Source organism: Taudactylus pleione, unplaced genomic scaffold, assembly GCF_031769625.1.
Source record: "Taudactylus pleione unplaced genomic scaffold, aTauple2 ptg000726l, whole genome shotgun sequence".
In the NCBI taxonomy this organism is placed as follows: domain Eukaryota; kingdom Metazoa; phylum Chordata; class Amphibia; order Anura; family Myobatrachidae; genus Taudactylus; species Taudactylus pleione.
The window spans coordinates 4673403-4817581 of NW_028285128.1; the positions used below are offsets into that span (position 1 = coordinate 4673403).

At 42.8% G+C, this 144179-nt stretch overlaps 2 protein-coding genes across 6 annotated transcripts in view; one reads left to right on the top strand and one right to left on the bottom strand.

The window, feature by feature from the left end:
- Positions 1–7909, top strand: part of PFKFB4 (6-phosphofructo-2-kinase/fructose-2,6-biphosphatase 4) — a 107567-nt gene extending 99658 nt beyond the window's left edge. For 3 of the 4 annotated variants that reach the window (XM_088456923.1, XM_088456919.1, XM_088456921.1), the window contains exons 11-14: positions 1042–1171; positions 2207–2269; positions 3862–3926; positions 5345–7909. In XM_088456923.1, the coding sequence (XP_088313049.1) occupies positions 1042–1171; positions 2207–2269; positions 3862–3926; positions 5345–5404 (318 nt within the window). In that variant the 3' untranslated portion in view covers positions 5405–7909. Of the gene's footprint in view, positions 1–976; positions 1172–2206; positions 2270–3861; positions 3927–5344 lie in introns of those variants that run through there. The other variant, XM_088456922.1, reaches the window with a different exon arrangement.
- Positions 7910–19957: 12048 nt separating this feature from the next.
- On the bottom strand, positions 19958–109212 carry PRKCD (protein kinase C delta). 2 transcript variants are annotated; one of them, XM_088456916.1, is made up of 18 exons: positions 109000–109212; positions 47997–48117; positions 45838–46037; positions 45701–45761; positions 42575–42734; positions 42354–42385; positions 41302–41387; positions 40377–40506; positions 30538–30638; positions 29653–29749; positions 29427–29560; positions 29173–29346; positions 28682–28773; positions 26004–26066; positions 23879–24017; positions 22075–22263; positions 21736–21864; positions 19958–20520 (listed from the first exon to the last, which is right to left on the bottom strand). In XM_088456916.1, exons 2-18 carry the CDS (start codon positions 48109–48111, stop codon positions 20362–20364), a joined length of 2061 nt encoding a protein of 686 aa, XP_088313042.1. In that variant the 5' UTR covers positions 48112–48117; positions 109000–109212; the 3' UTR covers positions 19958–20361. The 2 variants fall into 2 exon arrangements, with proteins under 2 accessions (XP_088313042.1, XP_088313043.1); XM_088456917.1 differs by having other exon boundaries at positions 29427–29557; positions 109000–109211.
- Between the last annotated feature and the right edge of the window lie 34967 nt (positions 109213–144179).

Below are 144179 nucleotides of genomic sequence, written 5' to 3' on the forward strand. Positions count from 1 at the left end.
TTTTCTTGTTTGTTATCTATATACAGCATGCCAGGATGCATTAGCACACAAGAACAGCTGTGTGCTGTTTATCACTGCAATTACCTCCCTTCACCGACCTGCCTAATAGCCGTAACAAGACGGTTTCTTATTTTAAGGGGAATTGCCAGCTGTTAATTACAAGCATTTACACCATTGACCTCACTATAATATACCAGACTAACTTTAAAACAGAAAAGTCCACATAACAATACTAATATACTTCTGGAGTCTGGGAAATCTGATTGCAGCGGCTGATGTTCCACAGATGGACATATAATTGCTGTTAGACTATCAGTCCACCCTTCTTAGGGTGGATACACACCCGAACGATTTTACATCCAATTTCCCTTGAGGCCAGAACAAACGATATTGAGCGTACACACTGTCCTATATCGCATACGACCAAACGATATATTGTATCGTTTGATCGTATACGATTTATCGCTGCTCCCATACACACAACGATCACTGGCAACATATGACGTCAAAAGTGGCCAAATCGGACCGACATATCGTCTTGTCGTCCGGTTGGCTATACACACTATACGATTGGCACCAAATTGCATGCGATATCTTCCGGTTGGCCGTGCAGCACGGCCGACCAGAAAATGACTCATAGAGCCCACGGGAGCGCGCAATAGTGCCTACACACTAGCAGTTATGCACAGTTTGTCGTGCCAATATTGGCCAAGTGTGTAGCCGGCCTAAGTAATGTCCTGGAATAGTACACAATTTACATCTTAAATGTAGTTGCAGGTGACTAAGTAGATTCATTGCTCCCTCTAGATAATGATCCAGTGTTGTGTCAGCATGTGTAACAAATCGCTATTTGTTTTATTTCGGCTGTTTCCACAGATGTTACCTGGTGGGGATGGGGAACAATTTTGTGTTGGCTGTTCTCAGTTTGCTGTACAAAAACATCTATTGTGTAGAATTAACCATTTCACTTTCATAGATGGGGATTATCCCACCATGGACTCTTCTGCTCTGTGCATCAGCAATCACCTTATCTATTTGCAGTCCTATGAAGATCTGGTGCAGCGTCTTGAACCAGTCATCATGGAGCTGGAACGTCAGGAGAATGTGCTGGTTATATGCCATCAAGCCGTCATGCGCTGCCTATTGGCTTATTTCTTGGATAAGACTGCAGGTAAGGGCAGAGTACAGAAAAAATTGTGAAAGCCACAAATGTTAGGCGCTGGCTAGGGCCAGTCCCTGTGTGTTCGTAACATATTATCAATAAACCAGCATAATAAAATGCACACGCATAAAGTGAAAATACTGCCACATACCCTGGGTAGTCTCCCAGGAAGGATATCAAAAGAAACAAACTTAAAAACAATTTTAAGAAGATGCGGCAAATGCAATGTAAATTAACTGGAAAAGTATAACCAAAAAATATATCAGTTAATAGATAAATAAATAAACAAATACTGTGTGAGTGACCTATGCAAATATATAAAAAGCAAGTTTAATACGCATAATCCAAATGTTATAACAAACACGATTATACGGTTATGTACATAGTATTCAAAAGAAATACTGTAAAATGGGTATTTTAAAACACCACAGATGAGGACCCATCCATCTATTGCAAAAGTGTTGTACATAGTCAGTGGGGGCTTCAAATATAATTACTGGGTGCCTGCTCAGTCCTATAGGGTGCAATGATAGAAATCCAGCAGGGTTGGAATAACCTGCAGCTTGTGCAGTCCCTTGGCTGTAGAATGCTCCCAAATGGTAGGGTTCCGGCAAGGCGTTGCTTGTTTATGGAACGAAGTCTCAATTCCAAGATGGTAGGTAATAAAAGGTCCAAATAAAGGGCAAATGTCTGGTAATTAATAACATTTGGATTCTGCATATTAAACTTGCTTTTTATATATTTACATAGGTCGCTCACACAGTATTTGTTTATTTCTTTGCTTATTTATCTATTCATTTATATATTTTTTTGGTTTTACTTTTCCAGCTAATTTACATCGCATTGCATGCGCCGCATTTTCTTAAAATTGTTTTTAAGTTGGTTTCTTTTGAAGGGCAGAGTACATGCACAGAAGGCTGTCTCCATCCACGCATCTGTGGATGCACAGGTGTTGACTTGAGAATTGGCTTTGAGTGGCTAACATGTCTGTCAGTGTAAAGAATGCATAAAGAATTCTGTCCTTTTGTCTTGTTCGTTTTACAGAACGGTTGCCTTACCTCAAGTGCCCCCTGCATACTGTATTGAAGCTCACTCCTGTAGCTTATGGTAAGACATTTGTATCTTGTTATAGAACTATTATAAATCTGGGTACGACTTCTACATTTTGTACTGTGCATAACTACAACTGCTTCCACACGCTGACCTGTGGCCCTGATTCAGAGCCGGACGCTCCGACAGACCGCTCGCCCTGAATCAGGGCCGGTCTTTTTTATTTTTAGAACTGCCTCCTGGCCGCTCACATAGCTGTGGGTGAGCACCCACAGCTATAGTGAGCGGCCAGGAAGATGGTTGCGATGGTCAAGACCATCTCGACCATCGGGCTTGCGACGAGACCCTTGTGATAGGGTCTCGTTGCCGCAAGCCCCAGACAGATTTCGGCTCTAACAGAGCCGAAATCTCTCCCACTGACATCACTTGTGATGTCAGTAGGGCCGCCCCCAAACGGAGGCGTTCACATGGGAATGCCTCCGTTTGGGCAGCCACTCCCCCGGCCCACCCACCAAAGGGGGCGCGCTGTCACTCAACATCGACAGCACGCCCCCTTTGGTACGAGACCCAGAGCGACGGATTGCCCATCGCTATCCGGATCACGCGCACGACTGAGCCAGCTCCGCCGTGCGCATGCGCACTGGCCCACCATCGACCCGGCTGCGAGCACACAGCGCTTGCAACCGGGTCTGAATCAGGCCCTGTGCCTCAGTGATCTGACCGATTTCTTGTGTACTGATGGGTTTTAACATTCTTGTGAATTTGTTGGCTTAGCTCATAAAACAGACACTTCCATGTATGTGATGCGTCTGGGCTGACATCATACCTGGGTGGGAATTTAAATCTGCCCACCAAGTTGAGATGGTCCATGTTGCTGGTCCCTGCATCAAGTGTACAGGCGGTCGGCGGGTCATCCATACACACCTGCAGAGGCATCAGCTGTGCTTCATGGCCGACCTGATATGTCTGAATGTCGTCGTTCAGACATATCGGGTGTACACGCGTGCCAATGGCGATCACGATATCTATCGCTTGTCGATAGAACAAACGATATATCGCCAAGTGGGTACCCAGCCCTACTCAAACCAATGGGTGAGCGTTAAAATAACTAGAAATGGCAATCTAGTAAAACATCTCAACTGTCCATCTTGTGCTTGTTGTGGATGTTTCCCAGAAGCCTTGATCTTCCAGTCTTTTCAGTTTCTTTCATAGCTCTTAAGAGATCTCTGTCACCTCTACTCTTGTAATGGCCGTTGACATTGACCTTTCTTTTGGCGTGAGGTCTTGTGACTTTGTACTTTGAAGTTTACCTGTAGCCTTCACTTAGTGATGCAATGCAGTAGTGGGATTGAACTTTTGCAATTGGTTAGTGGGTGTACTGGCTACATAGTGGATGACTTTCCTGGTGAATTGTTAGGCTGTTTTCTATAAAAACATGGGACCAGCCCAGATAATACTGTCTTTTAGATGACAGGTCCACCTGAAGTAAAGACACGAGCAAAGGAACCTGAATATGCTGAACTATTTAATTGAAAATATCTTTCAAGAGCGTGGGCAATATAAATGCCTATACCATTACCGATTTTTAAGTTGATCTACCAGTTTATAAAGCTATGAATAGACAGTTTGGCCTCTTCTCTCTTGCCCAGGTTGTAAAGTGGAAGCTATCGGCCTGAATGTGGAAGCTGTGAATACACACAGGAATAAACCAGAGGTAAGCATCCTAATGTGGACTGACAATGAGGGTAGTGGGAATCTAATACGTTGGCTTTAATCCATAGCTTGCTACTGTAAGGAACTGCTGGCCAAGTATTTACATGAAATAGACCGTATGTATTTTTTGTTTACATGGGATTGCTGTAGGGAAATAGATTTCAGTTTACAGCAGAGCATATTAAGTTGTCATTGATGGTGGCAGCAACACTTAGTCCATCACAACACCAGGCTATAAGGGAATAAAACAATCACTAGCCAGTCATTTTTGGTGATGAGCAGCCTTAATGTGTTGGAGAGGACAGACACTATTGGGCTTTAATGCAGAACCGTTTTCCATGACAAATGACACTTGTGTCTGTGTTCCTGGTGCACAGCCTGCCTTCGTGTGAGCCAGTCAGTCCCATGTTCTGTACAAGTCACATGAGCCGGCCCCCCCCCCTCATTATGCTATGGTTCTTTTTACCTCCCTTTATTTTAAGTTTGTTGTGATAAGTTCATACCAATCCGTTTGAAATCCTGCTACATTATTGTCTGGTTCTGCTCCATAGAACGTAGATATATCCCGGCCATCTGAGGCTGCCCTGATTACTGTGCCCGACCATCGTGGACCTACTAATATTGGTGCCTCTACTTTTTATTTATTTTCTGACTATGCTGTCGCAACCAATTGCCTGCTACCCAATTGATCTCAATCTTTGGCTAATGTTTATAATTGCTTTATTATTCTTAAAAAAAAAAAAAAACATTTACTTTAATTTTTACATTTCTATGGTGTATATGTATATAATGAGCAAATTGCAATGACATCAGAATTTGATTTGGGGCATGATTGAAGTCCTCATTAATTGAAGCATCGAAAAGGCAACTTCTGGCTGTCCAAAAAAATAAAAATAAGCTATTATCTGTAGACCGATGTGTATGCGAGCTTCCTTAACTCATTTACCAATGTTATGCAAATCATGTAATATTGTAATTGTCTACTGAATCTGTGAGAGAATTCTTTTTGTCAACTTTTTACCAATATTCATAAATATGCAATCTTTCCCTTGCAAGGAAGGCATAGGATATATTAGTATGGGAGTCTATGGAAGTTTTGTCATTTATCCTGGTAAGCTTACTGCCCTTTTCTTCATAAGTGACAAACTTACTAAAGTATGAGACCTGGATCTGATAGCTGATTTCTCATGAACGCTTATGTACAACCAGTAAATATGGCTGAATTCTGTGAGGAACTTGACAGGGGCCCTTTATCTCAGACTCTGTAATACACAGCAGTAACACTGCTGTACATTGTTGCTAGACTAATTGTATAGACCGATCAAGGCGTGTTGTCTTTTTAAAAAAAAAATTCTTCAAATTCTTTTATTTATGGAATATATCAGTTTGTTAATTTTAATATTTTCACCCCCTATTTAGAATGTTGATGTGGACCGCTCCAGTGAAGACGCTTTGCAGACTGTACCAAACCACTTTTAGCCATGGGTGTGACTTATCTTTTATTCCTCTGTTACACTGAAGGACCCTCTGGCAGCTGATGGAGATAGGAAAATCAGCAGCTATAATCATGACCAACACTCTGATCAGTGCGACAGCAGAAGCCGTTTAGTTCTTAGTCTTTGGTGTAAGAATGTTTGTCACAAATACTGTACAAGATGTGATCTTTATTTTTACCTTTTACCACTCCTGTATTTTTATATTAGGAATACCTTTGCAGGTGACCGTATATATTGGGCTTGACTTTTACAGAAAAAATGTCCACCCCCCCCCCCCCAATAAATGTACAGTCATTGCATGGCTTCCATTTTATTAGATGTAGTGTAAATATAGAGCGAAGTTCCAGCTGTGATCTGTATGCTGTGTGTGCCTTGGAACACTCCAGTGTGGAAAACAGCTTCTCATTGTACAGTGATAATGTGCTCCACCAGGGGGCAGGCCTCTCTAGAGTGCTGCATAAATCTACCTCCTCTACAGATCAGATGTGTAAAGTAGACTTCTAAATATATATATTAGGTTCCCTTATGTTACACGATTCTGGGATATAACTTAAAGCATTTGGCACTAGTACTATTGAAAGAAGTTGCACTGCCAGGAGAGATATATCCTTGTGTTGTGTGATTGTCTGCAATATCCTGGGGTTTGACTGTAAAACGAATATCCCTCGGACCTTTTGGCACAACGTAAAAAGAAAAGTAAAACTGTGAACCTACAGAGATAAGGAAATCTCCTACTGTATAACCAGCTCTTCCTGAGCTATAGTATGAACGTTAGCCTGCTTCACAGCAATACTGTAGATTTACAAGAAGCTTCAGGATCACCTGGTGCAGAATTTAAAGTCCATTATTTAGTATTTAAATGTCAACCTAATGACTACATACCTAGCATTAAACCATAGTACATACCTGCACAATAAGTTATTTCAGCCCCTTCCTGTCAGAGGGTTCTGCACCTGCCCTCTGTCATATAGCTGTGCACAATATTAATATTGAACATGTGCCCACAGGAAGCCACCAATTTAGTTCCGTCCACCTACTTCTCTACTCATGAAAAGGAATGGCTTTAATCTGAATAAGGATTGGCGTATGTAAATTCCTCCTGGAGTTTTAATTTTTTTTGTATACATACTGTACATGTAAAGTTAAATAGCTTAACACTTCAGCTGCTGGGTACTGAGGTTAGTGAGCAATGTGCAATATGTACAGGACAGTTTCTCTGCAGTGAATTAACACTTGTCCTTGTTTAATCGAAGACAGGATTTTTTATTTTTTTTTTCTTAATGTTTGATAACTTGTCTGGTTCATTTGCATGAAATTCACCAAAAACACAGGGTCTTTTATTCTCTCTCTCTCTCTTCGTAAAAATGTCTAAAACAGTCTAGTACAAAATCATTTATGAAGGACTGTCTATACAGCAGGGTTAAAATATATTTGCACACATGCATTAACTGTTCATTCACATCTTTTGAAGCTTTTCATTCAGTTTTAAATATTGGTATGTGTGTGTTTTATGAAGAGGAGACTCTTGTGTATTATCTGTATGCTCATTGCAGGTTGTTAATAGTTTTTGCTTTTTTGTAATACTGTAAGCTAATTTCCCCCATGTATGTCCTCCCCCTTCCTCATTTACTATATTACAATCTGGCTAGACACTGTATTTCAGCATGTGTTGTACAAAGCATTTTGATATGAGTGGATATTAATGAATTCCCATTAATCTCTAAAGCCATTTGGCATTTTAACATTTTGGTTTTATAAGTTGCATAATGTAACATTTTTATTTAATTGCATCAATCTTCTGTACACAACGGAGGCTGCCATTTTGTGCTCTGAAACAGTATTCATTTTGTGCCTTTTTAGGAGTAGATTTAGTAAATCTTTTTTTTTTTTTTTAATTTGGAGGTATTTTTCAGTGTAGCCAATCAGATCCTTTATTATGTACCTAGTACATTCTAGAAGTTGGCTAGCATCTGATTGGATGCAATGAGAATCATATTCTTTTATTTCTTTGTAGAAGCTTTAGTGAATCAACCCCCTAGTGCAGGCCTTGCTAACATGTAGCTCTCCAGCTGTTGTGAAACTACAAGTCCCAGCATATCCTCTCTAATCAGCTGGTAAGGAATGCTGGGACTTGTAGTTTCACAACAGCTGAAGTGCCACAGGTTAGCCAGGTCTGCTTTAGTGTCACAAGCTGAATTGATAGGCCAACTATTGTCTCCATCCACAAAATGGCTACCTACACTGTCTTGAAGATGGATACACTTTTTTAAAGCATTGCTTTTTACTCTGCAGCATTACTATAAATGTGATGTTACTTTATCACTATGTCCCCTGTGTCCTTATGGGGTTTCAAGTAAATCTCCTTTTAGTTATGACAAAAAGAAGAAATTCTGGGAATGTAATATTGTTTAATGCACAAATTGCTTTCTGTATGTGTAATTACAATGCTGCTTGAATGAAATTGTTAAATACAAGCAATCATTCTTTATCTTCGGCTCCTCTGTCATTTCTGCAATATGTCTGAGTTATTCGTAAAAATGGGATTTGTGAAGGTGATTATTGATGATGTGTTACAAGTAAGGGGTTGGGCACAAAACAAAGACCAATGTTTAAATGTTTCAAAGGGGGGGTGTGTGTAGAACACAGGTTCTCAAACTCAGTCCTCAGGACCCCAAACAGTGCATGGTTTTCCAGGTCTCCTCACAGAATCACAAGTGAAATAATTATCTCCACCTGTGGATCTTATTAATCTCTGATACATTTTAAAGACTACACCTGTGCTCCTGCTGGGTGACCTGGAAAATGTGAACCGTGTGGGGCCCTGAGAACAGTTTGAGAACCTCTGGTCTAGAATAACAGCATTGCTGAGGCTGTGATGAATTTGCTTATATTATTGGTAGTCCCTCATCTACTCTACAGGGTATATTACATTACACGTGAGCTGCTGACGTTGCGTGTTTATTTGTCATGCTAGGCTGAATCGGCTTGCACTTCCATAAACTGTGAGCAGAATTAGCCTTTCCGTGATCTGCTGCGAACCCACAGTACAGCAAGCCCCAGAGAATTATATTGGGCTGCAATATAAGTACAGCCATGGCCAAAAGTTTTGAGAATGACACAAGTATTGGTTTTCACAAAGTTTGCTGCTTCAGTGTTTTTAGACCTTTTTTGTCAGATGTTACTATGATATACTGAAGTAAAATTACAAGCATTTCATAAGTGCATAAACTTAATGTAATTGTCAATAAAAGCCTTTGACAAAGAGTCAATATTTGCAGTGTTGACCCTTCGACCTCTGCAATTCGCCCTGGCATGCTGTCAATCAACTTCTGGGCCACATACTGACTGATGGCCGCCCATTCTTGCCTAATCAATACTTGGAGTTTGTCAGAATGTGTGGGTTTTTGTTTGTCCACCCGCTTCTTGAGGATTGACCACAAGTTCTCACTGGGATTAAGGTCTGGGGAGTTTCCTGGCCATGGAACCCCCCCCAAAAAAAAGTAATTGTTCGTCACCATCAGTCCTGTGTCATGCCAACAGTAAAGCATCCTGAGACCATTCATGTGTGAGGTTGCTTCTCAGCTAAGGGAGTGGGCTCACTCACAATTTTGCCTAAGAACACAGCCATAAATAAAGAATGTTACCTAAACATCCTCCAAGAGCAACTTCTCCCAACCATCCAAGAACAGTTTGGCGATGAACAATGCCTTTTCCAGCATGATGGCGCACCTTGCCATAAGGCAAGTGGCTCTGGGAACAAAACATCGACATTTTGGTTCCATGACCAGGAAACTCCCCAGACCTTAATCCCATTGAGAACTTGTGGTCAATCCTCAATAGGCGGGTGGACAAACAAAAACCCACAAATTCTAACAAACTCCAAGCATTGATGAGGCAAGAATGGGTGTCCGTCAGTCAGTATGTGGCCCAGAAGTAGATTGACAGCATGCCAGGGTGAATTTTAGAGGTCCTGAAAAAGATGGGTCAACACTGCAAATATTGACTCTTTGCATAAACATAATGTAATTGTCAATAAAAGCCTTTGACACTTATGAAATGCTTGTAATTTTACATCAATATACCACAGTAACATCTGCCAAAAAGGTCTAAAAACACTGAAGCAGCAAACTTTATGAAAACCATTATATGTATCATTATCAAAACTTTTGGCCATGGCTGTATGTGAATGAGGGATGGTTTTATGGCAGCGTGAGACTTCCGCTGCTATTTTTATCTGTCCATGAATATACAAGCAATAATTAAGTTTTGGTTTTATATATTGTCCTCTTGAACTGCAACAAGTCCAGTTTAGGGTTCATGGTTTTTCAATGAAAGGTTCAGATGAGTTTTCAATTCCAGGAGTTAAACTACTGCCCAATGCAGGTTGTCCAGAGCCATGAATAAAATGCTCAGAATTCTTTGAAGAAGAAATATGAAATGAAAAACAGTGTGTTGAGGGGGTTTGTGAAGAGTGTGCCCAATGTTGATAAAATGTTTCCTATGGAACAAAGCAGATAATGTAATGTTAGGTAACACATTGGTTTTTACAAGGTCACATATTTTTCAGAGGAGCAAGGATTTTAGCAATCCAACCTCAGCATCTGACATCCAGCTAGGATTGGAGGAGGTGGCTGAGCCACAGGTCTGCTACTCTCAGTATTCGGGTTTCATGACTTGCCTTTGTAACTTCTCACACTTGCCTTGGTATAGACTAAACATGACTTGGATGAAATGGCTCTTTGGGGTAACCTTCCATAATATCTAGATTCAAGTTTAAGAAAAGATATTAAAACAGCTGGAGACAAATTATTTGAAAGGAAACCAGTGAATGCCACAGCTGAGTATATAAAGCACCTGTGAGTAATTGGACTCCAGTTACCACAGTTAGAGACAGACAGGTACAACAGCGAATAAGCAATGATGATTAAGGCTGAGGAGTAGTAATTGTAACATCCCCTTTGGAACAATTGTGTGACCACGCCACCTGCTGGCACAGCTGATGAGAATCACCAGGAGGGTGAGGCTGTGCGAGTTGGGGATGAAAGAAAGGAGTTGGAGGGTAGCAAGCAGCTAGACCTGGCTCTGCCAAAAAAAAGTCATTTCACAGTTACCCAGAGAGGAGAAAAGAAGCAGAACATGTTTGCCCACTTCTCCTGCCAGAATGGTGATATCATTAAGTAATTTATGGCCAACCCACTGGCTTATTTGTGTGGGTAACCCTTTACTCTGAGGTAGAGAGACTGATGAGATGCTTCTTGGCCAGGGATGAATGATTTTATATACTCAGGAGGGCTGCTCATTATATTTTACTAGGAAATGATAAAACAGGCCTGAGGGGTCATTGACATGCCCATATCCTTCTAAAATGCCAGTATTTGCTCCAGAATTCTGCCATTAAGACCTCGCACACACCCTCACACCAACACTTGCAACAAAATCTACTGGGTAATATGAACATACATCTACCTGCCTCCTCTTATTGCCCATTTGTGATTTTATTTATTTTTTTATCTTTTTATTATGATCCTTCCAACATTTTGTAATTGTCTATTAATCCTTCCGCCACCTATATTCTTGTGACTCATATCTTCTATTAATCCATTCATTATAACTAACAAAGCAAAGAATATAAGACTGGGAGCAGCCAGCTGGGGGCCACAGGTGAAGGTTTGCGGGGGCCACTTGTCATCACTGTTCTAAGCCTCTGTCGGAGTGAGTAAGTTACGATTTGCAAAAAAAACCCAGTTTTCCTGTGCATTCATTTTCAGAAAGTGGGAAATATTTAAGTTATGTAATGTCAAGAAATATATACAGTATTAACCTTTTACAAATCACGATGAATATTTTGTTTTTCAAAATATTCGATTTTTACCTAACATACCTGCTTAATCTCATGAAGATACTTAGACCAGACATTTGTACAGTTAAAAGGTATAACATGTGACAGAGTGGTATAACCAGTATACATGTGGTTGCAGACTGTATACAATGTACTATTAGAACAATTACAATGTACAGTTGTACTATTAGAACAATTACAAGGGAAATAGTAAGTACCTCTTCCTTATACCGGGTAATACTTGCTTGTTCTCAGATTGAACCTGTAGTTTGTTAGATGGGTTCACATCCACTGGCGTCACTAGGGGGGTGCGGGCCGCACTGGGTGACACCATCCGAGGGCGTGACACCAAAATAGCAGAGCTGCTCTGCTATTTTGGTGTCACCCCGTCGGATGGTGTCACCGTGACATGGAGACAGGCAGGGAGAGATTGTGGGCTTCCCCAGCAGCTGCAGGAGCGCTGGGGAAACCCACTGTGTGCAGAGAATGGGGGCGGTAACACCCCCAATATTGGCACACATACAGGGGCGTGTCTTTGTGGGTCGTGGCCATGCCCCCTTTTGAGCGCGCATGCCTATGGCGCGCACAGCAATTAAGCCTTGCCGCACCGGGTGTCACAAAGGTAAGTGACAGTGACGCCTCTGTTCACACCATACAATATATTTCCCCGACATGGATTGGAACAAAATATATCTTATAGTGTGCATGCCTGATGTGTTGTTCCTGGTCATCATTCATTGAATGGTCCCATCTACTGTGCTTCACATCAGATGGCATGATGCAAAGAACGATGCGGTGTAGTTACATACAGCATGTAATGATACATCGCACTGCTGTTCGGCAGATTGTGCAGTGTGTACGGTGCGAGCGATGTATTCTTACATCGCTTGCTCTGATGCACTGTGGCTAGGTGTGTGTACCCAGCTTTGGGCACAACGTTCATTTTGTTTTATTAGACAGATCTGCTTCCACAAGCCACATTTTCCTGTACTTGCTTACACTAACAAATATCCAATTTAAGACCTACAGCTCTCTTAAGATGAGTATACAAGATATATCTGGAGATGATGTATCTTCATACACATCGAACAATCATCATCTGGCCAGGGGTTGCGTCGTGCCCTCGTCCCCTCTGCTGACCGCGTGCTGATATCACGTCAGCTATGCAGCACAGCTGACGTGATATGTTTGAGAAATGTGGTTCACAGACATAACACTGGTACACACTGGCCAACAATATATTGGCTAATCAATTTATATCTGCCAGTATGTACCCAGCAGAACCCTGCAATGTTTGGTATTTACACCAATGTATATGATTATGTGCACAGTTTTTTCCAAGTCTGTTTACTTACGCAGGTAAATAAAGGTATTGGAAGATATCTGTAGTGCAGTATTCATATAAAGAAGGGGGGTGAAAATATTGGAGGAGGGGGGAGAGAATGTTCCACCCTAAGGGAAATCATATGACCTGTGAACGGGAAAGGGGTCATATAAACCCCCAATCATCTCAAGGTTTTTTTTTTTAGGTTCTAGGTTATTTATCTATTTTATATTGGCTACCCCCTCTCTTTGCGACCTGCAGACTGGTATAATTACTACTAGGTCTATTGCACCAGCACTGGAGAAGAAACTCCAGGCCTCAATAAAACTGATGGTTTGTGTACATCTCTTGTTGCCCCCCATATCTGGGAGGGCCAGGGTCTACGTTTCTGACGCAGACTTCTTGGCTGTGGAGCTGCAACGGCCAACCTCATGGTTACTCAGATGGGCGATGGATCGCAGATGACCCAATGCTACGTTGTATAACGCAGATCTGTATTGTCAGGAGTCTCTTCTCCTCAGACGTCTCCTGCTGCATTAGCATATTTTCACATCACTGCTGTGCCCATCTCTGAATCAAGCCCTCCTTTTCTCTATTACTATCCCGGAACCCAGAGGGAGGTTCTTTTCCCCAAGGCTGTGGCGTAGACCAATTGAATTTACTAGAACATTGTACCTATTGGTCCTGGTCAGACCTCCTCTATTCCACTTACACATATTATGAAACCTTCACTACCATTTCAATACAATATTACTACTGCCTTTTCCATCTACACCAGTGGTTCCCAACTCCAGTCCCCAAGAACCCTCACCCACCTGTGTCTGTGGAAGCAGGTGTGATAATTGCTGTCCCAGCAAAATAGATTAACTCACTTGTACACGATTAACAAAATCCACAGCACATGACCTGTTGGGGTTTTGTGAGGACTGGAGTCGGGAGCCACTGATCTACACTATATTGTCACCACTCACACAACACTCAATTCTACCACATATACACTAACACCCACATTATGCTGCAAACATTAATCTCCCACACACAGTACCAAGCTTCTTAATTACATTCATGCACTCTTTGGAGCAGGTGTGTGACCACTGCCCATGGTTACACGGACAGATGAGAATCCCCAGGGTAGAGAGTGACCGAGTACAAGGAGGGAAGTTCAAAGGAGTTGAAGAGTATAGGGCAGCAAGTCTGTGTGGCCACAACACTAGCTGGCCCTGCCATACATATTCAGCTAGCGGTGATACCCAGAGATAGGGGAATAAAAGGCAGAGCACCTGCAGAGAGAGCAGAGACATTAAGCTGTAAGCAACTCGGGGAGCTTGAAAGAAACAGTCTGTTAGCCTGAAATATGAGGTTTGTGCTACAGAGAGATGCAGTGGAACTACTGAAACCAGCAAATTGAGTGTGAATGATTTACATCTCTTTCACAGTGAACACTGCTATCTTACAGTGCAAATACAACCTACAGCTGGGTACACACCTACATGTTGTGATTTAATGATATATCCAAAATCACAGTAGACCAGTGGTTCCCAAACTTTTTTGAATGATGGCGCCCTAGAGTTTCAGCAGAGTTTTCACGGCGCCCCTAAGTTTAACTCTGTTATGGAGAAATTCCGAAAAAATCCAGTAATATAGAAAAGTGTAGTTATTTGTACTGACCTGTCATCCTTAGGTTCAGTTATATGGTGGGGGACAGGTTTGCAATTCTGTTTGTCCACATAATTCCATTACATGGACCATAAATAATTTTGATTTGGTGCTGGACCACGAATCTGAGGCAGCCTAGGGTGCCACGGCACACAGTTTGTGCAATGTTTACAGCAGTCGTTCCCAATCTGCAGGATGATGCAATATACTTTTACATTCTTAATGTAACACCTTGCCGTCTGCAGCACATCAGATGGGAAGATGCGACCACCCAATTTATCAAACAATGGATTTGGGGGTACACATACGATGGTCATTGTGGATGGTAAGATCGGCATATATATCTATATCGAATAGTGTGACTGAGCTTAACCACTTGCTTGACGTGGTCACATCAGATGCGACTACGCCAGACTGGACTTTAACTGACATGGTCGCATCTGATGCAACCAGTCAGAAAATGTCCACTAGTCAGCTGCTGGAAGATAAACCCCTGCACCTGCAGCTCTCCCTCCATGGTGTCCTGATCACTGCTGGCCACAGTGATCAGGACCCGGCAGCACTACCCTCGCCGCACGGCTGCAGAGCAGCCATGAATTCAGAAGAAGCCGCAGCTACTGCTGTGTCCCAATCTCTGTGGCCAGCCAGCAGCAATCCCCTTCTGTCGTGGCTGCAGGGCACCGAAGGCTTCAATGAAAGCAGCAGCTGTGATGTGTCCAGCCGGCAGCACTTCCTCCTCTTTTTGACCGGCTTCTGTGCACCCCCTGCCCCCCATGTGCCATATCGCTGCTGGCCACAGTGATGGGGCAGTATATGAGATAGATTTATATCGATCTCCCACAAAATATACCTTTATCCTGCACCTATAGGTACAAGTCAGCTGCTCCTCTATGACAGACCCCTGTTTGTGAATGTTATTTTGGTAGGGCCTCACTAACTAACCACTAGAGGGCGCATATACAATAAACCAGTGGTTCCCAAACTTTTTTGAATCACCGCACCCCTAAGCATTCAGAAAAAATGTAGTAAAGTAAATTGTGCTTACCTGTCATCCTTAGGATCAGTTATGTGGTGATGGACAGGTTTGCGCTTCTTTTTATCCTCATATTTACATTACATTGACCATAAATAATTTGATTTGGTGCTGGGCAACCAACCCGAGGCACCCGTGAAAGTGTCCCGAGGGACCCCAGCGTGCCAAGGCGCACAGTTTGGGAACCAGTGCAATAAACTGAAGCTGGTATTCTCTGGTTCCTAAGTGATTATCTGAAGATTTTCTGGTTAAAATGTTCTAGGGGGCATCTAGTATCTAGAAGTTACAAAAACCTGCCCCAACAAATAAGAATACCAATGGTATGCTATATCCAAAGTGCAGTAAACCCAATATTACAATTTCAAATATCGTTTTCCAAAATGTATTTGTATTAAACACACTTTTCACAATACATATTACATCACAGTTGTAGACATTCCACTCTGAAGGTATAAGACTTATCCACCCTTATTCTAGGGTTCAGATTTCAATTGTGTATCCTTATAGTGGATCTCAGGGCCTCTTTACCCTATGTGTTTGTCTCCTTATGAGACCATTAGGGGTTGTTTCAGTGCTCAGTACATTATTAAGATAGGATGATATTATAACCAATGATTGTCCACAAAATGGGTTGTTATTCAAAACAATAGCAGAAAAATTCCCAACGCTGTATAGCTGTGTTTGCAACTAAAGCCCTTACAATGTAAAAACTGAGAAAAGGATCTTACATCTGGTAACTTTACCACTTACCACTGTGATCCAAGTTGTAACTCTGCATACTCTATGAAAAATATTGTGAGCCCAATAAGTTTCTTAGAGCATGCAGTTACAACTTGGATCACTGTGGCAAGTGGTAAAGTTTCCAGGTGTAAGATCCTTTTCTCAGTCTTAACCACCTAACTGTTACAACAGTTAAGAATTATGCAGGCGAAGAAAACAGATGCACATACTGTACTGTAATGCAAGTGTTACAACGTAAGTACAGTGCTGGGGATGGTAAATAAAGGTTATTTGTTTTTAAATTAACATGGCCTGCTGGTCAAATTCACTGTTATTTGTTTGCACTACACCTTGACTACCATCGTACCACCTTTTTTTTTAGTAAGTATGTAAGTTGCTGAAAGACCACACCCAATTGCTAGCTAGGGGAAATGACAACACCCCCTAATGCCTCACACAGTGCCAGGGTATTATAACATGTGTAGACTGTTATATAGCACAATAACGGTAAACATCTTATAACATTCCACTGGGCAACGACTGGGTCACTTGCTTGTTATGCACTGTCCCAGCACCAGTGGCGTCACAAGGGAGGTGCGGGCCGCACCCGGGTGTCACCCACCGAGGGGTGGTACCCTGGTGCAGACTCCCCCTCAGTGACAGGAGCCGGGTGCTGCACTGCAGTATTAAGTACAGCACTCGGCTCCTGACATTGTGAGGGAGCCAACACTGCAACCACAAGGCACCTCCCCTCCTGCACACCCGACTTCCCCCACCGGTAAGAACAACGGGACCACGGAGTTCGGGCCATGACCCCGTCCCGGGGCTACGCCATGCGCACAGCGTCCCTCCATGCCCCAGGTGACACCAGCACCCCCTTTTTTCCTTCTGTGTATGTGTGAAAGGTACATTTGAAGGTGAGACCCCTTCTCTTGGGCTGGCACACCTACCTGCCCCAGGTGATTTTAATTGGCATGGGTCCTTTGCATTGCAGTACACACATTTAATGTTGCCATTCTAGGTACCCTGCTAGCCAGGTGAGGCAAGCAGAAAAAAGCTCTGAGGGCCAGACCAAATGATTCCGAGGGCCTTATACGGCCCCCGGGCCTGAGGTTCCCCATCCCTGATCTACCCCATTACATGACTCTTAAGCTGCCCATCCACTAGGCGATGTGGGGGGGGGGGCAAAGAGCCTATATATGAACTGGGCCTGATTCACTACGGAACGCAACTGCGATTACGCATGCAGTTCAACTTCAATAGAATGCTAATCCATTGCGGCCGCTATGCTGCCGCTGCACTACACAAAGACGCCCACTTTACCTTACACACAATCGTAATGTTTAGCAAGACTGCGAAACCATCGGTACAATCGAGCACCATCGCAGCCTCACGCACACTTACACAAGCTCTGACCTTACTCAGAAATTGCTAACTTCCATGCACGCTTTGAGTGGTCAGGCTGCGTACGGAATCGCAATAGATAATTTATGCACGCCATGCAACGGTTTTCAAACGCACTGGCACGCCTGCGTTCAGCCGACCACCTCCCACAAATGGTACTTCCTGTCAATCACTCTGTGATGGGTCTATGTAGTCACTGCGGTCGCAGTGGCTGGTTAGCGCACGCGCACTGTGAAGCATACGCATGCGCAGTACGCAACAATCGGCCAATTACGTGCGTATTAGCAACTGCTTTCCTTGCTGAATCAGGCCCACTGTGCGAAGTGCAATATCTGCATTTGAGCTGGGTGTACTCCTAGTGCCTGTACATCAGTGAGACTCTGATAAATGAAGGTGAATAGGTTTAGAATGAGAGGCATTAGCAAGGATTCATCGTCATAACCCAAGTACTGTGCAGGACTGGAGTAGTAGATGTGAATATTTGTAATGTGCTGGAGTAATCATTAAATAAAGAACATTTTGGAATAGAGATGGTCAGACGCCAAACTTACTGTATTTGCACTGCACAATCACCAAGTACACAAGAAAGCACTTTGCTGTGCAGCCTGTATGAGCGGGGGCTCCTTAGTCACTAGTGGCCCACTGTGCACCCATAAGCTACAGGAGCCAGGGTAGAGGATGCATTAGCGAGAAAGTGAGTTATCTACTCAAACACCTCATACCAGTGACACAGTGACAAGAGGTTACATATGCAAATGACATAAGACCATTCTGAACCACAGCTGTTTTTATTTTACTTAAATGAACCCATTAAATGTCCTCCCTGAGCTCGCCTTAGGACGCGGTATTTTTACGAAGCACTAATAAAAAGTGCAAAACCTGACATGTAAAAGTTGCCACTTTGTTGAAAAGCTGCTCTGGATAACCAAAAGGGGTATATTTACAAAGGTCCTTGGTACAACGATTACGGAGGATAGTTGCATTACACAAATGACATAGGTCCCCCTGCGAGGTACAACGTGAAGCAGTCAGGAAGTCGGCATTTCGACCGCCGGCTTCCCGACTGTCTAATCCTAGCAGGGGTCTAATGACAGGTGTCGAAATCCCGACGCCTGTCATTTTACCTACGCCAGGAGCCCGACGCCTGGCATACCGATCGAAGGTAAGCTGGGCGGCGGGCACGGACAGCCGATGGGGGGAGGGGGAGTGGGTAGTGGGTGTGGAGAGTTAGGTTAGGCACCCCCTGGGAGGGATAGACTAGGGGAAAGGGGGTTAGGCACCCACCATCCCCCCGGGACACAGGTTAGGGGGGGAGGTTAGGTTAGTGAATACATAAAATACTTACCTGTCGGGATCTTCACTGCCGGTCTTCCAGCATCGGGATTTGCGTCCGGCAGTATTTCATCCCGGTACAACTGCTCTTAAAGGAGAAATATCCCTTTAAAATAACACTAGAAGCTTAAAAATGTTTTACAGGTAAAGGAGTTTATGGTTATGAAGTTACTTTCTGCACAGTGGGGGATATTTATCAAAGCTTGGAAGGAGAAAGTGGATGGAGATAAAGTACCAACCAATCAGCTCCTGTCATGTTACAGGCTTTGATCTGTATTCAATTTGAGCCGGATTTTTCACCTACTTTGCCTGTTTTGTAGGCGGAAAAGTATCGTGCGCATGCCCGTATTCAATTTGAAAGTACGCGAAAACGAGACCCGGCGATAATGTAACTAGCGGAAAGTACTGTCAGATTTGGGGAAATCAGCCTAACACCCCCCAAAAGATGCTCTGACATGGGGGTTCCCTATGGTACCCCCGATTTGGCTCAATAGCTGCTAAATAGCGTTTTTGTATACATGGTGCAGAATAGAATTTTTTTCAGAAAATAAGTTATCCCAGCAAATTTGGGGTACTTGAAAATGGGGGTCAGCATATTTAAAAGTGCTACAGTGAAGTTGAAAAAATTGTGAAAAAAAAACACCTGGGGCATACTTGGGGACCCCCCCAGAGTCAAGTTCGCTAGTTTTTAAACTTTGTCCCCCAACATTCTTTATATTCGCCCCCAAAATGAAAGTTAGTTTTTGTGGTGTTCTTAAGTGTTTTTTTTTTTTTTACACAGATTACCTTTGGGGGACGGTCTGAAAGCTGCAGGGGGGTTCCCGCAATGCTACACCCCAAAACCCCAATTCTGCACTTTTTTCCGCCTGCTATTCATAGGCGAAACTTTTCCGCCTATTACATTTCATTGACTTTCCGCCTAGGCGGAAAGTCTTTCAAATTGAATACGGGGTAAAAGCAAAACAGGCAAAAATGACGTCATCGGCGGAAAAGTATCGAGGATCCGGACTTTTCGCCTCAAATTGAATACGGGCCTAAGTTTGAAGAATGACAGTTAGGATCGGATTAGTTGGTACTTTCTGTCTTTCCAAGCATTGATAAATCTCCCCCAGTATGTCCTGTGGAATACTACACTGTGCGTGTGTCTGTGATATGTGCATTTTTCCTAGTATCCACCGTACTTCACATAATTAGAAGGGAATGAAAAACAAAATGACCAGTTTGGCATTCTCTATACCCATTTATTTTTAGAACAAAGCCGGAGTGGACTGTAAAAAATATTTTCATCCGAGTCTCTTGTCACAATCCCTTCTACCCACCCACAATAGGTTTCCTTATACCCACTTAGCAGTATATACAGCAAAATGCATATTTATCTAATATTTATAATTTGTGGACATATAAACTATATTCAAGTATCCAGATGAGAGGACTGTTCTACATCGGGAATATATTAAGTATAAAATAAAAAAAACCCTTTGTAGCTGGAGTGATTACAGCGAAAACAATGCTTGTTGGTCTCTTCCATAATTTAGGAATTCATAGAAGACAAAACTTTGACACGGTTCTCAATGTTTTTCCTTTTCAGTATCACCCTATGCCTACAGTTCAGCGGGAGAGAGAATGCTGCTGTCATTTCTCAAGGAGCCGCTCCATTTTGGGGTTGATGAAGGAGAACCCCTGGAACGCAGTCTGGTCTATTGAATCGATGAGGTTTTTGTCACTGTAGGATAGTCGTGGTTTCTCGCTGAGGAACTCCCGGTCAAAGTTGGTATAGTCACTGGCAGATTTCTGTGCAAGAAATAAATGGTGACACTTTAAAAATAAATTGGACAACAAAATGGGAAAGACTCAGACAGCAAACCCTAATATAAAGGAGTGGTGAGAACTTGGGTAACACGATATGGCTGGGGTGAAAGAATATACATTCTCTGTAAAGCACAGTGTAATACGTAATACTAATAAAGGGCAATAATATACCTTTCCCACTATTTGGAGTTTACACAATTAAAAGCAGTATCATGACCTGTGAACATATTATTCTAACAAGTAGCAAGCAATGGATGCATAATAACCTGATACCTTTAGGTACATGTAGATACAAGAAGGTTTTCCAGAAATGTATGTACTCTCGTATACAAACATATACACATAGAAACAAATTACTTCTCCATTAGTAAGCAGAAACCAAACAAGGTCTGCTCCAGTTATTCCCATGTCATGTATAGAAGCTACCCCCGCTACAAGAACATACTCCTGTTGTGTATAGGAGTACTCCAGTTACAAGATATTGGGGTCTATGACGGGAATCGGTATGTAATGCTGGCGGCTGATCATATACCGACACCAAAAGACAGAAGGAGCCAAATCCCGAATGGGGCTGGTAAGTACACTAACCCTCCCCTCTCCCCCCTAACCCTCCCTTAGTGTACCGTAACCTAACCTAACCGTAACCTCCCCCCGTTAGTGCCTAACCCTAACACCCCCCTCCCCGCACCCTAAACCTAACCGCCCCTAGTGGTGCCTAACCCTAGCCCCCTCTTTCCCTACCCTAACCCTCCCGGTGAGGCGTTTAACCCTAAATCCTCCCACGGGTCCCTAAACCTAACCCTCCCCCCCCGCTGCAAGAACCTAAGACACCCGGCTTATCTTCGTTCGGTATGGCGAGTGTCAGGATTTTGTAGTGAGGCTAATGATAGGCGTCGGGATTTCGAAGCCTATCTTTAGTCCCCTGTCGGGCTTGCAGTGTCGGGATATCGGTGGGCGGGATAGCGCCCCCCGATAACCTGACTGCATCCCCTATGAACTAAGCTTTGTAGAGGAATAAAGTGGATATAAAATACCAACCAAAGCTTATAACTGTCATGTTACAGGCGGTGTTTGAAAAATGACAGGAGCTGATTGGTTAGTACATTATTTCCGTCTACTTTATCTCTCTCCAAAGATTAGTACATAGATTTCAATACCACTATCGCGTATAGGAGCACCCCAGCTACAAGAACATACCACTTTAGGTTTAAAAGGGGGGTCCACTTCTCGCTTTTCCAAAGCTGTCCAATTGATGGTCTTGAAGAAAGCATGTAGTTTGATGTTCCCAATTACACCAAGTCTCTTTGTTGGGTCCCTCTCAAACAGCTTGAAGACAAATAAAAATAAATCTAAGAAACATATCTAGCCACTTAAAAGCTCCACTCATATTGTTCCGATACATGTACAATGTCTATATTTGTTTTTGTTTACATAAAATGTTAATAAACACAGAATGCAAAAAAAAAAAGCTCTACTCGGCCTCAGTTGTTTACACTGTCCCAGCAGATGATAAAATAAATGCACCCCTGTCTGTACCTTCTCCAGGATGTCTTTGGATTCCTTTGTGATCCAGCGTGGAAAGTGGGGAGTGTCCACTCGAATAGATTCAAATAGCTCATCCTCATCGTCCCCATGGAAAGGAGACTGTCCAATCAACATTTCATACAACAGGACTCCAAATGACCACCAGTCCACAGAAAAGGTGTACTTATGTCCAAGCAAGATCTGTGGGTATACAGTTACAGACTTTACACTGCAACATAATAAGAGAGTAATATGACAAGATGCCAAATTGGTTAACAGTGCTTTACTGCCCACTAAAAATAATACACTGAAAAGAGGAATTTAAAGCTGTGTCACAAAACTAACCTAAATAGTTGAAATATGTTTGGCTTTTATTTTTTATTTTTTTATATATCGCAAGCCTTACAAAAGGAGTTATTTATCAGTGTTTAACTGAAACTTACAGGAAGTCAGGCTGGTGTTTTGGAGACACCAGTTGACATGGGTTAGTCATCTTTGTATTGGTCTTATAAGCTGGTGGTTAGCTGTGTCGGAAACACAGTGGTGGACAAAGTTTGAGATAAGCCTTTATTCCTTATTATTTTGTATGTATGTTTTTTAAATAAATAATATTTTTTTTTACATATTACACTATGGGGCAAAATTACTATAATTAATTTTTTGTCGATTTGCTGTTTCTCTGCAATGTGGATGTGATTTTCCAAATCGGAGATTTGCTAAAGGCCAAATCGTCAGCAACTTACAAGCTGAACACGACTGCACACACAGATTTGGCACAATACTGTGCATGATCTGACCAAACACTGCATCATTAACACTGACTCAAATACAAATCATGGATTTACTAAGAATCGTGTAATCAAACACAAACAAGTTCACACCAAGATTGCAGCACAATGCACAAAATAAATGAACCTGCCTGTGAGCAGTGTGTTTGACCCCCCCCCTTCCATAGCCCCCATCAAGCAGCATAACCAGCCCTTGACCTTTCAACCTGGATCGGTCATGGAAAATCGGGGGATAAAGCAGCGTGGGGTTACCCCCATCTTCCATTAACCAGCACCGGGCTGAACCAAAATGAGTGACCCCTATGCATTTTTTTTTTAAATTAACCCTATAATAACGCTTTTTAACACCAAAACCTGCACAGATCATACTGATCTGTGTAGTACTTTGAATCCACCGCTATCAGCAGATCCATGCTTTGATTTGACAGCAGAGTCTATGGTAAACGGGGCAAATCGACTGATCTTGCACAAGACAGAAATTGCTAAATATCACCATCTAAATGTAAATAGTCAAATACGCCGATTAGTAAATTTTGGTTTTTCATCGTAAAACAGTCCAGCGATGTCCAGCGATTACAAACACAAATCTTAGTGAATTTACTCCTATGTCTCCTTCTCTTCTGCTCTATTCAAAGAAACTCCAGAAAGGACTGAAAACATCTCCGACATCGGAGATTGTCACAGGGCAGTGGCGTCCCTCCCCGTGGTGTCACCCAGTGCGGGGAGGGACGCGAGAAGGGGGGTGGCCACGCAAACCTGAACCCCCGTGCCTATTATTTGGGGAGGAGGGGGGGTGCAGGAGGTCCGTGTGGAGTGGTGACCGGTTCACTCAGTGACAGGAGCCGAGCGCTGCACTTAATTCTACAATGCAGCACTCAGCTCCTGTCAGTGAGGGGGAGTCTGCACCTTGGTGTCACCCCTTGGTGGGTAACACCCGGGTGTGGACCACACTCCCCTTATGACGCCACTGTCACAGGGTGATCTTTCATAAACAATTAAATATATATTAGCAATAACGGTCTACCGACCTCTGGTGCAATATAATCCGGGGTTCCGCAGAAGGTGCTGGCTTTATTTTCTGCATAGACGTTTTCTTTGCACATCCCAAAATCCGCAATCTTGATGTGACCATCCTTGTCCAACATCACGTTGTCCAACTTGAGATCCCTACAGTGAAATAAACAAGGTGATTTCTGTGCAACTTTAACACAATGGATTAATTATTATTCGGCTTTCAAAACAAAACAAATACTGGTGTGGTCCCGCACTGATATACTTATGTCTATATGTCAATCTCAAAACCAGAGAATATGCACTATGCTATCTGCGCTTAACCTCTTCATTCCATCAGTGTGTTTTAATATTTTAGACATATCATATTCCAAAATAAATAGGTGGAGTTGTTACCTAACAATTTTGTAATTATTCATTTTACAGAAAAAAAAAGAAAAAGGACAAGATTTTGCTGCACACCAAAATTGCAGCACAATGCACAAAACAATTAGACCTGCCTGTGAGCAGCGTTTGACCCAGCCTACCCAACATCAAGCAGCATAACCAGCCCTTGATCTATCAACCTGGACCGGTCATGGAAAATCGGGGGAAAAACCAGCACCAGGCTGAACCAAACAGAGAAGCCCCTATGCATTATTTTTTTTTTTTCAAATTAACCCTATAATAACGCTTTTTTAACTCCAAAGCCTTGCACTACAAGGTCAATCAATTTATACTATGTAATTCTCTGGAAAGGCAATACAATCACTTATTTATTGATGTTATTTTAAAATATATCGTCCAAAACGTAAGGCGAAATCTTTAAATAAAATCAAGATATAGAGGATATAGAAAAAGATGTGTGCAGATATATTGAAAATGTGATTAAAAATTCCTTCTGTTGTCAGTCATAACAATGTGGCTAATTACGTCTCCTTTCAGGGCAGCATTATATATACTTAGTTTTTATCATATACTAATAATTAATAAAATGTTAATTCATAGTAAAAAGTGCACTTTAAACTGGGTACTTGAGGAGCACCTACACTTTTTTTCAATCAAATTCCTTTTTGTGCATTAGTATCAGTAGATCCTGAAGTCAGCAGTGTGTACATCATATTGGCCTGCCTGTGCTATACAGGTCACCATTTAGCAGATAGCAGAACAGGAATTGTTCATGGTACAGTGTGGAAAGTATGCAGACTGGGAGGAAGCACTTTGCGATATGAAGTGTGAGGCTGGGATTTACAGTCAGCTGAGGTTTCACATTTATATCGAAACTACATTTTAAAATGAAATATTTCCCAGCATGAAGAATAGTGAACAACTCCCTTTCTAAGGTTTGCAATTAATCCAATCCAGTGGCTCTACACAATAAGGACCTCATTCAGACCCGCTCGCAAGCGCCTATGCACTCACAAGCGGGTCGATTGTGAGGTCCTGCGCAAGCGCAGCGGCCGCAGTGTGCATGCTCTAGCTCCGGAGCGAGTGAAAAATTCACTCGCTCCGGGGCTCGCTACAAAAGGGCCGGCTGTCGATGTTGATCGACAGCTCGCCCCGTTTTGTAGGCGGGAGGGGGGGGGGAGGCTGGACAAACGGAGGTGTTCCTGAAGGAACGCCTGCCGTTTGTAGGCGGCCCTACTGACATCAGCAGTGATGTCAGTAGGTAACTTCCTGCTCTGTTAGAGCAGTAAGCTACCTGGGGCTTGCGGGAGATGAGACCCGACCCCAAGGGTCTCGTCGCAAGCCCCGATGGTCTCGACCATCGCGACCATCACCTGGTCACTCGCTAAAGCTGTGGATGGTCACCCACAGCTTAGCGAGCGGTCAGGAGGCCGGATTTTAAATAGGAAGCAGCCGCCCTCATTTAGAGCGAGCGCTTGCATTTTGCGAGCGGCTCTGAATGATGTCCTAATTCCATAGCTCCCGCCAATACAGATCAGTGATGTTCCAACACTAGAAGTCATTTGCTTCTCTCATACAGTGATGGAAATCTCCAGAGCACTAATCTGGTGAAGGGTTGGCAATATTGAGAGAGTGGCCGCCCAGACCTTGACATGCCCAATGCAGACAGCTGTCAGAAAGTTAATGGAAAGCCTGTAAAGGGAAAGTGGCTAAATAGTTAGGCAAGTGATAAGTAACATGAGCGTTGTATCTTACCTGTAAATAATACCCTTGGAGTGAAGGAACTGTAATCCGCATATTATCTCAGATGCATAGAACCTGCAGGATAGATTAGAGTTCAGGGGAAAGCACTGTATATCTGTATGTACATTTATCTCCAGCTATTGTTCAACAGCTTTATGTTGCTACATTCAAATTCTCCTGTATTTCATCCCATTTTACACTTTGTTGCATAATAGTTCTGTATACATCTGCATGGGCATAGCTATAGTGGGTGCAAGGGGTGAGCAGCTATGGGGCCCCAGACACAGGTCATTGTTTACAAAGTACCCTCATAGCAGGCACAGCTGAGCTAAGCAGTGAGCCTGGCACCGTCATAGAGTAGGCTCCTCATTGATTACAGCCATTGTTAAACTTGGGCACTGTGGGGAATGCAGTGGTAGGAACCCATGTCAGCCTCCAGTCCACGGACCTCCTCTGACCCACTCGTAGAGTAACAATGTCTTATTTGAGTGCGCAGTCTGGAACCAGATCCATAAGGGAGGAGGAGAGCTCCCCATTCAGTGAGGCCCACAGGGGATTTCCCCTGTCCCCCTGTTGGCCAGTCCGAACCTGATTACATCCTTTGTAAAGTGAGCTGGGTGCCAGGATTGTCCCAGAAAAGGACAGTGTGCTAAAATTAAGAAGCTATCCACCTAAAGTGCAATTTTCTGAATTAGGAACTAGGAGCTGGTTGGTCCCTGCCCCCTCCTCCCCTCCCCTCCCCTCCCCTCCCCTCCCCTCCTCCCCTGTCTTTTCAATCACTATAAATTGCAATCTTCTCTGCAGGCCCTGCAGATATGGGGCCATTTAAGAATCAAAAGCTGCCAATATGGATGGAGCCATCGGTGTATCTATAATGGGTGCAGGGTGTCCAGAGGGATGCACACCCTGCGCCCATATTTTAAATATTCTCCTCTCTGGAATCCCATATCAGCGTTGCATAAATCACCTGGAAAATGGTCACCATGGTCATTTTCCTGGCATTTTGCACATGCACAGTAGGGAAATCACTGGGAAAATGTAGCGCCAGCCATTTTGCTGGGAAAATGTAGCAGCATGTGCAGTAGACTCTGGGCACAGACTAGTGCTAGACTCTGGGCACAGACTAGTGCCCAAAGTCTACGGCTGCGGCACTGTGCTGCCAGCTGCCGGAGAGAGAGGAGGGGGCCCCGGACGGAGACTGCACACGGACCCCCTACTCTCTTAATAAGCCCCTGGATGGAGCATTTGAAGCATCACCATTGACAAATAAAGTGAAGATAAGAGGTTAATTGGCTATAATCCCTTACCAGATTCCTATATAGGATAACGCAGTGTAATAGGGAGACATTTCAATTTCAGTGAATGATGTGTGTAATGGATGTTATAAAGAGGCGTGTGTAGTGGATTTTATAATGTACTGGGGGCAATGTAATGTGGCATAATCTAAACTGGGGGCACTGTAATGGCAAAGTATAAACTGTGGGCACTCCAGTGTGGAATAATATGAACTGTGGGTACTTCAGTGTGGCATAAAATTAACTGGGGCACTACAGTGTGGCATAATATAAACTGGGGGCTCAACAATATGGCATAATGTGTACTGGGGGGAACTGTGTAATAATATGACCGGGGTGGAATATGTAGCATAATGTGTACTGGCAGCACTAAAATGTGATGGATGGTGAACTGGGGGCGGCACTACAATGTGGCATAACATGAACTGGTTGCAGTGTGTGGTACCGTGAAAACTAGGGCACCACTGTTGTGCATAAAATGAACTAGGGCATTACTATGGGGCATAAAATGAACTAGGGCACTATTATGGGGCATAAAATGAACTAGGGCATTACTATGGGGCATAAAATGAACTAGGACACTACTATGGGGCATAAAAAGAACAACCACTGAGGAAATAGGTGTCTCTCTACAAGAAATGGGACAGGGGCCCCTTCAAAATGTTGCTATGGGCCCCACAAAGTTTTGGCTGTGCCCCTGTATACAAGGTCATTATTTGGAATAGTAATAAGGTGGCAGATAGTTTCTTCTGCACAGCAATTCCTATATTTCATGGACTACAATGGTAATTATTATATGGCTCAGCTACCAGTACAGACAGTGGATCTACCATGAGAAACCTACCCCTCCTTTATATGCCTTATGTCTACAGATATTGGGGCTGATTCAGACATGTATGCAACTCAACTTTGTTAACATATCTTGCAATTTTTAGCACTGCACAATGAGTAATTGCAGGTGACTCAGAGCCACTTGCGGCTGAACGGGTGTGACTGGATGGCAAACAGGCGTCACACGTAGGCCAAGTGTTCCTAGGGCGTGTAGGCAGAAATGCGGGCTTTGCTGATTTGAGTGTACCCATAGATCCATCCGATTTCAGTCCAATCTCTCGCATCATGTATATGGCTGGTACAGATGTATGCTGATAGTAATGATGGGTACTTTTAGAACTCAGGATCACTCCCATTGTGTCCCTGTACAGTTACCACTTACTCTATATTCCTATTTTTTGGCAAATCATCATTTTCTATGTATGTATATAATGCTTTGTTGTTCTTCCCTGTTTCAAAAGTTTGACAATTTTCAGTGGAATATTTGAAGGACATGTTTTCTGTAAAGACGTCCATCCTTCCACGGTGTTGTCACAGTAATTTTAGTATGTGGGCAAAACTTACGTAGCCCTGTAGAGATCGAACCGACCCTTGTCCTGTATATGGAACATCAGATCTCCTCCGTTCAGAAATTCCATAACAAAGAAGAGATGTTCCTTTTGTGAGATATAAGGAGAAGGCCATGAGAACAGAGAAACTATTTTTTAGCTCTCAATCACACTAGAAAAGGTTCAACTATTTTAGGTATTACCAATGTCCATAAAAATATAATAAACTTCCCAACACAAAGCAAAGAGACCTTTCAACATTTTTGGAGAAACTTGAGATTTGGGACAACTTTGAGGAGAATGCAGCTCACGGATTCGCTAAGCACCCATAACATAACACTATGCCTCAATGATGTCACAGGTCTTAGCTAGCACAAAAGCTGAATTTTGTTTCAGTCCACCAATCACAATATTCCACACGCAAAATCCTTCATCCACTTTCTGCAGGTCACAAACACACTTTAATAAAGCTGTGTCAAGATCAACCCATTGAACTGCTCTGGTTACCTTGGTCTGGAAGGAGCAGTAAATATGGGTGAGAAAAGGGTTTTCCCAGGCCAAGGCCAGCACGCGTTTCTCCACCATTGTACACTCCACGTCATCGTCGATCAGCACTACATCCTTTTTCAGGGCTTTAACGGCAAAAAACTCATTCTTGCGTTTTAGCTCGGCTAACAGCACCTATAAGAATCATAAAGGTGACATATTGATGAACTGCTCAGAAGACATAGAGACACTTGGGAAGTGCCAGAAATAATTACCTTCCCAAAGCTGCCTTTTCCGAGGACCTTGTGAAAGATAAAATTATCTGCTGTGAGACGACTGCTGAGACTGGAGACCCTAACTGTGGGCTTAGGGGTAAGTCCCTCCCATAGCTTGTCATACTGGTTGTCTGCTGAGCAAAACATGGAAGGTCAATTTACAATAAGAGACATAACCACTTCTACAATGTAAGAGGATGAAGGGCTATTTCATTCCATCACTTGCCTATAGAGTCAGTGCCTTTAGCTCCTGGACCTTTCGGGAAGACACCCTGGTAAACTCCAAAGTTATCCAAGCTGGAATCTGATTTCCTGTTGGATTTCTAAAATAAAGACATTAAATTAAAACATAAATCTTTGTCAGTTTATCCACTACATGATAAAATTTGTATCCCTCCACAAAATGATTCATCTTCATCTTTACACCTTGGTCTGTTGAATCTCATTCAGCTGACCTTGGGTTAATTTTGTGTGTGGATATGTGGCACATTCTCTGTATGTATATTATTAGAGCAGACTTAGGGCCTGATTCAGAGTTGCACGCTAACCTAACTGTTAGCGTGCATCTCCGATGTTTTGAGGTCTGTGCAAGCGCAGGACCCGTTCTGCTCATGTGCTGAACGAGTCAGTCGATCGCGCTCGTAGACCCCCCCCAGGCCGCAGCATGATTGACATCGTTTGGGGGGCAGGGCGGGAGCATGGCTGATCACCATTCTAGGAAACGGGGGCGCGTTGCCCCCGGTTTCCGTGAGAGAGCCGTGGCCAAGTTCTGCATTGGTGCACGCAGATTTCCTGGCCTCGCAAGTTACATGGACCCAGTAGGGATCTGGTAAGTTTCAGCTTCTGCAGCCTGGCAAAAGGAGCAACCATAGCGACCAATGGTCACAATGGTCATCCCAGATAGCGACCTGGTCGCAGTGCTGGGATCGCAGACACCTCCTGCCGCATTAGCATTTTAGATGGACGGAATTGCACAGCCGCTTGTGTACGGCTCGGCAATTACGTCCTTCTCTGAATCAGGCCCATAATTCGCATACATGAAAAACGTAGAATGACAGAAACACTCATAAATATCCCATGTGTGCCCTTGTTTCTCTCCAAGGTTTCTTACCACGCTGACTTGGGTCAAAGCCTCCGCTAGGAGTTTCTGATTGATGCCGCATAAATTAGCCACTTTGTTCTGACACTTGTGATGGACATTCATAGCACATTCTGTGGGAATTGATGAAACAACATTAATGTAACAGGGAGTAGTGTCATTATTATTTGTGCCATTATCTACTAACAGAACATATGCACTCCTTCTGATTGATGCATAGGAACTGATAGGCGTAGGTGAAATAATTATATTATCGCATTCAATAAATTCTCTGGCATAAACGTTCATTTTTTCTATATTACAACATATATTTATTGCAAGTGTCGATTTTCAAGACAACACAGTGCTCCAACTGCACCGAACAGTCGGAAGAACACAAGATAGACTAAAACAGCAGATGCGATGACAAAAGGGAAGGAGAAAGTTTACAATCTAGTGGGGAAAGGGCAGAGATGAGACCAGAGGAGCAACTGTGACTCAGAGAGCAAGCAGCAAAGACACAGCAGTGTGAGTGGTGTACTGTACGGGGGAGTGTAGGCTCTAGCAAAGAGATGGTAGAGCATTTAAATATCTGAAGGCTTGTAGCGAGTCTGATGAGGCAAAGTACAGAATTCTATAGGACAATAGGTGGTTATATGAGGTCAGATGCAGATCTAGCCAGGCATGAGGGAAAATATTTTCAAGGGAGGTGTGAGATCTACGCTAGTTTGTGGGCATCTGAATTGGATTCTGGTGTATATGGGTAGCTAGTGCAAGGATTTGCAGAGTTGCCTGTCAGATGTAACGCGGTGAGAACGATTAATCTTGGTGCTACATTTACGTCATATTGAACAGGTGAGTAAAGGGAATGCTAGACAAGTAGACAGGAGTTTGTATGTACTCTGTTTGTGTGGGTTTCCTCCGGATGCTCCAATGTTCTCCCTACGTTTCAAAAGTGGGGGGTAATGGACATTTGTTCCATTAACATAAAAGGCCTTAACCTAAATAACTGGGTTTGGATAAAGATTTTTTTTAAAGCATGCATTGATTTTAAAATCGACAATTACAAGGAGCAGACTCCATAAAGGGAATACTTGTGGGAACCCTTGTAATTCATTGGATATTTGCACAATGTAGTGTTACACTCTGAGCTGGTGGTGATGTGTGGTGTATCGACATTGGTGCTAAATAGTAACACAGCATCCAATAGTGTCTCTCATACATCTACCCACAGTATGATAATTCACCTGAAGTCATGATTTCTAGCACTTTATGGCATTTGTGGACAAGTACAGTAGAAAGTAGGATTTATCTTAAAGTTATATGTATAAATTTTGTTCCATTTTCTATAAAGTCACAATTATAAAAAGAACAGTCTATGTATAGGTTTTATTGAGGATATCACACTTCATACATAATATATATATATATATATATATATATATATATACACATACACACACACACACATACAGTCAGGTGCATAAATATTTGGACATTGACAGAATTTTCATATTTTGGCCTCTATTCACCACCACAATGGCTTTGAAGTGAAACAAACAAGATGTGCTTTAACTGCAGACTTTCAGATTTAATTTGAGGGTAATTACATCCAAATCGGGTGAACGGTGAAGGAATTACAACGGTTTCTATATGTGCCTCCCACTTTTTAAGGGGCCAAAAGTAATGGGACTATCAACTCAAAAGCTATTTCATGGACAGGTGTGGGCTATTCCCTCGTTATTTCTTTATCAATTAAGCAGGTAAAAGGTCTGGAGTTGATTCTAGGTGTGACATTTGCATTTGGAATCAGTTGCTGTCGACTCTCAATATGAAATCCAAAGAGCTGTCACTATCAGTGAAGCAAGCCATCATTAGAAAGAACGCACCGGTGAGCTCAGCAACACCAAAAGACCCGGAAGACCACGGAAAACAACTGTGGTGGATGACAGAAGAATTATTTCCCTGGTGAAGAAAAACCCCTTCACAACAGTTGGCCAAATCAAGAACACTCTCCAGGAGGTAGGTGTATATATGTCAAAGTCAACAATCAAGAGAAGACTTCACTAGAGTGAATATAGAGGGTTCACCACAAGATGTAAACCATTGGTGAGCCTCAAAAACAGGAAGACCAGATTAGAGTTTGCCAAAACAACATCTAAAAAAGCCATTACAGTTCTGGAACAACATCCTATGGACAGATGAGACAAAGATCAACTTGTACTAGAGTGATGGGAAGAGAAGAGTATGGAGAAGGAAAGGAACTGCTCATGATCCAAAACATACCACCTCATCATTGAAGCATGGTGGTGGTAGTGTCATGGCGTGGGCATGTATGGCTGCCAAGGGAACTGGTTCCTTTGTATTTATTGATGATGTGACTGCTGACAAAAGCAGCAGAATGAATTCTGAAGTGTTTCGGGCAATATTATATACTCATATTCAGTCAAATGCTTCAGAACTCATTGGACGGCGCTTCACAGTGCAGACGGACAATGACCTGAAGAATACTGCAAAAGCAACCAAAGAGTTTTTTAAGGCTATAAAGTGGAATGTTATGCAATGGTCAAGTCAATCCCCTGACCTGAATCTGATTGAGCATGCATTTCACTTGATGAAGACAAAACTGAAGGGAAAATGCCCCAAGAACAAGCAGGAACTGAAGACATTTGCAGCAGAGGCCTGGCAGAGCATCACCAGGGATGAAACCAAGCGTCTGGTGATGTCTATGTGTTCCAGACTTCAGGCTGTAATTGCCTGCAAAGGATTTGCAACAAAGTATTAAAAAGTGAAAGTTAAATTTAGGATTGTTTAGTTTGTCCCATTACTTTTGGCCCCTTAAAAAGTGGGAGGCACATATAGAAACCGTTGTAATTCGGACACCGTTCACCTGATTTGGATGTAATTACCCTCAAATAAAATCTGAAAGTCTGCAGTTAAAGCACATCTTGTTTGTTTCATTTCAAAGCCATTATGGTGGTGAATAGAGGCCAAAATATGAAAATTCTGTCAATGTCCCAATATTTATGCACCTGACTGTATATATATTTATACATACTTTGAATCCATTAGGAAAGAAGCTGAATGTGCGGCTCTGCTTACCTAGGTGTGATTCAACTTCCCAGTACTGATCACATACAGTAAATGCAGAATTTTGACTTTTTTTAAAAGATCAGAGCTGTGAAATCTGCCATCTTTTACTGAGAACCAAGTGTTACCTAAGAATATCCATCGTTCTAGTATATTTGAGACCAATTGGAACTTACAATATGTATTCCTTTATGTGAAGGCACAGAGATTATCCCCTGAAGAAGTCTCCAAGGAGACGAAACCCGTAGGGTAACTGTGTTTTTGATCCTAATTTGGTGACTACATCACTACGAATACATGCTTTAAACCTAAGGGTGAATCGTCCATGTTCAAATGTGGAACCCTGTAAACCTAATCAGCACCGTCTACAATTGTATTGGTACTATACCAAATGTATTTTATTTTAATAAATTGTATTATGTTTTTATAAGGGTGTCAACAGCATTTTGTCCACAAAAACTACTATATGTGAATGTTTTTATACTTCAATAGTAGTATTTTGAAGTGTTTGCCCAGAACGGCCTTTTCTTATTTTTCCAGTAAAAACTGCAAAGTTACCTAAGCGCTCTCTCACAGACCTTTTTCTATCTCTATTATCCAGTCCCACTAACAGGGGACTCCATATGAGTAGCTGCTAGGTTTAGTTCTCTGTATAGGCGCAGGATAAGGGTGTTTTTTATAAATATATATACATACACACACACACACACACACACACACACACACACACACACACACGCACACACACACACTACTGCACTTCATTCTGGACCCAGTGGGTTATAAAACGCCATTATACATAAGACACGCTAGTCTTTTGAATCAGTTTCACCTATCAAACTATTTTCTGTAGCATAAACCCCTATGCTATTATTTCTATTGGTTCAGCTGACGTCCAGGTTAGAGAGAAGAGCGGTCTTTTCTAATAAAAAGGTCTGCTCCTGAATTGGCACCGTTCCATACACAGTTTACACGATTATAATATATATATATATCAATGGCTCATACTATGTAATAAGTAATAGTTGTTTTAATGTAAATTGTGTTCTATCAGTTAGTGATGGTCACATAATCTTACCTCACCTCCACCAGACCTCAGTTCTTGTACTAATAACGCAGAATGAAGACCATACATGCAACATGCACAACAATACAACAGTCATAAATCATGGAGGGAAAGCAGCGTCTAAGATGGAGTACAAGGAATGGATTTCAGGGCAAATACAAAAAAATCCTCTTTCCTCTTGCATCCAATCTGCTCGACTCTGGGCAAGTCTATGAGGGGGGAAGGTACACTCCGGCAAAGTCATGTGCAACACTGTACAACCAAACTGGTACATTGAGGAACAAGAGTGTGAAACTTTGTAAACATGTGCATAGAGAACCCGGAGGTCACTGCTTAACTGAGGCACCATGCCTGGTCATCCAAGAAATACATAACATAAGCCTGCTGGATAGTGGAGATGATCCACCGTGCTATTAATCGATTGGATGTCAGTCAGTCTCTCTCATGATCATCACATAGGGCCTGATTCAGAGCCACTCGTAAGTGGCAGCTCGTTCGCTCCGAGCGATGTTTGGCCAACTGCGCATGCGTACGGATCGTTATACGCATGCGCGAACCAGTCAGTGCGGCCGAAATTCATGTGCTCGCAAAATAGCGAATGCCTGCTAATTTGAGTGACAGGATGAGGCATATGTGGGTGGTAACAGGGGAAGGTGCTTGAAAACGGGGAGTGGAGATCAAATCGCAGGCATGCTTAAAGGTCAAAACTGGCGTTTTATGGGTGTGCATATTTAAAACAGCAGCGTCATTGACCACGTCACTGGGTTATTTTATAGCCAGAACTGCTCGCAAAATTGTGGTAGCAAAAACCAACCACAAGAATAGCGAGCAGCTCATACCCTGTTCGATGTACTCGATTAATCTAATAAATAGCGGACATGACGTAGGATGCGAGCGGACAGGGGGCGTAGTTTCCCAAAAAACAACCGCAAGTTTTGTTCGCTCATTCAGACCTAGAGGCGTGAACAGACCGCAAACAGCGAACGGTTCATTTGAATAGCCACCCCTATTTTCTGGACGAGCGAGCGCAAATAGCGACCGGCTCTGAATCAGGCCCATAGTACCAAGTATCACCTACTGCCAAAGCATTGCCAAGACAGATCTACAAGGCCTGCACCACATCTAAGAGATAGAGATGTGTGGTAGAGTCAAGAAACCAGACTGCAGGACAATGGTCTGGTTCAAAAGAAAACTGGACACCACATTAGCTGGAAAAGATGGGCAAGGTCGTCTGACCACCCCATTAGGTTGGAAAATCAACAGGGTGGATCCTACAAGTCAGACACCCTTCTGGCCAAAGAATTAGCCAGCAGGAAGGAGTCCTTCCCGGTAAGGAAGCACAACTTTTCAAATGGGGTCTTCTGGCAGGTCTCCAATATGAGAGTTTAATTCTAAGGAAGAAGCTAGTCACCGAGGCAACCTATAGAGTTACTGAGAAGCCTGCCTATGGAAAAAGAATGCTGAGGTTGCTAAGGCAATGTTAGACTGAATGCTGATGGGCTTGTTTCAGTTGAGCCTCGGTCAGGGCAGTCATCACCAGCATGAATGGGAGAAAATGACTTCAGAACTCATATAGAACCAAGCAAAGGCATTGTCCTGCAGGAAGCCAGTATTCACCTATGCAAAACCTGCCTTGCAGAATAGACACCATGTCAGTCTCAACAGAGACCAGCCTAGAGACAAAAAACCAGAAAAATAGATAGCCAGAGGCTGCCTAAAAGAATGTCCTAAAATGTCAAAATGTCTATTGAATTGCTGGGAAATTAGCAATTTGTAATTAAACACTATACAACAGTGTGATACCCTGGTACCTTTGAAAAAGCTGCCACGTTTAGACAGCAAAACGCGTCAGTTGGCCCAGCCTCACCCACCAGTGATTTATTATACCTGCTAAAGCTTACCGGACCCACCAAACAACTCACACCGATTTGGGACGTTCTCCATCTGATGTCCATTGGATTCACACACCGTATCAATTTGAGGACTCCATAAGCTGCATATATACTTTATGCGAATAGGAACATTCCTCTATTGGTGAAGGACTTGGTAAACATACTGGATAGTCCCTTACTTTCTCAAAATGAGAGCGACATTCATTTCTATCTGATTGGTGCGGACTCTGGATCCGCAAACTGTTCATAGGAACAGGCATAATTGTATAGATAGTCAAGTGTGTGAGATTCATGTTTGTATAGTATTTATATGCATATGCTTTTTATAATATCAACTTTTTATTATTAAATCTGAAATTTATTGAATATTGTGTACCATCATCCATCTCAGCGCTACACATTTTCTATATTTTTATGTGTTTGTAAGGGTCTGATTAGCCCTATTTTGTAGCTGCTGGGTAAAACAGAACATCTCAGCACCTGTTAACAACCTCTCTTGGTATCCAACAACTACATTACTAAGAAAATGGGCTTCTCATTTATGCATCCAATATACAAATTATGAGATTCACAAAACACATAGGGGGAGATGTACCAAGCCTTGGAGTGAGATAAAGTGGAGAGAGATAAAGTACAGCTGAGCTGATTGGATGGTACTTTATAGAGGGGTATCCACTAGGCGATTTTAGCAAGCGATTGCACGATAATCGCTTGCAAATTGCGCATGCATTGTGCATGCATCGGACATGTTTTGGTCGGAAGCAACCAGCGATGCGCGTGCACGCTGGTCGCTTCCGACAGCTATCATCGCCCGTACATGCTGGTCAACCTGACGATCCCGTCAGGTTCAGCATGTGCGGGGATGATGGATGTGCCTAGACTGAACGAGTGAACGTTCAGTCTAAGCACATCACTAGATATACAAACGAGAGCACGATTGCAATGTCGTAATCATGCTCTCGTTTGTATATCTAGTAGTGGATACCCGCCTTATCTCTCTCCAAGGCTTAGTGCATCTTCCCCAAAGTGAATCAGAATATATACAGTGCCTTGCAAAAGTATTCACCCCCCTTGGCTTTTAACCTTTTTTGTTACATTACAACCTGTAATTTATTTATTTTTTTAATCTGAATTTTATGTGATGGATCTGCACAAAATAGTCTAATTTGGTGAAGTGGAATGAGGAGAATATATCTAAAAAAAAATCTTTCTAAATAAAATCCTGAAAATTGGCATGTGCATATGTAATCACCCCCTTTGCTATGAAGCCCCTCAAAAGTTCTGGTGCAACCAATTGCCTTCAGAAGTCACATAATTAGTGAAATGAAGTCCACCTGTGTGAAATCTAAGTGTCACATGATCTGTCAGTATAAACACACCTTTTCTGAAAGGCCCCAGAGGCTGCAACACCACTAAGCAAGAGGCATCACACCATGAAGACCAAGGAGCTCTCCAAATAAGTCAGGGACAAAGTTGTTGAGAAGTACAATTCTGGGTTGAGTTATAAAAAAATATCCAAATATTTGATGATCCCCCGGAGCACCAGCAAATCCATCATCATCAAATGGATAGAACATGGTAACACAACAACCCTGCCAAGAGAGGGCCACCCACCAAAACTCACAGACCGGGCAAGGAGAACATTAATCAGAGAGGCAGCACAGAGACCAAAGGTAACCTTGAAGGAGCTCCAGAGTTCCACAGCAGAGACTGGTGTTTCTGTGCATGTGACCACAATAAGCCGTACACGCCATAGAGCTGGGCTTTATGGAAGAGTGGCCAGAAAAAAGCCATTACTTAGTGATAAAAATAAGAAGACACGATTTTAGTTTGCCAAAAGGCATGTGGGCGACTCCCCAAATGTATGGAGGAAGGTGCTCTGGTCAGATGAGACTAAAATTTTACTTTTCGGTCATCAAGGAAAACGCTATGTCTGGCGCAAACCCAACACATCAACCCAAGAACACCATCCTCACAGTGAACATGGTGGTGGCAGCATCATGCTGTGGGGATGTTTTTCAGCAGCAGGGACTGGGAAACTGATTCAAGTCAAGGGAAAGATGTATGGTGCTAAATACAGGGATATTCATGAGCAAAACCTGTTTCAGTCTGCCTGTGATTTGAGACTGGGACGGAGGTTCACCTTCCAGCAGAGCAACACTCAAGTGGTTTGAGGGGAAACCTTTGAATGTGTTGGAATGGCCTAGTCAAAGCCCAGATCTCAATCCAATTGAGAATCTGTGGTCAGACTTGAAGATTGCTGTTCACAAGCGGAAACCATCCAACATGAAGGATCTGGAGCAGTTTTGCCTTGAAAAATGGGCAAAAATCCCAGGGGCAAGATGTGGCAAGCTCATAGAGACTTATCCAAAGCAACTTGCAGCTGTACTTGACACAAAAGGTGGCTCGACAAAGTACTGACTTTAGGGGGGTGAATAGTTATGCACGCTTTCTGTTATGTTGTCCTAAATGTTGTTTGATTCACAATATAAAAAAAACACAACTTCATGAATGGGGATAGTCATTGTCAGCAAAACTTTCTTCCACATTAGAATACCTCTGTATTAGTGTCACATAAATTTCTGCAGCAGGGATGAGATCAGAATTAATTTTGGAGACACATTACCATAGACTGTAAGCTGTCCTCCTCTACCCTTTGTCTCTCTACTGCATCTTCTCTATCATCCAATTCTCCACTTGTTCTTTTCTATGTGCGACGTCAGTCAGTCTCTAACACTGTAACTCTGACTGTTGACATGTGTCCTTCCCCAAGCCAGGGCCGAAACTAGGATTTCTGTCACCCGGAGCAAGGCAGTAATTTGGCGCCCCCCCTCCATGTTTTGATATTACTGATTGTCCCCCCAAATCCCGTCACCTTATAATAATTTTATTTGCCCATAAAAGCACAGAAAAATCCTCTCACCTCATAGCCCTTCATACCACAGCCCCTCACTGCACAGCTCTCACTCACTGCACAGCGCTCCCTCACTGCACAGCGCTCCCTCACCGCACAGCGCCCCCTCACCGCACAGCGCCCCCTCACCGCACAGCGCCCCCTCACCGCACAGCGCCCCCTCACCGCACAGCACCCCCTCACTGCACAGCACCCCCTCACTGCACAGCTCTCCCTCACTGCACAGCGCTCCCTCACTGCACAGCTCTCCCTCACTACACAGCGCCCGAAGCACATGACCCCCCAGCCCCCCCCCATTGCGGCCCTGTCCACCCCCATTGCGGCCCTGTCCAAGCGCTCCTGTGTAGCAGCGCCCTCAGAGGAGAAGGCTTGTATACAGTAACACAGTAATGTAATGAGCTCTGTGCTCCTGTGCTGTAACCACAAGCACTTGCATCAAATAGACATCCCCAAGCGTCGTGGAACTGGTCCAGGGTCCTGGAAAACCAAGTTTAAACTTTCTCAGAGGGGACCTGTTAAAGCCGATGCATGTATTATGATGGCAGGTAATGAGGGAAGGTAGTGATGGGCAATGGAGGGTTAATTATGATGCTGGAAAAAGGGGCCAAATCCTGTGTGAAAAGAGGTGTTAATTTTTATTGCAATAATAAAGGGAGGCTGGATGATGATAATGATGTGGGGGACAGGATGGCATTAGTGGTAATGGGGACATGATGAGGGATTATGCGGAGAGGATGACGAGCAGGATAATGTGATGGAGGAGAGGATTGAGCGAGCAATGATGCGGAGGAAGAGGCTGAATGGGATTAAGCAGTGAGAGAGTAAAATAAGTATGAGATAAAACATTTGAGGAACCAGTTGATGGTCACATAGTAACAGTAAGACACAAAACAGAAGTCTGAATACTTACCATCACATTTTAACCCTTGCTTCACAAGGCCCCAAAGCAGGCTGCCACAGTGATCACAGAAAGTAGGGCTCATGTAGTTGTGAACTTTGAACCGGTGAGGCATATCAATGTTAAACCGCTCTTTCTGGAACTGCAGAAGGAAGAGAGCCAATAGATATAACAGGTACCAAGATCTGCTTTAACTTACAGACTAACTAAAAGCCACTTTGGGTGTAGTGAGTGCCTGATTTAGGAAATGCACTTTAAAATTGTTGAAAAAGCAAAGTAGAAATATGTGGACATTAGAACTTTTACAAGCGGACGGTGATCACACTTATACGGCTAATTCTGATTACAGGCGGATATGCGCATTTGTTTCCCAGCACGGAAAGCGTCTGACTAGTGCGCCACCCTGAATCATTGCTGTAACTGCAGGTCCCAGTAGCCACGATAGGGTCTGCACAACAAGCCGGACTCGTATGGTGCAGGAGTACCTTCTGATTTTCAAACTTTCAAGAAACTTTAGTTTGCAGTTTATCTTCTCCTTAGTATTAGATATATGTAGTCCTGTATGTGACTAGCGTGTGATCCTGTGTGCACATATACATGTGTACAAGTGTGCTTTTTGCATGAATCCAATTACATCTATTTAATTGCATGCCAAACTATTCATTTTATCATTTAAAAGTCTCCAGTGTGCCAATTTTGTAATGGAATTGTCATAGATAGGCTACGAAATATAGTGGCTATTGGCAACGCATTTACCAAAGTGGCCACAAAATATTTCTGCAAAACAGACGTGGCCATAGGGAGAATACGCCACGGAACTCGGCTAAATGTGCTGCAAACTCCTGGGCCCGTCCTACTTTGTCAGGCAGTAACATACCTTTCCTTAGATAATAAATAGAAAATGCATTAGTTCATCTGAAGAAAACAAAAAGCTTACCATGGTGTCCCGGCTGTTGGCAGCTGTGCCCGTACACCTGCCAATGATCTTGTCAATGCATTTTTTATGTATGGCAGCATTGCACTCTGCAAGCAAGAGAAAGAATTTGTGTCCATATCAAGAGAAGGATCAGTTACAGACTTACAATGACGATTTCCATGAGAAGGACGGAGTGTAGCAGCAGCAGCAGCAGAGACAGAGAGAAAGGCAATACAACTGAGGCGGATGGAGAATCTCTTGGAACCAGAAACAAGGCAAATATAGGAAATGAGAATAATGATTTGATTCCTAGATAGGGCGGTATACAAGAGACAAGTGTGGTGAGGTAATTAGGAAAAATAGGATGAGGTATTTTTGACCCAGACAATGAAGTTCAAATACAGTAGCTTCCTTTAGTAGTCCTTCACATGGCTACTTTTATTCTCCTCATCTTTATAGAAATACTCACTGACCTACTCTACTTCCCAACTTACCCCCTTCCTCCACCTTCCCAAGTGATCTCTTCCCTCTCGGTCTCCCCCTTGCACTATCAATGCCACCAGTGTTCCCTGTCTTTGGTCTCCATGTAGCGATACTGGGTGCTCCCCATAGGCTGAGTGCTGGCTCATTGAGTGATGAATCCTCTTCACCGCCCCACGACTCACCTCCACTTGGTACTCAAAGTTACAGCGAGTTGCCCTACACCTGTCGCTCAGTCTTCCCTGTCTGTGGTTGTACAATGTGTGTTTTGTGCTTTTGCTATATCATTTAGATCTATGGTTTACTACTGTAGTGTGTACTTTACTTATGCTGTAATTTTACATTGTTATTTTTACTCCTATGTGCTATGGACACTTTCTGCCAGCTTAGAAATAAAAGAGAATGATGATGATAATGATAATAATAATAATTCAAATATTATTAATGGCTGTTTTACTAGTTATGCATAATATGGATAGCAATGCAGCATTTCATTGCAAGTTAATGTATTATTTCTATATGGAAAGTCCAAAAAATCAAAGTGACAGAATATAAAATGTAGAAATACATAGTGTAACGATCATAAAACTCACGCCTGCATTTGTAGCCTTGTTTGTTCAAGCCCCTGTAAAATAGAATAATATAGGGATCAATGTTAATTCACTTTACACAGGACGCATTTACATCTATTCCATGCTTCAATATCCAAAAAGCTGTACAACAAAGCTAATAGATTCCAATACTAAACATTAATGATAAAATAAAGTTAACCCAATAATAGATGATTGAAGCTATTGGCGGAAGGGATACTTACCACACAAATTCCTTGCAGACAGAGCAGAAAGTTGGCTGAGGAAAAAACGTGGCGGTGAATTCATGGTTCTTTATGTAGTGTACTTTGGCCTGTTTGATGGCTCCTCTCCTCCTGTTTATCGTCACCAGGCCTTCATCTTCTCGTACAGATTGTTTGCAATCTTAGGAGAGAGTGTAAAATAATATGAGAGTATGCAAGCAGTGTCCAACCTTGAACGGCAGCAAGTGAGCAAGGACTACTGTAAGTATAAGGGAAAATTAAAGGGGGACTCCACCTTCACAGAGTTCTATTCTAACAGCAGATTTGTTTATTCTCATTGCCATTGAATACAAAAAGATAAGCTCAGATCATAATATTGTATCTATACAACAGATCTCGTCATATTTAAGGGCAACATATATAAATAACAGCACTGAATTTGGGGTACCCCTTTAAGGTTTATCAAGCAAGATACATAAATAAAAGCACAAAATCAAGGGAACACAATAAAAAAAACAGCAACTAAGAAAAGAGTCTGGAAGACAGAAGGATAATAATAGATACTACCCTGCAAACCACAACCGCACATTCAACTGCTATATATACATTGGTCTTCACATAAGGGTGAAGATAAGGAGAAAGAACAAATCTTTTCCATAGTCAACTGTAATAATCATGTAAGGACAGGTTAGGATTAAGCCCCTATAAATCGTACACACTTTAAACGCATATCAAAACATCTCAGACAATATTTGGTTCTATCATTGCAAAGCCGACACAAATCCACAAAACACTGTACATGGCTCATCGACAAGACAACACTTTAAAAGCCTGCAGAACACACAAGTGTTAAAGCCATTTCCTGACTGTGACACCTTGGGCTGGTGCACAGCAGTGACAGGCAGGTAGCACACTGACCCCTCCGGCGTGTAGACACAGCACCCTGCATGGTAAGTGGTGGCCAGCTCCAGCACAGCTATCCTGGGACTGTATGCAGTATAAACACAGAACAGAGAGTGGATCTGCTCTGTGCAACTATGTAACTCAGCGAGGGAGGAGGGAAGACTCAGAGAGGTCAGGACAGAAGAGAGCTTTAAAGGAAATACAGAAAAGGAACAGAGAAGTAGAGATGCACATATACACACAGGCATCTAATTTTTTGTACCGTGCAGGGACTACTACTTATACATATAAATGTGTTCTCATACACCAAGCCCCAATATGTCATATGGTGCCGGACCGTGTAATGTAGCGACTTGTTCTTTAAATTGTGCATCGTAGTCGCATCATACACGCAGCAAAACACCACTCACAGTGTATCAGAGACGCTGGGCTGCATTTTTCACAGCACAGAAATTAGGTTTAAACACATACAGTCGCGGATGAAGCACAACGGAATTTGGCGCGAGAAAAATCCATGGCGGCTGTACCGTAACACTTCATATACAGATTTAGACTCATTCGCGCACAGATGTACAAGTGTCGCACATTAAATTATCAGTGCAGTCTAGCGAAGCGGTTTTGTTGCATCCAATTGTTAATCTGTGCGACTAAAACACACTTTAGAGTGAAAAGGATGCTGGGAGCATGCACGGGACTGGCGCGTTGAGAAGGGCTGTTTGGCGTGTCTGTATATATAGTGATACGCCTTATTCAAAGGAATGGAACCATTAACTCAGACATGTCAGGAGTTCCTCACAATTTTATAGTAACATTATTTTTACCTGTGGAGTCAAAGAAAACAACAGCAAAAAGGAATTTATTCTACAATAGTACTTTTCAGCCATTATAGAAACCCGTTTTCGCCTTACGTCCAATAATTGTATTCAGTTCCCTACGCCGGTGTACAGTGGCCACAGCCAAACCAGGCTACAGGTGTTAGATGTAATGCAAGTTGGACACAATAAATGTGTCACTCATGTTCTAGTGGTAAAGGGCCCCCTCTCTAGTACCCTGAGGCGCAGTCCTGCTATGCTTAAGGTGCCCACACACTAGGCGTTCAAGTCACGATCTGATATCGTGTCCGATTTCTCCCCCTGCAGTCGTGGGTACGATTTGGTGTTAAAAAACAATCCAAATTGACCCACGATCTATCGTGCATCCTATACTATTCCAGTGCATCGTGATAATATTTTCAGATCTTGCCTGCAGCAGGAAAGATCTGAAGATGCGATGTACGACCACTGGGTACGCGCATCATAATCGTGAGTAGAGACTCACGATTAGGACATATTTTACACGATCTGTCGTCCCGATGCTTCGGAATGCTGATTGTGTAAAATATTGCCTAGTGTGTGGGCACCTTAACTATTACATCGAGCCCTGGAGATCCGTATAGAGATTGCAGCCTCACCATGGTCCCCCTTCTCTGGTCTGCTGTACAGCTATACCTTTCGTAAGGTAGAGTGTTGGTGCAATGAGATGACACAGATGACTGTTACAGGACTGTCCAGGCATGAAACTGTTACTTCAGAATTCACAAAGCAGCGTCCTCTAACAACTTCACATAAACAGCTGAGCCACATGCTAGGTGTGAGATCCTCTGCTGAGGACTCAGGGCCTGATTCAGAGCCGGACGCTCTGACAAGAGCGCTCGCTCTGAATCAGGGCCCTCCTACCTAAAATTGGAGCGGCCTCCTGGCCGCTCGCATAGCTGTGGGTGACCACCCACAGCTTATGCGAGCGGCCAAAAAGATGGTCGCGATGGTCAAGACCATTGCGACCATCTGGCTTGCGACGAGACCCTGTGGTAGGGTCTCGCTGCCGCAAGCCCAGGAGTGCTTTTGGCTCTATCAGAGCCAAAAGCACTCCCACTGACATCACTAGTGATGTCAGTGGGGCCGGCCCCAGATGGTAGGCGTTCCCATGGGAACGCCTCCGTCTGGGCAGCAACGCCCCCGGCACGCCCACCAAAGGGGGCGTGCTGTCACTCACCATCGACAGCACGCCCCCTTTGGTGCGAGACTCATAGTGCGTGCGCACTAGGGCACCATCGACCCGCTTGCGAGCGCTCAGCGCTCGCGATCGGGTCTGAATTAGGCCCTCAGTGTATACCTCTCAGAGGAGACAGACATCATTACACATGAACTCTGAACCCCCCCCCCCCCCCCCAAACACTACACATTTATAAGCATCTTTAGGACATACCTGTGTCCTCCAGGAAATACTGCACAGACATTAACACTTTGGCCTGGGGTTGCAAGTCCAGCTAGTGGGTGAGAGAAAAGGTTAAAAGCTAATCCTATATAACACACTTGCACTCCTCCTTTGTGCTGTCTACATACCCAGAACTCGGACGTGCCATTCCCTTTCTTACAGCGTTCAGCGAGCATCGCCACTCCGACTGTAGCTTCAGAGAGGGGGTCTTCAGCTGCCTTCATCAGCACAATCTGAATAACGCGGCCCTCATAAATGTGAGCATCAAATGGAGACTTCCAATCGGGGTACATTGTTGGCTTCTTCTGGACCAGTGTTTTTCCTCTCTCTGTAACATGGGAAAGTGTAATATTACGTATATAAACTCCATATGGGTACTCTCCCTGCTGATCTTGTGTGTATAACTAGGTCTTCTGCATTTTACATATAAATCATAGGACAGTTTTAGACAGCTTTTTAATCAGCAGTATATAAATATGTATATCTACATGCCCTGATGTCTAGTCCAGACAATGGTTACACAGCCCTGTAAATCAACACTCCGAGCAAGAGACAGCATTCCAGGATTTAAACAAAAAAAAAATCTTTTGGCAAATTTTAGAACATCATACTAAAATGTTATAATCCAATATTTCAGTATAGCAGGGTATACTATCTTCAGAGACACAAATAACATCAGCAAGAATTCAATGAAGTTACTGGCTTGTAGTGAAGAGATGCCCCAGGTAGGCTCTCTGAGGAAACGTGTACCACATATGTAAGGGCCTGTCCATAAACTGGTAGAAGCCTTCTTTTCTAGTTGCGGGTCCAAAGTGTGTATGATATAACTGAAACGTAAATATGCACTCCCAAATTCTGAGTGTGAATACCTGATAAATCTTAGCAAATTCTTAGTGCTAATGATAATAATTAACCATAAGACATTATTCGTCATCATTCAGTCCTAACTAGTTGATTGGTTATCTCATAGACCGCATACTAGTATCATAAGCACATAAATTTTTATTTGAATCGCCTAAACTATATGAATTAACAAATATCTAAACAATTGTGTACGCTTACAACTCTTATCAGTACCTGAATTTTATTTCTAATAGTTAAGAAAAAAACTTTATTTATAAAAACAGTGATCAAAGACAACATGACTTATAGGAAATAAAACTAATAATATAAGAAGCCTTAATAAAACATGGCAGCAGAAAGGGGCTGCAGAGAGAACCTGCGGGGAGCAACAGGATTTTCTTATTTTTATTGTAAACTCCATGACAGTTAAGAAGGCGATGGGAAGGTGGAGGGTGAAGGGAACTATGGAGTGCAAAGTTGTGAGAGTCCCTTCTAATGCAGGTCATACATCTAAACGGAGATTTCATGTTCTGCAAATGCCGATCGGGCATTTTCGGGTTGGCATCTGGAAATCAGGATTGTCCAACATGTTGGATTTTCACAATCCTCTGACTCCAGACGTCGGCATAACTGGGAATTGCCCCAATACAGGTTAGATATATGGACCCCATTGGACTCACAGAGGAATTATAAAGTGTAAATCACAGAACCCAGATTTGTGGGCATTTATGGAGTGTTATTAAAAAGTGTAGTAATATATTCCATTGAAAACACATAATTTCTATTTATATGTGAACCACTGATAGGTAGGATGGGACATTTTCAGCTTCTGGCTATAAGCAATTTGGAAGCAGTGCATTCATGCATTATCAATTAGTCATTGGCACTGGCCACTGAATGTAAGGGCACAAAGACTAAAAGCAACAGGAGTTGTCCCAAACCCTTTGGATTACGGGGCATTCCCACCAAATATGAAAGTCTGTGCCCATCTCACCTCAGTTCCTTCAACATTGGTCGGAAGATATTGGGTAAAGTCGGTGGTTCCTGGCAGGAGCCATATACCATAATTTATAAACCTTGAAGTATATCTCATAGTTTTTGACGACTTTGACTTGTCTGGGCATCTGTTCCTACTCCATGTGGCTTTCAAAAAAAATAAAAAATATGAGTAGTTCACAAAGAACTCTTCACTCGGAGTGGGCTAAGCAACCATTGCTTTAGGGTTGCTCTGGATCATTCCTGATACCTACATTCCTTTATTAGGGGAATGTCTGCCAAGAGCAAAATAATAAATCAAAGTTCCTGTCACAACACACAGACCTAAAAGGTTTGGAAAAAGGCCATCGGCACCTACAAGACAGCCTGGCATGAAGCAATGGAGTAGAGCCCAGTGGCACAACACACTATAAGGGCTCACACATGAAAGAAAGGTATCTTCTCTTACCTGTACTCAGGGATTCCTTCACCTTTATTGCACAGAATGGCTGGCATTGCTCAGACTGTCCTGGCATAGAGCCTAACTCAAAGGTGTTAAAGGCAATCCGCAGGAAAGGAGCCATGGTGCCCTGCAAAAGGAACACAAGAGACCCAGGCAAGATCAGTTATGGTTCTCAAGAGAATAAGCAAATTAATAAAATTAATTATAACACACATACATACAGTATACACAGTTTACACACACATACATATATATTACACACACATTAAAAAAATGGCAGTAATAAAACAATACTGGGTGTCAATAGACAAAGAGGTAAGTGGGTCCTGCTCACAAGCTTATAATAAATAGGAATAATCTAAATAATTTCTAAATGCCCTGAATCCTTTTAGCAGACACAGGAAAATGTTGCATGTCACACATCCTCTGTAAACACAACCTGTCTCCTGTGACCAGGGGTGCATCAGGTGATTGACATTGGATGATAAAAGGTTTACTCTGGATGGAATCCTAATGGATACATGAGAGCCTGCTTTAAATCTGCAGGAATGAAATGTTCACCATTTATATACAGCAGCATAAACAGAACAGTGAAAGCCAAAAGTAGTATCAACACAATTATTACTGGTCAGATCCTAATCAGATCGTCGTAGTTTATATCAATAAACCCCAGGTTATACATTTTTTATATATCCTACTAGTATTTCTCACCAATCATTTGCCAGGTTACTTACTGAATAAATAAGTAGTATTGCAATATGTTTATTTATTGAGTAAATATTTCTTGTACACCTCATTTTCTGTAAATGCTCTCAGAATCGGGCACAGTGCTGCTGCAGCAGACACACAGGAGCATACAGTATATACCACAATCCACATCTTTAATGCCGATGTGATAAATATTTTTGGCGTAAGTTTGCTGAATATCTTCACTCAAATTTACTAAAATCCTCACGCCAGGAGACGGCCTCCGATAACAGCCTGTTGGGGTGAAGAGCTGGAAGCAGTTCGATATCATAATGACAGGGCAGACAAACTGGTGTCTAATGAAGCTTTTTTCCAGAAGTCCTTAAGCTTACTAAAATTTGTCAAGTGGCCCTCCAGCTGATAATAATTGGTCACCCTTGGCTTATATCAGAGTTTCATCAAACTCTGTCATTACAGTCCAGGTTTTAGGGCTGTCCATGCTTGATCACAGGTGACTTAATTAGTACCTCAGTCAATTTGATTTAACCATCTGGACTCAAGCATGGATATCCTTAAAACCGGGACTGTAAGGCTGAGTTTGGGAAACTATGGCTTAGATCATCTCTCAAAAGTTCATGTGACAAGTTCCGAATAACAGAAGGACAGATGGCCCTGACAGCCTTTAAGCCTCTCATCAAGGTTAGACAGGGTTAGTAAAAGTTGTTGGGGGTTTTAAAGGGTGGGGTTAGTGTCTGGTGATTAGGTTGTATTACTATTGGTTGGTTAGTGTCAAAGGGGTACATGTTGCAGATATTACTGTCATTACTGTTTGGCTGCTCACTGCATATGCACCAAGCTCCAGGATGCGATACATTCCAGGGCTTGGATGGGGTGGGCAATGCCATCTTTATATGGTGTTGCCAAACAGAAGCCTATGGGCTCCTATTCGCGACTCCCCCTTGGATGGATGCAATCAGATCCCTCCCAGTACCCCTGCGGTGCATGTGCGTCACTCAACGCATACGCCGAAGGACTTCTGGATCCTAAACCTGGAAGTACTTCTATCGTAAAGGAAAACTCTTACAGGGGAGCTGTCCTTTGTGATTTCATTCATGCTTGCCAGCATTATATACGCCAGTATGCATGAGTTGAGTGGCGGGAGGCATCACATGCAAAATGCAATGCTTGATGCATACCGCCCAGTGTCTTGTGTGTTGGCTTTATTTGAAGGCGGGGAAGATCAGTAGTCCAGCGTTCAACTTGTAGCGGTATGGGGTGTGCTCCCCTTCCCCTTCTATACATGGGGCAGGCTGACTTCACTCTACTGGGGACACTGGCACTTATCATCCGATTGGGCCAGAATGGTGTGGTTATAGGTGTCTGATACCTTACACTTGCTGAGAAAGTTGTCCCTTGCAAGTGTCAACTCATGCTTGCTGTTGAATAAGGAGTTAGTTTCCTCCATGCAAGTCGTGTAGCCATTTGCCCAAATTCATGTGTACGCTTATAACCTGCTGTTCTTCTGCCACTATACCTTTGTAATTTAATAAAGCTTACATTCTTTTTTTATTGCAACATTCTGGTCTCATGTCCTTATTTTAGTTAAGTTTAGCAATTTTAAGTCTGGTACATTTACGTGTCTACTAACCTCTGACGATACAGAGTTTACTGAAGCAATTCTCTATTCGAGATATGTACAGGAGTCACTGCTACATTGCAAAAACAAGATGAGCCAAGCTCTACAGTGACAACATGTGGCAGTGTCTCTGGAAACCAGCATTCTGCAACTTCCTTTACTAGCTCTATGGTGAGACAGGAGGGAAGGCAAAGTCTACAATGCAGAATTGCTTGAGAACAGGATCATGACTAATCTCTTCTTGATAACCTTGGAAACCAACAGGGATGTCCCAGGTTTACAATCAGCTTCAGTCTATAAACTCCAGCAGAAATACTACGTCTCACCGAGGCTGTAAGTTCATAACAAAAACAAAGCCAATACAAATTACCTCTACACTTGTGTATTAGACAGTGACCAGGGCTGGCGCTTATGGCTCCAAATGAAAAAATATATAAAATTTACCTGCACATGCAGTGCAGCTGAAGGCCTATGACAGTATAATGGTTAGCATTACTGCCTCACGGCACTGAGGTCATTTGTTCAATTCTCACTACGGCCCTAACTGTGTGGAGTTTGTATATTCTCCCTGTGCTTGCATGGGTTTCTCTGAGTACTCCAGTTTCCTCCTACAAAATTAACCCAAGTATGTTTGTGGTAGGGAATATAGTGCCTGATTCAGAGCCGAACGCTCTGACCAGAGCGCTCACTCTGAATCAGGGCCCTCCTCCATGAAAATGGAGCGGCCTCCTGGCCGCTCGCATAGCTGTGGGTGACCACATGGGAACGCCTCCGTCTGGCAGCCACGCCCCCGGCACGCCCACCAAAGGTGGCGTGCTGTCAATCAACATCGACAGCACGCCCCCTTTGGTGCAAGACCCGGAGCGTCGCTATCCGGGTCTCGCGCATGCGCACGACGGAGCTCCCTCCGTCGTGCGCATGCGCAGTGGGGCGTCCTTTGCTCGCGAGCGGGTCTGAATGACCCCCATAGTTTGTAAATTCCCCTGGGGCAGGGACTGATGTGAATGGGCAAATATTCTCTGTAAAGCACTGCGAAATATGTGTGCGCTATATAAATAACTGGTAATAAATAAATAATACTTTCCTGGCTGACCTCATGCCATATTTACTACTACTACAATCAGGGGCATTTTAAGAGAGAAGGGGGCCATGTGCAGCCTCTGTTTAGGCCCCCTCCTCTCTGACGGCTGCTCAGCGGCACTGAGCGCTGTCGATTCTGGCTTCATGCCAGAATCTACAGCGCATGCGCGGGTCTCCGGGAAAATGGTGCCCGCGCCTACTTTCCCGGGGACATCTTTTCTGCACATGCGCAGATCACTGGGAAAATGGTCAGAAAATGAGCTGCACTTCGGGAATCGGTGGAGAGGTAAGTATAATTACCTATGGGTGCAGGGTGTGCGGTGTGGGCCCCCCTGGATCTGGACCCTTTATAGATACGCCCCTGACTACAATTGGAATCGGTATGTAATGCCGGCTGTCAGGATGCCTCCTGTTAAAATACCAACAGCGGTATCCCGACAGGGGTTGGGTAAGTATACTTACCCTCCCCCTTCTCCCCCTAACTCTACCTTTTTGTAGCCTAACCCTCCTCACCCCACACCCTAAACGTTAGTGCTTAAACCTAAGTTTCCCCCCATCGTGCCTAAACCTAACCCTTCCCCCTTAGTGCCTATCCCTAACCCCCCCCACCGTGGTGCCTAACCCTAACCTCCCCCCCAAAAAAACCTAACACTAACCCCGCTATGCTACCTAAACCTAACCCTTCCACCCCCCGTGGCCAACACTAAGGGCACCCCGGACTTACCTCATTCGGGCTAGCGTCCTTCTGGATTCCGGCATTGGGATTAAGATAGGCATCGAAATACCGACGGCTATCTTAAGTGCCTTCTCAGGATTTAGACTGGCAGCATCGCAGCCACCGGTCTCATAACTACATCCCCTTCAATTATATGGTAATGGTTTACATTGTTGCGCATTTAAAATACTAATGTCTAATAAAAGCTTAGAAATTAGGGACATATGGTAAAAATGGCACCTGACAGGCAGAAAAATAGAAATTTTATTGTGCGGATGATCAAAACTGAAATATAGGGACACAAATCTTTATAACCTACAATTTAAGGATATTGGTAACTAGAATATTGCATTCTCTGAAGATGCCAGCCCATAGAACATTTTTATTTTTGAGGTGTACCTGTTGATATATTTGAATGCATATCATCATGCATTGCTTTATTTTGGCTATCCACAGCTTCTGTGGTATGCAAACTGTAGTTTGGTTTTGGCATTCCTTGGGCTCCCTGCATTTGGTGCAACACATACAGGGCAGGATGTACTAAGCATCACATCTGCAATGCCGTACAGTCTGCCTATTATCGGGTACATACCAGTGATAAAATTGCCGTATGTACCTAGAAATGATAAGAGCTGTCCTTTGCGATGGAGAGACTTTCGGGTTTATGACCCAGAAGTCCCTCTGGCGTCCTCCTGCACATGGGCAGAACGACGCTCGCGCCGCGGTGGTGTGGAGAGGGATCCGATTAGTTCCCACTCGGGGAAACATGAAAAAGAAGCCCATAGGCTTCTATTAGGCAACGCCACCTAATAATGGCGTTACCCACCGGGTCCAAGCTCTGGAATGTATTGCATTCCGGAGCTTGGTACATATGGAAATGCATCCAAAACTCAGAAAACAGGGAGCTTTGACCGCATTTCACCCTTTAGTACATCTTGTCCAGAGTAAGTAGTTCCATTTTGTTTGCCAGTAGTTGCTGTACAATGAAGTCTGACAAAGCATCACTGGTGTAATGCAGTTATAATCATATGTTCAATGCAGTGACCAGCTACACTTATGCTGGGTACACACTTCTAGATAGTTGATTGATCAAATGACAAACAATATATCGGTAGCGGATCAGTGTTTGTTTACACCCGATATGTCTTAACTACGTTGTTCACAGACGTATCAGGTCGGCCCTGCATCACAGCCAATGCCGATATTTCATGCAGATATATCGGTGCATCTGCATGTGTGTACGGGGGGCCGACACGTACACCGCACACTGGCACACTGCCAACATGACAATTGGGAGGGCAAATTTAAATGATCGCCCAATTGTGATGTCTGATAAGTGCGTATAGCTTACATAATCGGCCGCAATGTCTTTTAAGTGGGTAGCCAGCTTAAGAGAAGTTCAGCTCATTCTAACTAGATAATATTAGTTCATAAACCAGCCTTTTAAGGAAATTTCAAATGTGGAAAATACAATTGTGGTATATGAGAGTACATTGCACATGTGCACATGGATGTGACCATTTTTTTTAGAGCACAAGAGAAAAATAGGGATCAAAGAGTTTATTCATTATGATGGTAACTATGTCGTCGAGTTTGTAGGTTGCACGACACAGACACTTACAACATAACTATTTTCATTAGAAAACCCAAATGTCATGCAAGCAGATGATCCAGCACACATCACATTAGTGACCACTGAACCATATATCTTCCCAACTATCTCATAGGTAAAAAGAACCATTTTGCCACAGAAAGTTAGTGAATATTGTACAATTTTGGTTCTTTTTATAACAGACCTGTGATATACAACTTAGGCCCTCATTCAGAGCCGTACACTCTGAGCAGAGCGCAAGCTCTGAATGAGGACCGTCCTCCATAACTATGGAGCGTCCTCCTGGACGCTCGTATAGCTGTGGGTCACCACCCACAGCCTATACGAGCGTGCAGTTTGATGGCCGCGATGGTCTTGACCATCGAAACTGCGAGCCGGAGCCTGCGGTTGAGGTTTTCAACCGCAAGGCTCGGAGTGATTTTGGCTCTATCAGAGCCAAAATCACTCCCACTGACATCACTAGTGATGTCAGTGGGCCGGCTTCTGACGGGAGGAGTTCCCGTGGGAACGCCCCCATCAGGGAGGCACGCCCCCGGCACGCCCACCAAAGGGGGCGTGCTGTCAATCAACATCGACAGCACGCCCCCTTTGATCAGACACAACGAGCGAAGGAAAGTCCTTCGCTCGTAATGTCTGGCGCATGCGCACGACGGAGCTCCCTCCGTCGTGCGCATGCTCAGTGCAGAACATCGACCCACTTGCGAGCGGACAGCCGCTCGCGAGTGGGTCTGAATCAGGCCCTTAGTCAGAATCTGCCAATTGTATGGTCTCTGATGTTATGCTTACCAGCCACTTTTGAAGAATGAACGACCATCATTTTACTAGCAACCAGTAACATCACTGGGTGGTTATTTTATGACCAATACTCAAAAGGAACTGGTTCCTATTACACTGATAGATTTCCCAGTCATGGATATTGGTTTAGGCAACAAAATGGCTGCCCTTACCGTCCTCAGATGAGTGACAGACAGCATATAAGATGTGGAGGCTTGTCCTTCCCCTGCCTACATATAGGTTATTTCATTAGATTATTAGATCTTTCCTGTCTATAAATCTATAGATTATTTCTCTGCTGTACTGTGTAATGAGTGTATAAGCAGTCTGTCTACTAGAATGCCTATTTTTTGTATTTTTTATCATGCTAGTTTAAAAAAGCTACATCTAATATTTCAGGAAAGTACCTAGAACTATCACATTTTAAATTTCTCTTAACCCCGCCTTTGCTAGATGCAATTATTCAACTAGTCTAGTTTCTGTGTCATATACATTTTTAGATGCTTAGGAAACGGATTACTTCTTTTTGTTTAACTAGTTATAATTTTATATTTTGGAATTAAGTACACATTATGGCTTTTCATTTGTGAGGTTTATTGTGCCTATGTATTACATAATACATTAAGTTTTCATTATATAATGTATATGTCATTTAGACTTCTTTTAATGTCCTAACATAAATAGCCATTTTACAGGTCTTATACATTTACATGTATGGACGCAAGTTCCCTGAAAATACAAAAATATTTATTATTATGAAAATGGGGGGAAACCTATTTAGCGGTCATAAATATGGTGATGCTTTTTATAGAAATGCAATGCAGGATTTTAGGCAAAATCTTTAAAAGTTTTAGTGGTATTATCAACCAAAAACTTATGATGGATAGAAATAAAGACCGTGAACTGTGTGCACACACATATATAGAAACAGATACATACATTTTTATATAACAATACAGAGATGTTTACGGACTAGTCAACCAAATCTTAACTTCATTGGGGCAAATACCAGACCAAATACCAGACCACTCTGTCAAGTGGGCTAACAGACATTTACTGGTTGACAGGCAGCATGCAACATTGGAGGATGCAGGACAGCTATTTTGATTGGCTAGTTGCATAGAGGTGACATTACGGGCTACCTCTATAAATTATGTTTGATCTGCACAGTGTGTGTAACAGGGGGCCTGATTCAGAGCCGGACGCTCTGACCAGAGCGCTCGCTCTGAATCAGGGCCCTCCTACATGAAAATGGAGCGGCCTTATGGACGCTCGCATAGCTGTAGCTATAGCGAGCGTCCATGATGATGGTCGCAATGGTCAAGACCATCGCGACCATCGGGCTTGCGACGGAGACCCTGCGGTAGGGTCTCGCTGCCGCAAGCCCTGGAGTGATTTTGGCTCTATCAGAGCCAAAATCACTCCCATTGACATCACTAGTGATGTCAGTGGGGCCGGCTTCAGACGGTAGGCGTTCCCATGGGAACGCCTACCGTCTGGCAGCCACGCCCCTGGCACGCCCACCAAAGGGGGCGTGCTGTCAATCAACATCGACAGCACGCCCCCTTTGGTGCGAGACCCGGAGCGATGGAGAGCCCGTCGCTAGCTGGGTCTCGCGCATGCGCGTGACGGAGCCCCCTCCGTCGTGCGCATGCGCAGTGGGGCAACATCGACCCGCTTGCGAGCGTCCTGCACTCGCGAGCGGGTCTGAATGACCCCCAGTGTGTGTAACTTTATTCTTTTATAGCCCTGTGATCCCATAACCTTTGAGAAAGAGACCCAACCTCTAGAAATAAGGATAAAATTAGTCTCTATATCTCAACAGTCCCTACACGTAAAGCTTCTCAGGAGTATGGTAAGGTCTATAATATTGTCACCAGTAACATTGCAATAATATCCAAATGCCTTTAGTATAATGGAAAAAAACTATCCAGATTTGGGAATAGTGTAAGATATAGCACGTAACTGATCATCTTGGTAAAACCATGCTGCACTGCAGGTGGGGCAGATTTAAAAAGAACAGAAAGATTTAAGGTGTGTATACACACTAGACAATATTTTGCACGCTTCGCCCGATTTTGACGCATCGGAACGTCAAAATTGTGTAACATATATGTCCAAATCGTGAGGGTTCCCTCACAATCACGATGCGCGTACCCGCCTAGTTTAGTATGTACGCACCTTTACATTTGGGAGGAGTGTGTCCAAACTGAAATCTAAATTGCAGTGTAAAATAAAGCTGTCCAGTATTTGTGAGCTACATGCAAAAGCAGCCAGTATTTACCCCGCATGCAAAAACAATGTATGTATTTGCACCCCTTGCAGTGCAACATGGTTTGTCCAGGTACATAGTTACTTGCTCTGTCTTAAGCTGACCACACATCTAAAGATTATCTGTCCAACCAGCCAACTAGTTGATTGGTTGGAATGAAAATCTGGTAAGGTATGAAAGCAAATGACAATTAGCAATTTGCTCCCAAACGCTGGAAAATGGACAAAAACTGATGTTTGAACAAATTGTTTAGATCAAACATTTAACAAACTTGTCTGACGACCATTTTCATCTGTTTTCTGGCAATTAGGAGCAAATTGCTGATCATCAGTTACTCCCATACATTACCAGATTTTCATTCCAACCAATCAACTAGTTGGCTGGTTGGATGAAGGTTGGTCTAGTGTGTGGCCAGCTTTACTCTATTCCCAAAGCTGAATCAGGCACTTAGTGCCATCTACTGTCCACATTCAGCAGAGAACTGACATTTAGGATGTATGCACAGTGCACTGCAGGTGGTAGAATATGTACTATAATATTACAGTAGCATTGTTACCCCACACAGGAATGTGTTACAAATTGAACATTTCAGGAGGGAAGGAAACAAATAGTATAAAGCTCAGTAAGAACACCTATATAAATGAACTGTAAGGTGTTGCAAGAGTCTCTCTTATAATTGCTAAACAGCTTCATTTCACAGGAAACACACTGCTCATTAAAGCACTGTTGCTATTACTGCTTGTGTAGACAGGAGTATTTATTATTATTATTATTATTATTATTAATAATCTTTATTTATATGGCACTGCAAGTGGTCCGCAGCGCCGTAAAGAGGCAAAAACAACAAGACAGAACAATACAGTAAACAGTACAAATGCAGAACACAAATTACTAGATAGTACTACAACACTTGACACAGACAATGGTCCAAGGAGGGGGAGGGTAAATATTAAGTGCAAGCTGAAACCTGTACCCATAAGCTTTGGCGCAGCTAAACGTTAGAGCCACTGAAGGAGGTGCGAACCAAAGACAAAGAAGGGGCAGAGAGAGTCCAAGAAGACCGTGAAGAGTGTGGCTGATGAGCAGGAGTAGTCATAGGTGAGACAGGGGGCAGGAGGGCCCTGCTCATAGGAGCTTACATACTAAGGAGCCTATTTATCAATCAACAAATTTTATCATACGCAACGAGTGATAAAATGATAAATGGTGCTCAAGCCAATCAGCTCCCAACTGTCATTTTTCAAACAGATGACAGGAGCTGATTGGCTGGAGCGCCCTTATAATATGCAACAAGTTTTATCACTTGTTGCATATGATAAAACTCGATGATAAATAGGCCCCTAAATGTTAAGCAAAACTACAACATATGACCAGTATTGGCATTATCCAAAAAGTAGAAGAACCCGGGATCGATCAGAGTTATATTTCTCTGTCATATAGGAAATTTTATTCATACAAGACAAACAATAAAGAAGCATTAGTGTTACAGGCCGTATAGAACAGATTTACATTTTTAAAGAGTTCCAGGACATATACAGCTAAAATCACATGCCATTTCCATCTTTGTTACAAGAAGCACTTACAGTACAGTTACAGTAGGTCATTCTAATCCATCAAAAGCACTTAAAAGGGCAGGTGTGGTAACCTAACACTATTCCGATCTCCTTCCCTTATGCAGTACATTGCAGAGACCAGTAAACAGCAGCAAATATTACTTGAAGATCAGTATCCATACTGATGTCCATGTAATATTGTACTTGCCCCTGTTCCTAGCATGCTGGCACTTGCAGATGGAGAAACAGGTCCAAAATATAAGAAAAGAAATTGCAGTTTCAGTTCCCCCATGGAGTAATTTAGTGCCTGAGTGCACTGTAAGTTCTTTCCTTTTCTAATATTTTGGAATTTATATATAGCTTGAAGCGATAGCACATCCATCTGAAAACCATAATATATCAATTAATGTAAAAAAAATACACAAGTAGGATATGGGGACAGCATTGATGAATTAGACATTATTCGTACTAGTGTGGGAATTATCATCATCTTCTGCGGAGAAACACAGGTGGCCCAGCCATGCTGCATTGCATTACCTATCACTTCCCCAGCTATTGTGGGACTTGTAGTACGAGAACACTACAATAGCTACCAGCAGTAGGACTCTCTGGTACACAACTGGAGGCCCAGTGTCTGAATGTTACCTGTAAGTTCTTAGCATGCACTAGTGACAGATGTCTACTAAATATCGTCTGACCAGTGGGTGACGGGCCTCACCCTAGGCCTTATTGGGGCACCTTTTGCACTGGCCACACATTGAATGCTGCCCTGTATCAGCAATGCACTGTATAAACACATTCTAATGCACATTTGTGACTCCCCCACTCTCCCCTAATGTTTGTGATTTTAAGAGCACATAAATGAGGCTTAAAAGGATAATCCCACCCACAGTTAAAACCAAAGTTTTGGGTGGAAGTGGATGAGATTTATGAAATAACCAAAAAAAATAGAATCATCTGGCCCATCATGTCTTCAATGGATCCAGCTTGTGTTGGGCTTTTTTCAAACGGATGAGTGAACAGTGGGATGGAGGGCTCATGGCAGCAATGATAATGATAGCCATTTCCAGCGGCCCATCCCAAGCAGAAGAGAGTGGAGTTTACGTTACACCTCTGCTTATGGACTGCATTTGAAAAGAACATCGGAAATGTTTATATTAAGACATGATTGTAGAGAAATAATAGGCCAGACGTCTATGGGATTGATTCAGAGTTGTACACTATGGCGATATTATTGGACATCTGCGGAAAGAGTTTGACAGTTGGGGGAGGTAATGGGGTGTGCCGCCAAAAATGCAGGTGTGTCGTGCCCGCTTCCGGGGCATGTGGGTGCCTGCGTCTGCGATCCCATATGCAAAAAAATTGGCTCCGGAGTCGCAGTTCAGGCCATGCTGCGTGACCATAGAGTCACTCAGGAGGCCAATTATCAATGCATATGCGGCTCAGTACAGAGTTTTTTGGAATTGCGATGGCACCTGTGCGACATTAGCATAATTTTGCATATCTCTGCGTACACATACACACCAGCGGTGGCATTAGCGTACAGCCCTGAATCAGGCCCTATGTCCAGACAGTTTTATTAGTAAATAATAAATTGCATTTACCATTTAAAATGCAATTATCTGCAGCTGCAAATACAAAATGAAAGTAGTGATTAAGTAGAGCAAGGAAATAATGCAAATAGACAGCACAACAGCTATACACTAAAGCCACCCATACACGGTGCGATTTGCACCTTGCGACGTGACGGGTAATTCCAATGGCCGACATGTCGGGCGGTCCCCACACACGGTGCGATCGGATGGCCGCCCGCCCGATATGCCAGCACCCCCACCCGCATAGCGCTACATGGGATCGCACATTACAACCCCAGATCAACTGAACCTGCAGAAAAATCTGGAGGTGCGATGTATGACCCCACGGGTGCGCGCACTATCCGATATCATGCCCATACACACAGGGGCGTCTTAAGAGAGGAGGGGACCCGTGTGCACTCCCCGTGTGGGGCCCCCTCCTCTCTCTCCGGTGACCGGCAGCCGACTAACGCGGCTGGCCAGCCACCGGAGCATTAGTAGACTCCGGGCACTAGGCGGCCATTTTCCGATGTTCTGAGCAGCGCTGACACCCGCTGTGGGACCACGGACAGTTACGTTTAAAATAATATGGGTGCAGGGTGTGCGGTGCGGGGCCCCCTGGACCACACACTGCACCCATTATAGATACGCCACTGCATACACAGTACGATATAGCAGCGATATCGTACCAATCTGTTGGATCGGCTGCTTTAACACACCGTGTATGGGAACCTTAATCTCTGTAGTAATAGTGGGAGGGATCAAAACACCGATCAAAAGTAACTGCCAATAGTGAGGTCACCCCAGAGTAAGGAGCAAAACCAGCTGAAGGGTGAAAATTTGCACCTGGGCAAAACATGCAATTTTTCTTTGCAAAAATGACACCTTCTTCAGATTTTCTCCTAGCACTAATTGATGTGTAAAGTGAGTTTCCAGGGGAAGTTCCAAATATGAAATCGTGGGGCTGGCATCTTTACCTGTTTGCCTTGTTTGGGTAAACACTGGCACATGGGAAGATATGTGACTATGTTTTTCTATACAAATTGCTCTTTGCTGCCACCAGGTGTCTATTGCATGCACTCACACCTGCAGCCTTACATTACATTAGATTTGTAAAGGTGCTGGCTGAGGTTTACTTTCTGGGCTTACCTTCGGAATTGTGTACATAAATATGTGGAGACAAAACCTGAACCCAATATTAAGTCACCTGTCATAAAACAGACCATCTTTCTTATAAATATATACCTATGATATACTGTATACATACTTATATCTGTAGAGCACTGATGTAATCTAAAAAAACTTCATACCATTCCTATATAGCTACTGGAAGGTGAGTATCATAATATGATGACTCGTGTATATAGTTAGTGTAACCTAGCATGCAAAGTGTATATACAATGATCAACTTTACCCTGACTTTCCACTGCAGCTCGGTTTACATTATAAAGACAAGAGGCTACAGAAGATACTCCAGAAAAATTTGCAATATTAATAGTCCCTTTTATTTGGCTACTTTAAAATGCAAAAGGTACATATGTCTATATTTGCCTTGGTTTTAAACTACAGGAGTCCTTAATTAAAAGGTACAAATGCATTTTTCCACTCAATATATAGTGAAATACAAATCCCCTAATTAACCATACAGTATGTCAAGTAAACAATCCTAATACAAATACATAAAAATACAAATATAACACAAATAAACAAACATTGAAGCAAAATGTACTGAAGTGTTTAAAGGGAAAACAAATCTTTGAAAGTAACGTTACATCCTAACCAGCATCCAGCAGACATCCCTTTTATTCAGAAATGAAGGATTTGGATATATGTTGTACTGCACCATGAAATTAAATCAAATGCTTGGATGCTTTAATGCAGTATCTGGAGAAGTGGTAAACCCGACGGCAACAATTGACCATTTTGATTGCAATCCCCATTATTAGAAAGAGAGCCCTAGTTACAGGTAAGTTCAAGGTAAGGATTTGAATATTATCACCCCTATCCCAGTAAGTAAATAAGGCTAGTCTCATAATCCCTTTTCATTCCTAACTAGTTAATGGTTTACCATTCTAACCCCTACATTGTAATTAGAGCTTCCTCTATCATTTTAAGAAGAGATAATTTTTTTATTGAGTACCAATTTTAATACAATATCAATGAAGGCCAAATGTGAAACGTATAGAAATCCTGGCCTGCAGTGCCTAGGAGCCGCGACCTCACAGAACACTGCGCACTTGTGGTGAGGTCAATGGCTGAGGAGGCATACATAGTGATGGGTCTGAGTGAGTATGTGGTGAGACAGCCTCACAGCACTCTCCCTTCACTACACTAAGATTCAGTGTTCATTGATTCTCCTACCTGCATAACTGTCTTCTCTTGCTGCTGCTGACTGAGCTCTGATCTCTAAACACTGCAGTGCACTTCCTGGTTACATGACACTCTCCCTCTCCTACCTGCATCACTGCCTTCTCTTGCTGCTGCTGACTGGAGCTCTGATCTCTAAACATTGCAGTGCACTTCCTGGTCACATTACACATCCAAGGTGTCCATCAGTGCTCAAGGCACGCCCCACATACTCGGAGGCATGTCTCTATTAGCACTCTTTCTGTGTAGCTTACTGCCCGCGTGTGGCCGCACCCCCAGCTCTGCAAGCAGTGTCTAACTATACAGAAGCGAGGCTGAGCTGTTGCTGCCTCATCTCTCTGCAGTCCCAGGGAGCTCCACAAAGCTTGTGAGTGTTAACTATAAAAATGATTACAATAAACAAAGAAGATGTTTATAAAAGTTATAAATATTTTCTTTGTATTATGCTAATCATTTTATATCAAATCTCAGGAGTATGCCAGGGCTTTGCCTCCCCTGCCTACCCTGACTGCACATCCCTGCACACTTGGCTTTTGCTGCTATCTCCCTTACTGAACAACAGTTGTACAAATAACAATGTTCTGGCTATTTCTCATAACTCACCTTTGGTGAGGATCATAGAGATCTCTTTATCGGGTATTGATGATTTACCTCCTCAAATCTTTACCCCAAATAGGGTAGTAAAGCACCTTCTCACTGCTTTAAGTGCCAATAACTGCTTTTGACAATGACAGTGTTTATAACTATAAAAGTTATGGTGACTTTTAGTGCCATACAGCCATGTTAGGGTTAAGCATTAGGGGGAAAGTTAGGGTTAGGCTGCACAGTGAAAGAGTTATTAATTTTGACAAAAATGCACAAACTTCAGTATAAGCCGACACAGATCTATACAAGCATGTGTCATCGGTCTGTTGAAAAGGCAAAACAGGTAAAATGCTGGACATACAGTATATACATATAATTGCAATTGCAGGCAACTTAGAGTTGGAAACACATATACACCCAAGTGTAAAGAAGCCCCATAGAGCCTCGTGACAAATGTACTGTGACTTGTCTGGTTATTTTTGCAGAAAATTCTTTATACACTCTTTTAAAAGAGGATAAAGACAGGTCTCTGGGAAAAAAGACAAAATTATAGAACGGATGACTGACTATCACTATGCAACACAGTCTTTCCATAGGATTACTAGTATAATACGTATAGTAGCACAGACGGTGTAATGGTTAGCATTACTGCCTCACAGCACTGAGGTCGTGGGTTCGATTCCCACTATGGCCCTAACTGTGCAGAGTTTGTATATTCTCCCTGTGCTTGCGTGGGTTTCCTCCGGGTACTCCGGTTTCCTCCCACACTCCAAAAATATACTGGTAGGTTAATTGGCTCTCCTCAAAATTGACCATAGTGTGTATGTTTGTGAGCATGTGGTAGAAAATATAGATTGTAAGCTCCACTGGGGCAGGGACAGATGTGAATGGTAAGATATTCTCTGTAAAGCGCTGCGGAATATGTGAGCGCTATATAAATAACTGGTAATAAATAATAAATAAATAATAGTATAAGGGTTTCTATTTTGCAGGTTTAGTTCCAACCTAACTTAAGTAATGTATAATTGGGAACATTGTGATCATGCAACAGTAATCCTGCAAGTATAAAGCTGTATATAAATTGACTGGTTAGCTGCAAGTGAATATTTTACAAAATGTGTGCTAATAATTGCACAAAATCTGTTACTCTTATAAATTGTACCACAAAATAAATGTATGCACTTAAAATTTTCAGTCACAAAAATCAGCTTTGTGTTTACAAAACTGATTTTACAGCACAAAAAGAAAGCAATTGTGTTACACGCACAACAAAAAAAAGGCTACTGTGCGGAAATCATTTTGTGCCACAAAACAAATGTTACAGAAATACTTTTATACTGCAAGAACTTACTTTTATGTCAGTAAATATAAACTTGAACCACACATTGAGTTCATGTGGATAAAGCAACCACACGGACACCTGGCATTATACAAAATGGTGCATTATCACATAACTTTCACATGTCCACATTTAAGCGGGAAACTCCTGATTTGACACTTAAGTAACCATGACACAGCAATGCTGTTAGCGTTAACTTGTATGCTTAATAATTCTTATATTCACATTAATTTCACTTTTGTAACCAGACACCTACATGCTTATTTTACATGCTGTATTGGAACTGAGTGAAATGCATATTGCATGGCTGCTGCTTTTACTATGTAAGCATACAGCAAAATAGACCAAAACAATATGGGCATCCATTAAACTGTCCAACACTCATTTTCTTACCAATCATAGCGATTTTGGGGTAACTTTGTGGTGCTGATTCTGAATATTACATTGATTTTGCTAGAATGGCTCTAACTTTTGAGATACACAGATGAGAAACAAGATAAACACAATAATCAACTGTCAACTGACTGCTGGTTGGGTTGGGTGGCCGATCACTTTTATACAGAAGGGGAATATTCTAGAATGATTGTGGTGTAACACTTAGGGATACATTTACTAAAGTTAGAGTTTTTAGAAGAGATTCTAGCTATTATCTTCGAGAAGGTGCTAGTTTAATGTAAAGTAGAATCTGGTTGCTATGGGCAACATCTCCACTTCTAAAAACTCAAGTAAATATACCCCTTAGAATATTTGTGTCTCACCTTCTAGAATTTTCCGATATATTCTCATATGCTAAGTTGCCTTTTACTTTAGGGTATCCATTATATCAAGAAGTAGAGCCAGTCTGATTAAAAAAATAAATAAAAACAACAACTACTTTTGATTTTGAATTCAGCAACTCCAAAATACCCTAAATTCATTCAAATATCCTTGGCTTTGTTTTTGTTACGCTGTACTATATGTATATAGTAATAATGAGGGAAGGGAAACAGGGGAGAACCTGAGCACTGGTAAGGAAAAAAGAAAATCACAATATGGTATTACATATGAGTCGTTTACTACCCACTATTCCTAAAGGATAAAATGGTATGCTATAATATCCATAAGAGTCATAAGTGTGGGGGTGCTCCTCTGAGACTTAAGGTTTACAGTACAAATTGAGAGAAAAAGAAAGTCTTTTTTGGGGGGCACTCAAATATTGTATTAAAAATTTACTTTTATTAATCCATTTAATAGATTTATGAAATATTCAAACCAACATATAAGAATAAAAATATTTTTGTAAGGCTCAATCACTGGCTATACAAAAAGCAACGAAATATTGTCAGTAATAGTTCAATATAAGAAGTTCAAATACTTCAGTAATGTAACAGCGATCACAAACACATGATATATAGCAGAAATCTGCGCCGATCTATACAAATTGTACAGTATGCCGAGTTCCTTTAAATCATGCTTGCCGACATTTAGCTCCCTCCTTCCGGGAGGGAGCTGATGGGCTTACAGGGCTGGGGGCGTGACGCAGTCAAAGGGGGCGGGGCCCGGCACATGACATGACGTTTGGGGCGGAGCATGGGGGCGTGACAGCACGATTGCGTTATCGTGGCTCCGCCCCCTCTTCACAATGCCGTGATTAATGGCATTGTGCAGCAGGGGGCGGAGCCACGATGACGCGATTCAGCACGAATCGCATCACCGGCACCCCTGCTGCCGGGGTTTGTACTTAAAAGTGCGGGGGGGTGAGGGCACATCGCCGGGGGCCGGGAGGATTGCCTGCCTTCCCGGGAGGTCGGGAGCGGCACCTGATTTTCGGGAGGCTCCCGACCAAATCGGGAGGGTAGGCAAGTATGCTTTAAATTGGATGGTAGATACCTATAACCTAGGTCTCAGGATACAGATTACTCAGTCAGCCAATACAGTGAATGTGGATTCCTTGTCCTGGCACACAGTATATGCAGATATCACATTCTATTTGGTAGATGGTAACAAATGTGGTTATTCCCTGTATAAAGAGCACACGCTACAGGTATTGATTTAACTAGATAATGAATATTTATTCATACATTGAAATGAATAAGGAAAAATGACATCTGGAAATCCCATCTATATTGTGTACTGATACAGCTGCTGTTCCCTCTGCATAAGGTTTAAACAGGGAAATGCAATGAACAACAAAGATGGAGTAAAACATGTCATACCATTACAGAGGTTCAAAAAATGTCAATTTATATAGCAGTAAATAGTTATTCAGCTGTCACAGAAAATCTTGTTAATCATGTAATGGTATACAATACGTAGAATCTTATTGGATAGGATCTTGGGTAACTTAACCTCGGTTGTTTTTTTTATACTATTCACTCTGTTGAGCCACCACTCTTATGTTATTGCCCACACCTTGCAACATTTACATTTTTTTGTAATCGGGAGTGGGCAAGACCACTTTGCGGTGGGGGTGTGGTCATGTCATCACATCAGTTTAAGAAGCATTCCTTGAAGTCTATCACTTGTAAAGACGTAGTAGTACGCCCCAACCAGCTTACCTCCCCCAAATTCACCAAGGAGAAGCTGCTGTGCAGAGCAGGATGCACATCACAACATTCCCAGCCAGCACAGTCTAGCAGTCGGGGAAGCCCTCCAGAATCAGGACAGTTGTCAATAGCGGATAAGGAATCCAGTGGTAGGTCCCAGTATGTAAGTGTCCATTACCTGCTGGGACTTACCACTGGATACCTTTTTGGAGGACATTTCATGCCAATGATTATTCATTTACATTAAGATCTCCATAGGACTTCAGATATGTTTTTGGAAGATTATATTCCAGGCACAGGCATCTTATTTTGTTTTCTGCTGTAATGTTATAACACTATTGTGAACTCATTTTGCTTATGAGGTATATTGGAACTGCTAGAAGTACTGGATGAGTCCCGGGCTGTAGATCAAGTAATAACACTAGACCAGAGGTTCCCAAACCTTTTTGAATCACGGCACCCTAGTGCATTAGCAGTGTTTTCACGGCACCCCTAAGCTAAAAGTTTGTTATTGAGAAATTCTGAAAAAAAATGTAATGAAGTAGTAAAGTGAAGTAAATTGTGCTGACCTGTCTTCCTTAGGTTTGGTTATATAGTGGTGGACAGGTTTGTGCTTCTTTTTGTTCACACATTACATTACATTGACCATAAATAATTTGATTTGGTGCTGGACTACCACCCTGAGGCACCCCTGCAAGTGTCCAGAGGCACCCCAGGGTACCACGGCACACAGTATGGGAACCACTGCACTAGTCATTCGCCAATATATACGTTTCGACTCACTGTTACTGAGGTATAAGAATCACCTTTAGCTGTATATTATCCCCTTTATGTGACCATACTACACTATTTTTGCTTTTTACTCTTTTGGAAGTTATATTGCTCTTTACCAGTGATAATGTTGTTTCCTGAAGTACTTCTTATTACAGTTAGTTTGATGAGCCTTCATTTGTCTCTTAATGGTATGCAGATTAACCACCTTTAAAATTTTGTTGACTATTTGTAAAATATTGTGTGCAACACCCTTTATCTTTTATTTTATAGACTTACAATATTTGCACTGCACAGGTGTATCTGGCCACGTGGCTGCCAAAAATGTTTCTCCTGTATGTATACACTATGGTTTATTACAATTTAATGCGCACACACTGAGCATGGTTTATTACAATTTATTGCACGCACACACACACACACACACTGAGCATGGTTTATTACAATTTATTGCACACACACACACACACACACACACACACACACACACACACACACACACACACACACACACACACTGAGCATGGTTTATTGCAATTTATTGCACGCACACACACACTGAGCATGGTTTATTACAATTTATTACACGCACACACACTGAGCATGGTTTATTACAATTTATTACACACACACTGAGCATGGTTTATAACAATTTATTGCACACCCACACACACTGAGCATGGTTTATAACAATTTATTACACGCACACACACACACACTGAGCATGGTTTATTACAATTTATTGCACACACACACACACACACACACTGAGCATGGTTTATTACAATTTATTGCACGCACACACACACACTGAGCATGGTTTATTACAATTTATTGCACACGCACACACACACACACACTGAGCATGGTTTATTGCAATTTATTGCACGCACACATACACTGAGCATGGTTTATTACAATTTATTACACGCACACACACTGAGCATGGTTTATTACAATTTATTACACACACACTGAGCATGGTTTATAACAATTTATTGCACACCCACACACACTGAGCATGGTTTATAACAATTTATTACACGCACACACACACAGATCATGGTTTATTACAATTTATTACACGCACACACTGAGCATGGTTTATTACAATTTAATGCACACACACACACAGAGCATGGTTTAATACAATTTATTGCACGCACACACTGAGCATGGTTTAATACAATTCACTGCACGTACACACACTGAGCATTCTTTATTACAATTTATTGCGCGCATACACACGGAGCATGGTTTATTCCAATTTATTACACACACACACACACACAGAGCACGGTTTATTATAATTTATTACACACACACACTGAGCATGGTTTATTATAATTTATTGCACGCACACACACGGAGCATGTTTTATTACAATTTATTGCACGCACACACACACACACTGAGCATTGTTATTACAATGTATTGCATGCACACACACTAAGCATGCTTTAGTACAATTTATTACACACACACACACACACACACTGAGCATGGTTTATTACAATTCATTGCACACACACGGAGCATGGTTTATTACAATTTATTGCACACACACGGAGCATGGTTTATTACAATTTATTGCACACACACACAGAGCATGGTTTATTACAATTTATTGCACGCACACATACTGAGCATGGTTTATTACAATTTATTGCACGCACACACACACAGATCATGGTTTATTACAATTTATTACACGCACACACTGAGCATGGTTTATTACAATTTAATGCACACACACACAGAGCATGGTTTAATACAATTTATTGCACGTACACACACTGAGCATTCTTTATTACAATTTATTGCGCGCATACACACGGAGCATGGTTTATTCCAATTTATTACACACACACACACAGAGCACGGTTTATTATAATTTATTACACACACACACTGAGCATGGTTTATTATAATTTATTGCACGCACACACACGGAGCATGTTTTATTACAATTTATTGCACGCACACACACACACACACACACACACTGAGCATTGTTATTACAATGTATTGCATGCACACACACTAAGCATGCTTTAGTACAATTTATTACACACACACACACTGAGCATGGTTTATTACAATTCATTGCACACACACGGAGCATGGTTTATTACAATTTATTGCACACACACGGAGCATGGTTTATTACAATTTATTGCACACACACACAGAGCATGGTTTATTACAATTTATTGCATGCACTCATACTGAGCATGGTTTATTACAATTTATTGCACGCACACACACACTGAGCATGGTTTATTACAATTTATTGCACGCACACACACTGAGCATGGTTTATTACACGCACACACACTGAGCATGGTTTATTACAATTTATTACACGCACACACACTGAGCATGGTTTATTACAATTTATTGCACGCACACACACACTGAGCATGGTTTATTACAATTTATTACACGCACACACACACACAGAGCATGGTTTATTACAATTTAATACACACACACACACACACACTGAGCATGGTTTATTACAATTTATTGCACACACACACACACACACTGAGCATGGTTTATTACAATTTATTGCACACACACACACACACACACACACTGAGCATGGTTTAATACAATTTATAACACACACACAGAGCATGGTTTATTACAATTTATTACACGCACACACACTGAGCATGGTTTATTACAATTTATTGCATGCACACACACACTGAGCATGGTTTATTACAATTTATTACACGCACACACACACTGAGCATGGTTTATTACAATTTATTGCGCACACACACACTGAGCATGGTTTAATACAATTTATTGCACACACACAGAGCATGGTTTATTACAATTTATTGCACACACACTGAGCATGGTTTATTACAATTTATTACACGCACACACACACACAGAGCATGGTTTATTACAATTTAATACACACACACACACACACACACTGAGCATGGTTTATTACAATTTATTGCACACACACACACACACACACTGAGCATGGTTTAATACAATTTATAACACACACACAGAGCATGGTTTATTACAATTTATTACACGCACACACACTGAGCATGGTTTATTACAATTTATTGCATGCACACACACACTGAGCACGGTTTATTACAATTTATTACACGCACACACACACTGAGCATGGTTTATTACAATTTATTGCGCACACACACACTCAGCATGGTTTAATACAATTTATTGCACACACACAGAGCATGGTTTATTACAATTTATTGCACACACACTGAGCATGGTTTATTACAATTCATCAATTCATCACACGCACACACACAGAGCATGGTTTATTACAATTTATTACACACACAGAGCATGGTTTATTATAATTTATTGCACGCACACACAGAGCATAGTTTATTACAATTTATTGCACACACACACTGAGCATGGTTTAATACAATTTATTAAACACACACACTGAGCATGGTTTATTACAATTCACTGCACGTACACACGCTGAGCATTGTTTATTACAATTTATTGCGCGCATACACACCGAGCATGGTTTATTACAATTTATTACACACACAGAGCATGGTTTATTATAATTTATTGCACACACACATACACACACTGAGCATGGTTTATTACAATTTATTGCACATTCACAAAACATAATAGGTCGCACCAAAGAAATTGATATCTTAATGTTAACACAATACACCTTCCCTGTTTGTAGTTAGTATAGATACTTCATGTAATTGTTCAGAAGGGTGCTATCCCTGGACAATAAATCTAATGTACAGAGAAAAATAGTCCATATAATGGAATGCACTATTGCCTATTGAAAAAGCTACAGCGAAACGCGCGTCGGCATTAGGCTGTAGTAAAATATATGTGCCCGTTTAAATTGAGATATAATATGTCCTAAACTGTGATTGTACTAGCCGCTACTAACCTCCTGTATGTACGGGGTTGGATCGCGGCATTAGCGCTGCATATGGTGACTGCCAGCAGGCAGAGAATAGCCGGTAATAACAACGGCTGAAAGCTAACTGTGGCTATGGGGTCTGATTGCGGCGTGAGAGCTGCATGCTGTGATTGCCAATATTGAGGCAGACATTAGCTGACAATAGCAGTGGCCAGCAGCGGACCATAGCTACATTTGTATCTTGTGCACAGTTAGCAATTTACACTGTGTCTAAATAATTACATACAATGATACACTGGCTGATATAGCAGCGGCTTAGAGCAGATTAATAGCAGGGTAGATGTGAGAACACATGATAGCTGACAAGTCAATGAATAAATGATTGATTGATATTCAGTAATATACAGTGACCTTATTTATAATCATCTGTATTCTCACATTTGGATCTGAAAAAACTATGTGATACAGAAAACAGGACATGTTTTCTTAATATTGAGGATTGGCTCTGTGCGGAGCAGTCTTCTATATGAATCACTATCTAACTTCTTTTCCTATAATTCAGATAACTCTACATGCTGCTTCAATTGACACTTTAAGTGAATAAACAGTTTGTAATACATACAGCTTCTGACTGTTTTGTTGGGACACATAAATACTACAGCTTTCATTTTAATGTTTTCCTACTTTACTGTCATTTTACTTCGCTGATTTTATGTTATTTGTGTGTTTAAATTTATATTAAATAAAAGTTATGTTTTAATATTATAGTATCTTATGACACAATAGTGCATTCCATTATATGGACTACTTTTCTCTTTTTTTCTGTACATTAAATTTATTGCACACACACACACACAGAGCATGGTTTATTACAATTCATTGCACGTACACACACTGAGCATGGTTTATTACAAATTATTACACACACACACACACTGAGCATTGTTTAGTACAATTTATTGCTCGCATACACACGGAGCATGGTTTATTACAATTTATTGCATGCGCACACACACACACTAAGCATGGTTTAGTATAATTTATTACGCACACACATACTGAGCATGGTTTATTACAATTTATTGCACACACACACACGGAGCATGGTTTATTACAATTTACTGCACGCACACACACACTGAGCATGGTTTATTACAATTTATTACGCACACGCACACACACACTGAGCATGGTATATTACAATTTATTGCACACGCACACACACACGGAGCATGGTTCATTACAATATATTGCACTCACACACACGGAGCATGGTTTATTACAATTAATTGCACGCGCACACACACTAAGCATGGTTTTGTACAATTTATTACACACACACACACTGAGCATGGTTTATTACAATTTATTGCACACACACGGAGCATGGTTAATTACAATTTATTGCACACACACTGAGCATGGTTTATTACAATTTATTGCACACACACACACTGAGCATGGTTTATTACAATTTATTGCACACACACACTGAGCATGGTTTAGTACAATTTATTACACACACACTGAGCATGGTTTAGTACAATTTATTGCACACACACGGAGCATGGTTTATTACAATTTATTGCATACACACGGAGCATGGTTTATTACAATTTATTGCACGCACACACACTAAGCATGGTTTAGTACAATTTATTACACGCACACATACTGAGCATGGTTTAGTACAATTTATTACACACACACACACACACTGAGCATGGTTTATTACAATTTATTGCACACGCACACACACACTGAGCATAGTTTATTACAATATATTGCATACACACGGAGCATGGTTTATTACAATTTATTGCACGCACACACACTAAGCATGGTTTATTACAATATATTGCACTCACACACACACGGAGCATGGTTTATTCCAATTAATTGCACGCACACACACACACACTAAGCATGGTTTAGTACAATTTATTACACACACACACACACACACACACACACACACACACACACACACACACACACACACACACACACACACACACACTGAGCATGGTTTATTACAATTTATTGCACACACACGGGGCATGGTTTATTACAATTTATTGCACACACACTGAGCATGGTTTATTACAATTTATTGCACACACACACACTGAGCATGGTTTATTACAATTTATTGCACACACACACTGAGCATGGTTTAGTACAATTTATTACACACACACTGAGCATGGTTTAGTACAATTTATTGCACACACACGGAGCATGGTTTATTACAATTTATTGCATACACACGGAGCATGGTTTATTACAATTTATTGCACGCACACACACTAAGCATGGTTTAGTACAATTTATTACACGCACACATACTGAGCATGGTTTAGTACAATTTATTACACACACACACACACACACACTGAGCATGGTTTATTACAATTTATTGCACACGCACACACACACTGAGCATAGTTTATTACAATATATTGCACACACACACTGAGCATGGTTTAGTACAATTTATTACACACACACTGAGCATGGTTTAGTACAATTTATTGCACACACACGGAGCATGGTTTATTACAATTTATTGCATACACACGGAGCATGGTTTATTACAATTTATTGCATACACACGGAGCATGGTTTATTACAATTAATTGCACGCACACACACTAAGCATGGTTTAGTACAATTTATTACACACACACACACACTGAGCATGGTATATTACAATTTATTGCACACGCACACACACACTGAGCATGGTTTATTACAATTGCACACGCACACACACACTGAGCATAGTTTATTACAATTTATTGCACACACATACACTGAGCATGGCTTATTACAATTTATTGCGCATGAACGCACACACTGAGGCCCGTATTCAACTTGAGGCGAAAAGTCAGAGCTCTGACTTTTCGCCATCATCGCCGTTTTAGGAGGGGATAAAGTATTGGGTGCGTGCCCACTTATCTCCGCTTCAATTAATATCCGGCGAAAATGGGACCCAGTGGAAAGGTAAGTATCGAAAAGTCCTGGAAATTTTCGGGAAATCATCCCGGCACCCCCCTAAAGATGGTCTGACATAGAGGATCACTATGGGTACCCCTTATTTGACCTGCTGAAGGTAGTCAGGGTTTTTAAATAGCTGCGGCAGGTTCATAAATGCGGCTTTGGTAGAAGGGGTGAAGAATAGCACTTAAGTTATTTTTTCCAAAAAAAACAACAACCTGTCTTACCAAATTTGGGGTACATGAAAATGGGTGCAAACATATTTTTTAAGTCCCTTAAGTTATTTTTTAAAATTCTTCAAAAATGCACCTGCCGCTACTACCTGCATTCTAGAAAACACCTGCCACATACTTGGGGACTCCCCGTGAATCAATTTTGCTAGTTTAAAACTTTGTTTCCCAAATTTTTTTTTTTGCCCCCAAAATTAAAGTACATTTTTTGGGGTGTTCTGAGGATTTTTTTTTTTTTTTTTTTACACAGATTACTTTTAGGGGACCCTCCCAGGGCTGCAGGCTATTTTTTTTTAAGCCTGCACCCCTAAACCCCAATTCTGCACTTTTTTTCGCCATGTATTACATGGAGAAAAGTTATCCCCATTTTTTAACAGACTTTTCAGGCGAAAAGTCTTTTAAATTGAATATGGGGATAATTGAAATAGGCGAAAATGACGTCATCAGCGATAAATTATCGCCGATTACGGTCTTTTCGCTTCTAATTGAATATGGCCTTGAGCATGATGTACAGTGCATCCGGAAAGTATTCACAACACTTCACTTTTTCCACATTTTGTTATGTTACAGCCTTATTCCAAAATGGAATAAATAAATATTTGTCCTCAAAATTCTACACACAATACCCTATAATGACAACGTGTAAAAAGTTTTTTTGAGACTTTTGAAAATTGAATAAAAAAAACAAACAAACACTAAGAAAACACATGTACATAAAGTATACACAGCCTTTGCCATGAAGCTCAAAATTGAGCTCAGGTGCATCCTGTTTCCACTGATCATCCTTGAGATGTTCCTACAGCTTAATTGGGGTCCACCTGTGGTAAATTCAGTTGATTGAACATGATTTTGAAAGGCATACACCTGTCTATATAAGGTCCCACACTTGACAGTGCATGTCAGAGCACAAACCAAGCATGAAGTCCGAGGAATTGTCTGTAGACTTCCAAGACAGGATTGTCTCGAGGCACAAAACTGGGGAAGGGTTACAGAAAAATATCTGCTGCTTTGAAGGTCCCAATGAGCACAGTGGCGTCCATCATCCGTAAATGGAAGAAGTTCGGAACCACAGGGGGATCGGGGGATAAGGGCCCTAGTCAGGGAGTTGACCAAGAACCCGATGGTCACTCTGTCAGAGCTACAGCATTCCTCTGTGGAGAGAGGAGAACCTTCCAGATGGACAAACATCTCTGCAGCAATCCACCAATTAGGCCAGTATGGTAGAGTGGCCAGACGGAAGCCACTCCTTAGTAAAAAGCACATGGCAGCCCACCTGGAGTTTGCCAAAATGCACCTGAAGGACTCTCAGACCATGAGAGACAAAGATTAAACTTTTTGGCGTTAATTCCAGACGTTATGTTTGGAGAAAACCAGGCACCGCTCATCACCAGGCCAATACCATCCCTACAGTGAAGCATGGTGGTGGCAGCATCATGCTGTGGGGATGTTTTTCAGCAGCAGGAACTGAAAGACTAGTCAGGATAGAGGGAAAGATGAATGTAGCAATGTACAGAGACATCCTGGATGAAAACTTGCTCCAGAGCACTCTTGACCTCAGACTGGAGCGACAGTTCATCTTTCAGCAGGACAACGACCCTAAGCACACAGCCAAGACATCAAAGGAGTGGCTTCAGGACAACTCTGTGAATGTACTTGAGTGGCCCAGCCAGAGCCCAGACTTGAATCCAATTGAACATCTCTGGAGAGATCTGAAAATGGCTGTGCACCGACGCTTCCCATCCAACCTGATGGAGCTTGAGAGGTGCTGTAAAGAGGAATGGACGAAACTGCCCAAAGATAGGTGTGCCAAGCTTGTGGCATCATATTCAAAAAGACTTGAGTCTGTAATTGCTGCCAAAGGTGCATCAACAAAGTATTGAGCAAAGGTTGTGAATACTTATGTACATGTGATTTCTTTGTTTTTGTTTTTTAATTAAACTTGCAAAAATCGCAAAAAATCTTTTTACACGTTGTCATCATGGGGTATTGTGTGTAGAATTTTGAGGAGAAAAATGAATTTATTCCATTTTGGAATAAGGCTGTAACATAACAAAATGTGGAAAAAGTGAAGCGTTGTGAATACTTTCCGGATGCACTGTATAAAGCACATACATTTTCTTTAGCTATATCTATTTTTTTCTCCCTTTATGTGCAAATTGCTTCTAGATTTTAGGATATTGTGCAATAATGTTTAGAGCGCAAGCTCTGGGGGTGCTGGATTCTTTTGTGAGCTCCTTCTTCTCTACATTAATATTAGACTGATTATCACTCTATTTTGTATTGTTTTTACGGTCTGGTTTATTTGAAATACTTGAATATCAGTGTCTAATAACATTCTAGTGCGGTTTGTGATCTAAACTGATATATTGGTATGCAGTTGTCTTGGCATTGTTACAGGTTCATGGTTTATGCAGGTTTACCATATTAACCATGCCCAATCCAACATAATAAATCACACACACATTTACAATGCCAGAGACACCGAAGAAGATCCAATTTGGTAATGTTTTACGCCTCAGCACAAGTGCACCTAGATTTCCAAAGTGTATAGGTTTTCGGCAGCATTATAGCATAAGCAGAAAGTTGCATTAGCCCGTGCGGTGAGAGTAGTTTTGTAGAGTGTAAATGCTCTTTGCCAAGTGGAGACTAACACATTAAGAATTGCTTTTTGCAAGCTGGTTTATTGGAGGGGTAATGATGGCACATTTCTAGGGCATTTTGTGCTGTGCAAAAAGGAACTCTGCAAAAAGGCTTCATCTTAGCACCAGTTCTGAGCTTGCTAAAATGTGGTTGTCACATAGATTAATGTGACATGACTTACAATCGCACATCAACTGAGAAATACAGTAAGACCATTCCAGTTTCCCTTCACTTTCATTTAGAAAGGAGGATAAACAAAATACTATTCTAGAGGGAAAACACAAATGAAAAGGGATGGTTCTACAGTTGTAGGAGAATGGACTTTAGGCCTGATGATTACACAGGTTCATGGTTTATGCATGTCAGGGCTGCGACTATTTCAGTACATAAAGATAGACTACTTTTGCCAAAGTTCCATTGTGGTCATTGGAGGAGCTATCCTGCTTGCTGGCATGCTTCTCATTCAGGGGATAGAGTGTTAAAGTGATCATCTGTTTCCCAGGTGTCGTCAGGTTGTGGGATTCCTAGATTGCTCATTATTTCAAACCTGATTCCATTTGGGTCACATGTTCTGAAACTTCCTATGGATCACAGACCTCTAGTATAAAGCATGTTACTGTGTCTCAATGTCTGTGCAACGTTGCTTTCAGGTCTTTTCTTTGACTCCTGCCAGATCCCCGCTGTGCCTATGGATTGCGGTGGACTTTGTTATATTCTAGATGAACTTTTGATGCCAGTTACCCACTGCACTACTGAGCCCAGCATTCCTATTGCCTAAGTATTGTTTACTGTTCCATCACTGTGGTTTCACCATTTTGCTGCACTATTTTAATGCCCACGCACATACCGACTTGCTCCCAATCAGCCGATGTACACGATTTCCCCTGAACTCTCCCTGAACTCTCCCCAGGCAGTCTTGGTCACGATTTGGAGTTAAAAATGTCCAATCTGACTAAAGATCTATCTTGCAGCCAATGCATTGTATCCCAGATTGGCTAATCTGCCCTACAGCACGGCAGATCTGTAGATGCGAGGTACGACGAGCGGGGACGCGCGTCGGCATCGTGATCAAGAGGAGAAACTCACGATTTGGCCATTTTTTACATGATCTGTCGTCACGATTCGTCTAAATCGGCCAAATTGGATGAAAAGTCGGTATGTGTGTGGACACCTTTACTTTGCCTGTTGTCTTTCCGTTCCTGAGGATATTGAACTCATCCTTGTTACAGTTGTCAACTGCGCTGTTACAGTGTCATCTCTGCATCACGGGGCTCAACCCCGCTCCGAACCCTAGCTACATTACAGGGCTCAACCCTGCTACAATCTTCACCGCATCACGGGGCTTAAACCTGCTCTGAACCCTAGCCGCACCATAGGGCTCAACCCTGCTATAATTTTCTCTGCATCACGGGGCTCAACCCTGCTCCATACTCTAGCCACATTGCAGGGCTCAACCCTGTTCTGGAATTTAATCGCCTTACAGGGTTTAACCCTGCTCTGTCTTCATTATACCACAAGGCTCAAGTTTGCTTCATCTCTCACTGCACCGCAGGGCTCAGCCCTGTCCCGGAACTATATTATTCTGCAGGGCTCGCTCTGCTCCGGATTTCCATTACTACAGGGTTCTACCCTGGCTAAGGTCCTCAATGCTATCTTGAGGTGTTTGCCTCATACTGGACTCTGGGTTCTCTACCACGTTAGTTCTTATATGTTAAAGACTGCATATATATATTTGGGGATTCTCTCCTATACTTATTATTGCATATGTGAACCTCTGTGCTGTTTGAGACTTTATATGAGACCTTGCTGATTATAATTCTTTCGTGAATAAATTCTATTTTACTTTTATCCTGTGCTACTGAGTTTCATGGAAAGGTCATTCCTAAGACCACCCCAGTTTATTGTGCCTAGTAGGCCTGCCTCCCTCCAGGAGTCTCAAGTGTTGGCAGCCGTGACAGTGCAGGTTTACCATATTAACCTTGTCCAATCCAACATAATAAGTCACACACTCATTTACAATGCCAAATGCCAGAGACACAGTAGAAAATCCAATTTGGTAATACTTTACGCCTCAGCACAAGTGCACCTAGATTTCCAGAGTGTATAGGTTTTCAGCAGCATTACAGCATAAGCAGAAAGTTGCATTAGCCCATGTGGTGAGACAGTGAGAGTAGTTTTGTAGAGTGTAAATGCTCTTTGCCAAGTGGAGACTAACACATAAAGAATTGCTTTTTGCAAGCTGGTTTATTGGAGGGGTGATAATGGCACATTTCTAGGGCATTTAGTGCTGTGCAAAAAGGAACTCTGCAAAAAGGCTTCATCTTAGCACCAGTTCTGAGCTTGCTAAAATGTGGTTGTCACATAGATTTAATGTGACATGACTTACAATCGCACATCAACTGAGAAATACAGTTAGACCATTCCAGTTTCCCTTCAATTCATTTAGAAAGGAGGATAAACAAAATACTATTCTAGAGGGAAAACACAAATGAAAAGGGATGGTTCCACAGTTGGAGGAGAATGGACTTTTGGCTTGATGATTACTGTTGACCAGTGCACCTCTCCATATTTTTCTCTCTCCACACACCAAAAACAGAAGATAGGTGTGCTCTTTGGCATACATAAAAAAAAATAAAGCATTGTGTATTGAGAATCACACTGTGAATGAGGACAACAGGCTGCTTGGCTGTACTGTAATTAGGTTGCATACATGTTGCACAGTAGAAGCTGCAGGTATGTGCAGCATACACTAGTTGCAGTGCATACATGCAGCAGGTGTACGTTATATGTTAACTCTACAATCTCCAGGTCCCAAATGAAAGTGAAATAAAATAGAACTGTAGCATATAGTGCAGTACTGAGGGGAATTGCTGCGATCATTGAATTCTCAACTCTTTGGGGGGGGATATTTGCATGCTAACACAGTACATTGCAGGTTCTCCAGGCAGGCTGGATAACCTTGCTTGTTTTTGCTCACAGCCCACAAGAGTGTCATTAAAGAACAAGCAAGTTGTTCCTCCCGTAATTACCTTTATGCAAGGCCGTACATCATACGAGGCCTCACGCTTACATGAATGTGCCCATTTGTTTTTTTTACTTTATTTTTTCCCCATTCATACATAAAGCAACAAGTTAGTTACGATATTATAGATGTCATTTAATAGAGGCTGGAGTGACAGATTGCTATAACAACAGACTTTACACGTTGTAAATGACCACCAATCAAGGACAGCTTTTGATAGGCCTTTTGAATATAGATATATCATCTGCACACAATTTGCAGAATTCAACTTCAGCTAAATCCATTATGTGGAAATCTCTAATAATATGGTTAACAACAATGATGGAATTAGATATGGTAGAAACTAGTGAGCTATATTAATTTTCCATGCTACTGGTGAACAATATTTTGTTGTTTTTGTTTTAAAGTTGTGGATGTTACATTTTATATAATCAGATAATTGTATATTGAAATATTAACTATGTGTTTTCAGATTAATAGTAATTTATTTACACCCCTTTCATACATAGCCTAAATACCTGGATTTTTGCTGGTTTACGCGCACCGACCCGGGTCTAGACTAATACCTCTTTTACATCTGTGTGCTGGGTTGCACCCGGGATTTTGTTCACGCACCCATCCCGGGTGTGACCCGGCTGAGACCCTTACAGACAGGCGGCCTGACCCGGCACTGATGCTGGGTTCGATTATGTCATCGGCATCACGTGATGAGCCGGCGCTTGGAGATAATCTCATCGCCAAGCGTTGGCTCATACTATGCAGTGAACTGGACCTGGGTCGCATCGACCCGGGTTACCCGTTCACATCGAGCCGGGTTGAAAACGCAATCAACCTTTCTCGTGACCAGGGTTGAGATGCTAGGTCGCTCAACATGGCATACTTCAACCTGGTCCTTTCACACTGCACAGTAACCCAGGTTGCTGCGCATTCATGTGCAATAACCTGGGTTATTGGAGCAAGTGTGAAAATGGTATAAGTGTGAAAGGGGCCGACCCAAGTCGGAGTCCCGGGTTCATAACCCTGCCTGGTAGTCACCTGTAGTCTGAATCAGGGGCTGGCTGGCAACTTTTAGCCTGGGGGGCAAATGCATGCATGCGGCCCTGACAGAGGAGTAGCGTGTAGCCAGGGTGCCCGAAAGAACGTGCATGCTACGGTGCCTCCCCCCCCCCCCCAAGTGTTCTAGGGAGGAGGCGGGTCCATATGGGATTAATGTAAGGTAAAAATAAAGATTAGGGGCAGCCCCCTGTCGTAGTGCCCATATGCAGTGCCACCCTGTGCCACAGGATGACACCCTTATGCAGGCCTCGAGTAGTGCCCCAGTAGTGATCCCCCCTATGCAGTGCCCCTTGTGCTCCCAGTAGTAAGCCCCTTATATAGTGCCCCCAGTAGTGGTAACCCTTATGCAGTGCCCCTTAAATAGTGGCCCCAGTTGTAGTCTTCCCCCTATGCAGTACCCCCACTATTGTCCTTTATATAGAGCCCCCAGCAGCGGTCCCTCGATGCAGTGCCCCCAGTGGTAGTCCCCTCCCCCCTATGCAATACCCCTAGTAGTAGTCCCCTCCCCCCTATCCAATACCCCTAGTAGTAGTCCCCTCCCCTTGTAGTGCCCCTAGTAGTAGTCCCCTCCAGTAGTAGTACCCCCCTTGTAGTGCCCCCAGTAGTAGTCCCCCCCTTGTAGTGCCCCCAGTAGTAGTAGTCCTGCCCTTGTAGTGCCCCCAGTAGTATTCCCCCCCCTGTAGTGCTCCCAGTAGTCCCCCACTTGTAGTGCTCCCATGAGTCCCCCCCTTGTAGTGCCCCCAGTAGTATTCCCCCCCTGTAGTGCTCCCAGTAGTTCCCCTCTTGTAGTGCTCCCAGTAGTCCCCCCCCCCGAAGTAGAGAAATAATAATAATAATAATAATAATAAAAAAAAAAAAACAACACACTTACCTGACACCCGCTCCTACTCCTGGTCCCGCCGCCGGCTCTGGCAGTGGGAGCAGCAGCCGATGAGAGTCTGTCTGCTCTCATCAGCTGCTAAAGCAAACACACAGCTGCCAGCGCCGGCGGCTGTGTATTTGTGCTGTGTAGCGCTGACCGAACTCCGTCCGGTCAGCGCTACACACGCGGTGCAGTCTGTGTCACAGTGACACAGTCTGCACCGTGGCCCGCATGACGCTGCGGCCCGGGGGGCACATGGCACCCTGCCCCCCGGCCCAGCCCGCCACTGGTCTGAATGGCATAACCCAGGTCGCGATGATTGGCCGGCTCAGTGGCGCTTGGAGATGACATTATCTCCAAGCGTCCACTACCTGAAGGAAGACCCGGGTCACTGGAAGACCCAGATCCAGTGTGAAGGGTGACGACCCGGGAATAACCCGGGTTGTCACCCATGTGTGAACGTGGGTAAGTAGAAAAAACTCCGGCTTCAACCCGGGCTCAGAATCCCGGGTCAGAACCGGGTTCAAGCCAGGATTTATATATGAAAGGAGTCTTAGAATCAAATGAATGTGACATAGCCACTTTCAGGGCTACAAGAATTCAATTTATTGTGACACTAGCTTGACAAAACAGAGCTGGGGTTGAAATCCTGTAACAGCTGCTTGTCAAAACAAAGATATCGGTTTCAAATGTACTTTGTGACATAGCTCCAAATTTTGTATACACGTTTAAAAAAATGAAGTTTGCTACAGTACGTTTTGTTCATATACCGTATATACTCGAGTATAAGTCGACCCAAATATAAGCCGAGGCACCTAATTTTACCACAAAAAACTGGGAAAACTTACTGACTCGAGTATAAGCCTAGGGTGGGAAATGCAGCAGTAAAAATGACGAAAGGAAAAATATACTGCAAGCTCACATCCATCTGCTTACTGTTGTGCGCAGTGCCAAGGTTAAGGCCCGTACACACTGGGCGACTGAGCTGAAAGCCACTCAAACTTGGTGTTTTCAGCGGCTTTCAGTTCAAAGCCGCCCAGTGTGTACGGCCCTAGCGATGAGCGGTGTTGCGCGCTCCCGCATCATCGCCGGGAAAGCCGTTCATCTGCTGGTATTACCAGCAGATGAGCAGCTTTGTGGACAGCTTTGCATAGCGCTGTGCTATGGAAAGCCGTCCGCGCCCCACTGACAGCGCCGGGCAGGGGGAAAGCCGCTCAGTGCACAGCAGAGCAGGTCACCAGCGCAGTGGAATCAGACAGGGCAGCATACCCTGGGGATATCTCACACTGCTACCGCCAGCCACCTCAAGCAGGTACTTTTCATTGTGGTCCTGGAGCATCACTCGAGTATAAGCCGAGGGGGGGCTTTTTCAGCACAAAAAATGTGCTGAAAAACTCGGCTTATACTCGAGTATATACGGTAATTTATATTTTACACAACATACACTGTCCACACACATGGCTCCTCTTACAAGTGTTGGGATCAGGTCTGACATTAGGAATGAAGGGGGAGCCATAGCACTTCATTTGCTGATGAATAAGGGTGCTAGCACCAAATAGGTTATTCAACAAGGTCGTATTTAAACAGGTTCTTATTAAAAGAATCCGGTTGTGGAAGCAGATTTGTTTAGTATTGTTGAGATACCTCTGGTCCGCGTACTGGATATAATTGTATCTACCCAGCAGACATGTTTTCAGATCAATGAGAGTTATTGTTTGTTTCTAAATAACAGAATATTCCATTTACCTGCGTTTGTCAGTGCTGAATAGAGAGAATACCCAATAGAGAAATCTGGGTCTCTTAAATATCTCCCCCAGCAAAACTGAAGCAATGTGAAAATGGGTCTGATTACTAAAGGGTTAATATCGCTAAATGATTTATGGAGCAATACTGTGAACACCTCCAAAGAAATAAATAAAACCATATCTGTAAATTCACTTCTATGCCTTCCAGGTTCCATCTGAATCAAATGCAAACAATGGGCCTGTGAATTCATATATTTCAGGTTCTGTTCTGAAGAATGTAGAGAACAATACTTATAACAAACACGCACAGTAAAACTAATTTATGAGTGCATAAACGTTTTGATTGCTTGCAAATGTACACATGATAGGATGGCATAGGCTTCCGCTAGGTACACACTAAGCAATAATCAGGGTAATTTCTCGGCTGGTGGTCTGATTACTGCAGTGTATATACATCACCCAGGACCGATTATAGTTTAAAAACCTGTAAGATCTGTTCATTCGATCTGTTCTGCTGCACAACATAGGTCGATCCCAATGAGCAATTATTGTGAACATTTTGTGTACTTGATCTGTCCGACAGTTCATTTAAAAATGATACCTTTGATGATCTTTAGGACATACTTTATAAATGTTCATATAGAAACATACAATTCAGTAGAAGGTACACTGGAAATTGGATGTAATTGTTGAAACTCTCAGAAAATCATGGATTGTGAGTAAAATCTTTTAGGTGTATACCTAGCTTTATGCCTCTGTCACCCTACAGATTGTATAGTGTCTGCAATCAGCCAAATACCTGCTGTCACTGGCTATCAACTGTCACCGCCAGGATCTGTCACCAGTACCTGGAAAGGCTTCGGGTTCTGAGCAGTGTGTACAGCTGCTGCAACACCTCTTTGCTTATTACAATGACTGTCTAATTCCTCCTCACCACCTACTTTGGACAGGACTTCTGGACAGCAGAGTACATGTGGTGGATTATTGGGATTCATGCAGGATAGACAGGAGATAGATTACAGTGTTAGCTTGGATCTGTTGGTCACGGGAACAAGGCAGGGTCTTAGCAGTTTACTTTACTGCATCTTACATCACTATCTTTTAAGTGTGTAACAGTTCTGTAACACACACACTAGGACTGCAAGCTCCTATTTTGTGGGGTCTATGCCGCCCATACCAATTCCGGACTGTGATGTGAGCAAGGTGACTAATCTGAGATAATGGGCAGACTGCACCGATCCACCCAAGCAGCACTACAATTGACTGGTCTAAAGGGCAGACATTGTGCAGCTGGTTAGCTCCTGTAACCAGGCATAAGGACGGATGCTTCACCTTGTAGACAAGAAGGCTTTCAACAAAGCAATAACGCATAATAATAGCATCATGGAAACGTGAAACAACTGGATGTCTATAGGTGGCACTTAAAGATGGCTTACAGCATTTTAGAGGTTGCTAACAAAAGGTAAACATTCATTATCATTAGTGTGCTAAATTCTCCCATCTAACACAGGAAGAGCCCTTGCTGGTTTTTTTGGCTGGCAGCCTTAGCAAAAGACTGTCAAGGTTACACCATCTCCCTTGCCTTGTGCATAGAGCAGGTACTCCGATAGCATCCCACACACTGTGGACTATAGAACTGAAAACATGCTGTGCAAATCATACAATAGAAATATCAGTTTATTTTGAATTTATAAATACAGGTGCACTATTTCCACAATGTACATTCCCCATATTCTGTGGTAACAGTGAGTTACAGGCACAGCACCAACTTGTCCTCCTCACAATGCAGCATATAAGCATGCCCACTTTCCCTTATTGGTAACCATCCATCTGCTCATACTAAGCGGAGTTAGGCATATCACTGGGAATGTGCATAGTAGGGAGGTCTGTGCTTACTAACACTTTAGGACCATAATAATTCATTAATTGTATGTGTTTTGTTTTCTCCTATAGTACTGTTCAGACTATTATAATTATCAGTTATTTATATAGCGCACACATATTCCGCAGCGCTTTACAGAGAATATTTGGCCATTCACATCACTCCCTGTCCCAGTGGAGCTTACACATACACATATACACACTAGGGTTAATTTTGTTGGGAGTAAATTAACCTACCAGTATATTTTTGGAGTGTGGGAGGAAACCGGAGGACCCGGAGGAAACCCACACAAGCACAGGGAGAATATACAAACTCCACACAGTTAGGGGCGTAGTGGGAATCAAACCCACGACGTCAGTGCTGTGAGGCAGTAATGCTAACCATTACACCGTCTGTGCTGCCTGTAGCCTTAGCTACATCTTACATAACTCATAAGAGTCGTCACCGGGACTGTATTACATAAGTATAATTTTGCTGTTTGAATGTTTACATTATAGTTGTCAAAATACTCCATGAAACGTGTTCTTTTATATAAAGGCTGTGTAACATTCAAGTGCATTAGCAGGTATACAGTAAACTTGCTTTGTAACCCCCTGCTAAGGCTGCATCCTCAGAACAATGGCTGATTTTTTTTTATGCATGATGGTAGTTTTTCCAATTAGCCATCTACAAAGTACTGTTCACATTCTCTACATCTGCAAATAATTAAAAAAAAAAAAAAAAGTGTATAAAATGTACTTGGGAGGGGGGATTATTTCAGATCAAATAGGTTCTCAATTAACTAGGGGTTCAAATATTTATAACTAGAATTCTCCATTAACTATGGACAAACGGACAGTTTTAAACAACCTATCAATCACCCATATATACTGTTTTGTTTATTTGCATATAATAATTTTCCTTTTGTGGTCACGTTAAAGATTCGGAGAATCATAAGGAAAAAAATTATATTTAACGATAAAATCTGCAAATTGACTTAAAGTGGAATATAGAATACAAACAAAAGGTGTTGAATAAAGAATTGGATTACTAGACTGAAGCATGTAATTCAATTCTTCTGTGATTGTGAAACAGTTAAGGAGAAGATAAAAGTTCAGAACATCCTGGGAGTGTGGTCCGCAGCCAGGCAAGTTTCCTCTCCTCGCAAGTAGAAGGCAATTAGCAGAGTTTTTCCTTCCTGGATTGTCCTCCAAGGATATACTTGGACACAAAGCCGGAAACTTTAGAGTAAATGATTTCACAAACTGATGTGGCTGAGACTCTGACATCTGGGAAATACTGAAAGTTTAGCACTTGACTAACTGAAAACTAGATTGTGTTTTGTCAATCTTTTCAGTAACTTGCAGTGTTATTTTGGACACAGTAGAGATATAATTATAACCAGATTTTCTATACTATTCATTTTTTTATTTTTTATAATTATTGCAGTCTGCCTTCTGCCCTGCCTCATTTTGCAGTATGTCCACTGTAATTTGTTTTACCATGTACTTCTAGCTGTAATACACTGACTGCTTTTTGTTATGATCTTTTATTTATAAAATACCACAAAGTGTCCACAGGTCTGTACAAGAGAGTAAACATAAAAACATTTTCAAATAACAGAGTAACAGAGCAGAAGTACAATATACAAATCACAAACAGAGCATAAGTTCAATGTGCAACAGCTCACTGTAACAGGGCTTAAATGTGCCCTGTGCCGGCTCGCTCCCATACTGTGGCGCACATTACGTTATTATATCACGGAGGGGGCAGGGCCGGCAGAACTGGTAAATGCAGCGCTGACTGGAGCGTCCTGAGGATGCTCCGATCAGCTGCACAGACTGCCTGTCTGTAGCGTCTAAAGGACGCTTTGGCGGTGCCGCAGCAGCGATCCTGATCCTATGTCTGTAGTGTCTAAAGGACGCTTTGGCGGTGCCGCAGCAGTGATCCTGATCCTATGTCTGTAGTGTCTAAAGGACGCTTTGGCGGTGCCGCAGCAGTGATCCTGATCCTATGTCTGTAGTGTCTAAAGGACGCTTTGGCGGTGCCGCAGCAGTGATCCTGATCCTATGTCTGTAGTGTCTAAAGGACGCTTTGGCGGTGCCGCAGCAGTGATCCTGGCTGCAGGGTGCCGCTACAAGCATCCTGCTAGCTAGAACCAAGGGCCGCGGGGCAGGGATAGTGCCGCCCTCAGAGCCCTGAAGGGGAAGAGGAGACAAGTGGGTTTAACACTGGTAACATGGATTGCGCTACAGCAGTGGTTCTCAAACTTGGTCCTCAGATCCCCACACAGGTCACGTTTTCCAGGTCACACAGCAGGTGCACAGGTGTATTCATTACTCACTGACACATTTTAAAAGATCCACAGGTGATGCTAATTATTTCACTTGTGATTCTGGCCCTGATTCAGAGCCGGTCGCTATTTGCGCTCGCTCGTCCAGAAAATAGGGGTGGCTATTCAAATGAACCGTTCGCTGTTTGTGGTCTGTTCACGCCTCTAGGTCTGAACGAGCGAACAAAACTTGCGGTCATTTTTTGGGAAACTACGCCCCCTGCTCGTATCCGACGTCATGTCCGCTATTTATTAGATTAATCGAGTACATCGAACAGGGTATGAACTGCTCGCTATTCTTGTTGTTGGTTTTTGCTACCACAATTTTGCGAGCAGTTCTGGCTAAAAAAAAAACCAGTGACGTGGTCAATGACGCTGCTGTTTTAAATATGCACACCCATAAAACGCCCGTTTTGACCTTTAAGCACGCCTGCGTTCTGATTTCCACTCCCTGTTTTCAAGCACCTTCCCCTGTTACCACCCACATACGCCTCATCCTGTCACTCAAATTAGCAGGCATTCGCTATTTTGCGAGCACATGAATTTCGGCCGCACTGACTGGTTCGCGCATGCGTATAACGATCCGTACGCATGCGCAGTTTGGCAAACATCGCTCGGAGCGAACGAGCTGCCGCTTACGAGTGGCTCTGAATGAGGGCCTCTGTAAGGAGACCTGGAAAACATGCACTGTTTGGGGTCCTGAGGACCGAGATTTAGAGCCTGTGTCCTAGAGAAAAATAAGGGAAAGGTCCCTGCCTGTGGGAGCCTTATGTCTCTCCACACTGCCTCTTCCTCCTGACCTCTTCTGTACTTTCCATCTTACCTGCCCAATATCCTTAACCCATTCTCCTGCACTTTTGACTGCTTAGCCTCCACATTCTCTGCAAATCGCCTGGCCCCCTAAGCAAAATACTCCTATTGTCTATCATTCTACAATACAAGCTCTCATGGGCAGAGTCCTCTACTCTTGGTTATCCTTATTTGTCCCTGACATGGTGTCATGCTGAATTGTTTATGTGTGTTATGCAACCATGCATTTATTAATCTGCTTACCTGTACTCCTATTCCTGTTATTATGTATGCTGCTTTCAGGTTTATCTCGTCTATATGATTATATCAGGCGCTACAGGAACTGTGGGGCCATACAATTAAAAAGGACGACGATGATGCAATCCATGTCGGTCTGCGATATGTGGCAATAACAGCAAGCTTTAGTAAGCAGAGGCAGATATTGTATAACATTGACCTTTCATAAAGTATTACCCAAGTTGTGAGATTGCAGTATCGTGGTGATATTCTATTAAATAAATATGAAGTGAGAAAGGTTTAAATATATTTTATAAACCAAACCTGTAAACCTGTATTACACTAGACTATTTAAATGAAAATAAATATCAATATTTCGACATTTAAATACCTAATGGCTAGAGGTAAAAGGTGAACTAGGCTTACTAATTAAATTAGAATTACTTAGTGCATATAATTATTATGCCAACTCAGGAAAGTTGCAGTGGCAAAAATCACACGCAGCAGTTGTGCCATCATAACACGGATTTGCTAATGTCACATCCTTAGAAAGTTGCCCCGAAAAATGTTTATCTTGATTGAAATACCCCCTACTCCCTGGCAGTGAGCTTATAACATGGTAGCTTCTGAAAGACTAGCTCTCACTATGATGTATCTACTTTATGGCCTGGACACATCACTCAGCTGGTGCGTACTGTTGCTGGAAGCAACTAACAATGAGCTTTTCATTGAGAGCAATGTGTAGACACTAAGGTTTCTGTATCAGACACACCAAGCCACTGTGGATAGATCGTTCATAGGTCATATTACAGCAACAGGCTATGCAGTGTGATATCAGGTTATTCATCGTGTCACTGGGCTTATGCTGTTCAACTATAAGGCCCAGCAGGCAGAACCGTAACTAGACTTTTTAGTGTGTTGTGCCAGAGAGAGCATTAGCGCCCCCCTCCCCCCCATTTTTTAAATAGGGACCTAAGACAGTGCACCTGAAAAAGAGCCATGGCTTAATAGGGAAGGGCCAGGGAGGAGATATGGGAGGCAGGGGCATTTTTATAATGGGTGCAGGGTGTGTGGGGCACATGGGCCCCGCACTGCATACCCTGCACCCATGTAATTTTAAACTCACCTGTCCGTGGTCCCACGTCAGGTGTCAGCGCTGCACAAAACACCAGAAAATGGCGGCTGCGGCCATTTTTACCGGCGTTCTGCGCATTTGCAGTAGACTCCGGGCACACTCTAATGCCCAGAGTCTACTGCGCATGCAGTGGCCGGCCAGCCGCGTCAGTTGGCTGCTGGCCATGCACGGAGAATGCACATGGCCCCCTCTTCTCTTAAGACGCCCCTGAGGGGAGGCCAGGAGATGCTGGGGATAAAAGAAGAGGATGCTACAAGTGACAATGATAATAAACAGTAAAATTGACAGGCCCAAACAGTGCCCCCTGTCCTGCGGTGCCCTGTGCCATGGCACTGGTCGCACTACCCTAGTTACGGCTCTGCAAACTAAATAACCATCTAGCTTTAGTAGACCGGTGACCTTTGCCAAGACTAATGTGAGTGTACACTTTCCTCAGTAAGGCTGACATATGTGTACTTTATTGCATAATTAGGGATCTATTATTTTTAAATCATGACATGCCTGTTATTGGCTAAAACTATATAAATAGCCAAAAACATAAAACTACTGTACAAAATATTCCAACCAATTTTTTTAATTAATCTAGCCCAACTATGTTACTAGCATTGACACATGTCCTACTTTATGTTCCAAGAGTGTGATAAATCACTATCATACCTGGATCAAATATTAAAAAAGGTAATGCATATTAAAAAAGAAAACAAAAACAACAAAACAAAAGGCAGTCTCTTTAAGGCTCCAAAGTCCTACTGTCAGACTCAAGGAGAACTGTAATAAATAACCAAGTAATCTGTGCAAGAGTAGAACATTATTTGATGGGAGGTGTTTAATAGCTGTCAGGAATACAAATCATGGCAGAATTAAAATAAAAAGAGTACTACTAGTCACAGCCAATATACCTTCTTTAAGGTCTATCAGAACATACAACATTTACTCAAAATCTTCTAAAATTATTCAATGCAAAATAGGAAATTATTTTCCATTGACCATTTGCAAGATAGCCCACCCTGATTGCCATGCATGGTTTGTTTTACACAGAGGCTCAAGTTCAAAACTATTATGGTGTTGAGTTGTGATCATCACTTGACCCAGGAAGGAGGAAAGAGGACATTGAATAAATTTCTCCCTCTCCAGTGCTGTTCAATCTGCCTAATAGAGCAAATTGCTCTGAAATCCCCTTCACAGCTGGAAAAGTACAACCTACATGCTGGGTATTAAAAGAGAATTTTAGTGACAGATGAACACCAGGGTCGTAGAGGTGAGCTGAGCCTTGCAACTGGCCATCGTAGGGGAAGGGGATTTGAAACCAACCCACTAAACAAGTCTGGATTGCCCTTGGGAAATGAAGCAAGTTAGAAACACAGAGGCAGGAATTGATCATTTCAAGACAGGAGAAGAAATATTATTGGCTTGAGAGCACTACTAGCAATATAGTTTCACATTTGTAAAGGTTAAAGGTTTCCATGCTTGTTGAGATTCAGACCACGCTAGTCGTGTTCTATCTGACCATTTTTAATTTCTTATAGAATATAGATATAGAAGGCAGCTAAATCCTCTGAAATGGGGGCCAAAATTAACATAGTCCCACACATAAGACATGGGTATGGCTGCGTTCATGGTATTGGGCATTTTACAAGTGTAATTGATTGCAGTGTATCACTTGGCCATTTAGTAGCACTTAGCACGACCATACCATCTCTACACTTTCCACTGTACTGTACCAAACAAAGTATTTTAACTCCATGGCCTGCAAATTGTGTTTGAAAATTGTTGGATTACATCTGCGGGCATGTACAACAATACAGATATAAGCCAATTCACGATTATCTTAGATAGCATTCTTTTAAAACCTTTCCACCACAAAAATATTCAGCCTCCATTTCTTCATCTATGACTATTCTCCTGTCAATATGTTAGTATATGTATTATAAACAGAATAATCACACTTCCTAGACTACTGAAAGAAATAAGGTCTTAGGCTGGGTACACGCTGCGCTATGAGATATGTTGTTCACTCAGCTGACGAACGACATCGCATAGTGCAACTGTCCGTGTGTACAGAATATGTCTGTGAACAATGTTGTTCACAGACATATCAAGCTGGGTACGCGCTGGGCAATATATTGGCTGTTGCATGTGTGTACCCCCCATGTGTCTGTGAAGTACGTCGTTCACAGACATATCGGAACGGCCCTGCAGCACAGCATATGCCAGATATATCAGTGCATCTGCTGGTGTATACGAGCGACCCAACGATTGCCTGTGCAAATGCAGCAGGGGACCCGGTGGTGATTGACGATCTCAACGAGGGCGGGCCAATTTAAATGCCCGCGCAGTTGTGTTGTCAGTACGGACACATTGCCCGAAAGTGTGCGTGCACTTACCAATTGTTAGATAGGTTGGCGGGATGGCCTAGTGTGTACCCAGCTTTAGGTCGGCCCTACTGCACAGCCAATAACTATATATCTAGCTGATATATTTGCACATCTGCCAGTTTGTATGGACGACTGGCTGGCCGCGCAATAGGGTTACAGAGTAAAAGATTAATTGGCCGATATTCTCAGAACAGATATAGCTTTTGGTAGCAACGGTGGTTGTTTAGTGTGTATGAACAACTTTGCTTAGCTCCATCGTCAGATCGCTGAATCGTTCAGGTGTGTACCCAGCCTTAGGCTAGGTAAAACGTTGTACAAAAGACGCAATGGATGTTATTATTATTATTACATTTTATTAATAGGGCGCCACAAGTGGTGCGCAGCGCCGTACATACAGTAATGGATACACAGAACATCACATTACAATACAGTAACCAAATTATAAACAGAGCACAAGTAACAATTAGCAACACAATTCTCCATACACAATACAGCTGGGAAGGTGAAGGCTGTCAGAAAGTGCTAGAGAAGAGGACTGTGAGACAGTGGGGAGGAGAACCCTGCTCCTAGGAGCTTACAATCTAGATGTTCCAATATCCCTTCATCCCAGAGCACGCGATATACAGTAGTGCGTCCACACTATGCAATCTTCCAAACGACGGCACTATATATCAGGTTGGAGCATTGTAGCTAAATAATATTTTCTCCTGTACACACAATGCAATCATCGTGTGGATCACTGGCAGTTCAAGTGATATCTTTAGAGGAAAGATTAGACCAATATATTTTGTGGTCGTCCGGTTGTCCACATCGTACATGACATCTTCCCATCTGACATGCAGCACATCAGATGTGAAGATGCGATAAATGATGCACGTGAATGACGCATGTGAACTCGCAATTGGACGTACACACTATGCGATGTGAAATATATGTTGTTCCTATTTGCCTTAAAAGGGCATATCGTCCTATATATCACCTAATGTGTACCTGGCCTTATGGTAGAGACTTCAGAGCAAATTGTAAGAATGTTCTTATAGTCATTTGTTACATTAGGAAAATATGGTTATATGAAGTATGCTCAGAGACGCTCACCAACACTATGGCAAGCATACACACGCAAATTGGTGTACGTGCATCAAATTGGGTCTGGCGTACTGTATGTATGAAAGGTGCGACCCGAGTCTTAATGACTCAGGTCATGCCTAAAACAAATTGATTGGCAGGGGACAGTGGCGCTTGGAGATGAGATCACCTCCAAGCGCCCACTGGTCTGGTGTGACGGGTGACAACCTGGGAATAACTCGGGTCGCCCCCCTTGTGTGAAAGGGGTAACCCAGCTTTAACCCGTGCTTGGTGTCCCGGGTCCGAGCCAAGTTGAAGCCAGGAATTTATGTCCGAAAGGAGTATAAAAGATTAATTTATTATCATTTTCACATCCATTTACATGCACTTAAAAATCCATCTAAAACATAATATTAATGCTAGTGGATTCATAGCTTTGTGCTTCAAAATACTTTTATATTAATTTGGGTTACAATACTTCTATGTGCTAATTGTAACACAAATACAGAGTCGACAGCAAATCAAACTTTAGGAAAGGAGCTGAATCCTCTCAACAAGGGGAGTTCCTTTTGTCCTTTATTAAATCAACTGTATGCTGCATCTATTAAAGCTAACCTCAATATTTGTGATCCAGGGGAGGGCAGTTTGTAGAAGATTGTGGATGACATTCATAGCAAACTCATTATACTATGCAGTGCTCCTTGGATGTTATAAAGGTGGGTTATACTCCGGCAAAGTCATGTACTGGAAGTACAGGTTGAGTCTCCCATATCCAAATATTCCGAAAATACAGAATAATTTTAGCATGACTGAGATAGTGACACCTTTGCTTTTTGATGGTTCAATGTACACAAACTTTGTTTAAGGCACAACATTATAAAAATAAAGTATAAAATGACCTATAGGCTCTGTGTATAAGGTGTATATGAAACATAAATGAATTTCATGTATGTACACAAACATTGTTTGAGCCACAAAATTATTGAAAATATTGTACAGAATCACCTGCAGGCTGTGTGTATAAGGTGTATATAACACATATATGCACTCTGTGTTTAGATTTGGGCCCTATTCCTAAGATATTTCAACATGGTATACAAATATTCCAAAATACGGAATATTCCAATATCCAAAATACCCCTGGTCCCAAGCATTTTGGATATGGGAGACTCAACCTGTAATCAGTCAGTTCCTCGCTGACATTTTGGGTTAACCATTAGAGGTTTGCAGTTATAATTTAGGATGGTTGAGAAATGTATATATTTGGAGATCCAAATATTTATGGATCTTACTATGTTTATTACAAAACATGTAGATCCATTTTTTTAAATGCATGCAGCGTAAAAAATATATTCAAGACTCTATACCAGACTGTATTAGTTTGGTCCAAATGGTTTACTTATATCTAAAGTATATTTGTCCAAGAGGATTTTACTCAAATGATCTGGTGTAAGACATGGGATTACATTTCCTAAGGGTCGATTTTCTGTTCCATTCTATTTTATGGTGATTTTGAGGTGAATTAGTAGCGATTTTGACAATCCGGTATTTACTAAAGGCAAAACCGACTAAACAACCCCAGAAATTTGACTTCACACACAAATAAAACATCAAATAGGCCAGCGGTACTTCCCCATAACTGTCAATACAAAATGCTTATTTACTAACAGTCCATTTGAAAATAGACCAAAAATTAACCCAAAATCATCATTTTCAATAAAACGATCAGAAACCGTTCTATTTGATTTTAAATCTCAATATGATGGAAAAAGACATGGGAGAGAAGCATGTGGGACACTTTGGCTGTATAAATCAGGCATTTAAAGGCATAATTACATTTTTAAAATTGTGGATCTGCAAATTAGCACTGTGATGTAGGCGTTTGTGGGTAATACAGTGCATGTGATATGTTTTGGCCAATAGGAATGCTCTTGCATAATTTTGTGTCCATTTTGGTTCGATTTTGGGTTCTATTGAGGGTCAATAGAATACATTTAGAACTGTAAATTGAACTTCAAATATTAACCGATGCACCATCAAAATCAAAAAGGAACCCAAAATAGACTGTTAGTAGATGATCTATTTTGAATATAAACACTGGACGATTTTGTGGGGATGTTGGTTCTATTTTGGTTGATTTTATAATCGAACAGATCATGAAGATTTGAGAGTTGGCCCCATTGGTTAATGGATAAGGATTTGGATTTTCACATTCCTCTCTGGGGCAGACACTGGTTTACAGAGGTAATTTCAATGTGGTTTACATTCCATCTACCCCACAGTAACTGCTCTACCTAAAGTCACTTAAATCCTCACTGATAAATCCATTTGCTCTGCTCATACTCCTTAACATATCTGCTGCCTTGGATACTGTGGACCACCCTCTCATCCTTCATGCCTTATACACTTTCTGTGTCCGCGACTCGGTCCTATCACAATTGACCTCCTAGCTCTTGAACTGCTCCATCTCTATCTTTCCTCTGATTTCAACTCCTCCTCTATCAGTGTTCCCTAAGGGTCTGTTCTTGGTACCTGTCTCTTCTCCCTTTACTTAGAGATCTCATAAACCCCTTTGGCACTTGATAACACCTTCATGCAGATGAAACCCAAATGTACTGGAATAAACCAGACAGGAGCTGCGGGCGAGAACAAACAATTTAATTCCCCCCAGTATGTGCAGCAAACCAAACGCATTGTACACATGGTGCTGTTCCTGTGGGGCACAAAAAACAAAACAAAGGAATACTGGGGCAAATATAATCTTCTCAAACAAAACAAAGTTGCCAATAGTACACTGGCAGCACAAAGAGCTTAGAGGCACAAATCAGTCCTCTAAATGATTTCGATTGTGAATGTGTTTGAGGAACACAGACTTGTACAAATATGTATTTCTCATGGAGTATATCTTACTCATGCTATCAATCCAGGTTCTAAGACAGCAGTGAGGCAGAATGTCCCAACAGATGAGACCGACTTTTACAACCCACTGTGGAATTACATGGTGATGTTTGGTAACAAGTGATCAAATTTACTGATGATGTTATGGGATTTTTACATCTTTTGGACACCAAAGTTTGCTTGCTTGACATAAGCAAACAATGTTGAGTCTTCATTTCTGGCATTTCCCTGTGCCGACTGTCAGCTGTGCTTCCAACATGCACGCAGTGGCTTATACTAATAAACAAAGCCTTACCTTATATAAAACATGATTTATATGTGGGGCTACCAGGATACATTTTCAAAGTTGTGGCTGTATCTACTCCCTATTAGTCTTCACAGAAGATTGAGTGACATAGTGGATTAAGGGCCTGATTCACTACCGATCGCAACTGCGAATACACACGCAATCTGACGATTGTGGCTTTCTGCGCATCAGTATGCATCGCAGTGCGCGAAGACTCCACTGACATCAGGATTGCGATCGCAGTGACTATGCAGACCCATCACAGAGTGATCACCCGTTTGGGGGTGGTCGGCGAAATACAGGCGTGCCAGTGCATTTGAACGCCGTTACAGGGTCGTGCGTAACTTAGCCACTGCAATGGCATATGCAGCTTGGGCTTTCACTGCGTGCAATGAGGTTAGCAATTCCTGAGTAAGGTCTGACCTTGTGCAAGTGTGCGTGAGGCTGCGAAGGTACTCGATGTTACCGATGGTTTTGCAGTCTTGCTAAATATTACAGATGTGTAGGAAGGTAAAGTGGGCGTCCTTATGTTAGGCTGCGTATGGCATTGTGATTGCAATCATTAGCATATCTTCGCAGTGAGACTGCGTGTGTAATAGCTATTGTAATAGCGATCCTTACTGAATCAGGCCCTAAGTACTTCGGATTTAATCGGACAGGGAATCCAGTCAGAGTGTTGACAGGTTCTGACTTAAACATGGATGTTAGGTCGACAAGCTATATGTCGGCATTCAAACATGTCAACATGGTTAAAATGTCAGCATGTTCATAATGTCGTCGATTAAAATGTCGACATACAGGGATTTTTTACTTATCGTTAGGCTAAAATAAAGTTAAAAAAAATAAATAAATTTTTTTGAATGTCAACATAGTGTGTTGACCTAAAGCCCATGTATAAATTCTGACTGTTGACATTTTCACATACAACATCCATCGGATAGTGAGAGACTGCTTTTAGACTTAACCGGTGTCTATATATGATCGTTCCAAGGCCACTTGGTTTTATGTTAGTCTGTAGTTTCTCCTATGGCATTATGTACTGATATATCTGTACTAAATATGTTCCAATCTGTATTTTTGGACTGGTTTCTCTACACATAAAAAGGTGTCAATAAAACTTGTTGAAATTACAAAAAAACAAAAACACACATACAAAGAATGGATCCGAAACTGGTTAAACCAGACCATGGCTGGCTACATGCAGCAAAATAGAGAAGTAGATTTCAAGTCTCCACTTGCTCACGGAAAGTCAAGCAAAGAGGAAAGCGCGCAGGAAGTCTGGGACGCTTTAATTTCAAAGATTTAGAAACAGACCGTCTTGAACACATTACTGTCCTTATTACACCTTATTAGCACGTGACTGAAGACCAGTAAACTAAAGCGGCCAACATGTGAATTATTCACGTGCCAATTTATGCAAGTCCTCCTGCCATGGCATCCATAATATATGGCAAAGTTGCTTTAAATAAGGTTTTTGCACCCATAGCAATCCGTATATTCAATGACATTTGATACACATCTGCAGCGATCTCTATCTTTTGGTAAGATCAGTGACAGCATGCTTCTGTGATTTTAGTCATCTAATAAAAATATTTGGAACTTCTGCAATTTGCATCTGTGCATTTTAAAGGACAGTGAGAGCTGGAGGGGGCAGGGGTTTGAACGAATATTTCTTAAGTGTGGGCCTGGCCAGAAAAAGGAAGTATTTCTGGAATCAAGCCTTAAGGCTCAGCAGGTTTCTGATGTTGTATAGGAAGAGTTAAATGTGAGTCACTTGTGTTATTAGGACAGGCTTTACCTACCTAAGGAAGCAAATATATTTTGTGTCACTGTGTAAACAGGTGGCATGTGACCGTCACACAAACGATACTTTATTACAAATGCGAATAGCCTAACATTGCGCATATTTTTCCACTGCTATGTAAAACACAGAAACACACGCACAAAAGAAAACAAAGCAAAAGGACACCCAGACTCAGAAGTACAAAGCAGCAGCCTGTGAGGCCCCGATTAGACCTACATGTACACCATTCCCCTATCCCTCTTATCCTGCAGATATAAAAGCATTGTATTCCACCCCGATACTGGCCCTCTGATGTAGGCCAGTGGGGGGAAACATAAACAGCTCCCAGACCAATTATTCCGAAGCCCCATCCTTTTATCTGGAGTGCTGGAAAGAATTCACTCGCACGCTGTACATCTATTCTAAATCATATACTTTGTTCCTATTTAAACAGACAATTAGAATCCTCTCGTAAACCATCAAGACAAAATCTGATCTTGTACTGCTTGTAGGGATGCCATAAGGGGAATTATAGTGAGTAATTACAACATTAGTCCTATACTGTGTATATAAAAAAAAAAAAAGTTTTGCTTAGAAAATATCCCATGATTGAGACAATTAGTTGAAATTGTCAATATTAATAAGTATGTATAGAAAATGATAAATTTACATGTTCCACAGAGGCAAAGTGGAAACATTTTAATTAAGAAATTGTTTCATTGACATTGCTTCAGTCAATGTGACTAGACATTTTCAGATTCAGTAGTACATTACTATGCACACACAGCAGCATTACAGAGGAATACCGTGATGGCATCAGCAGCTCTGTTATTATATGCAGAATAGACAAGTGCATTCAAATACTGTGATGTTAGTTACACTTTGATCTAGATACAGCAACGTGAAAAGAAGGAACACTATGAGACATTATTCTATACACAAACGCTTTCTAATTTCATGGATGTAGTAAAAAGATATTACTGCCGGATCAGCCATTATGGGGCCTATTCCTTATTTGTGATTTTTCCATGCAAATCATGGATCCAACCCGCAGCACTTAACCCCTTTGTCACCAATACCCTTGGCAGTGTTACTGCGCATACTCAATTATTATTATTTATTAACAGTTTCTTATATAGCGCAGCAAATTCTGTTGCGCTTTACTATTTGAATCAACATTATACTGGGTTGTAAAAGACATACATACATACATACATACATACATACATAAGGGTAAGAGGGCCCTGCTCACAAGCTTACAATCTATAGGGCAATTATTCCTCCGTCACTGGCAGAGAAGCAGGAGGCGGATCAGGGCAAAGGAGGCAATATGGATCTCCTTCCTCTTAGGAAGGAGCGGGGCTCATCAGGTTGGCACCATCGGAATATGGTATTATTTTCTGTAGTAAAGCAACGAGTAGTCATACCCATACTAGTGTAGAGGGTAGAGATGAGCGGTTCGGTTTTACTCAGATCTCAAAAACAGTGTCATATTGGCTATTCGGCTCTCACGTGTTTTGGATAGCCAATAAGATAAATCCAAACTAATCTGATCTTGTGCTAATTTAGCAAAAAGAACCAAGTCAAAACCAAACTGCTCAGCTCTAGTATAGCAATATGTGGTACATCGGTCAGTGCATGCAGAACATATCCATGATAGCTCCTGCAATACAACTTTATTGAATGCGTTGCTGCCTTAAAATGAGGAAAACATGCATAAGCTACTGAATGTTTAAGGGACCAATTTGCTTTGATGAATAGGCCCCCTCAGAATCAGACAAGCATGAAAGTTATAAATGACAGAATTATTGTTTTTGGTGGTAGAGGGACAGTCACATTTTAGTCCCAAACAGATATGGCCTAACTGGAAAGGGTGTGGTTTCTGTAAATGTTAGTGAATGGGCGTTGGTGGGCAACCAGTTTTTGGGGGGTGCATTTTCCACAAATTGAAGATGTTCTGCAAGATCACCTAACAGCCAGAGTTCAGTTTATACCCAACACATGGATCACTAAAATTGGACAACTCCAATCAGTTATTGACGAGATTGGTATGATTTACCGCCGGCCGCACGTTATGGACTACTCACATAAACAACTGGGATATGGCAGATCATCTTTTTCCCCAGGCAGAAGAATAAAACATGATGGTATTGCTGGGGAAATCCCACACATACAGCAGGTTTGAGGAAATTTGACATAATTGCAAAGGTGGAATTCTCAAATTATTACACTTTTCTTTTTTTTTTACACAAGTTTTCGTAGACTCCTCATTACCATGTATGTTTTAATCTATCCAAAATATACTAAAATAATGCAAGTCGGCCATGATTGGACATAAATAAAAATGTAGCAGTTAAAATGATTGCTTCTAATCAAATATACATGTGAATGTGATCTTCAGGTAAACAGGCATATTATCGATCATAAAACCGCATTACTACTTAGATGCTACATTATAGTCACCTGCTCCCAGCCCTGCCCAGAACCACAGGGGCTACATCACATAGCCTTTATTCCAGTTCTTATCACAGATCACTACGAAAACTGAGACTTTGTAATGCTGTGAATGGTGTGTGTGTGTGTTAGAGGCCCATGCAGACAATTCCCATTTCTGCTGATGGTGGGGTTAGGGACTTGGGGAAATTCAATAAAAACCTTGATTCACCGATCCTGACCAAAAATTTATCGGGATTGGCGAGTCTGGGAATTTAACATGCTATTTTTCCCTGTTCTGCAGCCAGATCGACGATCATCAATGGCCGCCGATTGCCAAATCGGATGAGCAGGAAATCGGGGCCGTAGATGTACGACCTGCTTTAGTGGTAAGACAATCACAAGCAGACATTGCACTTTCTGATTGGTCTTCATAAGTGCATTGTCCGCAGCCATTTTAACATTGCAAGTGTTGCCAGTTTTAAATGACAAATGGAAAAGACCCTGGTGCTACGGGAAGGGGAAGGAGCAGGTGAGTAAAAATTAGTGATTAACGATAATGACACATTAAAGGCTGGCAGCAATATAGTCATATTCTACTGCATGACAATCTATGAACTGACATACTGTACATACATATAGGTGAACAATGTAGAAAACAACGTTTAATTATATGACCTAGGTTGGTGCAGCGGTTACCATTCATACCTCACAGCTCTGAGGTCTTGGGTTAGCTTCCCACCAAAACCCTAACAGTGTGGAGTCTGTATGTTCTCCCTGCACTCGTGTGTTTCTTCCAGCTTCCTTCCACAATCCAAAATATAAAAGGGACCCATTTGCTTGATGAATAAAAAATGAGCTTACAAGAAAAAAATAACCCGTGTGAGCATATAGACAGTAAGCACCACTGGGGCAGGGACTGAGGAATCGGTATGAAATACCACTGGCTGCATGGCCGGCGGTTCGAATCCCGGCAGCGCCTGGCCGACAAGATCAGAGTTCCCGGCAGCAGAAGCCCGACAGCGCTGGAAATCCTGATAGTCGCTAAGGTAAGATAAACTAACCTAACTTAAACCCCTAACCCTAACCCTCCTTAGGGGTGCCTAACCCTAACCTTCCACCCAAGTGCTTAAACATTACCCCCCACTAAGTGCCTAACCGTAACCCCCCCCTTCCCCGCTGCCTAAACCTGTCCCCCCGGGGGGTGCCTAACCCTCCCTCCCCCTAGCTTAACCCTAACCCTCCCGGTGGGGGTGCCTAACCCTAAGTCCCCCCCCGGGTGCCCTAAACCTAACCCTCCCCCCCCGCGGCTGTCCGCGCAAAGGGATGCCGGGCGCCTGTCTCCCGGCGTCGGGAAAATGTCAAGCGTCTACATCTAGACGCCTGGCATTTCACCCTCGCTGGGATATGACAGTCGGGAAGCCGGCTGTCGGTATTAAGGCAGCCGGTTTCCCGACTGTATACCGGGACTGACGTGAATGGCCAAATATTCTCTGTAAAGCGCTCCGTAATATGTGCACTATATAAATAACTTAATAATAGTCTAATGATGCATTTTAGTCAGCTTTAGACAGGCTCATTGATTGCAACTCACAGTAGCTATAGATTTTACAGTAACTACAAGTTTTACAGTAGCTACGGATTTTAGAAGCCGACATGCACTATTTAACAATTCAGCATTTGGCAAAGCACTTGAATCCAACAGAAGGATAATGCTGCCATTTAGTAAGGACAGCAAAATGCAATATGTGGCACACCCATTGCTTACACACAGTGGAAGTAGGCATTAATATTAAGCCCACCTATCACTAATAAATATTGATACCACGGAGCCCTAAGTATCAGTGAAAGTGATTTCACTAGTTTGTAGAGAAGTGATAGATGGCTGCTTCCCCTGAAGACACTGGATGATATACAGATGTGGTGTCCTCACTCATCTTTGCTGCAGTCTCGCCAAACAGCCCCTCTCAGCGCACCTGGTCCTGTGAGACTCTACTAACGCCTAGTGTCATTATCGCTTCTTTTTTGTGACTAGGAGGCTCCAGGTATCTGCTTATTTAATATGTGTCACTAGTTTATCTTTATGTGACTGAGTCTCTGAATCAGCATATGAAGTGCTACGATGCAACAGCCGCAGCTTTTTTGCACGCCAAGATCCCTGTACAAACTCAGTCGCACACAGATACACAAGTGTCGCATATCAAATTAATCAGCACAGTCCCTGGTGCGTCCTGGTCGCATTACATTATAGACGTCCATTGCCAGCAGTGTAGCACGGGACCCGGCAGCTCACTCACGCCAGGCATATTGCACTACATGGCATATTGAGGCTAGATGTAGGAGGACACGTCTGTAGTGTAATATTATTACATTGTTACACATTGTCAGAATTATGGAAATTACATTTTAAACCTTCTATATCCTCATCTTTTCCACATATGGCTACATAATTTGACATGAACTACGGTACACCTTCAAGAGGTCTCTATTTCATCCGCACATTCCCCATTTGTCGGATTTCAAAGGGGCAGGGCCTATTGGTCTGAAAGTGGATCTGATTGGTCAGAATGGGAGTAGGAGTGGTGGAGGTTTGTGTGAATTGGGACGTGGATTATTTTGTCTAAATTTTGCCAGAATAAATTGTTGTAAGGAATAACATGGTTTCTTTTTGTTTTCTTTTAAGAATGACAATTCTTTTGACCAGGAAACTATCATTTCAGTTGTCTATGAAAGTAAATGTGGGAAGCGAATCGGATGTGTGGAATTACATTGTTGTGGCAATGCTGCAGGTTCTGGGCCAGAAAATGAGCCAGTGTCCATCTGAGACTGCCCTAATGGTTTTTATTCTTTAAAAACACAACTAATGACAATTTCCAAATAGATCAAGAGGGATTTTCCTAATGTATGTGAATATATAACTTATGTACATCTTTGAGAAAGCACCTATTTTTTGGATATAGACTTAAGGGGCCTATCCATTACCCGACTTTGTAAACAATCTGACCAAAACCAGGAGGTTTTGGTCGCATTGTTCACAAAGTCGGGTAATGGATAGCCGGCAAGAACCAGCGATGCGCGTGCACGCTGGGTCCTTGCCATCCCCAACTGTTTACTGAACATGCCAGTCAACCTGATGACACTCGTCAGGATCAGCATGTTCAAAGATAGGAGGTCGAGCTCCTTCACTGAATGACATTCAGTGAAGGCCGTTCAGTGCGGGCACCGCACCTCGGTGACATGAAGGTCTGAACGCTAGACGTTCAGGTCGCCTAAAAGATAGGCACCTTTAAACTCAAGATTTACTGCGAAAATTGGAATTGATAAATGGGTAATATAAAGTGCACCGATTCTACAATTGCAATATTTAGTGATTATGATCCCCCTCAAAATGGTCGGCAGTATGCTGTATACACAAAGAAAATTACCTTACACCTGACACACCTCTGTGATTGCTTATTTTTGTCTAAAAACACAGATAATGTAAGTAAAAACCGCTTTAATATGCAACTCTGCAAACAGGACAGTTAATTATTGATCAAAGTCAGTAATCTGGAACAAGGGACAAACTTTCCCAAAGTGTGGTGGCATGCTAAAAGCAACTTCTCATTCCTTTCACCAGCAAAATAATCTATTTTGACATTGAAAGCTCACTCACAACAATTCACCCTTTATTACTATACATGGTAGTAAATGAATATTAGGCTTAGATCTAGCTGAACATGCAATATTTCAGAAAACAATGGAGTGGCATCACAGTCTTCAAGTTACTAAATCTTTAGGAACTAGATTATCCAGTACTGTAAATCGATAATTATCCATCATGCTTACAAGCACAAACTGTAGGTACCAGGAAGTAATATGCTACATAGTACAGACCAGGGTTTCTGAAGTGTTGCAATCAGAGGCACCACATACCACCAGGGTTTGCTAGGTGTATGTAGTGCAAGTCTGCAACCCTTTTCTACCACTATGAATGTGGAAACGAGCAGTTACTAGATGTGGCAAGGCCAGAGATGTGGCTGCAACACCTGTCTTCACTTACTCAATGTGACCAACTGCAGAAGTATTACACAGATAAGAAGAATGCATATACAGCAGACATGTTGGAAGTCAGTAATGCTTTGCGAAACTGTGATTGTTGATCTAAGTGCTAGCTGAGCAACACAGCATTGCACGTGCATGTTTAATGTATAATCAAAACAAATCCAACCAAGTACAGTTATATGAGCATCAGTTGGCAGGAATTGCAGCCAGTATAGTTAGAATATAGAAATGCCATACAGCAAGCTGAAGCAGTTGCATGGAGAGAATAATTCTGGAGGATACGGTTGTTGAACCACATGTAATTTGCAGTAATATACTCTAATCCTTCCCTGCAGACAAAATGAGAGTACAGATTTATAGCTGTTAACATAATTAATTTTTCTCTGTCCAATCTGTGCTAAGAATACTCTTTTGACATTAAAAAAAATATATATAAACAACCAAATAAGGTTATTGTTTATTGCGAACTCCATGTAACTAATATGCCTATTACAGTTCTCATCATCATCCCCTGCCTGTTTCTTTAGGTAGAACAACTTAAGTTCAAAAGTTGGAGATTCTGTTGGGCGAGTGCAGAGTAGATTCATCTTTACTATATGGGGACGGATGACAAAAAAATGAGACGACACTAAATGAAAGCAGAAAGCGATATTTCCGCTTAGCATATTTATTGCCCAAAGCACAAGACATAAGGAGTGCAGAACTAAAATCCTGATCAGATGTAATGCACTTTGGCAGTCATCAGATTCTGCATTCCGGTAGTCACCATTGTCCATGGGCGTCACTACTATAGGTGCAAGGGGCAAAACCAAACCGCTCATCTCTACTAATAAGACCATTCATAAAAACATATATTACTGTTGCAGGATTTAACAGTCAAACATAGCTTAAAAAGAACCATAAATAAATGTCCACAAACTCCAGCTCTACGCTCGTCATAATGGCGTAACTAATTTACCTTTGCTGGTTATCCAAAACAAGTACGCATAATCCAGGAGTTGTTTAAAACAATGAAAACATTGTTTTGAATGAAAAACGCACAAAATAGGGTACACAACAAAGAACAGTGAAGCCTTTATACAAACTAGTCAGAAGCACACAACACAGGTCAATACATGTTGTACATTTCATATAACTGCACTGTACTAACTTTAGGATGACCCTGTGATCGCAACATAGAAGGACATGGAAAAATAACAGCAACAATGTTTCAAGTACACTAGTTTTATTCATACCTCTGACACCTAAAGTGGTATTGGCTTGAGCAAGGGGATAATGCAGCAGATATAAAGATTAAAGGCTCAACAAAACTATTCGCTGTTGATGTACATTTCAGCCATTAACAAATGCCTGAAAAAGCACATTAAAAATAGAATGAACTATCTCATGTGCTTGTTCCCGCCATTCTATTATTTCAATGTTGTGTTTAAACTTCTTGAATCACAGTCCATGTTTTTTTTCATTCATGTTTATGAATTTTCTCTATGCATTTAATGATTATTATATGATTATTATACTGTAAAATGCTGCAAGCACAAAAAGTAAACAGAAACTAGCCCTTCCTTGAAAGCTTAAAAGTTAACATAGTAGCAGGTTTCTAGATTCTGCTTTGAGGATGTGAACTTTGAATGTAAATGTGGGAACTTGAGATTGGTTACAAAGTTTTCACACTCAATCATCTATCAAATTGTAATTCTTAAAGACAACTCTAAACTGACATACAGTAGCAGCTATTTGGGGTATATTTACTAAAGTGCAGGTTTTTAGAAGTGGCGTTGTTGCCCACAGCAACCAATCAGATTTGACTTTATTGTCTATTATCTATTTATCTAGCACCTTCTAGAAGATAATAGCTAGAATCTGATTGGTTGCTATGGGCACCACTTCTAAAAACCCGCACTTTAGTAAATATACCCCTTAGACTTTTAAAGGGTTCAGTTGTATTTGAATACACATACCATGAATTTCTGTTGCATCTCAGTAGACTATGGCCCAAACTGACTTTTATACATGCGATTTGGAAACATTCTCACAATGTAGTGATATAAAATCTGAACCCCTACCTAGCATACACTTGCTTCAGGCTTGGTTTACTGTACATGATTTATTGTGTAAAAGAAAATGTGTCTGTATATATAGTTTCTGCAGAAAGAAGCCAGATACAGGAAGGTAAGTTTCTTGGATTGAATATACAAGCTATTTAAATGTCACAGGTATTGTTCTTTAGACTGCTAGCTCTGTGTCTTTATGATACACTGCACAGTATACTACTGCTCGTCATCTGTCATATGGCTGCCCTCCTTCAACTCTCCATCCACCTTCTAACTGCCCCCTTCCACTCGCCACCCACCCTCTGACTGTCCCCCTTTAACTTGCCACCCACCCTCTGACTGTCCCCCTTCCGCTCACCACCCACCCTCTGACTGTCCCCCTTCCACTCACCACCCACCCTCTGACTGTCCCCCTTCCACTCACCACCCACCCTCTGACTGCCCCATTTCACTCACCACCCACCCTCTGACTGCCCCTTTCCACTCACAACCCACCCTCTGTATGCCCCCTCCTACCATTCACCACCCACCCTCTGTAGGCACCCTCCTTCCACTCGCCACCTACCCTCTGCCTACTCTATTTACACATGCCACCCAAACTCTGCCTGCCCTCTTTCCACATGACACCGAGCCTCTGCTTGTCATTCTTCCACAAGTCACCTACCACCCACACCCACCAACCCCTAGCCTCTATCCACTGACCACCCACCTTATCCATTCCCTTTTTCCACTCTCCAAAACAATCTCTGTGCCTTTCTTATATTTTCCACCCACTGTCTAAATGCCATTCTTCAACTTGCCACCCACCCTCTGTCTGCCCTCCTTTTACTCACCACTTCTTCCAACAATGGACATCCACCACCATCCCCTAGACTTCTTGCACCCAACTCCACACACTGCATGCCCTCCTTCTGCTCACTACACACCTTCTCTGTGCCCTCCTGCCATTCACAACTTACCCTCTCCTAAGCTACATGGACACTCACCATCCCCTAGCCACCTATCCTGTCTCTGTCCTCCTTCTACTCGCATCCTATGGTCCCTATAATTCTTCCACTTACTACCCACCATCTGTATGACCATGTCCTTCTACTTACCACCCATCCTCTCTGTGCCCTTCTTCTGCTTGCCACATAATACCTATCTCTCTACTTGTCCCCATCTCTCTTCTACTCAGCACCAACCATTTACATTCTGACGGCTCTCCTTCCACTCTCAGAGATTCTTCCACTTGTTACTTCTCTTGTCCTTCTTCTACTACCTTCTCCCTCTACTACCTACCTACTCTCTCCTTCTACCACCGACTTAGGGGTCTATTTATTAAGCCTTGGATGGAGATAAAGTGAATGGATATAAAGTACCAGACAATCAGCTCCTAACTGCCATGTCACAGGTTGTGTTTGAAAAATGACAGGAGCTGGTTGGCTGATACTATCTACGTCCAAGGCTTAGTAAACAGACCCCTTACTCTCTCTTTCCTTCTTATACTTGGCACCTACCCTTTCTCTTTATTACAATGCTTGTACATAGCAGCTACCCTCTTTCTCTACTGCCACCCTTTTCTGTCTCACCCAGCACTGCCACCCTTCTCTGCCTCACCCAGCACTGCCACCCTTCTCTGTCTCACTGTATAAATGGGGCATTATTGTTTTCAGCCTCCCGCAGCTTGTCTCCCAGGCTGCTGTATTACTCGCCTCCACTCACAGCGCAACCACCTCACACTCCACTCCTCCCAACTTTCCACAACTTCATCCCTGCTTACCTGTGGGGCTGGGCGGGGGCTCCCGAGCGGCGGGGTACGGTCCTTGGCGTAGTATCCCGGTTTAGCTCTGCTTCCTTATTCCGCTCTTCTATGTGAGTGTAAGCGATGATCTGTCCGGGCTCACCCTCCCCGTCCGCACGGCAACACCCTCCTCCTCCGAGTCCTCCTCCTGCCGGGCCCCTCCCCCGGGCCCGTCTCCTCTCTTCCCGGTCACTCACACCCCCCGCCTTCCTCACTCCCTCCCTGTCACCGATCTTTTCGCCTGTTCCCTTAGCTGTCAATAGTAAACCTTAGTGACCTAGTGACCTTAGCTGCAGGGTGACACTGATAGGTTTTACCCGTGTTCTATTTCCTTATATGCTCCCTCCTAGCAGACGCCTCAGGACTCTTCCTCCATTATACTACACTGAGCAAGTAATAAGCTGGCTCCATTCATCTAGGGAACTAGATTTTCCACTTGTAATAAGACGCTGTGTTCCTGCTCCTGCCACTCTTGTCTCTAGTCACAATCTCTATATACTGTAACCTGAAGCTATGGAGTTAGTAAGAAGTGCATGTAGTATTTTACACCTATTATGGGGTTATAGCAAGGACATTATATAATAGAGGGACTTTAGCTTCTCTGGAAACTGATAAGTCTTGGAGAGCAATATCTTGTTCACTTAATACAGTAGTACATCAGCATGCATGACCTATTATTGTAGCCTCTTCACCCTTCATTGACTGGACCAGAAATGACCCAAAATTTCAAATGACTGCAACATTTTACCAAATTTCACAAGTTCCAAAGCCCTGAAAATGTTTTGCACTGCATTCGTCTGTAGACTCTGAAGTTGGATTTTTTAACGTATCTTGCGTGTTTTCACACTGGACATGCTCTGGGACCAAGCGTACACAAGTTCGGGTGATGCAGAGCATCACCTGCAGGATGTCTAGAGGGGGGTTTCCAAATGCTTGATTTTAGAGTGAGTGTGGCCAGTCCATGAAGAGGGCATAATTACCACTTATCCAGCTTTGACATGTGTCATACAAAGTGTATTGTGTGTCATAATTCCAGCATATACAGGACCAGCGATCACAGTAAGCCATTAAATGCGGCAGTAGGGACATCCTGCCGGAGCTGAATGTTTTTATTTTAGATGTGGGCACCATTCCAGAGCATGGGAGCAAGTCCGGGAGTTTGGGGGAGCAGCAGAAGAACCTAGCACTGCCCTGGACATATATGTACATATTGGGCTCTATAGCAGCACATCCCTAACAGTGCATGTTTTCCAAATCCCCTAATTGGTGCACAGGTGTATTTATTACTGGCTGATACATGTTAAAAGATCCATAGGTGGTGCTATTTATTTCATTTATGATACTGAGAAGAACATGCAGCGCTAGTAAAATTCCATTATATTACTATTTCTATTGCGGTCATGGTGTGGGCTGGGGAGGGGGGTTTCCAGGCAGACAGAAACCCCCCCCTGCGTTTGCCTATGCAGAGTAGCATCTAAGAAAGTTGCACCGCCACTGGCGGCTGAAAGGGTGTTAGCATGTAGCTAGTGTTCAGAGAGGGCTTCTTTACAGAATTGTGGGCCATGCAATGTTTTCAGATGGATCTTGGGCACCAAGGATAGGACGGGTACAAGTGCCCACTAAGGCCCGAATTCAAATAGCCGCGAAAAGTCGAGGTCGGCGAAAAGCGCAATGGTTTCACCTCATTCGCCTGTTTGGACGCAATGTTTCCTCCATGTGCTTCCCCGTTTTTTGCCCTATTCAATTACAAAACAGCCAAAAACGCGGATAGGCGAATGTAGTGAATAGTGAAACTAGCGAAAAGGACAGCATATTTTGGGGAAATCAGTCTGTACCCCTTAAAAAGCCTAACTGACCCTGGGAATCAATATACAGTAGAAGAGTATAAATAGCCCTCATAAAAGTATTTAGTGATGTTATATTGAGTCAAAGGGCTCTTATATCCATAAGTGTGGAAAAATTATATAAAGCAATGTTTTTTGAGAAAAGTAAGTAACGTAGTTAAATTTGGGGTACATGTAAATGTGTACTAGTATAATTTGGTGTCTTTAAAGTGAAGATTTAAAAAAATCTAAAAAATACACCTGCTGCAGCCTCCTGCAATCCTAAAAACAGCCCCCCAAAATACCAGGGCCACTACTTTTTACCCATTTTCCAACACTTTTTACATTTTTGCCCCAAAGAAGACATGGCATTTTTGGGGCAAAAATGTAAGAAGTGAATTAAGATAATTTTTTTAATTTTTTTGGCCTTATTAGTCTTAAGGGGGGTGTCCAAAGGGCTCAGAACCAAGTCCCCACATTTGTACCCCAAAATATGGATTTGCACTTCTTTTTTCCTGCCTTTTGCTGGAGAAACTTTTATGCCTGTTTTTGCCATGGAGTTTTCGCCTAGGCGAAAACGTTCTGGAATTGAATACAGCGATACTTTGAAAAAGGTGAAAAATCGCCAATCTCGGCTTTTCACGGCTAATTGAATTTGGCCATAATGCTGTGAAATAAAGTGTACGGATTGGGTGGTCCGACCCACTGGTGTCACGCGGGGGGTGTGGGCCGTACCCGGATATCACCAGCCGAGGGGTGACACCAAAGTGCTGGCTCACCCTCAATGACAGGAGCCGGGTGCTGCAGTACGTGCAGCACTCGGCTCCTAGCACAGTGAAGGAGCCAGCACTTCACACAGGCTGCAGCCCTGGCAACCTTGGTGCGCCAAAAAATGATGGTTCGGGCTGCAAGGCCATGCTCCACTAGCGAGGCCACGCCCCTTATTTGCCAGCGCGGGGCACCGCCGCGCACAGTACAAACTCCCCGCAACTGCCCCCATCGGGTGCAAAGAGAGGTAGGGACGCCACTGGTCCGACCGCAAAGGTGCCAACATCTTTGTATACAGAATATTATAGGCATATTTTTCTATGCACTCAAAGGCCCTCATTCAGAGCCGTACACTGACGTGAAAATGGAGCGTCCTCCTGGACGCTCGTATAGCTGTGGGTCACCACCCACAGCCTTTACGAGCGTGCATTTTGATGGGCGCGATGGTCGTGACCATCGCGACCATCGAAACTGCGAGCCGGAGCCTGCGGTTGAGGTTTTCAACCGCAAGCTCCGGGTGATTTTGGCTCTATCAGAGCCAAAATCACTCCCACTGACATCACTAGTGATGTCAGTGGGCCGGCTTCTGACGGGAGGCGTTCCGGTGGGAACGCCCCCGTCAGGGAGGCACACCCCTGGCACGCCCACCAAAGGGGGCGTGCTGTCAATCAACATCGACAGCACGCCCCCTTTGATCAGACACAACGAGCGAAGGACTTTCCTTCGCTCGTCGCGTCTGGCGCATGCGCACGACGGAGCTCCCTTGCAGCAGTCCCGGCGCATCCCCTCACCAACAACTCCCTGTCCCACTCATCCCTGGGGACAGTCCTAGCTGTGGACCCATGTAGCAGAGTCCTGAGTGGCTGGCCTGAGGAGCTGGATGTCAACAAAGATACATCAAATGGAGCTACGAGTAAGAGAGCATGGGAGGCGGGGGCCTGGGGCATCAGCGACTGAGTCTGGGGGGCAGATCTTTGGTGATGCAGTTGACAGTAGACTGGGCATTTTGTGATTTGTAGTCCACTACAGGGGCAGTCTTACAGTATCTTCACTTAAACTCAGTCCTCAAAGCCACCACATCAGTTGGTTTCCCCTCTATCAGGGGTATCAGGAGGGCTCCCCACCCCACATCAGGTGGCTTTTGCCATTAGGACCCTGAGCCTCATGCTAATTGCACCATACAGGTCACTATATTATCTGTGACTAATGCATACAGATGTGTCCACATACATCTATCCTCTGTGTGACACATAACGCATGAGCGCAGAGTGACTCTGTAGCACCAAGCATCTTTTTGTGCTAATTTTTCCCTTCAAATGCGTCTTATTTGCACAGCGATGCGAAGATGATGTACAAGCAGCTTCTGCTGAATAAAAGATCTTTGGCATGTCTATATTTTGTGTGCAACTGTGGGTGTATCTGCTTGCGAAATGCTACATTACAGTGTCAATGGCTGTGGCGGATTGGGGGAGCACCAAATTATAACTTGCCTCCGGGCGTCTGGGATGAATTTACGCCACTGTACAAAAAATGACCACAAAAGAATTAGAAGTAAGTAGGTTTTCGAGATTTATGATTATACAGTACATCACTTTCACAAATCAGCCCCCTGATGTAGTCTCCCATCACGTTCTCGTTATACTGTCCTTGGTAGTGGCGTTCAAACTCTAGTATATCCAGGTGGAAGCACTCGCCTTGTTCGCATTAGCAATAACTTTCGATTGCCAGTGGCAGCCGCCATATTGCGCGTGTGCGGTCTACTGAACATGCATGCGTTAATGGAAATGCTGGGGGAAGGATCCTACAATGGCTATTACATCTTCAGTTGGCATTAGCTACCAGGGTCATGTTCTGGAATGCATCACCTTCTGGAGCTTGGTAAATTTGTCTCCCGTAGGTTTATATGGGGGCTGCATTTGCAGTCAAAAATGGGAGACTGTATCTGATAACAGCCCCCTGTAGATACATTTGGGGGATACTTAATATTTACGGGTACCCCCCAAAAACTGTTGATTTTGGGGATGTCCCACAATAATAATAAGCACAGACACTATAAACTACTGCCAATTAGAAAAAGGCCGTCAGTCACTAACAATCGGAGGTCCGAGCAGTGGGAAAGTATATCGGGGGGCTTGAGCACTTACACGGGTCTCATACCAAAGCATACCCCAGAAACATTTCCATAGTTGCTCCCTAAGTGAGGGTGAAAGAGTGTCATTGTAGCTTCTTCCACATCTCAAAGAAACATTCATGAAAGGCATTTTGAATCAATATTTGACATCTTTGCATACTGGCAAAAATACACATTTAGTTCTGTACACACAATGCAGGGACAATTATAGCCGACACGCATTCCACTCTGCATTAGGCCCAGAGATCAGCTTTTTGTTGTATGCAAGAACTGCAATGCCTATTCATATGGCAGAAAATTACAGACAGAAATATGGCAGAAAATTACAGACAGAAATTAGGAAAAAGTAATGTAGTTAGTAAGAGTTGCAGAAAAACATGTACAGGTTAGTAAATTAAAGTTGTCTGATGGTAAACCCTCCTTTACAGGTTATACCTCCCCCACTCCACATATACCACACACACACACACACACACGTGACAAAAGTACTGGGGAAGCTGTTGATTGGATGTTTATATGTCTCAGGTTCTTAACTTCTGTGTGGTGATTATCCAAAAAATGAGCAGTCTTGATTGCCAGACCACCTGTGAGAGGCTGAAAAAATGTGGGTCAGTTTCTCTAGTCTGTCTCTCATTACCTGGGGAATAGGCTGACAGACCTGTTGAGAGACAGGTTATGGTTTTATGTAAGTTTTGTGTTTAAAAGCTGTTTTGTGTGAGTCGGACTATAGATCCTCCCACTGTTTCAGAGGGAGACTTCTATTTAGTTAGAGCTGAACATTCTAGGATTTATTTTTATGATTTTGTGTATTTCTCTACACATATAAAACTAGCTGTGGATACTTGTATCACAAAAGAAGGTGAGGGGCTTGTGATCAGGCCACACAGAAAAAATTAACAAAATATATATATATATATATATATATATATACACAGTATATATTGTGACAACTTGGGGTAGTTAGCTTGGTTGACTGGTGTCAGTGGTGCAGTGATTAGGTACAGAATCAGACTCCACACATGGCATTTCAGTAAATTTAATGAACGTGGTGCTTTACTTCCAGCATAATCAGGAAACAAACAGAAAATAATAAACGCCTAGCTCTTTCTTAGGGCACTAGCTCACTTCTTCGCCTCTAACTAGCCTTGGGCAGCTAGTCTGCAAACATAGTTCAAAGTCTCTCTCTGCCTCCTGCAGAGTAACACTTGGATAATTAGCCTGGCCTGGCTTGGCCTCTGGCTTTTCAATTGTCCGCTGTCCTGACAAAGGCTCCGGCCTGGTCTTTAGCTGACACACCCTCACAGTCTGGCCTGCTTCCTTGCAGTTAACATAGGCTCAGTAACAGAGTTTGATGGCCTTCCCTGTATCTCACAGGTCTAGGCTCAGGCCTCCTTGCCCCCAATGGCTTCCTGCCACAATGAGCTCTGTCTGACTGTTTTGGCTCAGTCCTCGCTGGACTGAATCCACTGGGCAGCCCTTACACAATCTCCCAGAATGCTTTTGTATTCTGTGTGGGCGGATCTCTCCTGCCACACACAGAATCTGCTTCTCACCAGCGCCATCTCTGGTGATACTGCCACATATCCCCCTCCCCAGCTTGAAACCCCTGGGTTCAGCTACATGGGACAAGGCATTCTCATGACGATGTCCCTCTTCACTCTCCTCATGAGGGAAATCCATCGCATCCACGGTCTTCCAGGCTCTGGTAATCTCTGGGGGTCTCCGGAGGTAATTTTTCTCCTTACTTTTTTCCTAACTTTAGGGTACCAATGGTGGTACTTGCTTTCTTTATGCAGTACTTGAGGCTCACCCTTGGGTACTGCAACAGGCATTAAGACCTTGAAGTAACTTTTTCCAAAGTGACATACTTCATCTTTACTTTGCCACTTAAACCTATTAAAGGCACATCTTTTGGCCCACTTCTACTTGTCACATCTTTAATCTTCAGCCTTAAAGCTCTGTATTGACTACTGGCATACTTCACTGATGGCCCTTTGAAAGAAGAGGAGCTATCAGTATCTTGAGAGTCGTCAGCATCACAAATTGTGGACCATGGCTTTATGTCACCAGACAACGTACTAGCACTGTCACCCTCAGATTCCGGACTCCCGTGTCCACATAGGACACTTGAATATTTACTCCATTGATCCACATAATTTACCTCACGGCTTTGATGGCTATCTGCCACTTCATTAAGGCATAGATCTCTTGGATTTTCTTGTGCTCCTGATTTTTGAGCCTTGAAAATATAATGAACTTCCACAGGTTCCAACAGCACAGGTTGAAGTTCACTTTCCACAGAGGTCATTATTTTCCAATTCACTTTAGCTGGACTACTTGCTTCAAGCTTTGTAATTTGAGACCACTTCACTTCCTCACAGATAAATTCAGCTGTGTTGCAAGTTTTATCCTGGTTGCATGATGGCATTCACATACATGAGAATTACTCGTCACAAGACTGTTACCATTAACTGCCTGTAAGGTTCTGTTTTCCACTGCAAAAATGCATGATTTGGGTACATTCACATCACTGTGATCATATAGTGACATCAGAGTCTCATCTTTGGAAGCCATCAACATATCTGTAGACTTTTGTACATCTTGTACCTTTGCCTCACGGGTTATGCGATCACCACCTGTATACGTTATTTCTTTATCAACAATTTCAGACACGGTTTTGCCACCTGGACCTGTGTCCCTTTGGGAGGACTTCACACCTTCAGTTATTACTGTAAGCTGAAAGTCACTGCAAGGAATCTCATCCACTTTTCCAAGACGGGCCTTTAGGGACTTTCCCAACACCGATACTTCAGTCCCTTCTTGTACACCGGTATCGTTAATGAGGACATCTCTAAGATCAGATTGCTGCTGAAAGACATTATTCTGGAACACCTTACTTAGGGCCTGATTCAGAGCTGAACGCTCTGACCAGAGCGCTCGCTCTGAATCAGGGCCCTCCTACCTGAAAATGGAGCCCGCTCGCATAGCTGTGGGTGACTTTGACCATCGCGACCATCGGGCTTGCGACGAGACCCTGCGATAGGGTCTCGCTGCCGCAAGCCCAGGAGTGATTTTGGTTCTATCAGAGCCAAAATCACTCCCAGTGACATCACTAGTGATGTCAGTGAGGCCGGCTGCAGACGGTAGGTGTCCCATGGGAACGCCTCCGTCTGGCAGCCACGCCCCCGGCACGCCCACCAAAGGGGGCGTGCTGTCAATCAACATCGACAGCATGCCCCCTTTGGTGCGAGACCCGGAGCGACGGAGAGCCCGTCGCTATCCGGGTCTCGCGCATGCGCACAATGGAGCTCCCTCCGTCGTGCGCATGCGCAGTGGGGCAACATCAACCCACTTGCGAGCGTCCTTTGCTAGCGAGCGGGTCTGAATGACCCCCTTAGTTCCCACAATTCATTGTTTGTCCGCTGCTCATCACACAAGACACTCTGCAGTGGTAGCATATCACTCTGTGCGTCAGCCTTTTCAGAATCAACTTGAACCAATTGCTGCTTGTGGTTATGTACTTCTGCCATACTGGGTTCAGCCAAAGACATTGGATGCCATTTTGGTTCCAGAATCCAACTAAATGTTATTTAACTTTTTTTCCTCTTCTGATTTTCCCACTACCATATGGAAGTTTTTCTGAGCCATAGACAGCTGCTCTTCCAGCTGGGCAATTTTCACCATGGCTCTCTCCAACTTGCTCTCAGCTTGCAGTAGATTGCGCTCCACAATTTCACGTGCAGCAAGTCTCAACTTTTGTACAATTATTTCAGACTCTGCCACGTTTAATTCACTTTGCAATTCCAGTTCTTTGGTACTCGTCTCCACTTGGAATCTTTGCAACTGGTTCTGTGTACTTAGCAGACACTTTTCAAGGTTCTCCCTCTGTTCTTGCAACTTCCATGGGCAAGGTTAAGCTCTCTCTCCAAAGATTCAGTATGCTTGGCGGCTTTATGTATACTTTCCTCCAGGAACACATTTCTTTCCGTCAGACATTCTGAAACTGCTCTAGCTGCAGCTGAATTGGACTGGAGAGTTTGTACTTGTTCCTTACAGCAGACTTTAAGACGGACCATCTCCATCTCTTTTTCTTCACTGTCGTTTTCCCACTGAGCGTGAGTCTGCAGCATCTGGAGATACTTCTCTTTTACTTCACCGAATTTTTCAGCCAGAGAACTTTTCTCCAATTCATCATCTTTAAGTTTTACTTGTGTGGACACAATTAAAGAGTCTTTTCCTTTTAACACCAGAGTCAGATCCGCCACTTTCACTTGTGCGCGCTCTGCATCACTCTGATGTCTCTGGACACATTCTTTCAACTCCTCTACTTCCTGCTGAAGTACCACACACTTTTGCTGCAATTCAACAATATTTTGCTCTAATACAACATTCTTTGCTAGGAGCACATCATTCTCATGCTTTGTAACACATTGGAAAAGTTTATCTTCCTCAAGGTGTTCGGACATACCTGCCAATTTGAGGTCTGTCTCTTTAAGAACTTCACGTTTTTTTATTTCTTCCTGCTCAAATGCCATTTTCAAAGAGGACAATTCACTCCGTAATTTCTTTTCAGCTTGTTCATGAACATTTCTCTCATCAGTCAATTGGTCCATTAAGTCATCAATCTTCCCAGCATAATACATCTTACTTTCATTAAAAGCTTTATGCATTCTGTCAAATTCTTCCAGGCTGATATAGCCCTTATTGGACGGATCTTGCGTCATACACTGACCACACACACCGACATCTTTATTCTGCTTTGAAAATGTTTTTTTCGATGGAATAACACTGTTTACCCCATCAATTTGAAAGGATTCACCACAGAGGATTTCAAACAGCTTTAAATCCCTTCCATGTAACCGACTTTCTTCACATTCAGACTGTAAACTCCAGCCCGGGTTTTCCATCTCTCTAGACTGAGAATGAACCTTTGTAGGAATATTTCTGCCTTTAAATATTGTCTTTTTATTTCCCATGATTCTTGGCACAAAATACACAGGAATAACTTGTTTTTGATTTCACTATATCACACTTTGTCTTCAAAAGTATTTTCAACACGGCAAAACTTTTTTTTCATGTGGCACTACAATTAAGAGCATGTATCAAACAGTCTCAATAGCCTTTCAATAGGAACCTCTGCTCCTTCAGTACCACACCTTGACTTAATGAGCATAAGCAATTCACCAGGATAAACCACACAATTTCTTTTAACCCTTCCAATGCTGAGGAAGTGCACATTTCTCTTGACAGACAATATACTTGCAGCAATAGTGCACATTTGCAGACAATTGTTTTTGTTTAAACAACACAACAGACTTTTATCTTCACTCACCAGCCTGATGAGCATTGCACTGTTGAGTCCACTATGCAGGTGCAGTAAACATCCATATTTCCATTAGCTGCTGTAATCCACTTTCTGTGCAGATCTTGTTGAGTAAACCTGTGTGCGTAGAATCTTTATGCCCGCATTCTCCACCATATGTGACAACTTGGGATAGTGAGCTTGGTAGACTGGTGTCAGTGGTGCAGTGATTAGGTGCTGAATCAGACTCCACACGTGGCATTTCAGTCAAATTAATGAACGTGGTGCTTTACTTCCAGCATAATCAGGAAACAAGCAGAAAATAAGAAACGCCTAGCCCTTTCTTAGGGCACTAGCTCACTTCTTCGCCCCTAACTAGCCTTGGGCAGCTAGTCTGCAAACATAGTTCAAAGTCTCTCTCTGCCTCCTGCAGAGTAACACTGGGATAATTAGCCTGGCCTGGCTTGGCCTCTGACTTTTCAATTGTCCACTGTCCTGACCTTGATAGCATACCCTGAGTTTAACACTAATGTGATGGCTAGTTCCATGTTATAATTCTGAGCAATAGAGTAGGGACTTGCAGTAAAGTGGGGTCCCGTTCGGGGGCTGCAAGCTTAATTGCATTGATCAATTCATGAACCCAAACCCCACTGTTTATTATGTGTATTATTATTATTATTGTTAGTTATTATGGTGAGTGCAGAGACCCTGTGATTTCTATTTAAACAATGTGGTCACATACCATGTTGCACCCCATATCTAGGAATGGTGAGTGCCGTGGATTAGTGCTTTTTATATATAAATATGTATATAAAGTATGTTGAAAGCAGTACTTCTCAAAATAGTCAAACGCAGTAATAATTGCAATCCGGTGCCCTCCAAGATCTGCACGGAAGTTGTGTAGCTACAATAGAATATCTAGCCGGCGGCACTCAGAAAAAATGAGACATACACAAGTACGTAGACCAACGTTTCAATGCTCTAGTATGGCATTTTCATCAGGGTGCAAGTGAATACTAAACAAAGTGCTTACCTAAATACTTGCATGACCGTCCATGCCTCCGCCCGCCGTCAGCCCGAGTGTTCATAAATGACATCACTGAGAGGCACCGTGCGGGGACACGGAGAGACCACAACACATGTACAACCACCGCCAATAGGAGGGAACAACAACGTTACCATAGTAATGGAAAAAAACAGAAACATGAACATAATATAGTGTTAAACAAATTAAAAAAATAAAGTAAAGGAGAGAAGGGAAAAAAATTCACTGTATGAAAATCACACACATATACATGGAATAGAATAGTGAGGCAAGCAAACAAACAAATAAATAAACCAGCTGAAATAATGAAAAGTAAATACCAAATATCTTGCAAATACTAAGCATGATGAAATACTTGTAATGTTATAAGAAACAGGACAATCCTAAATTTTCATTAAACCCCACTGGAGCCAAGGTGTCAAGTTGAAATATCCAAAGGGATTCAGCTCGCAGTAACATGAGATAGCGTCACCACCACTGGAGATGGAATGTGCTCAATAATGCGGTACCGCAAAGTTGCTATGCTATGTTTCGCTTCATAGAAATGGCGAGCGATGGGTTGATCACTAGATCCTGATGCTAATGCCGGTTTGATGGATGAGCGATGTGCTGCCATCCGCTCCTTAAAAGCCCTTTAAATAATGTAAATAATGAACACTTTGTGTGTCTGCTGAAAACGTGAGCTTGACGGGAAATGAAGATAAGTGGTGTTTCTCAATTAATGTGGAGAACGATGTTAATGAGTCAGTCCAGAGAAGGAGCAAATAGTCTATATAGCGCATACACATAGGGATGTGTGCACTAAAAACTGGATTGTTAAAAAATAAATCATGTTCGACACTAAACATGAAGGAATTGGCAAAGGATGGGGCCACACAGGACCACATTGCACAACCCTGCAGAAGTAAATAATATTTGCCATTAAAAAATAAATTATTTCATTTCAGTGTCAAATTTAATAGAAAAAGAAAAAATTAGATTTTTGGTACATGGTATAAAGCAGGGGTGGGGAACCCTTTTTCTGCCGAGGGCCAGTTTGATATCTATAACATTATTTGTGGGCCCAGTGCAGGCCACGCCCCCTCTGCCCCATGATGTCACATGTTGCTCTGCCCCATGACGTCACATGGGGCAGAGCAACAATTGGCAGTGATTACAGCAATGCCCAGAACATCCTGAAGATGCTCAGGGGAACTGTAAGGACGCTCCAGGCAGCACTGCTGCATAGATTCTGGCTGATGAGGCTAGCATAAAAAAGCTCACAGGGCCAGGCCAAATGATTCTGAGGGCCTGATACGGCCCCAGGGCAGGAGGTTTCCCATCCCTGGTATAAAGGATTATCTGTGATGAGTTTTTTGCACAGCACTTAACCTCTAATCATGGGGAATGTATGTATAAAGTTCTTTTACATCAATGGTGCATAGAAAGCTACCGTATGGAATTTGCGTGATCTGATCGAGTTTAGATAACAACATTTTGCTATCTTTCAAATACGTGGGTTGTGCTTGTACACACGGTTGAAGGAGATTGTCCAGATATATGGTTACTGACTGGTAAAGTGATCCATGGGCCGAAATGATGGGCCTCCCTGGAGGATGTTGAATATCCTTATGAATTTTTGGAGTAGTGTACAACAAAGGTTTAATGGGATGAGGAGTGGTCAAAACTTCCTTGATGTTTGCACCAATAACGCCTTCACTAACTGCATTTTGTAAGATAGTATCCAATTCAGTCTTAAACTGTGTAGTAGGATCAGCATCCAATGGTCTATATGTAGTTGTGTCTCTTAACTGTTTGTCAATTATAGCTATGTAATCACTGTGATTTACTAAGACGATTCCCCCGCCCTTATCAGCTGATCTGATTATAGTTTCTGGATCCTGGCTTAACGATCTTAAAGCATGCCATTCTTGTTGTGAAAAGTTAGAATGAGATCTATTATTTTGTTTAATGACACAACAGGTGTCTCCATGTCCAATAGTCCACAGTATGTCTTGATGGATGGATTCAAAGATGGTGGGTCAAATTTAGACTTTTTAAGCAAGATGGCAGGCACAGAAGTTGACAGCTGTGTGGCGGTAGCAAGTGTGTTTTCTCTGGATTGAAAGAATTCTTTAAGGCTAATTGCCTCGCAAGTTTGTATTGTTCAGCCTTCTATTGGAAAAAGTTCAATTTGGAGGTAAGAACAAAATTGAGACCTTTAGCAAGAACTTTTCTTTCAATGTCAGATAATGTCCTGGAGGATAAGTCTGCCACCACGCCGTCTTCCACTGGCCACCGCGTCTGGTGTATCTTCTGCGGTATGTGCTCTCTGAGCCCAAGTCTGTGCCCCTAAAGGGATCTGACAGAGGGGACAATGTATAGGTTCTGACTCCCTGGCTGTTGAAGATTCCTCCTTCGACATTTCTGTGTCAAGCCCTGAATGATTGAAACGAGATGTAGAACGTCTCCTATATGTTTGTCAGGGTTATTGCTCACCTCCGGTAAGTCACGGATATACTTGGTGGTGATAATAATCTTTATTGACTTTGTCCATCTTATTTTTCTTATATGCGATAAGATCTTTTTTGTATTTGTCGATTTGTAGTGTTCATTTTTCTTGCCAGTTAGCGGTGGTATCAGCAATTAAAGCTGTTTTGTGCGCTGATTCAAAAGATCCAATATTAGCTCTGACTTCAGTTAAATCACGAATGACCTCCTCGATTACAGCCAACATGAGATCAAATGAACATTTATTTAAAATGGATGTCCATTTTTTACAGAATGTAACGTGGAACCGTCCGATGGTAGGGACATTTTTTACACGGAACCCTCTGGGTATTGTTAAACAAAGTAAATGAACCAGTCAGTGCTGATTTCTAATAGGAGAGTTTGACTTAATATATTAGGATCAATTCAGCAGCTGTTCCAAAGAAACTCTGTAGTTTCTCAACAAAGAATACAATAAACCAAATAATATATAAAGGAACTGCGCTATACCAATCACAATATGTGTACACACAAATACAATGTAAAAATTAATAATTTATGAAAACATATAATTATAACATTAATGCATGGGTCCCAGCATCATATTAAACCTATTAAAAATAAGCTATATGCTCATACAATGATTGTGTCAGACAACATAATGAAAACAGGATCCTTCTATAAATGTCCCAATGACACAGATAAATGATCAACAAATTGTCTAGTATGGAATATAGTGTCACAAAGGTCCAAAACTTGTTGCAAAGAAGGAATTAATGTAACATCCACTTGTTGAGGTATTTAGAAATAACTTGCATTCAATTAGCAACAATGTCTACACTAGTATGCGGCTGTAGTGATCACATATGATGTGGTCTCTCCGTGTCATTCATGAGTGCCCGGGCTGACCGCGGGCGGTGGCATGGACGGTCCTGCAAGTATTTAGGTAAGCACTTTATGTTCAGTATTCACTTGCACCCTGACGAAAATGCTGAAATAGAGCATTGAAACGTTGGTCTAAGTACTTGTGTAAGTCTCATTTTTTCTGAGTGCCACCGGCTGTATATTCTATATATATATAATTAGAACATATCCCCAACATGAATACTGGTGTAAATACCACCTTAGAGGGTGTTCCCTGGAGTTATTCCCATAGGGAATATTTGGAGGGGTACACTTCTATTTTTACAATAAAACACAAATCTTTATTGGTCAGTTTAAAATTGGGTGAATAGAAACCACATTTTCAGAAATTTCTAGTACAAGAGCCAGAAAAATATACAGTATATATAGCACAATGGTTCAGGAATAGATATGCACAACAGTTGTTATTGGAGATGAGCGAGTTCGGATATCAGATATCCGAACCCAGCCGAACTTAGCGATCCGAGCCGAGATCCGAGTTGGCTCGGGTTTTTCCGCCTGACTTAAATCTCAAAACGAGGCACAACATCATCATCCCGCTGTCGGATTCTCGCGGGTTTTGGATTGTATAAAAGCTCCCCGCAATCACCGCCATTTTAAATCCCGCTGTGGAGAGTGAAGAGGAAGGAGGGGGCTGTGATCGCTGTGCTGTTGCTGTGTATAGGGGCTGGCTACTGTTGTCACTTGTCAGGGGCTGGCTGCTTAATGTCCATAGTGGCTGGCTGTTGTCCTGTCTATAGGGGCTGGCTGGCTGTTGTCCATAGGGGCTGGCTGTGCTGCTGCGTTGTCCAGGGGGGGCTCTGTCCATCAGGGGTGCTCTTCACCCACAGTGTGAAAAAAATTAAGTTTTTTTTTCTGTGTGTGTGTGCGCGTTAGCCACACTTATCAGTAACATAGCTGCGCAGGTGTGCTGCCTGTTTTATTTATCAGGGGGCTGCTGCCTCATTCAGGGGTTGTCTCCCCCCAAGTGCCCAAAAAAATAATAATAACTAAATAAAAGTGTTTATTTTATTCTTTGTGTGTGTGTGTGTGTGTGTGTGTGTGTGTGTGTGTGTGTTAGCCACACTTATTATCAGCAATGTAGCAGCACAGGGGTGTTGTCTGTGTCATTTATCAAGGGGCTACTGCTTTGTTCAGGGGTGCTTTCCCCCCAAGTGCCCCCAAAAATAAACAAAATAAATCAATGTGTTTATTTTTTTCTTTGTGTGTGTGTTAGCCACACTTATTATCAGCAATGTAGCTGCACAGGGGTGCTGCCTGTGTCATTTATCAAGGGGCTGCTGCCTCGTTCAGGGGTGCTCTCCCCCCCCCCAAAAAAAATATTTTTTTTCTGTGTGTATGTGTGCGCGTTAGCCACACTTATCAGCAATGTAGCTGTGCAGGGTGCTACCTGTGTCATTTATCAATGATAAAATCAACTTTTACCCTGTTAAAGAGAAAAAAATCTAAAGCTAAGTCAGCTTTAGAGAAACAAAAAATTGGCAATATGCCATTCACTACACGAAATGGCAAGGAAAAGATAATGCCTTAGCCTTTATTTATGACTGGTGGTTCTACTTGTGATGATTTAAGCCCTTCTGCTTGTAGGAAAGGTACAAAAAAAATTTAAATTGTCTCAGAAAAGCCACAGATCCCTCCACCATTTGTGTGCCCTCTGCAAATGTGGGGATGAGCAGCAAAAGTCAACATGCTGACACAGAAATTGAGGATGCTTCTGTGGAATTGCACTAGGGGGATGAGGAGGATATTTACATAGTTGGCGATAACAACAAGGATGATGAGGATGTTGATGATGAAGAGCATGTTGATGGTGAGGATGTTTATGTAAAAACTGTAAATCAGACAACAGTTGTTGCCCATGGTGAAAAACATCCCATTGTTGCCATGCTTGGGCAAAGGACCAAAAAAATCCACTTCTCATGCGTGGAATTGTTTCCACCCAAATCCAGACAACCTTTGCCAAGCCATTTGTAACCGTTGCCATGTAAAAGTGAGTAGAGGTAAGGACCTTAACCATCTAGGAACCTCCTCCCTGTTACATCACTTGCAGCGCATTCATCAAATTGAAAAGGGTATTTCAAATTCTGAAACTTTGGGGACAAAAAAACGAACAACAATCAGTCCAGTGTCACCTAGTTGCTCCCTTCTATCTGGATCCAAGTGCCTGCAATCTCCACCACCAACACCTGCATCATCATTAACATCCTCATTCGTGATCGGAAGTAGTCCTGCATCCAATTCCATAAGAATAACTGACTCCTCTCCTATCCGTGGTTCCACAGAAGGATCCTTGAGTGCTATGCCTGCTGCTGTGAGTGGATCTTCATCCCAGAAGAGGACCAGGATGAAGCCTACTTATAGTTTAACCAAACAATTGACTGTCAAACAATCCTTTGCAATGGTAAACAAGTATGACAGCAGACACCCGGTTGCACAATGGATTACTGACACCATAACAGCTATGCTGGTATTAGATGTGTGTCCAGTATCCGCCACTAAAGCAGTGACTTTTACACAGTTAATGGAGGTCCTGTGCCCCCACTACCATGTCCCTTCTAGATTCCACTTCTCTAGAATAGCAATTCCCAATCTGTACAAGGACAGTAAAAAAAACCTTATTATTGTCCACCGAAATGCCGTTGTGCCCGCTGTTCACTGTTCACTTAACCACAGATATGTGGACAAGTGGGACAGGGCAAACTAAAGATTACATGACTGAGACAGCCCACTGGGTAGGTGTATTGCCACCAACAGTGCAAACAGCAGCAGCATCATCATCATCTAACAAATGCCAGCTCATTCAGAGGCAGGCTACTCTGTGTATCACCGGTTTCACTAAGAGGCATACCGCAGAGAACGTCTTAGAAAAACTAAGGGAAATCATTGCTAAATGGCTTACCCCACTTGGACTCTCCTCAGGATTTGTGATTTTGACAATGCCAGCAATATTGTGCGAGCATTACATGTGGGCAAATTCGAACACATCTCATGTTTTGCTCACACAATTAATTTGGTGGTGCAACATTTTTTAAATAATGACAGGGGCTTGCAGGAAATGCTCTCGGTGGCCCGAAAGATTTCTGCCCATTTTCGACATTCAGCAACTGCGTGTCGAAGACTGCAGAACCAGCAAGAACTGTTGAATTTTCCCTGCCATCAGCTGAAGCAAGAGGTAGTAACTAGGTGGAATTCTACCCTCTATATGCTTCAGCGGATGGAGGAGCAGAAAAAGGCCATCCAAGACTACACTATGACCTATGATATAGGGAGAGGAGCGGGAATGCACCTTAGTCAAGCCCAGTGGAGAATAATTTCCATATTGTGCAAGGTTCTCAAACCCTTTGAACTTGCCACATGTGAAGTTAGTTCAGACAGTGCCAGCTTGAGTCAGGTCATTCCCCTAATCAGACTTTTGCAAAACCAGCTGGAGAAACTGAAGAAGGAGCTGAAACGGAGTGATTCCGTCAGACTTGTAGATCAAGCACTTCATTCACTTAGCCAGGAACCAAGGGTCATCAATCTGTTGAAATCAGATCACTATATTTTGGCAACCATACTTGATCCTAGGTTTAAGTCATACCTTGTGTCTTTCCAACGGACATAAATCTAAAAAGATGCAAAAAGCTGTTGGTGAAAAAATTGTCAGCTCAAGTGGCATGTGACACAGCATCATCTCCTCCTTCAGTTTCTGCAGCTGCCAGGAAAAAACTAAATTTTTCTAAGAGACCCACTCCTGGTGGTGATGCAGATCAGTCAGTAAAAACTAATGACTTTTGGTTGGGTCTGAAAGAACTGCCTACAATGAGTGACATGTCTACCGTGACTTTGTCTGATACGGTCACATTTCAGAGAATGGTGGATGATTATTTTAGGGATAGCATCCAAATAGGCATGTCAGACAGTCCGTTTCACTACTGGCAGGAAAAAGAGTTAAAATTTGGAGTCCCTTACGCTGGGTACACACATAAAGATTTTCTGTCCAACCGTCCAACTAGTTGATTGGTTGGAATGAAAGCTGGTAAGGTATGAAAGCAAATGACAATCTGCAATTTGCTCCCAAATGCCGGAAACTGGACAAAAACTGTTGTTTGAGCAAATTGTTTAGCTCAAACATTTAACAAACTTGTCTGAACGACCATTTTCATCTGTTTTCAGGCATTTAGGAGCAAATTGCTGATCATTATTTACTCCCATAGGTTACCAGATTTTCATTCCAACCAATCAACTAGTTGGATGGTTGGAAAGAAAATCTTGAGGTGTGTACCCAGCTTTACACAAACTGGCTTTGCTTTACCTAAGTTGCCTACCCTCCAGTGTGTACTCTGAAAGAGTTTTCAGCGCAGCCAGAATGTGGAAAAGATGATATTCATCAAAATGAATGACAAATTCCACGAGGAAGACCTTTACCAGCAATTAAGTAAAAAGCTACAGAAGCGACTGTAATGGTGGATTCCAGTGGGGACAAATTAGTATTGTGTGAAGAAGAGGTTGTACACACTGATGGGGATGACGATGACGACATCTGATCATCTTACCTATGTTGTAAAGCCAGTTTGTGTATGGGATCATTGTCACTAATGTCCACTGTGCATTGGCAGTTTGTTTTGTGGGGGGTCCAAACAAACCAATCATGTCAGCCACAAGTGGCAGTCCCTGTCACTGAAGTGAATTGTTTGTTAAATTGCCCTGTTTCATATATACAACATAAGGGTGGGTGGGAGGCCCCAAGGACAATTCAATCTTGCACCTCTTTTCATTGCATTACATGTTGTTTGGGGCATTGTTGCTTGAGATTTTTAATTTTAATTCTTTATGAATGTCCAGAAATTGTAATGGCCACAGACAGCATCTCCTGCATGCCCCTTTCATTTTTTTTTAAAGAAAATTCTGAACCACCAAATTGATGGGGTGGCCATCTGGCTGACATCACTTCTGCTGGAACAGGATTGGTGCGTCCTCCTTTTTCTACCTTGCTCATGCGTTGCTCAGGTGCCGGTGATAGCGTTCACACGTGTTTTTGCTGGTTCTGCTGTGAGTCTCCTGTTCAAGTCGAGTATCCAGTTCCCCAATCTTTGTTGTTTTGGTTCTGCCATTTGTGTCATCCAGGCGGCACGGTGTGCACTTCAGTCACTTTCCATTTGTGTCATCCAGATGGCACAAGTCGCACCTCGGAACCCAGTGTTTGCAATCCAGTGTGCTGCTGCTTGTGTCAACCTGGCAGCGCAAGCCACACTGCAGTGTCAAGTGTACACAAGCCAGTGTACTGCAGCTTGTGTAAACCCGGCGGCACAAGCTGCACATTAGCGTCAAGTGTATGCAAGCCAGTGTACTGCTGCTTGTGTCAACCCGGCGACACAAGTCGCACAACAGTGACATTCAACCAAGGGTTTTCAGTCCTCAAGGCTGCTACATGTCCCAAAGGCCGCATCCTGCTGCACGGCCCAAAGGCCACATCCTGCCAAGAGTTCTCAGCCTTCAAGGCTGCTACATGGCCCAAAGGCCGCATCCTGCTTCACGGCCCAAAGGCCACCTGTCGTCACTCCTCACCAGCCCTCAAGGCTGTAACTGCCGCAACTTGCCAAGAGTTCCAGCCCTCAAGGCTGTTGCAGGACTGGTTCCTAATCATAGCTCTGTATTCCACTACTACTCAGCCTAGAGGCTGCATCAACAATTAACTATTGACTATCAATTCTTACTTCAGCCAGTGGCTGCACCAATTATCAAGTATCAACTCTTCTTACTTCAGCCAGTGGTTGCACCAATTATCAAGTATCAACTCTTCTTACTTCAGCAAGTGGCTGCACCAACTATCAATTCTTCAGCCAGTGGCTGCACCAATTGTCAAGTATCAACTCTTCTTACTTCAGCCAGTGGCTGCACCAATTATCAAGTATCAACTCTTCTTACTTCAGCCAGAGGCTGCGCCAACTATCAACTATCAATTCTTACTTCAGCCAGTGGCTGCACCAATTATCAAGTATCAACTCTTCTTACTTCAGCCAGTGGCTGTGCCAACTATCAATTCTTCAGCCAGTGGCTGCACCAATTTTCAAGTATCAACTCTTCTTACTTCAGCCAGTGGCTGCACCAATTATCAAGTATCAACTCTTCTTACTTCAGCCAGTGGCTTCGCCAACTATCAACTATCAATTCTTACTTCAGCCAGTGGCTGCACCAATTATCAAGTATCAACTCTTCTTGCTTCAGCCAGTGGCTGTGCCAACTATCAATTCTTCAGCCAGTGGCTGCACCAATTTTCAAGTATCAACTCTTCTTACTTCAGCCAGTGGCTGCACCAATTATCAAGTATCAACTCTTCTTACTTCAGCCAGTGGCTTCGACAACTATCAATTCTTCAGCCAGTGGCTGCACCAATTATCAAGTATCAACTCTTCTTACTTCAGCCAGTGGCTTCGCCAACTATCAATTCTTCAGCCAGTGGCTGCACCAATTATCAAGTATCAACTCTTCTTACTTCAGCCAATGGCTGCACCATTTATCAAGTATCAACTCTTCTTACTTCAGCCAGTGGCTGCACCAATTATCAAGTACCAACTCTTCTTACTTCAGCCAGTGGCTGCACCAATTATCAAGTATCAACTCTTCTTACTTCAGCCAGTGGCTTCGCCAACTATCAACTATCAATTCTTACTTCAGCCAGTGGCTGCACCAATTATCAAGTATCAACTCTTCTTGCTTCAGCCAGTGGCTGTGCCAACTATCAATTCTTCAGCCAGTGGCTGCACCAATTTTCAAGTATCAACTCTTCTTACTTCAGCCAGTGGCTGCACCAATTATCAAGTATCAACTCTTCTTACTTCAGCCAGTGGCTTCGACAACTATCAATTCTTCAGCCAGTGGCTGCACCAATTATCAAGTATCAACTCTTCTTACTTCAGCCAGTGGCTTCGCCAACTATCAATTCTTCAGCCAGTGGCTGCACCAATTATCAAGTATCAACTCTTCTTACTTCAGCCAATGGCTGCACCATTTATCAAGTATCAACTCTTCTTACTTCAGCCAGTGGCTGCACCAATTATCAAGTACCAACTCTTCTTACTTCAGCCAGTGGCTGCACCAATTATCAAGTATCAACTCTTCTTACTTCAGCCAGAGGCTGCGCCAACTATCAACTATTAATTCTTACTTCAGCCAGTGGCTGCACCAATTATCAAGTATCAACTCTTCTTACTTCAGCCAGTGGCTGTGCCAACTATCAATTCTTCAGCCAGTGGCTGCACCAATTTTCAAGTATCAACTCTTCTTACTTCAGCCAGTGGCTGCACCAATTATCAAGTATCAACTCTTCTTACTTCAGCCAGTGGCTTCGCCAACTATCAACTATCAATTCTTACTTCAGCCAGTGGCTGCACCAATTATCAAGTATCAACTCTTCTTGCTTCAGCCAGTGGCTGTGCCAACTATCAATTCTTCAGCCAGTGGCTGCACCAATTTTCAAGTATCAACTCTTCTTACTTCAGCCAGTGGCTGCACCAATTATCAAGTATCAACTCTTCTTACTTCAGCCAGTGGCTTCGACAACTATCAATTCTTCAGCCAGTGGCTGCACCAATTATCAAGTATCAACTCTTCTTACTTCAGCCAGTGGCTTCGCCAACTATCAATTCTTCAGCCAGTGGCTGCACCAATTATCAAGTATCAACTCTTCTTACTTCAGCCAATGGCTGCACCATTTATCAAGTATCAACTCTTCTTACTTCAGCCAGTGGCTGCACCAATTATCAAGTACCAACTCTTCTTACTTCAGCCAGTGGCTGCACCAATTATCAAGTATCAACTCTTCTTACTTCAGCCAGAGGCTGCGCCAACTATCAACTATTAATTCTTACTTCAGCCAGTGGCTGCACCAATTATCAAGTATCAACTCTTCTTACTTCAGCCAGTGGCTGTGCCAACTATCAATTCTTCAGCCAGTGGCTGCACCAATTTTCAAGTATCAACTCTTCTTACTTCAGCCAGTGGCTGCACCAATTATCAAGTATCAACTCTTCTTACTTCAGCCAGTGGCTTCGCCAACTATCAACTATCAATTCTTACTTCAGCCAGTGGCTGCACCAATTATCAAGTATCAACTCTTCTTGCTTCAGCCAGTGGCTGTGCCAACTATCAATTCTTCAGCCAGTGGCTGCACCAATTTTCAAGTATCAACTCTTCTTACTTCAGCCAGTGGCTGCACCAATTATCAAGTATCAACTCTTCTTACTTCAGACAGTGGCTTCGCCAACTATCAATTCTTCAGCCAGTGGCTGCACCAATTATCAAGTATCAACTCTTCTTACTTCAGCCAGTGGCTGCACCATTTATCAAGTATCAACTCTTCTTACTTCAGCCAGTGGCTGCACCAATTATCAAGTACCAACTCTTCTTACTTCAGCCAGTGGCTTCGCCAACTATCAATTCTTCAGCCAGTGGCTGCACCAATTATCAAGTATCAACTCTTCTTACTTCAGCCAGTGGCTGCACCAACTATCATTTCTTACTTCAGCCAGTGGCTGCACCAATTATCAAGTACCAACTCTTCTTACTTCAGCCAGTGGCTTCGCCAACTATCAATTCTTCAGCCAGTGGCTGCACCAATTATCAAGTATCAACTCTTCTTACTTCAGCCAGTGGCTGCACCAACTATCATTTCTTACTTCAGCCAGTGGCTGCACCAATTATCAAGTATCAACTCTTCTTACTTCAGCCAGTGGCTGCACCAATTATCAAGTATCAACTCTTCTTACTTCAGCCAGTGGCTACGCTAGCTATCAATTCTTCAGCCAGTGGCTGCACCAATTATCAAGTATCAACTCTTCTTACTTCAGCAAGTGGCTGCACCAATTATCAAGTATCAACTCTTCTTACTTCAGCCAGTGGCTGCGCCAACTATCAACTATCAATTCTTACTTCAGTCAGTGGCTGCACCAATTATCAAGTATAAACTATTCTTACTTCAGCCAGTGGCTGCACCAATTATCAAATATCAACTATTCTTACTTCACCCAGTGGCTGCGCCAACTTTCAACTATCAATTCTTTGCACAGTCCTCAACTCTATTTATTACTCAGTTTTGAGACAGCTAGCTGGATGCAACCTTTTGGCCCTTAACTAGATGAAAAAAAATCAATATTGTGAGCTGTGAGGTGGTGAAAATTTACTGGAAATGAGTGGAAATAAATGTTATTGTGGTTAATAATACTGTAGGAACAAAAACAGGCCAATTTTATGTGATTGTAGCTGTTTTTATGTTTTTTTAAGAAAAAATCCAGATACAAAAACAAAAAACAAAACACGGAAGGGAGGTTTTGGCAATACCAATCCAGATCCAAAACCAGAGGAGATACAGATCCAAAACCAACACCAGAACACGGGGGTCGGCGAACATCTCTAGTTATTATTACCTGATGCAAATGTTATATACAAAAAATTATGTAAAATTCTTTATTCCTTAAATTATAAAGGGAGGAAAATGGAAAACATGATGAGGGATAGAGGTGGAGTTTACCTAATAAGGGAAATATGTGTGGCAGTTAAAAGGTTAAATAAATGTGAAAAAGTGACACAATTAAAAAATGAATGTCAGTCAAATGAATGTCAGTCTGCTGGCGATATCAGAGAGAGAAAAAAATTAATGATATGATATATATAAATTATAATCTTCCTAAAGATAAAACGAATGCAGAATAACAGTGTCTGTGTGCTTATCCCCCTATGGATCTACTTTCCCCTGTCATACATGTATCCAGAGAAGGTGGCACAGAGAAGGAAGGAGGGTTGTTTCTGCTTTGAGTGCAAGACCCCAGTCACCCCCTGAAGCAGAAGCAGCGCAGTGTGGCTACCTGGAGCTGCAGCTGATGAGAGAACAACTGAAAATGAGAAAAAGAATTTAAGTGTACCTGACAGTGAGGGTCACCCAGTTGTACCATGGACCATTGTGCGGAGGATCCCTTGTGCGCACAAAGGTCCCTGGGAAACGTGCAATCAACTGGAGTGTTCATATTTAGCTATACATATGTCCATAATATTCTCACTCAACCCTCTCCAGCAGGTTGCTATGTTAGGTTGGAGGTGCTACTGTAATTAAACAAGCAGTGATTGCCAGCTAGGTGGAGTAGCTTTCAGAAATGCTCAGTCTGGAATGCAAACAGGCTTAGAGCCAGTAACGTTACACCAACTCATTCTGAGCTGCAGTGTGTCTAGATTTCCACAGAAGCAGGTGGGTTTACGTAGCCAGATGATCGTGTTTGTGGAGATGCAGAATGTTGCACAGGGAAGACGTTGGGTGAAGTGGAGACATCCCTAGCAGAGGACAGAGTAGGCGCACTGGTTGCACCTCATTTTGCTGAGTAGTACAAACAATGCTGTAACTAGACTTTTTGGTGCCCTGTGCCAGAGAGAGCATTGGCGCCCCCCCAACCAATTTTTAACTAGGGACATAAGGTGCACCTGAAAAAAGGCCATGGCCTCATGGGGAAGGGCCAGGGAAGAGATAGGGGAGGCCAGGAGATGCTGGGGATAAAAGATGAGGAAGCTACAAGTGAGAATGATAATAAACAGGAAAAGTGACAGGCCCAAACAGCGCCCCCTGCACTGCGGTGCCCTGTGCCATGGCACAGGTCGCATTACCCTAGTTACGGCCCTGAGTACAAATATGTGGTCTTCGGTTTGTATCATATAATTTTAATGGTAGATGCTTTATGCCTCCATTTTGTAACACACTGGCATCTACGTAATAAACAAAAACTTAAATTACATAGAACAACCATGTCTATTAACGGCAACCACATATCATCATGAGGCTAAATGGAGCAGTATTTCATGAGAAATACAGAACATTGAGTTTATTAAAAGGGACGGCCAACCTCCCAATATCCAATATGTGTAGTGGCCAGAGTGGGTCTGGGGGCATGGCCTTGTGTCACAGGGTTTGGTCACATGTCATGGGGTCATGCTCAGCACTTCCGACATGCTGGACTGTCCCCACCAGATTCCCTTCTCTATCAAAGCTGATTGAATGTGCTTTAATCAGCTGGGCAGTTGGGGTGCAAGACCACTACTATGCATACCAGTGGTGAATGGTTCTTACACCGCGATCAATACAATGCAGTCCATATTGGGAAGGTGGGACAGGGACCTCAAAGCAGTATTTTGCACTGATGTGGACAGGGCAGACAATCAACCACCCACAAAGACAGTTGTTAATACCCACACGTTGGTTGATTGAACATGCATGTGTGTGGCTATCTTAACCCTTTCAATATGAAGCTCAATATTCCATCAGAGGTGCAGTGGTACACTTCAGCTCAGTCATTTCCTTATAATGTTCCCTCTAACCTTCATCTGCTGGGCCAGACCCATGGGTAGATTAGCATCTATAGCAACTCTCACGTATGGCCTGATTTAGAGTTGACAAGAAAATGCACTACTTCCTTATGAACAAAAATACATCTGCACATGAGCAGTTCCTCATTTGTGTTTTGGGTATATAGATGCATCCAGATCAAGAATGAGTCTATCAGCACCACCATCAGCTCTAAAACTTGCACCCAGTTTATATAGGTGCACAATTTAACTCTCATACTAACACATTTATGGATCTATATGACTCAAAGATGTATCTCAAAAGGGAATGCTTATTTTGCATTTGCAAAACTTTATTTTATTATACTGCACTTGCATGATTGCATCCCTAACCCATATAACTTACGGTTGGAATACATCATATAGAACTTTTGCCTTATATAAAACATGGCATATTCCACAAAGCCGTAACAGGGCATTAAGCGCCCTGTGCCGGCTACGCTTCCCCAATTCCCGCCCACATGACTTCCGATGGGATGAGGCCGCTGGTGCCAGGTTGGACATCAGCACCGCCGGGCATCCTAAGGATGCTGTACAGGCTGTCAGCTCCCGGGGTGCTGTACAGAGGATGCCGGCTATATGTCTGGAGCTCCTGCGGCGATGCAGCAGTGACACTGGATGCCGGGTACATTTTCAGATATCATGTTAGCAGGGCCGTAAATAGGGGGGTGCGACCTGTGCCATGGCACAGGGCACCGCAGGGCAGGGGGCCCAGTTTGGGCCTGTCAATTTTCCTGTTTATTATCATTCTCACTTATAGCTTCCTCTTATTTTATCCCCAGAATCTCCTGGCTGCCCCAGGAGTACCCCTATTTCTTCCCTGGCCCTTCCCCATGTGGCCATGGCCCATTTCAGGTGCCCTATTTTATGTCCCTATTTAAAAAATGGGGGGTGCGCCAATGCTCTCTCTGGCACAGGTCACCAAAAAGTCTAGTTACGGCTCTGCCTGTTAGCCAGATGCAGGGAGCGTGGGGCAGTGCCACCCACATAGCCCTGCTCTCTGTGAGGCGGCACCCCTTGCACACCCCTAGGTACGGTCCTGCTGTTCCTTAACTTGCAGTTGACTTACACATGAAAGAGACACACACAGGAATTGTACAGCAACAAAATAAAGTAACAATAAACTTTCAGTCACACAAAAAACTATTATTGTTAGATGGATGCAATAGCAGTTTGTTATTGTTACCATATTTATTGTATGTATTGCTATATGGGTGACTTTTGTACAGGGTAGTTTTAAAGCAATGGCTATGAAATGTCTGTATAACCAATTCATTTTATGATAGCAATTATAAAAAGAAAAAAATATGTACCGAAAAGTGTTTTCCCTAAGTGAATGTAAAAATCACTCTAAGAGGATTTATTGGGTACCTGATCCTGGTGGCCAGAATAACAACAGCGGCATCCCGACAGGATCCCGACAGAATTAGGTAAGTATCCTAACCCCTAACCTTCCCCAGTACCCTAACCCACATTTCAAGCAGTCTAACCCTATTCCTACCCTCCCGCAGCCCTAACCCTACCCCCCTTCAGCCTAACCCTCCCACTATTGCCTAACCCCAAACATAATACTTACCAGGGCCATAACTAGGGTACTGCGACCTGTGCCATGGTACAGGGCACCGTACAGCAGGGAGCGCTGTTCAGACCTGTCAATTTTCCTGTTTATTATCATTCTCCCTCTTCTTTCATCCACAGCATTTCCTGGCTGCCCCAGGAGTACCCCTATCCCTTTCCTGGCCCTTCCCCTTATCTCAATGCTCTCTCTGGCACAGGGCACCAAAAAGTCTAGTTACGGCTCTGATACCTACCATCAGGATGTCAGCGGTCGTGATTCTGACTGCTGTCGGGATTCCAGTGTCGGTTTTCTGACTGCTGGCTACATCCCTTCCTGACAATAGTCCTTATTTTTTGAGACAGTACAATATATGGTTTCAAAGAGGGTAACTAGATGGGAAAAGGCAATGTCAAATTGATGTATGGTTAAGACTTTCGAGTGGTTACCTTTTCCCCCTATTTTTGTTTAGGGGATATTAGGAGATAAGTAAATGTTTAGTATACCACCTAATATCATTGTGGGGCAACAATGAAAGGGCCAGATTGAGGTAGTATATAGACTATGATTTCTCCATAAATATAAATAATTGAAAAATGGGCAGTTTATTTATTGATGCCAGTGAGGTGCTTGCTTGTAATGCTATACTGGGTTCCACACAAATATGGCAGCTAGCAAAGAGCAACTTTATAAGATTATCTGTGTTGTCTACAGGATGTAGATATAATCCCGACCGAATGCTGACGCCGGAATCCCGACACCTGTCAGAATCCCGACCACCAGCATCCCGATGGTAAGTAGTGGGGTTAGAGGGAGGGTTAGGCACTAGGTGGAGGATTAGGGTTAGGAACTAAGGTGGGAGGGATAGGGTTAGGCACCAGGGGAGAGGTTAGGGTTAGGCACTGGTGGAGGGGGTTAGGTTTAGGCACCGGGGAGGGAGGGTTAGGGGTAGGGAGAGGGGTAGGGTTAGGATACTTATCGACAGGTGTCGGTATCCTAACCCTGTCAGGATGCTGGGGTCGGGATTCTTACTGCCGGGATCCCGAGCGCTGGCATCCTGCACCCAACCTGTTGTCTACATCTGACATTCAAGAAAATGTAAAACATTACAGGTTATCTGCCTTAACAATTTATGATAATATGTTTGATAGGCATAGTTCAACTTTATTAGTTTAACTACCCATAATTGTCTTTATTGTGAAAAGATCCTACAGCAATCACTTCACCTTATTGAGGATTTAACTCTGAAAACCTTAACCACATAACTTGCCTACTTCATGATCACAATCAGGTCTCTGCATCATGTATTTTTAAAGCAGCAATCATTTAAAAGGCATGTTTTTGCCTTTTAATGATTGCCACTTTTACAATATGGGCAGAATCACTGGATCGCACTTGTGCTAGCATCTTGCAGGCAGTATTTGAGTGCTCAAATAAAGATCACCACACAGCTTTCCAGGCTTTAAACAAATAAATGATGCTTACTGTTTGTCAGCACAAAGAAACTAGAAAATAGCAAACAATGTAGCCACCATGCAGGGCACAACCTCACTTCTTCAGCTCTACCTAAAGAGGGCGGTTTAGTCTGTACACAACACAATGTCACATTGTCTCCCTGCTTCTTGCAGGCCTGACCCACTGGCCTCCTGGCTTGGCTTGGCTGTCACAGCCCCACCTGGACTGTATCCTCTAGGTCCACCCAAAGGTGTGGTTACAACCCCTTTTCAGACTTGCGTGGGAGGATTCCCCCATCCCAGAACAGAATCAGTGGCTTACCAATGCCACCTAGCTTCATCATACCACATATCCCCCTTCCCAGCTCACAAACCCTGGGGTGAGCGACTTGGGACAAGGCATTTTCATGGCAAAGTTCCTCTTCACTCTTCTCATGAGGGCCTTTCACCACATTCGAGAACATCCTCCATACTTGTCTGACATCAGCTGCTTGATTGTGCTTTAAAATGTTCTCCACTATAACACATTTCAGATAAAGGGGCAGATGTACTAAGCTCTGGAAAGTGATACATTGGACAGTGATAAACTACTAGCCACTCCTACCTTACAGGGTATGGGCCTCATTTATCAATGAGTTTTATCATTTACGAGTGATAAAACTTGTATATGATAAATGGTGACAGTTGAGTGCTGATTGGCTGTAGCACCATTATCATACGCAACGAGTTTTATGAGACCCACAGCCTGTAACATGACAGTTAAGAGCTGAGTGGCTGGCAGTTTATCACTCTCCAATTTATCACTTTCCAGAGCATAATACCTCTCCCCCAAGGTCTTTTGTGATTCTTGCTCCATTTCAAAACTTCCCATTATTTTATTTTTTTTAACCTCTAGCCCTTAAGAACTTCAACAATATTCCCCACATTAGACGGCAGGAGGCTAGGATCGCAGGAAGCAGCGTCAGACACTGTAAGTGTCCCCAGGAAGTCAATACTTTCCAATTTTTTTTCATTTCCAATACATCGATTGGTTAGCCAGGGAATCGGTATGGAATCCCGGCTGCCGCATGGCCGGCAGTTCGACTCCCGGCAGCGGCAGCCCGACAGATCAGCAGAGCCCGGCAGCGGAAGCCCGACAGCGCTGGAAATCCTGATCGTCCCTAAGGTAAGTATAAACTAACCTAACCCCCTAACCCTAACCCTCCTTAGGGGTGCCTAACCCTAACCTCCCCCCAAGTGCCTAACCCTAATACCCCCTCTAAGTGCCTAACCCTAACCCCCCCTTCCCCGCTGCCTAAACCTAAGTCCCCTGAGGGGGTGCCTAACCCTAACCTCCCCCGGGGGTGCCTAACCCTAACCCCCCTTTCCCCTAGCCTAACCCTAACCCTCCCGGGGGGGTGCCTGACCCTAAGTCCCCCCGGGTGCTCTAAACCTAACCCTCCCCCCGCGGCTGTCCGCTGTCTAGATATAGACGCCGGTCATTTATCCCACGCCGGGAAGCCAGCTGTAGGTATTAAGGCAGCCGGTTTCTCGACTGCATACCGTTAGCCAGAACCTTCATATTCTGCAGCAGCTTTGAAATCAATGAATTCCATATCCAGTACTCTAAATTTCTTATTGGACATCATTTTTGGCATTGAGAATTCTGACAATTAACACCGTCTTCTCCCCTGTGGCCCAGGTTACAGTAATATCCTCAACCTTCCTCTGTTATACCTAATTTACTCACAGCTGCTGGCTGTATTGGCTTGTTGGACATTCCTTTCATGGAAGTCAAACACTGCTCATTTATCACTTTCCATCTTATTACTATAGCTTTGGAGAATTTGCTTCTTTAGATTGGAAGCTTTAAATCCTTGTCAGGGGCGTTTCTTGAGGAGGGGGCCGTCACGGCCCCCTCCTATCAGTCCGGTGGCCGGCAGCGCACTGAGCGCTGCTCCATGCTAATAGACTCTGGGCACTAGAGTGTGTCCAGAGTCTATAGCGCATGCACAGTTCACCGGGAAAATGGGTGCAGCAGCCATTTTCCTTGTACTGCGCATGCGCAAAATGATGGGAAAATAGCCACAGGGGCCATTTTCCAGGGGTTTTTAAAGCGATGACACTGGGACTGACGTGGGACTCCAGAGAGGTAAGTGTAATATGGGTGCAAGGTGTGGGCCGTGCGGCCTCCCTGGACCCAGGGGCCCATGTGCACTGCACACCCTGCACCTATTATAAATACACCCCTGATCCTTGTAGCCTGAGACCCTCCTACATACATTTCCTCGTAAACATTTCCAGCTGCATTATAAGCTCTGACATGGTTGGATAAAGGCACTATTTCATGTGCAGGAGTACTACTACAAGACCGTTAATATGAACTTCCTGCAAAGTCTTGTTCTCAACTGTAACAATGTGTGACCTGGTCATATCCATATCCTCCTGATCACATAGCAAAATTAGCCATATCCTGGGAAGCCACAGATATTCTTATAGTCTTCTGTATGCCTTGTGCCTTTGCCTCACGGGGCAAAAGATCACCATTTGTAATGATCAACTCCATATCACCTACAGCTTTATCGTAAGGAATTGTCCTCTGGGAGCACTGCACATCTTTAGATATAACAGAGAGCTGAAAGTCACTGCAAGGCATTTCATTTGCCGGAACAAGTTTTTTTGGGGGGGCATTTTGCAGCTTTGACCCACCACTTATAAATAGGTCAATCATACCAACATGGCCTGAATAAAATTCCATAGTATAAGCCAACTTCTTTTCCTTTTCTGCTTTTCCCACTTTCAAGTGGCACTTTTCCTCAGTTGCAGAGAATGGGTGACTTTTTCCATTGCACTTTAGAGCTGAGGGTCTGATTCAGCAAGGATCGCATGTGCAAAAACGCACGCACCCAGACGATTGTTGCCTTCTGCATATACATCGCAGTGCGCGAACCAGCCACTCCGATCGGGACTGCAATTGTAGTGACTACGCAGACCCATTGCAGAGTGATTGAAAGGAAGTATCATTTGGGGGTGGTGGCGGGGGGGGTGGTCTGAGAAACGCAGGTGTGCCAGTGCGTTTCAACGCCATTACAGGGGTGCGCATAAATTAATCACAGCATCAGCATACACAGCATGAGCTCTAGCTGCATACAGGAAGTTTAGCAATTTCTGGGTAAGGTCTGACCTGCCTTAATTGTGTGTGAGGCTCCGATGGTAATCGATGGTACCGATGTTTTCATAGACTTTCAAGGATGTAAGTAAAGGTGTATCAGCACAGGTGATGGCAATCATAAATTAAGAGGAATGTCCAGGAACAGAGCATTTTGTTCCTCCTGGAATGGGTCATGTTAGGAGGTGTGCTATAGTGATTCAATAGCATTTACTTTTCTGTGGCTGTCAAGCATGTAACTTTTTCTGTACTGATAGATACCATGGGCCCAATTCTGAATTGCATGTAATTGTAATGTGGTTGTAATTGCAGGTGTTTTTGGTGTTCACAATTAAACACGGATTTCCATCTGTATTCAGAGTCGGCCGCATTTATGCAACCGCACAGCCGTCATCCATCCACGGGTGAAAGTAGCCGTCATCATTATGTGTGCACATTTGCACATTTTAGTACAAGATACTCACCTCTGAATAGCCAGCAATTCTGTCAGCACGCCCACAGCAAACATCCTACATGCAAATGCCCCAGTGCCAATCCGGTTATACGAAAGTGGAGATACGACTGAGATCCCTATGAAACTGAATTGCCTGTAATTGCTTGTGTATGGAGAAGATGCAGTTAAGATACCAGCGGTCAGGATGCCGGCAGTCGAATCCTGGCGCCAGAATATCGACCCGTGGCCAGAATACCAGCACTGGAATCCCAGCACCACTTGAGATGCAGACGCTTGAATCCCGACAGCCGGCTCCCGAACTTTAAGTAGTTTTAAGCACCACTGGGGGGTTAGGCTGCGGAGAGGAGGGAGGGTTAGGCTGCGGGCAGGGGGGGTTTAGGCTTAGGCACCATGGGGGGGAGTGGTTAGAGTTAGGCACCATGGGGGGAGGGTTAGGTTTAGGCACTAACGGGGAGGGTTAGGGCTAGGCTACAGAGAGTTGGAGGGTTAGGATGCAGGAAGGGAGGCATAGGGGGTAAAGGGGGAAGGGTTAGGATACTTACCAAGCCCCTATCGGGATTCTGAGGATCGGGATGCCGCTGTTGGTCTTCTGACTGGCAGCATTCCGACTGCTGGTCTCCCGTATGTATTCTGTATGGAGGACTGATACAAGCGCAGTTTGCTAAGAACTGTGAGGACTGCTATCTCAAGACACAACTTTAGTATGAATTCAAACATGGTCATCTTTTCATATTCTATAGAATGCTTAATAAATATACCCCTTAATCTTCAGTATTAATCAAAATTACCATTTTAATTTTGCATTTTTATTATCTCTTATCTCATCTTATCTTATACTTTTTTGTAAATATCTGTTTACTAATTAAAAGATATTGCATTGAAATAATTTCCGTAAAGTGACCACTTATCGTGGCCTGAGCCCCAGGAAAAACTGTAGCTTCTGTAATGCAGAACCAGCACATTGCTTTTGTCAATTAAGTTTAAATGGCAATGGAAGGGAGTGTGAGTAGAAGAATCAATCACAAGGCACAATTTATATAGAACCTTGCTCTGCTTGCCCAAATAATGATTGTGGGGTCTATTTACTAAGCAGTGTTAGGAGACAGAGTGAAAAGTGATAAGGTGCCAGCCAATCAGCTCCTAACTGCCATCTCACAGGTTGTGTTTGAAAAATGACAGTTGGGAGCTGATTGGCTGGCACCTTATCACTTTTCACTCTGTCTCCTAACACTGCTTAGAAAATAGATCCCTCAGTATTATGCCTACCTGGGAGATAGCATAGCAGTGAAAAGCCCTTTGTTAGTGATAACAGGACTTTTCACTGCTTCCTCCTTTTCACAAAAGGGGTTACCGTGGTCTCCCTGCCTTCTCCCTGCTCTCCCCACCCCCTGTTGCTACAGCAGCCAATCAGAGGAGCCCAAGGCCAGGTCACCTCCTGGCAACCTTCTGCCACAGTGCCCCCTCCCTCTGCCCTACTCCCGCCTCTGCTACAGTAAGGTGACACGACATATGCATATGCCGAGTCACCACCTATTAACTGCCGGTGCCCCCCGCTATGTCAGGTGTGACCCGATATATGCTTATGCTGGGTTACCACCTCTAAACTAGAGATGAGGGTAAAACCGAACTGCCCCATATGCTGCAAAAGGGAGAACCAGAAGGCAGGCACATGCGCAGAAGGGGACAGCCGTACCACAAGCAGAGGGCCGGAGGAGAAGACTGCATCGCTGGACCCATAGATACTGGATTGCATCCCCGGATAGGCAAGTGTACATGAATTGCTCCTTATCTAAGCTATAGATCGCATTGAACTGATGCAATCTATAATGATAAGCAGTGCTATTTTTTTAGCAGGAACTCAGGACAGACACACTCGCTGTGATACGATGCAGCGTCTGCAGAATCTGCACTCGGATTGCAATTGCTGTCAGAAGGCGTCTGTTTCCTAGAGACGGCTCCTACAGGATTTAAATATTTGGTGGCTTCCTGGCGGCTGTGCAATACCATCCATATCTGAATCAGACCCATAGTGCGCAATCCAATATAAAAGAGTAATATGGGATGTCCTGGTGACTGGTCCTTTTTAATTGTCTATGATGACCTCATTATCACAGTTCCTTTGTAAAAGTGGTGCAAAAGATTCCATTACACAGGTGTCTCAGCACTTGCTCACTAAACTGATGTTATCATGTATTGATCTTTCTAAGTAATCCCACACTTAACTTTTCTGATATTGATCCTAAGACAAGTAAGCCAACAATACTTTCATCACAAAACTACAGGAGTGGCTTGAAAGTTAATGGTTCACTGAATTCTAAAGCTGCATACACACACAACGATTTTTTTAATGAACGATTTTAGTAAACGATTTTTTCCCTTGAAAAAATTTACTAAAATCGTTTACTAAAGTTGTTCATTTACTAAATGTCATGAACGATTTTTATGAACTACAAACGATTTTTGCATATTCCCTTAATGTAAATCGTTGAGTAGATAAGTCTGACTGAACGACAAACTACAAACGACAAACTACAGACGTGAACGCGCATGAACGATAATCGTTCATCGTTTGACTCAGAAAGTGAACGATTTTTGCCATCAATTATCGTTAAACGATATCGTTTAACAATAATCATTAAAAAAATCGTTGTGTGTGTATGCAGCTTAAGGGTTAGCCATTTTAATGTATGTATAAAATAATACAATACTTTGTTGACCATGA

Excerpts from the sequence above, each read along its gene's own strand:
- PRKCD (XM_088456916.1), bottom strand. The coding sequence starts at position 48,111 with ATGGCTCCTTTCCTGCGGATTGCCTTTAACACCTTTGAGTTAGGCTCT. Across the intron at positions 45,762-45,837 it reads ATGGCACGTCCGAGTTCTGG|CTGGACTTGCAACCCCAGGC; the intron begins GTATGTAGACAG and ends CTCACCCACTAG. Across the intron at positions 41,388-42,353 it reads ACAAGGCTACAAATGCAGGC|AGTGCAATGCTGCCATACAT; the intron begins GTGAGTTTTATG and ends TCTTGCTTGCAG.